Source organism: Macrosteles quadrilineatus, unplaced genomic scaffold (genome assembly GCF_028750875.1).
Source record: "Macrosteles quadrilineatus isolate MER2022 unplaced genomic scaffold, UCM_ALF_1.0 Scaffold_43__1_contigs__length_1020713, whole genome shotgun sequence".
Taxonomy (NCBI): domain Eukaryota; kingdom Metazoa; phylum Arthropoda; class Insecta; order Hemiptera; family Cicadellidae; genus Macrosteles; species Macrosteles quadrilineatus.
The window spans coordinates 146,630-290,808 of NW_026542636.1; positions in this window are offsets into that span (position 1 = coordinate 146,630).

The following is a 144,179-nucleotide window of genomic DNA, read 5'->3' on the forward strand; positions in this document are numbered from 1 at the left end:
TCTTGTTATTTGGAGGGATGTCTTAATATTTAGAGGGATGTCTTGTTATTTAGAGGGATGTCTTGTTTTTTAAAGGGTTTTCTTGTTATTTGGAGGGATGTCTTAATATTTAGAGGGATGTCTTGGTATTTGGAGGGATGTCTTGTTATTTAGAGGGATGTCTTAATATTTAGCGGAATGTCTAGTTTATTAGAGGGATGTCTTGTTATTTAGAGGGATGTCTTGTTATTTAGAGGGATGTTTTAATATTTGGAGGGATGTCTTGTTATTTAGAGGGATGTCTTAATATTTAGAGGGATGTCTTGTTTTTTAGTGGGATGTCTTGATATTTAGAGGGATGTCTTGTTATTTGGAGAGATGTCTTTTTATTTAGAGGGATGTCTTGTTTTTTAGAGGGTTGTCTTGTTATTTGGAGGGATGTCTTGTTTTTTCGAGGGTTGTCTTGTAATTTAGATGGGATGTCTTGTTATTTAGAGGGATGTCTTAATATTTAGCGGAATGTCTTGTTTATTAGACGGATGTCTTGCTATTTAGAGGGATGTCTTTTTATTTGGAGGGATGTCTTGTTATTTAAAGGGATGTCTTGTTATTTAGAGGAATGTCTTGTTATTTAAAAGGGATGTCTTGTTATTTAGAGGGATGTCTTGTTATTTAGTGGGATGTCTTGTTATTTAGAGGGATGTCTTGTTATTTAGAGAGATGTCTTGTTATTTAAAGGGATGTCTTAATATTTAGAGGGATGTCTTGTTATTTAGAGGGATGTCTTAATATTTAGCGAAATGTCTTGTTTATTAGAGGGATGTCTTGCTATTTAGAGGGATGTCTTTTTATTTGGAGGGATGTCTTGTTATTTAGAGGGATGTCTTGTTATTTAGAGGAATGTCTTGTTATTTAAAAGGGATGTCTTGTTATTTAGAGGGATGTCTTGTTATTTAGTGGGATGTCTTGTTATTTAGAGGGATGTCTTGTTATTTAGAGAGATGTCTTGTTATTTAAAGGGATGTCTTAATATTTAGAGGGATGTCTTGTTATTTAGAGGGATGTCTTAATATTTAGAGGGATGTCTTGTTATTTGAAGGGATGTCTTAATATTTAGAGGGATGTCTTGTTATTTAGAGGGATGTCTTGTTATTTAGAGGGATGTCTTGTTTTTTAAAGGGTTGTCTTGTTATTTGGAGGGATGTCTTAATATTTAGAGGGATGTCTTGGTATTTAGAGGGATGTCTTGTTATTTAGAGGGATGTCTTAATATTTAGCGGAATGTCTAGTTAATTAGAGGGATGTCTTGTTATTTAGAGGGATGTCTTGTTATTTAAAGGGATGTCTTGTTTTTTAGAGGGTTGTCTTGTTATTTGGAGGGATGTCTTGTTTTTTAGAGGGTTGTGTTGTAATTTAGATGGGATGTCTTGTTATTTAGAGGGATGTCTTGTTATTTACAGGTATGTCTTGTTATTTAGAGGGATGTCTTAATATTTAGAAGAATGTCTTGTTATATAGATGGATGTCTTGTTATTTAGAGGGATGTCTTGATATTTAGAGGGATGTCTTGTTTTTTAGAGAGATGTCTTGTTATTTAGAGGGTTTTTTTGTTTTTTAGAGGGTTGTCTTGTTATTTGGAGGGATGTCTTGTTATTTAGATTGATGTCTTAATATTTAGAGGGATGTCTTGTTTTTTAGAGGGATGTCTTGTTATTTAGAGGGATGTCTTGTTATTTAGAGGGATGTCTTGTTATTTAGAGGGATGTCTTGTTATTTAGAGGGATGTCTTGTTATTTAGAGGGATGTCTTGTTATTTGAAGGGATGTGTTAATATTTAGAGAGATGTCTTGTTATTTAGAGGGATGTCTTGTTATTTAGAGGGATGTCTTGTTATTTAGAGGGATGTCTTCATATTTGGAGGGATGTTTTGTTATTTAGAGGGATGTCTTGTTATTTAGAGGGATGTCTTAATATTTAGCGGAATGTCTAGTTTATTAGAGGGATGTCTTGTTATTTAGAGGGATGTCTTGTTATTTAGAGGGATGTCTTAATATTTGGAGGGATGTCTTGTTATTTAGAGGGATGTCTTAATATTTAGAGGGATGTCTTGTTTTTTAGTGGGATGTCTTGTTATTTAGAGGGATGTCTTGTTATTTGGAGAGATGTCTTGTTATTTAGAGGGATGTCTTGCTATTTAGAGGAATGTCTTGTTATTTAAAAGGGATGTCTTGTTATTTAGAGGGATGTCTTAATATTTAGAGGGATGTCTTGTTTTTTAGTGGGATGTCTTGTTATTTAGAGGGATGTCTTGTTATTTGGAGAGATGTCTTTTTATTTAGAGGGATGTCTTGTTTTTTAGAGGGTTGTCTTGTTATTTGGAGGGATGTCTTGTTTTTTAGAGGGTTGTCTTGGTATTTAGAGGGATGTCTTGTTATTTAGAGGGATGTCTTGTTATTTAGAGGGATGTCTTCTTATTTGGAGGGAAGTCTTGTTATTTGGAGGAATGTCTTGTTATTTAGAGGGATATCTTGTTATTTGGAGGGATGTCTTGTTATTTAGAGGGATGTCTTGCTATTTAGAGGGATGTCTTTTTATTTGGAGGGATGTCTTGTTATTTAGAGGGATGTCTTGTTATTTAGAGGAATGTCTTGTTATTTAAAAGGGATGTCTTGTTATTTAGAGGGATGTCTTGTTATTTAGAGGAATGTCTTGTTATTTAAAAGGGATGTCTTGTTATTTAGAGGGACGTCTTATTATTTAGTGGGATGTCTTGTTATTTAGAGGGATGTCTTGTTATTTAGAGAGATGTCTTGTTATTTAAAGGGATGTCTTAATATTTAGAGGGATGTCTTGTTATTTAGAGGGATGTCTTAATATTTAGAGGGATGTCTTGTTATTTGGAGGGATGTCTTAATATTTAGAGAAATGTCTTGTTATTTAGAGGGATGTCTTGTTATTTAGAGGGATGTCTTGTTTTTTAAAGGGTTGTCTTGTTATTTGGAGGGATGTCTTAATATTTGGAGGGATGTCTTGGTATTTGGAGGGATGTCTTGTTATTTAGAGGGATGTCTTAATATTTAGCGGAATGTCTAGTTTATTAGAGGGATGTCTTGTTATTTAGAGGGATGTCTTGTTATTTAGAGGGATGTCTTAATATTTGGTGGGATGTCTTGTTATTTAGAAGGATGTCTTAATTGTACAACCTTGTACAAACTTGTACACACTTGTACAAACTTGTACACACTTGTACAACCTTGTACACACTTGTACAACCTTGTACACACTTGTACAACCTCGTACACACTTGTACAACCTTGTACACACTTGTACAACCTTGTACACAATTGTAAAACCTTGTACACACTTGTACAACCTTGTACACACTTGTACACCCTTGTACACACTTGTACAAAATTTTACATTCTTGTACATACTTGTACACCCTTGTACACACTTGTACAACCTTGTACAAACCTGTACACCCTTGTACACACTTGTACAAGCTTGTACACACTTGTACAAGCTTGTACACACTTGTACAAGCTTGTACACACTTGTACAAGCTTGTACACACTTGTACACCCTTGTACAAACTTGTGCACCCTTGAACACTTTTGTACAACCTTGTACAAACTTAAACACACTTGTACAAACATGTACACACTTGAACAACCTTGTACACACTTGTACAACCTTGTACACACTTGTACAAGCTTGTATACACTTGTACAACCTTGTACACACTTGTACAACCTTGTACACACTTGTACAAGCTTGTACACACTTGTACAACCTTGTACACACTTGTACAACCTTTTACACAATTGTAAAACCTTGTACACACTTGTACAAGCTTGTACACACTTGTACAACCTTGTACACACTTGTACAACCTTTTACACAATTGTAAAACCTTAAACACACTTGTACATTCTTGTACAAACTTGTACTTACTTGTACAACCTTGTACAAACTTGTACACACTTGTACAAACTTTTACATCCTTGTATACATTTGTACACCCTTGTACACACTTGTACAACCTTGTACAAACCTGTACACCCTTGTACACACTTGTACAAGCTTGTACACGATTGTACACCCTTGTACACACTTGTGCACCCTTGTACACACTTGTACACCCTTGTACACACATGTACAACCTTTTACAAACTTGTACACACTTGTACAAACTTGTACATTCTTGTACATACTTGTACACCCTTGTAAACACTTGTACAAAATTGTACAAACCTGTACACCCTTGTACACACTTGTACAAGCTTGTACACAATTGTACACCCTTGTACAAACTTGTGCACCCTTGTACACTTTTGTACACCCTTGTATACATTTGTACAAACTTGTACAAACTTGTACACACTTGTACAAACTTGTACACACTTGTACAAACTTGTACACCCTTGTACACACTTGTACAACCTTGTACACACTTGTACAACCTTGTACAAACCTGTACACCCTTGTACACACTTGTACAAGCTTGTACACGATTGTACACTCTTGTACACACTTGTGCAACCTTGTACACACTTGTACAACCTTGTACACACTTGTTCAAGCTTGTACACACTTGTACAACCTTGTACACACTTGTACACCCTTGTACACACTTGTACAACCTTTTACAAACTTGTACACACTTGTACAAAATTGTACATTCTTGTACATACTTGTATACCCTTGTACACACTTGTACAACCTTGTACAAACCTGTACACCCTTGTACACACTTGTACAAGCTTGTACACACTTGTACAAGCTTGTACACACTTGTACACCCTTGTACAAACTTGTGCACCCTTGTACACTTTTGTACACCCTTGTACACATTTGTACAACCTTGTACAAACTTGTACACACTTGTACAAACTTGTACACACTTGTACAAACTTGTGTACACTTGTACAACCTTGTACACACTTGTACAACCTTGTACACACTTGTACAACCTTGTACACACTTGTACAACCTCGTACACACTTGTACAACCTTGTACACACTTGTACAACCTTGTACACAATTGTAAAACCTTGTACACACTTGTACAACCTTGTACACACTTGTACACCCTTGTACACACTTGTACAAAATTTTACATTCTTGTACATACTTGTACACCCTTGTACACACTTGTACAACCTTGTACAAACCTGTACACCCTTGTACACACTTGTACAAGCTTGTACACACTTGTACAAGCTTGTACACACTTGTACAAGCTTGTACACACTTGTACACCCTTGTACACCCTTGTACAAACTTGTGCACCTTTGAACACTTTTGTACACCCTTGTACACATTTGTACAACCTTGTACAAACTTAAACACACTTGTACAAACATGTACACACTTGAACAACCTTGTACACACTTGTACAACCTTGTACACACTTGTACAAGCTTGTACACACTTGTACAACCTTGTACACACTTGTACAACCTTGTACACACTTGTACAAGCTTGTACACACTTGTACAACCTTGTACACACTTGTACAACCTTTTACACAATTGTAAAACCTTGTACACACTTGTACATTCTTGTACAAACTTGTACTTACTTGTACAACCTTGTACAAACTTGTACACACTTGTACAAACTTTTACATCCTTGTATACATTTGTACACCCTTGTACACACTTGTACAACCTTGTACAAACCTGTACACCCTTGTACACACTTGTACAAGCTTGTACACGATTGTACACCCTTGTACACACTTGTGCACCCTTGTACACACTTGTACACACATGTACAACCTTTTACAAACTTGTACACACTTGTACAAACTTGTACATTCTTGTACATACTTGTACACCCTTGTAAACACTTGTACAAAATTGTACAAACCTGTACACCCTTGTACACACTTGTACAAGCTTGTACACACTTGTACAAGCTTGTACACACTTGTACAAGCTTGTACACACTTGTACAAGCTTGTACACACTTGTACACCCTTGTACAAACTTGTGCACCCTTGTACACTTTTGTACACCCTTGTATACATTTGTACAAACTTGTACAAACTTGTACACACTTGTACAAACTTGTACACACTTGTACAAACTTTTACACCCTTGTACACACTTGTACAACCTTGTACACACTTGTACAACCTTGTACAAACCTGTACACCCTTGTACACACTTGTACAAGCTTGTACACGATTGTACACTCTTGTACACACTTGTGCAACCTTGTACACACTTGTACAACCTTGTACACACTTGTACAACCTTGTACACACTTGTTCAAGCTTGTACACACTTGTACAACCTTGTACACACTTGTACACCCTTGTACACACTTGTACAACCTTTTACAAACTCGTACACACTTGTACAAAATTGTACATTCTTGTACATATATGTACACCCTTGTACACACTTGTACAACCTTGTACAAACCTGTACACCCTTGTACACACTTGTACAAGCTTGTACACACTTGTACAACCTTGTACAAACTTGTGCACCCTTGTACACTTTTGTACACCCTTGTACACATTTGTACAACCTTGTACAAACTTGTACACACTTGTACAAACTTGTACACCCTTGTACAAACTTGTGCACCCTTGAACACTTTTGTACACCCTTGTACACATTTGTACAACCTTGTACAAACTTAAACACACTTGTACAAACATGTACACACTTGAACAACCTTGTACACACTTGTACAACCTTGTACACACTTGTACAAGCTTGTACACACTTGTACAACCTTGTACACACTTGTACAACCTTGTACACACTTGTACAAGCTTGTACACACTTGTACAACCTTGTACACACTTGTACAACCTTTTACACAATTGTAAAACCTTGTACACACTTGTACATTCTTGTACAAACTTGTACTTACTTGTACAACCTTGTACAAACTTGTACACACTTGTACAAACTTTTACATCCTTGTATACATTTGTACACCCTTGTACACACTTGTACAACCTTGTACAAACCTGTACACCCTTGTACACACTTGTACAAGCTTGTACACGATTGTACACCCTTGTACACACTTGTACATTCTTGTACAAACTTGTACTTACTTGTACAACCTTGTACAAACTTGTACACACTTGTACAAACTTTTACATCCTTGTATACATTTGTACACCCTTGTACACACTTGTACACCCTTGTACACACATGTACAACCTTTTACAAACTTGTACACACTTGTACACACTTGTACAAGCTTGTACACACTTGTACAAGCTTGTACACACTTGTACAAGCTTGTACAAACTTGTACTTACTTGTACAACCTTGTACAAACTTGTACACACTTGTACAAACTTGTACACACTTGTACAAACTTGTACACCCTTGTACACACTTGTACAACCTTGTACACACTTGTACAACCTTGTACAAACCTGTACACCCTTGTACACACTTGTACAAGCTTGTACACGATTGTACACTCTTGTACACACTTGTGCAACCTTGTACACACTTGTACAACCTTGAACACACTTGTACAACCTTGTACACACTTGTTCAAGCTTGTACACACTTGTACAACCTTGTACACACTTGTACACCCTTGTACACACTTGTACAACCTTTTACAAACTTGTACACACTTGTACAAAATTGTACATTCTTGTACATACTTGTACACCCTTGTACACACTTGTACAACCTTGTACAAACCTGTACACCCTTGTACACACTTGTACAAGCTTGTACACACTTGTACAAGCTTGTACACACTTGTACACCCTAGTACAAACTTGTGCACCCTTGTACACTTTTGTACACCCTTGTACACATTTGTACAACCTTGTACAAACTTGTACACACTTGTACAAACTTGTACACACTTGTACAAACTTGTGTACACTTGTACAACCTTGTACACACTTGTACAACCTTGTACACACTTGTACAACCTCGTACACACTTGTACAACCTCGTACACACTTGTACAACCTTGTACACACTTGTACAACCTTGTACACAATTGTAAAACCTTGTACACACTTTTACAACCTTGTACACACTTGTACACCCTTGTACACACTTGTACAAAATTTTACATTCTTGTACATACTTGTACACCCTTGTACACACTTGTACAACCTTGTACAAACCTGTACACCCTTGTACACACTTGTACAAGCTTGTACACACTTGTACAAGCTTGTACACACTTGTACAAGCTTGTACAAACTTGTACTTACTTGTACAACCTTGTACAAACTTGTACACACTTGTACAAACTTTTACATCCTTGTATACATTTGTACACCCTTGTACACACTTGTACAACCTTGTACAAACCTGTACACCCTTATACACACTTGTACAAGCTTGTACACGATTGTACACCCTTGTACACACTTGTGCACCCTTGTACACACTTGTACACCCTTGTACACACATGTACAACCTTTTACAAACTTGTACATTCTTGTACATACTTGTACACCCTTGTAAACACTTGTACAAAATTGTACAAACCTGTACACCCTTGTACACACTTGTACAAGCTTGTACACACTTGTACAAGCTTGTACACACTTGTACACCCTTGTACAAACTTGTGCACCCTTGTACTATTTTGTACACCCTTGTATACATTTGTACAAACTTGTACAAACTTGTACACACTTGTACAAACTTGTACACACTTGTACAAACTTGTACACCCTTGTACACACTTGTACAAACTTGTACATACTTGTACAACCTTGTACAAACCTGTACACCCTTGTACACACTTGTACAAGCTTGTACACGATTGTACACTCTTGTACACACTTGTGCAACCTTGTACACACTTGTACAACCTTGTACACACTTGGACAACCTTGTACACACTTGTTCAAGCTTGTACACACTTGTACAACCTTGTACACACTTGTACACCCTTGTACACACTTGTACAACCTTTTACAAACTTGTACACACTTGTACAAAATTGTACATTCTTGTACATACTTGTACACCCTTGTACACACTTGTACAAGCTTGTACACACTTGTACAAGCTTGTACACACTTGTACAAGCTTGTACACACTTGTACACCCTTGTACAAACTTGTGCACCCTCGTACACTTTTGTACACCCTTGTACACATTTGTACAACCTCGTACACACTTGTACAACCTTGTACACACTTGTACAACCTTGTACACAATTGTAAAACCTTGTACACACTTGTACAACCTTGTACACATTTGTACACCCTTGTACACACTTGTACAAAATTTTACATTCTTGTACATACTTGTACACCCTTGTACACACTTGTACAACCTTGTACAAACCTGTACACCCTTGTACACACTTGTACAAGCTTGTACACACTTGAACAAGCTTGTACACACTTGTACAAGCTTGTACACACTTGTACACCCTTGTAAAAACTTGTGCACTCTTGAACACTTTTGTACACCCTTGTACACATTTGTACAACCTTGTACAAACTTAAACACACTTGTACAAACATGTACACACTTAAACAACCTTGTACACACTTGTACAACCTTGTACACACTTGTACAAGCTTGTACACACTTGTACAACCTTGTACACACTTGTACAACCTTGTACACACTTGTACAAGCTTGTACACACTTGTACAACCTTGTACACACTTGTACAACCTTTTACACAATTGTAAAACCTTGTACACACTTGTACATTCTTGTACAAACTTGTACTTACTTGTACAACCTTGTACAAACTTGTACACACTTGTACAAACTTTTACATCCTTGTATACATTTGTACACCCTTGTACACACTTGTACAACCTTGTACAAACCTGTACACCCTTGTACACACTTGTACAAGCTTGTACACGATTGTACACCTTTGTACACACTTGTGCACCCTTGTACACACTTGCACACACATGTACAACCTTTTACAAACTTGTACACACTTGTACAAACTTGTACATTCTTGTACATACTTGTACACCCTTGTAAACACTTGTACAAAATTGTACAAACCTGTACACCCTTGTACACACTTGTACAAGCTTGTACACACTTGTACAAGCTTGTACACACTTGTACACCCTTGTACAAACTTGTGCACCCTTGTACACTTTTGTACACCCTTGTATACATTTGTACAAACTTGTACAAACTTGTACACACTTGTACAAACTTGTACACACTTGTACAAACTTGTACACCCTTGTACACACTTGTACAACCTTGTACACACTTGTACAACCTTGTACAAACCTGTACACCCTTGTACACACTTGTACAAGCTTGTACACGATTGTACACTCTTGTACACACTTGTGCAACCTTGTACACACTTGTACAACCTTGTACACACTTGTACAACCTTGTACACACTTGTTCAAGCTTGTACACACTTGTACAACCTTGTACACACTTGTACACCCTTGTACACACTTGTACAACCTTTTACAAACTTGTACACACTTGTACAAAATTGTACATTCTTGTACATACTTGTACACCCTTGTACACACTTGTACAACCTCGTACAAACCTGTACACCCTTGTACACACTTGTACAAGCTTGTACACACTTGTACAAACTTGTGCACCCTTGTACACTTTTGTACACCCTTGTACACACTTGTACAACCTTGTACACACTTGGACAACCTTGTACACACTTGCCATACAAACCACTGCAAGCCATACAACTTGTACAAGCTTGTACACCCTTGTACAAACTTGTGCACCCTTGTACACTTTTGTACACCCTTGTACACACTTGTACAACCTTGTACACACTTGGACAACCTTGTACACACTTGTTCAAGCTTGTACACACTTGTACAACCTTGTACACACTTGTACACCCTTGTACACACTTGTACAACCTTTTACAAACTTGTACACACTTGTACAAAATTGTACATTCTTGTACATACTTGTACACCCTTGTACACACTTGTACAAGCTTGTACACACTTGTACAAGCTTGTACACACTTGTACAAGCTTGTACACACTTGTACACCCTTGTACAAACTTGTGCACCCTCGTACACTTTTGTACACCCTTGTACACATTTGTACAACCTTGTACAAACTTGTACACACTTGTACAAACTTGTACACACTTGTACAAACTTGTGTACACTTGTACAACCTTGTACACACTTGTACAACCTTGTACACACTTGTACAACCTTGTACACACTTGTACAACCTCGTACACACTTGTACAACCTTGTACACACTTGTACAACCTTGTACACAATTGTAAAACCTTGTACACACTTGTACAACCTTGTACACATTTGTACACCCTTGTACACACTTGTACAAAATTTTACATTCTTGTACATACTTGTACACCCTTGTACACACTTGTACAACCTTGTACAAACCTGTACACCCTTGTACACACTTGTACAAGCTTGTACACACTTGAACAAGCTTGTACACACTTGTACAAGCTTGTACACACTTGTACACCCTTGTAAAAACTTGTGCACTCTTGAACACTTTTGTACACCCTTGTACACATTTGTACAACCTTGTACAAACTTAAACACACTTGTACAAACATGTAAACACTTAAACAACCTTGTACACACTTGTACAACCTTGTACACACTCGTACAAGCTTGTACACACTTGTACAACCTTGTACACACTTGTACAACCTTGAACACACTTGTACAAACTTGTACACACTTGTACAACCTTGTACACACTTGTACAACCTTTTACACAATTGTAAAACCTTGTACACACTTGTACATTCTTGTACAAACTTGTACTTACTTGTACAACCTTGTACAAACTTGTACACACTTGTACAAACTTTGACATCCTTGTATACATTTGTACACCCTTGTACACACTTGTACAACCTTGTACAAACCTGTACACCCTTGTACACACTTGTACAAGCTTGTACACGATTGTACACCCTTGTACACACTTGTGCACCCTTGTACACACTTGTACACACATGTACAACCTTTTACAAACTTGTACACACTTGTACAAACTTGTACATTCTTGTACATACTTGTACACCCTTGTAAACACTTGTACAAAATTGTACAAACCTGTACACCCTTGTACACACTTGTACAAGCTTGTACACACTTGTACAAGCTTGTACACACTTGTACACCCTTGTACAAACTTGTGCACCCTTGTACACTTTTGTACACCCTTGTATACATTTGTACAAACTTGTACAAACTTGTACACACTTGTACAAACTTGTACACACTTGTACAAACTTGTACACCCTTGTACACACTTGTACGACCTTGTACACACTTGTACAACCTTGTACAAACCTGTACACCCTTGTACACACTTGTACAAGCTTGTACACAATTGTACACTCTTGTACACACTTGTGCAACCTTGTACACACTTGTACAACCTTGTACACACGTGTACAACCTTGTACACACTTGTTCAAGCTTGTACACACTTGTACAACCTTGTACACACTTGTACACCCTTGTACACACTTGTACAACCTTTTACAAACTTGTACACACTTGTACAAAATTGTACATTCTTGTACATACTTGTACACCCTTGTACACACTTGTACAACCTTGTACAAACCTGTACACCCTTGTACACACTTGTACAAGCTTGTACACACTTGTACAAACTTGTGCACCCTTGTACACTTTTGTACACCCTTGTACACATTTGTACAACCTTGTACAAACTTTTACACACTTGTACAAACTTGTACACACTTGTACAAACTTGTGTACACTTGTACAACCTTGTACACACTTGTACAACCTTGTACACACTTGTACAACTTTGTACACACTTGTACAACCTCGTACACACTTGTACAAGCTTGTACACACTTGTACAAGCTTGTACACCCTTGTACAAACTTGTGCACCCTTGTACACTTTTGTACACCCTTGTACACATTTGTACAACCTTGTACAAACTTGTACACACTTGTACAAACTTGTACACACTTGTACAAACTTGTGTACACTTGTACAACCTTGTACACACTTGTACAACCTTGTACACACTTGTACAACCTTGTACACACTTGTACAACCTCGTACACACTTGTACAACCTTGTACACACTTGTACAACCTTGTACACAATTGTAAAACCTTGTACACACTTGTACAACCTTGTACACATTTGTACACCCTTGTACACACTTGTACAAAATTTTACATTCTTGTACATACTTGTACACCCTTGTACACACTTGTACAACCTTGTACAAACCTGTACACCCTTGTACACACTTGTACAAGCTTGTACACACTTGTACAAGCTTGTACACACTTGTACAAGCTTGTACACACTTGTACACCCTTGTACAAACTTGTGCACCCTTGAACACTTTTGTACACCCTTGTACACATTTGTACAACCTTGTACAAACTTAAACACACTTGTACAAACATGTACACACTTGAACAACCTTGTACACACTTGTACAACCTTGTACACACTTGTACAAGCTTGTACACACTTGTACAACCTTGTACACACTTGTACAACCTTGTACACACTTGTACAAGCTTGTACACACTTGTACAACCTTGTACACACTTGTACAACCTTTTACACAATTGTAAAACCTTGTACACACTTGTACATTCTTGTACAAACTTGTACTTACTTGTACAACCTTGTACAAACTTGTACACACTTGTACAAACTTTTACATCCTTGTATACATTTGTACACCCTTGTACACACTTGTACAACCTTGTACAAACCTGTACACCCTTGTACACACTTGTACAAGCTTGTACACGATTGTACACCCTTGTACACACTTGTACATTCTTGTACAAACTTGTACTTACTTGTACAACCTTGTACAAACTTGTACACACTTGTACAAACTTTTACATCCTTGTATACATTTGTACACCCTTGTACACACTTGTACACCCTTGTACACACATGTACAACCTTTTACAAACTTGTACACACTTGTACAAACTTGTACATTCTTGTACATACTTGTACACCCTTGTAAACACTTGTACAAAATTGTACAAACCTGTACACCCTTGTACACACTTGTACAAGCTTGTACACACTTGTACAAGCTTGTACACACTTGTACACCCTTGTACAAACTTGTGCACCCTTGTACACTTTTGTACACCCTTGTATACATTTGTACAAACTTGTACAAACTTGTACAAACTTGTACACACTTGTACAAACTTGTACACACTTGTACAAACTTGTACACCCTTGTACACACTTGTACAACCTTGTACACACTTGTACAACCTTGTACAAACCTGTACACCCTTGTACACACTTGTACAAGCTTGTACACGATTGTACACTCTTGTACACACTTGTGCAACCTTGTACACACTTGTACAACCTTGTACACACTTGTACAACCTTGTACACACTTGTTCAAGCTTGTACACACTTGTACAACCTTGTACACACTTGTACACCCTTGTACACACTTGTACAACCTTTTACAAACTTGTACACACTTGTACAAAATTGTACATTCTTGTACATACTTGTACACCCTTGTACACACTTGTACAACCTTGTACAAACCTGTACACCCTTGTACACACTTGTACAAGCTTGTACACACTTGTACAAGCTTGTACACACTTGTACACCCTTGTACAAACTTGTGCACCCTTGTACACTTTTGTACACCCTTGTACACATTTGTACAACCTTGTACAAACTGGTACACACTTGTACAAACTTGTACACACTTGTACAAACTTGTGTACACTTGTACAACCTTGTACACACTTGTACAACCTTGTACACACTTGTACAACCTCGTACACACTTGTACAACCTCGTACACACTTGTACAACCTTGTACACACTTGTACAACCTTGTACACAATTGTAAAACCTTGTACACACTAATACAACCTTGTACACACTTGTACACCCTTGTACACACTTGTACAAAATTTTACATTCTTGTACATACTTGTACACCCTTGTACACACTTGTACAACCTTGTACAAACCTGTACACCCTTGTACACACTTGTACAAGCTTGTACACACTTGTACAAGCTTGTACACACTTGTACACCCTTGTACAAACTTGTGCACCCTTGAACACTTTTGTACACCCTTGTACACATTTGTACAACCTTGTACAAACTTAAACACACTTGTACAAACATGTACACACTTGAACAACCTTGTACACACTTGTACAACCTTTTACACAATTGTAAAACCTTGTACACACTTGTACATTCTTGTACAAACTTGTACTTACTTGTACAACCTTGAACAAACTTGTACACACTTGTACAAACTTTTACATCCTTGTATACATTTGTACACCCTTGTACACACTTGTACAACCTTGTACAAACCTGTACACCCTTGTACACACTTGTACAAGCTTGTACACGATTGTACACCCTTGTACACACTTGTGCACCCTTGTACACACTTGTACACCCTTGTACACACATGTACAACCTTTTACAAACTTGTACACACTTGTACAAACTTGTACATTCTTGTACATACTTGTACACCCTTGTAAACACTTGTACAAAATTGTACAAACCTGTACACCCTTGTACACACTTGTACAAGCTTGTACACACTTGTACAAGCTTGTACACACTTGTACACCCTTGTACAAACTTGTGCACCCTTGTACTATTTTGTACACCCTTGTATACATTTGTACAAACTTGTACAAACTTGTACACACTTGTACAAACTTGTACACACTTGTACAAACTTGTACACCCTTGTACACACTTGTACAACCTTGTACACACTTGTACAACCTTGTACAAACCTGTACACCCTTGTACACACTTGTACAAGCTTGTACACGATTGTACACTCTTGTACACACTTGTGCAACCTTGTACACACTTGTACAACCTTGTACACACTTGTACAACCTTGTACACACTTGTTCAAGCATGTACACACTTGTACAACCTTGTACACACTTGTACACTCTTGTACACACTTGTACAACCTTTTACAAACTTGTACACACTTGTACAAAATTGTACATTCTTGTACATATTTGTACACCCTTGTACACACTTGTACAAGCTTGTACACACTTGTACAAGCTTGTACACACTTGTACAAGCTTGAAAACACTTGTACACCCTTGTACAAACTTGTGCACCCTTGTACACTTTTGTACACCCTTGTACACATTTGTACAACCTTGTACAAACTTGTACACACTTGTACAAACTTGTACACACTTGTACAAACTTGTGTACACTTGTACAACCTTGTACACACTTGTACAAACTTGTACACACTTGTACAAACTTGTGTACACTTGTACAACCTTGTACACACTTGTACAACCTTGTACACACTTGTACGACCTTGTACACACTTGTACAACCTCGTACACACTTGTACAACCTTGTACACACTTGTACAACCTTGTACACAATTGTAAAACCTTGTACACACTTGTACAACCTTGTACAAACCTGTACACCCTTGTACACACTTGTACAAGCTTGTACACACTTGAACAAGCTTGTACACACTTGTACAAGCTTGTACACACTTGTACACCCTTGTACAAACTTGTGCACTCTTGAACACTTTTGTACACCCTTGTACACATTTGTACAACCTTGTACAAACTTAAACACACTTGTACAAACATGTACACACTTAAACAACCTTGTACACACTTGTACAACCTTGTACACACTTGTACAAGCTTGTACACACTTGTACAACCTTGTACACACTTGTACAACCTTGTACACACTTGTACAAGCTTGTACACACTTGTACAACCTTGTACACACTTGTACAAACTTTTACACAATTGTAAAACCTTGTACACACTTGTACATTCTTGTACAAACTTGTACTTACTTGTACAACCTTGTACAAACTTGTACACACTTGTACAAACTTTTACATCCTTGTATACATTTGTACACCCTTGTACACACTTGTACAACCTTGTACAAACCTGTACACCCTTGTACACACTTGTACAAGCTTGTACACGATTGTACACCCTTGTACACACTTGTGCACCCTTGTACACACTTGTACACCCTTGTACACACATGTACAACCTTTTACAAACTTGTACAAACTTGTACATTCTTGTACATACTTGTACACCCTTGTAAACACTTGTACAAAATTGTACAAACCTGTACACCCTTGTACACACTTGTACAAGCTTGTACACACTTGTACAAGCTTGTACACACTTGTACACCCTTGTACAAACTTGTGCACCCTTGTACACTTTTGTACACCCTTGTATACATTTGTACAAACTTGTACAAACTTGTACACACCTGTACAAACTTGTACACACTTGTACAAACTTGTACACCCTTGTACACACTTGTACAACCTTGTACACACTTGTACAACCTTGTACAAACCTGTACACCCTTGTACACACTTGTACAAGCTTGTACACGATTGTACACTCTTGTACACACTTGTGCAACCTTGTACACACTTGTACAACCTTGTACACACTTGTACAACCTTGTACACACTTGTTCAAGCTTGTACACACTTGTACAACCTTGTACACACTTGTACACCCTTGTACACACTTGTACAACCTTTTACAAACTTGTACACACTTGTACAAAATTGTACATTCTTGTACATACTTGTACACCCTTGTACACACTTGTACAACCTTGTACAAACCTGTACACCCTTGTACACACTTGTACAAGCTTGTACAGACTTGTACAAGCTTGTACACACTTGTACACCCTTGTACAAACTTGTGCACCCTTGTACACTTTTGTACACCCTTGTACACATTTGTACAACCTTGTGCAAACTTGTACACACTTGTACAAACTTGTACACACTTGTACAAACTTGTGTACACTTGTACAACCTTGTACACACTTGTACAACCTTGTACACACTTGTACAACCTTGTACACACTTGTACAACCTCGTACACACTTGTACACACTTGTACACACTTGTACAACCTTGTACACAATTGTAAAACCTTGTACACACTTTTACAACTTTGTACACACTTGTACACCCTTGTACACACTTGTACAAAATTTTACATTCTTGTACATACTTGTACACCCTTGTACACACTTGTACAACCTTGTACAAACCTGTACACCCTTGTACACACTTGTACAAGCTTGTACACACTTGTACAAGCTTGTACACACTTGTACAAGCTTGTACACACTTGTACACCCTTGTACAAACTTGTGCACCCTTGAACACTTTTTTACACCCTTGTACACATTTGTACAACCTTGTACAAACTTAAACACACTTGTACAAACATGTACACACTTGAACAACCTTGTACACACTTGTACAACCTTGTACACACTTGTACAAGCTTGTACACACTTGTACAACCTTGTACACACTTGTACAACCTTGTACACACTTGTACAAGCTTGTACACACTTGTACAACCTTGTACACACTTGTACAACCTTTTACACAATTGTAAAACCTTTTACACACTTGTACATTCTTGTACAAACTTGTACTTACTTGTACAACCTTGTACAAACTTGTACAAACTTTTACATCCTTGTATACATTTGTACACCCTTGTACACACTTGTACAACCTTGTACAAACCTGTACACCCTTGTACACACTTGTACAAGCTTGTACACGATTGTACACCCTTGTACACACTTGTGCACCCTTGTACACACTTGTACACCCTTGTACAAACTTGTGCACCCTTGAACACTTTTGTACACCCTTGTACACATTTGTACAACCTTGTACAAACTTAAACACACTTGTACAAACATGTACACACTTGAACAACCTTGTACACACTTGTACAACCTTGTACACACTTGTACAAGCTTGTACACACTTGTACAACCTTGTACACACTTGTACAAGCTTGTACACACTTGTACACCCTTGTACACACTTGTACAAGCTTGTACACACTTGAACAAGCTTGTACACACTTGTACAAGCTTGTACACACTTGTACACCCTTGTACAAACTTGTGCACTCTTGAACACTTTTGTACACCCTTGTACACATTTGTACAACCTTGTACAAACTTAAACACACTTGTACAAACATGTACACACTTAAACAACCTTGTACACACTTGTACAACCTTGTACACACTTGTACAAGCTTGTACACACTTGTACAACCTTGTACACACTTGTACAACCTTGTACACACTTGTACAAGCTTGTACACACTTGTACAACCTTGTACACACTTGTACAAACTTTTACACAATTGTAAAACCTTGTACACACTTGTACATTCTTGTACAAACTTGTACACACTTGTACAAACTTTTACATCCTTGTATACATTTGTACACCCTTGTACACACTTGTACAACCTTGTACAAACCTGTACACCCTTGTACACACTTGTACAAGCTTGTACACGATTGTACACCCTTGTACACACTTGTGCACCCTTGTACACACTTGTACACCCTTGTACACACATGTACAACCTTTTACAAACTTGTACAAACTTGTACATTCTTGTACATACTTGTACACCCTTGTAAACACTTGTACAAAATTGTACAAACCTGTACACCCTTGTACACACTTGTACAAGCTTGTACACACTTGTACAAGCTTGTACACACTTGTACACCCTTGTACAAACTTGTGCACCCTTGTACACTTTTGTACACCCTTGTATACATTTGTACAAACTTGTACAAACTTGTACACACCTGTACAAACTTGTACACACTTGTACAAACTTGTACACCCTTGTACACACTTGTACAACCTTGTACACACTTGTACAACCTTGTACAAACCTGTACACCCTTGTACACACTTGTACAAGCTTGTACACGATTGTACACTCTTGTACACACTTGTGCAACCTTGTACACACTTGTACAACCTTGTACACACTTGTACAACCTTGTACACACTTGTTCAAGCTTGTACACACTTGTACAACCTTGTACACACTTGTACACCCTTGTACACACTTGTACAACCTTTTACAAACTTGTACACACTTGTACAAAATTGTACATTCTTGTACATACTTGTACACCCTTGTACACACTTGTACAACCTTGTACAAACCTGTACACCCTTGTACACACTTGTACAAGCTTGTACAGACTTGTACAAGCTTGTACACACTTGTACACCCTTGTACAAACTTGTGCACCCTTGTACACTTTTGTACACCCTTGTACACATTTGTACAACCTTGTGCAAACTTGTACACACTTGTACAAACTTGTACACACTTGTACAAACTTGTGTACACTTGTACAACCTTGTACACACTTGTACAACCTTGTACACACTTGTACAACCTTGTACACACTTGTACAACCTCGTACACACTTGTACACACTTGTACACACTTGTACAACCTTGTACACAATTGTAAAACCTTGTACACACTTTTACAACTTTGTACACACTTGTACACCCTTGTACACACTTGTACAAAATTTTACATTCTTGTACATACTTGTACACCCTTGTACACACTTGTACAACCTTGTACAAACCTGTACACCCTTGTACACACTTGTACAAGCTTGTACACACTTGTACAAGCTTGTACACACTTGTACAAGCTTGTACACACTTGTACACCCTTGTACAAACTTGTGCACCCTTGAACACTTTTTTACACCCTTGTACACATTTGTACAACCTTGTACAAACTTAAACACACTTGTACAAACATGTACACACTTGAACAACCTTGTACACACTTGTACAACCTTGTACACACTTGTACAAGCTTGTACACACTTGTACAACCTTGTACACACTTGTACAACCTTGTACACACTTGTACAAGCTTGTACACACTTGTACAACCTTGTACACACTTGTACAACCTTTTACACAATTGTAAAACCTTTTACACACTTGTACATTCTTGTACAAACTTGTACTTACTTGTACAACCTTGTACAAACTTGTACAAACTTTTACATCCTTGTATACATTTGTACACCCTTGTACACACTTGTACAACCTTGTACAAACCTGTACACCCTTGTACACACTTGTACAAGCTTGTACACGATTGTACACCCTTGTACACACTTGTGCACCCTTGTACACACTTGTACACCCTTGTACAAACTTGTACACCCTTGTACAAACTTGTGCACCCTTGAACACTTTTGTACACCCTTGTACACATTTGTACAACCTTGTACAAACTTAAACACACTTGTACAAACATGTACACACTTGAACAACCTTGTACACACTTGTACAACCTTGTACACACTTGTACAAGCTTGTACACACTTGTACAACCTTGTACACACTTGTACAAGCTTGTACACACTTGTACAACCTTGTACACACTTGTACAAGCTTGTACACACTTGTACAACCTTGTACACACTTGTACAACCTTTTACACAATTGTAAAACCTTGTACACACTAATACAACCTTGTACACACTTGTACACCCTTGTACACACTTGTACAAAATTTTACATTCTTGTACATACTTGTACACCCTTGTACACACTTGTACAACCTTGTACAAACCTGTACACCCTTGTACACACTTGTACAAGCTTGTACACACTTGTACAAGCTTGTACACACTTGTACAAACTTGTACACACTTGTACACCCTTGTACAAACTTGTGCACCCTTGAACACTTTTGTACACCCTTGTACACATTTGTACAACCTTGTACAAACTTAAACACACTTGTACAAACATGTACACACTTGAACAACCTTGTACACACTTGTACAACCTTTTACACAATTGTAAAACCTTGTACACACTTGTACATTCTTGTACAAACTTGTACTTACTTGTACAACCTTGAACAAACTTGTACACACTTGTACAAACTTTTACATCCTTGTATACATTTGTACACCCTTGTACACACTTGTACAACCTTGTACAAACCTGTACACCCTTGTACACACTTGTACAAGCTTGTACACGATTGTACACCCTTGTACACACTTGTGCACCCTTGTACACACTTGTACACCCTTGTACACACATGTACAACCTTTTACAAACTTGTACACACTTGTACAAACTTGTACACACTTGTACAAACTTGTACACCCTTGTACACACTTGTACAACCTTGTACACACTTGTACAACCTTGTACAAACCTGTACACCCTTGTACACACTTGTACAAGCTTGTACACGATTGTACACTCTTGTACACACTTGTGCAACCTTGTACACACTTGTACAACCTTGTACACACTTGTACAACCTTGTACACATTTGTACAACCTTGTACAAACTTAAACACACTTGTACAAACATGTACACACTTGAACAACCTTGTACACACTTGTACAACCTTGTACACACTTGTACAAGCTTGTACACACTTGTACAACCTTGTACACACTTGTACAAGCTTGTACACACTTGTACACCCTTGTACACACTTGTACAAGCTTGTACACACTTGAACAAGCTTGTACACACTTGTACAAGCTTGTACACACTTGTACACCCTTGTACAAACTTGTGCACTCTTGAACACTTTTGTACACCCTTGTACACATTTGTACAACCTTGTACAAACTTAAACACACTTGTACAAACATGTACACACTTAAACAACCTTGTACACACTTGTACAACCTTGTACACACTTGTACAAGCTTGTACACACTTGTACAACCTTGTACACACTTGTACAACCTTGTACACACTTGTACAAGCTTGTACACACTTGTACAACCTTGTACACACTTGTACAAACTTTTACACAATTGTAAAACCTTGTACACACTTGTACATTCTTGTACAAACTTGTACACACTTGTACAAACTTTTACATCCTTGTATACATTTGTACACCCTTGTACACACTTGTACAACCTTGTACAAACCTGTACACCCTTGTACACACTTGTACAAGCTTGTACACGATTGTACACCCTTGTACACACTTGTGCACCCTTGTACACACTTGTACACCCTTGTACACACATGTACAACCTTTTACAAACTTGTACAAACTTGTACATTCTTGTACATACTTGTACACCCTTGTAAACACTTGTACAAAATTGTACAAACCTGTACACCCTTGTACACACTTGTACAAGCTTGTACACACTTGTACAAGCTTGTACACACTTGTACACCCTTGTACAAACTTGTGCACCCTTGTACACTTTTGTACACCCTTGTATACATTTGTACAAACTTGTACAAACTTGTACACACCTGTACAAACTTGTACACACTTGTACAAACTTGTACACCCTTGTACACACTTGTACAACCTTGTACACACTTGTACAACCTTGTACAAACCTGTACACCCTTGTACACACTTGTACAAGCTTGTACACGATTGTACACTCTTGTACACACTTGTGCAACCTTGTACACACTTGTACAACCTTGTACACACTTGTACAACCTTGTACACACTTGTTCAAGCTTGTACACACTTGTACAACCTTGTACACACTTGTACACCCTTGTACACACTTGTACAACCTTTTACAAACTTGTACACACTTGTACAAAATTGTACATTCTTGTACATACTTGTACACCCTTGTACACACTTGTACAACCTTGTACAAACCTGTACACCCTTGTACACACTTGTACAAGCTTGTACAGACTTGTACAAGCTTGTACACACTTGTACACCCTTGTACAAACTTGTGCACCCTTGTACACTTTTGTACACCCTTGTACACATTTGTACAACCTTGTGCAAACTTGTACACACTTGTACAAACTTGTACACACTTGTACAAACTTGTGTACACTTGTACAACCTTGTACACACTTGTACAACCTTGTACACACTTGTACAACCTTGTACACACTTGTACAACCTCGTACACACTTGTACACACTTGTACACACTTGTACAACCTTGTACACAATTGTAAAACCTTGTACACACTTTTACAACTTTGTACACACTTGTACACCCTTGTACACACTTGTACAAAATTTTACATTCTTGTACATACTTGTACACCCTTGTACACACTTGTACAACCTTGTACAAACCTGTACACCCTTGTACACACTTGTACAAGCTTGTACACACTTGTACAAGCTTGTACACACTTGTACAAGCTTGTACACACTTGTACACCCTTGTACAAACTTGTGCACCCTTGAACACTTTTTTACACCCTTGTACACATTTGTACAACCTTGTACAAACTTAAACACACTTGTACAAACATGTACACACTTGAACAACCTTGTACACACTTGTACAACCTTGTACACACTTGTACAAGCTTGTACACACTTGTACAACCTTGTACACACTTGTACAACCTTGTACACACTTGTACAAGCTTGTACACACTTGTACAACCTTGTACACACTTGTACAACCTTTTACACAATTGTAAAACCTTTTACACACTTGTACATTCTTGTACAAACTTGTACTTACTTGTACAACCTTGTACAAACTTGTACAAACTTTTACATCCTTGTATACATTTGTACACCCTTGTACACACTTGTACAACCTTGTACAAACCTGTACACCCTTGTACACACTTGTACAAGCTTGTACACGATTGTACACCCTTGTACACACTTGTGCACCCTTGTACACACTTGTACACCCTTGTACAAACTTGTGCACCCTTGAACACTTTTGTACACCCTTGTACACATTTGTACAACCTTGTACAAACTTAAACACACTTGTACAAACATGTACACACTTGAACAACCTTGTACACACTTGTACAACCTTGTACACACTTGTACAAGCTTGTACACACTTGTACAACCTTGTACACACTTGTACAAGCTTGTACACACTTGTACAACCTTGTACACACTTGTACAAGCTTGTACACACTTGTACAACCTTGTACACACTTGTACAACCTTTTACACAATTGTAAAACCTTGTACACACTAATACAACCTTGTACACACTTGTACACCCTTGTACACACTTGTACAAAATTTTACATTCTTGTACATACTTGTACACCCTTGTACACACTTGTACAACCTTGTACAAACCTGTACACCCTTGTACACACTTGTACAAGCTTGTACACACTTGTACAAGCTTGTACACACTTGTACAAGCTTGTACACACTTGTACACCCTTGTACAAACTTGTGCACCCTTGAACACTTTTGTACACCCTTGTACACATTTGTACAACCTTGTACAAACTTAAACACACTTGTACAAACATGTACACACTTGAACAACCTTGTACACACTTGTACAACCTTTTACACAATTGTAAAACCTTGTACACACTTGTACATTCTTGTACAAACTTGTACTTACTTGTACAACCTTGAACAAACTTGTACACACTTGTACAAACTTTTACATCCTTGTATACATTTGTACACCCTTGTACACACTTGTACAACCTTGTACAAACCTGTACACCCTTGTACACACTTGTACAAGCTTGTACACGATTGTACACCCTTGTACACACTTGTGCACCCTTGTACACACTTGTACACCCTTGTACACACATGTACAACCTTTTACAAACTTGTACACACTTGTACAAACTTGTACATTCTTGTACATACTTGTACACCCTTGTAAACACTTGTACAAAATTGTACAAACCTGTACACCCTTGTACACACTTGTACAAGCTTGTACACACTTGTACAAGCTTGTACACACTTGTACACCCTTGTACAAACTTGTGCACCCTTGTACTATTTTGTACACCCTTGTATACATTTGTACAAACTTGTACAAACTTGTACACACTTGTACAAACTTGTACACACTTGTACAAACTTGTACACCCTTGTACACACTTGTACAACCTTGTACACACTTGTACAACCTTGTACAAACCTGTACACCCTTGTACACACTTGTACAAGCTTGTACACGATTGTACACTCTTGTACACACTTGTGCAACCTTGTACACACTTGTACAACCTTGTACACACTTGTACAACCTTGTACACACTTGTTCAAGCTTGTACACACTTGTACAACCTTGTACACACTTGTACACTCTTGTACACACTTGTACAACCTTTTACAAACTTGTACACACTTGTACAAAATTGTACATTCTTGTACATATTTGTACACCCTTGTACACACTTGTACAAGCTTGTACACACTTGTACAAGCTTGTACACACTTGTACAAGCTTGAAAACACTTGTACACCCTTGTACAAACTTGTGCACCCTTGTACACTTTTGTACACCCTTGTACACATTTGTACAACCTTGTACAAACTTGTACACACTTGTACAAACTTGTACACACTTGTACAAACTTGTGTACACTTGTACAACCTTGTACACACTTGTACAACCTTGTACACACTTGTACGACCTTGTACACACTTGTACAACCTCGTACACACTTGTACAACCTTGTACACACTTGTACAACCTTGTACACAATTGTAAAACCTTGTACACACTTGTACAACCTTGTACACACTTGTACACCCTTGTACACACTTGTACAAAATTTTACATTCTTGTACATACTTGTACACCCTTGTACACACTTGTACAACCTTGTACAAACCTGTACACCCTTGTACACACTTGTACAAGCTTGTACACACTTGAACAAGCTTGTACACACTTGTACAAGCTTGTACACACTTGTACACCCTTGTACAAACTTGTGCACTCTTGAACACTTTTGTACACCCTTGTACACATTTGTACAACCTTGTACAAACTTAAACACACTTGTACAAACATGTACACACTTAAACAACCTTGTACACACTTGTACAACCTTGTACACACTTGTACAAGCTTGTACACACTTGTACAACCTTGTACACACTTGTACAACCTTGTACACACTTGTACAAGCTTGTACACACTTGTACAACCTTGTACACACTTGTACAAACTTTTACACAATTGTAAAACCTTGTACACACTTGTACATTCTTGTACAAACTTGTACTTACTTGTACAACCTTGTACAAACTTGTACACACTTGTACAAACTTTTACATCCTTGTATACATTTGTACACCCTTGTACACACTTGTACAACCTTGTACAAACCTGTACACCCTTGTACACACTTGTACAAGCTTGTACACGATTGTACACCCTTGTACACACTTGTGCACCCTTGTACACACTTGTACACCCTTGTACACACATGTACAACCTTTTACAAACTTGTACAAACTTGTACATTCTTGTACATACTTGTACACCCTTGTAAACACTTGTACAAAATTGTACAAACCTGTACACCCTTGTACACACTTGTACAAGCTTGTACACACTTGTACAAGCTTGTACACACTTGTACACCCTTGTACAAACTTGTGCACCCTTGTACACTTTTGTACACCCTTGTATACATTTGTACAAACTTGTACAAACTTGTACACACCTGTACAAACTTGTACACACTTGTACAAACTTGTACACCCTTGTACACACTTGTACAACCTTGTACACACTTGTACAACCTTGTACAAACCTGTACACCCTTGTACACACTTGTACAAGCTTGTACACGATTGTACACTCTTGTACACACTTGTGCAACCTTGTACACACTTGTACAACCTTGTACACACTTGTACAACCTTGTACACACTTGTTCAAGCTTGTACACACTTGTACAACCTTGTACACACTTGTACACCCTTGTACACACTTGTACAACCTTTTACAAACTTGTACACACTTGTACAAAATTGTACATTCTTGTACATACTTGTACACCCTTGTACACACTTGTACAACCTTGTACAAACCTGTACACCCTTGTACACACTTGTACAAGCTTGTACAGACTTGTACAAGCTTGTACACACTTGTACACCCTTGTACAAACTTGTGCACCCTTGTACACTTTTGTACACCCTTGTACACACTTGTACAAGCTTGTACACGATTGTACACCCTTGTACACACTTGTGCACCCTTGTACACACTTGTACACCCTTGTACACACATGTACAACCTTTTACAAACTTGTACAAACTTGTACATTCTTGTACATACTTGTACACCCTTGTAAACACTTGTACAAAATTGTACAAACCTGTACACCCTTGTACACACTTGTACAAGCTTGTACACACTTGTACAAGCTTGTACACACTTGTACACCCTTGTACAAACTTGTGCACCCTTGTACACTTTTGTACACCCTTGTATACATTTGTACAAACTTGTACAAACTTGTACACACCTGTACAAACTTGTACACACTTGTACAAACTTGTACACCCTTGTACACACTTGTACAACCTTGTACACACTTGTACAACCTTGTACAAACCTGTACACCCTTGTACACACTTGTACAAGCTTGTACACGATTGTACACTCTTGTACACACTTGTGCAACCTTGTACACACTTGTACAACCTTGTACACACTTGTACAACCTTGTACACACTTGTTCAAGCTTGTACACACTTGTACAACCTTGTACACACTTGTACACCCTTGTACACACTTGTACAACCTTTTACAAACTTGTACACACTTGTACAAAATTGTACATTCTTGTACATACTTGTACACCCTTGTACACACTTGTACAACCTTGTACAAACCTGTACACCCTTGTACACACTTGTACAAGCTTGTACAGACTTGTACAAGCTTGTACACACTTGTACACCCTTGTACAAACTTGTGCACCCTTGTACACTTTTGTACACCCTTGTACACATTTGTACAACCTTGTGCAAACTTGTACACACTTGTACAAACTTGTACACACTTGTACAAACTTGTGTACACTTGTACAACCTTGTACACACTTGTACAACCTTGTACACACTTGTACAACCTTGTACACACTTGTACAACCTCGTACACACTTGTACACACTTGTACACACTTGTACAACCTTGTACACAATTGTAAAACCTTGTACACACTTTTACAACTTTGTACACACTTGTACACCCTTGTACACACTTGTACAAAATTTTACATTCTTGTACATACTTGTACACCCTTGTACACACTTGTACAACCTTGTACAAACCTGTACACCCTTGTACACACTTGTACAAGCTTGTACACACTTGTACAAGCTTGTACACACTTGTACAAGCTTGTACACACTTGTACACCCTTGTACAAACTTGTGCACCCTTGAACACTTTTTTACACCCTTGTACACATTTGTACAACCTTGTACAAACTTAAACACACTTGTACAAACATGTACACACTTGAACAACCTTGTACACACTTGTACAACCTTGTACACACTTGTACAAGCTTGTACACACTTGTACAACCTTGTACACACTTGTACAACCTTGTACACACTTGTACAAGCTTGTACACACTTGTACAACCTTGTACACACTTGTACAACCTTTTACACAATTGTAAAACCTTTTACACACTTGTACATTCTTGTACAAACTTGTACTTACTTGTACAACCTTGTACAAACTTGTACAAACTTTTACATCCTTGTATACATTTGTACACCCTTGTACACACTTGTACAACCTTGTACAAACCTGTACACCCTTGTACACACTTGTACAAGCTTGTACACGATTGTACACCCTTGTACACACTTGTGCACCCTTGTACACACTTGTACACCCTTGTACAAACTTGTGCACCCTTGAACACTTTTGTACACCCTTGTACACATTTGTACAACCTTGTACAAACTTAAACACACTTGTACAAACATGTACACACTTGAACAACCTTGTACACACTTGTACAACCTTGTACACACTTGTACAAGCTTGTACACACTTGTACAACCTTGTACACACTTGTACAAGCTTGTACACACTTGTACAACCTTGTACACACTTGTACAAGCTTGTACACACTTGTACAACCTTGTACACACTTGTACAACCTTTTACACAATTGTAAAACCTTGTACACACTAATACAACCTTGTACACACTTGTACACCCTTGTACACACTTGTACAAAATTTTACATTCTTGTACATACTTGTACACCCTTGTACACACTTGTACAACCTTGTACAAACCTGTACACCCTTGTACACACTTGTACAAGCTTGTACACACTTGTACAAGCTTGTACACACTTGTACAAGCTTGTACACACTTGTACACCCTTGTACAAACTTGTGCACCCTTGAACACTTTTGTACACCCTTGTACACATTTGTACAACCTTGTACAAACTTAAACACACTTGTACAAACATGTACACACTTGAACAACCTTGTACACACTTGTACAACCTTTTACACAATTGTAAAACCTTGTACACACTTGTACATTCTTGTACAAACTTGTACTTACTTGTACAACCTTGAACAAACTTGTACACACTTGTACAAACTTTTACATCCTTGTATACATTTGTACACCCTTGTACACACTTGTACAACCTTGTACAAACCTGTACACCCTTGTACACACTTGTACAAGCTTGTACACGATTGTACACCCTTGTACACACTTGTGCACCCTTGTACACACTTGTACACCCTTGTACACACATGTACAACCTTTTACAAACTTGTACACACTTGTACAAACTTGTACATTCTTGTACATACTTGTACACCCTTGTAAACACTTGTACAAAATTGTACAAACCTGTACACCCTTGTACACACTTGTACAAGCTTGTACACACTTGTACAAGCTTGTACACACTTGTACACCCTTGTACAAACTTGTGCACCCTTGTACTATTTTGTACACCCTTGTATACATTTGTACAAACTTGTACAAACTTGTACACACTTGTACAAACTTGTACACACTTGTACAAACTTGTACACCCTTGTACACACTTGTACAACCTTGTACACACTTGTACAACCTTGTACAAACCTGTACACCCTTGTACACACTTGTACAAGCTTGTACACGATTGTACACTCTTGTACACACTTGTGCAACCTTGTACACACTTGTACAACCTTGTACACACTTGTACAACCTTGTACACACTTGTTCAAGCTTGTACACACTTGTACAACCTTGTACACACTTGTACACTCTTGTACACACTTGTACAACCTTTTACAAACTTGTACACACTTGTACAAAATTGTACATTCTTGTACATATTTGTACACCCTTGTACACACTTGTACAAGCTTGTACACACTTGTACAAGCTTGTACACACTTGTACAAGCTTGAAAACACTTGTACACCCTTGTACAAACTTGTGCACCCTTGTACACTTTTGTACACCCTTGTACACATTTGTACAACCTTGTACAAACTTGTACACACTTGTACAAACTTGTACACACTTGTACAAACTTGTGTACACTTGTACAACCTTGTACACACTTGTACAACCTTGTACACACTTGTACGACCTTGTACACACTTGTACAACCTCGTACACACTTGTACAACCTTGTACACACTTGTACAACCTTGTACACAATTGTAAAACCTTGTACACACTTGTACAACCTTGTACACACTTGTACACCCTTGTACACACTTGTACAAAATTTTACATTCTTGTACATACTTGTACACCCTTGTACACACTTGTACAACCTTGTACAAACCTGTACACCCTTGTACACACTTGTACAAGCTTGTACACACTTGAACAAGCTTGTACACACTTGTACAAGCTTGTACACACTTGTACACCCTTGTACAAACTTGTGCACTCTTGAACACTTTTGTACACCCTTGTACACATTTGTACAACCTTGTACAAACTTAAACACACTTGTACAAACATGTACACACTTAAACAACCTTGTACACACTTGTACAACCTTGTACACACTTGTACAAGCTTGTACACACTTGTACAACCTTGTACACACTTGTACAACCTTGTACACACTTGTACAAGCTTGTACACACTTGTACAACCTTGTACACACTTGTACAAACTTTTACACAATTGTAAAACCTTGTACACACTTGTACATTCTTGTACAAACTTGTACTTACTTGTACAACCTTGTACAAACTTGTACACACTTGTACAAACTTTTACATCCTTGTATACATTTGTACACCCTTGTACACACTTGTACAACCTTGTACAAACCTGTACACCCTTGTACACACTTGTACAAGCTTGTACACGATTGTACACCCTTGTACACACTTGTGCACCCTTGTACACACTTGTACACCCTTGTACACACATGTACAACCTTTTACAAACTTGTACAAACTTGTACATTCTTGTACATACTTGTACACCCTTGTAAACACTTGTACAAAATTGTACAAACCTGTACACCCTTGTACACACTTGTACAAGCTTGTACACACTTGTACAAGCTTGTACACACTTGTACACCCTTGTACAAACTTGTGCACCCTTGTACACTTTTGTACACCCTTGTATACATTTGTACAAACTTGTACAAACTTGTACACACCTGTACAAACTTGTACACACTTGTACAAACTTGTACACCCTTGTACACACTTGTACAACCTTGTACACACTTGTACAACCTTGTACAAACCTGTACACCCTTGTACACACTTGTACAAGCTTGTACACGATTGTACACTCTTGTACACACTTGTGCAACCTTGTACACACTTGTACAACCTTGTACACACTTGTACAACCTTGTACACACTTGTTCAAGCTTGTACACACTTGTACAACCTTGTACACACTTGTACACCCTTGTACACACTTGTACAACCTTTTACAAACTTGTACACACTTGTACAAAATTGTACATTCTTGTACATACTTGTACACCCTTGTACACACTTGTACAACCTTGTACAAACCTGTACACCCTTGTACACACTTGTACAAGCTTGTACAGACTTGTACAAGCTTGTACACACTTGTACACCCTTGTACAAACTTGTGCACCCTTGTACACTTTTGTACACCCTTGTACACATTTGTACAACCTTGTGCAAACTTGTACACACTTGTACAAACTTGTACACACTTGTACAAACTTGTGTACACTTGTACAACCTTGTACACACTTGTACAACCTTGTACACACTTGTACAACCTTGTACACACTTGTACAACCTCGTACACACTTGTACAACCTTGTACACACTTGTACAACCTTGTACACAATTGTAAAACCTTGTACACACTTTTACAACTTTGTACACACTTGTACACCCTTGTACACACTTGTACAAAATTTTACATTCTTGTACATACTTGTACACCCTTGTACACACTTGTACAACCTTGTACAAACCTGTACACCCTTGTACACACTTGTACAAGCTTGTACACACTTGTACAAGCTTGTACACACTTGTACAAGCTTGTACACACTTGTACACCCTTGTACAAACTTGTGCACCCTTGAACACTTTTTTACACCCTTGTACACATTTGTACAACCTTGTACAAACTTAAACACACTTGTACAAACATGTACACACTTGAACAACCTTGTACACACTTGTACAACCTTGTACACACTTGTACAAGCTTGTACACACTTGTACAACCTTGTACACACTTGTACAACCTTGTACACACTTGTACAAGCTTGTACACACTTGTACAACCTTGTACACACTTGTACAACCTTTTACACAATTGTAAAACCTTTTACACACTTGTACATTCTTGTACAAACTTGTACTTACTTGTACAACCTTGTACAAACTTGTACAAACTTTTACATCCTTGTATACATTTGTACACCCTTGTACACACTTGTACAACCTTGTACAAACCTGTACACCCTTGTACACACTTGTACAAGCTTGTACACGATTGTACACCCTTGTACACACTTGTGCACCCTTGTACACACTTGTACACCCTTGTACAAACTTGTGCACCCTTGAACACTTTTGTACACCCTTGTACACATTTGTACAACCTTGTACAAACTTAAACACACTTGTACAAACATGTACACACTTGAACAACCTTGTACACACTTGTACAACCTTGTACACACTTGTACAAGTTTGTACACACTTGTACAACCTTGTACACACTTGTACAAGCTTGTACACACTTGTACAACCTTGTACACACTTGTACAAGCTTGTACACACTTGTACAACCTTGTACACACTTGTACAACCTTTTACACAATTGTAAAACCTTGTACACACTTGTACATTCTTGTACAAACTTGTACTTACTTGTACAACCTTGTACAAACTTGTACACACTTGTACAAACTTTTACATCCTTGTATACATTTGTACACCCTTGTACACACTTGTACAACCTTGTACAAACCTGTACACCCTTGTACACACTTGTACAAGCTTGTACACGATTGTACACCCTTGTACACACTTGTGCACCCTTGTACACACTTGTACACCCTTGTACACACATGCACAACCTTTTACAAACTTGTACACACTTGTACAAACTTGTACATTCTTGTACATACTTGTACACCCTTGTAAACACTTGTACAAAATCGTACAAACCTGTACACCCTTGTACACACTTGTACAAGCTTGTACACACTTGTACAACCTTGTACAAACCTGTACACCCTTGTACACACTTGTACAAGCTTGTACACGATTGTACACTCTTGTACACACTTGTGCAACCTTGTACACACTTGTACAACCTTGTACACACTTGTACAACCTTGTACACACTTGTTCAAGCTTGTACACACTTGTACAACCTTGTACACACTTGTACACCCTTGTACACACTTGTACAACCTTTTACAAACTTGTACACACTTGTACAAAATTGTACATTCTTGTACATACTTGTACACCCTTGTACACACTTGTACAACCTTGTACAACCTTGTACAAACCTGTACACCCTTGTACACACTTGTACAAGCTTGTACAGACTTGTACAAGCTTGTACACACTTGTACACCCTTGTACAAACTTGTGCACCCTTGTACACTTTTGTACACCCTTGTACACATTTGTACAACCTTGTGCAAACTTGTACACACTTGTACAAACTTGTACACACTTGTACAAACTTGTGTACACTTGTACAACCTTGTACACACTTGTACAACCTTGTACACACTTGTACAACCTTGTACACACTTGTACAACCTCGTACACACTTGTACAACCTTGTACACACTTGTACAACCTTGTACACAATTGTAAAACCTTGTACACACTTTTACAACCTTGTACACACTTGTACACCCTTGTACACACTTGTACAAAATTTTACATTCTTGTACATACTTGTACACCCTTGTACACACTTGTACAACCTTGTACAAACCTGTACACCCTTGTACACACTTGTACAAGCTTGTACACACTTGTACAAGCTTGTACACACTTGTACAAGCTTGTACACACTTGTACAAGCTTGTACACACTTGTACACCCTTGTACAAACTTGTGCACCCTTGAACACTTTTTTACACCCTTGTACACATTTGTACAACCTTGTACAAACTTAAACACACTTGTACAAACATGTACACACTTGAACCACCTTGTACACACTTGTACAACCTTGTACACACTTGTACAAGCTTGTACACACTTGTACAACCTTGTACACACTTGTACAACCTTGTACACACTTGTACAAGCTTGTACACACTTGTACAACCTTGTACACACTTGTACAACCTTTTACACAATTGTAAAACCTTTTACACACTTGTACATTCTTGTACAAACTTGTACTTACTTGTACAACCTTGTACAAACTTGTACACACTTGTACAAACTTTTAAATCCTTGTATACATTTGTACACCCTTGTACACACTTGTACAACCTTGTACAAACCTGTACACCCTTGTACACACTTGTACAAGCTTGTACACGATTGTACACCCTTGTACACACTTGTGCACCCTTGTACACACTTGTACACCCTTGTACAAACTTGTGCACCCTTGAACACTTTTGTACACCCTTGTACACATTTGTACAACCTTGTACAAACTTAAACACACTTGTACAAACATGTACACACTTGAACAACCTTGTACACACTTGTACAACCTTGTACACACTTGTACAAGCTTGTACACACTTGTACAACCTTGTACACACTTGTACAAGCTTGTACACACTTGTACAACCTTGTACACACTTGTACAACCTTTTACACAATTGTAAAACCTTGTACACACTTGTACATTCTTGTACAAACTTGTACTTACTTGTACAACCTTGTACAAACTTGTACACACTTGTACAAACTTTTACATCCTTGTATACATTTGTACACCCTTGTACACACTTGTACAACCTTGTACAAACCTGTACACCCTTGTACACACTTGTACAAGCTTGTACACGATTGTACACCCTTGTACACACTTGTGCACCCTTGTACACATTTGTACACCCTTGTACACACATGTACAACCTTTTACAAACTTGTACACACTTGTACAAACTTGTACATTCTTGTACATACTTGTACACCCTTGTAAACACTTTACAAAATCGTACAAACCTGTACACCCTTGTACACACTTGTACAAGCTTGTACACACTTGTACAAGCTTGTACACACTTGTACACCCTTGTACAAACTTGTGCACCCTTGTACACTTTTGTACACCCTTGTATACATTTGTACAAATTTGTACAAACTTGTACACACTTGTACAAACTTGTACACACTTGTACAAACTTGTAAACCCTTGTACACACTTGTACAACCTTGTACACACTTGTACAACCTTGTTCAAACCTGTACACCCTTGTACACACTTGTACAAGCTTGTACACGATTGTACACTCTTGTACACACTTGTGCAACCTTGTACACACTTGTACAACCTTGTACACACTTGTACAACCTTGTACACACTTGTTCAAGCTTGTACACACTTGTACAACCTTGTACACACTTGTACACCCTTGTACACACTTGTACAACCTTTTACAAACTTGTACACACTTGTACAAAATTGTACATTCTTGTACATACTTGTACACCCTTGTACACACTTGTACAACCTTGTACAAACCTGTACACCCTTGTACACACTTGTACAAGCTTGTACACACTTGTACACCCTTGTACAAACTTGTGCACCCTTGTACACTTTTGTACACCCTTGTACACATTTGTACAACCTTGTACAAACTTGTACACACTTGTACAAACTTGTACACACTTGTACAAACTTGTGTACACTTGTACAACCTTGTACACACTTGTACAACCTTGTACACACTTGTACAACCTTGTACACACTTGTACAACCTCGTACACACTTGTACAACCTTGTACACACTTGTACAACCTTGTACACAATTGTAAAACCTTGTACACACTTGTACAACCTTGTACACACTTGTACACCCTTGTACACACTTGTACAAAATTTTACATTCTTGTACATACTTGTACACCCTTGTACACACTTGTACAACCTTGTACAAACCTGTACACCCTTGTACACACTTGTACAAGCTTGTACACACTTGTACAAGGTTGTACACACTTGTACAAGCTTGTACACACTTGTACACCCTTGTACAAACTTGTGCACCCTTGAACACTTTTGTACACCCTTGTACACATTTGTACAACCTTGTACAAACTTAAACACACTTGTACAAACGTGTACACACTTGAACAACCTTGTACACACTTGTACAACCTTGTACACACTTGTACAAGCTTGTACACACTTGTACAACCTTGTACACACTTGTACTACCTTGTACACACTTGTACAACCTTGTACACACTTGTACAACCTTGTACACACTTGTACAACCTTTTACACAATTGTAAAACCTTGTACACACTTGTACATTCTTGTACAAACTTGTACTTACTTGTACAACCTTGTACAAACTTGTACACACTTGTACAAACTTTTACATCCTTGTATACATTTGTACACCCTTGTACACACTTGTACAACCTTGTACAAACCTGTACACCCTTGTACACACTTGTACAAGCTTGTACACGATTGTACACCCTTGTACACACTTGTGCACCCTTGTACACACTTGTACACCCTTGTACACACATGTACAACCTTTTACAAACTTGTACACACTTGTACAAACTTGTACATTCTTGTACATACTTGTACACCCTTGTACACACTTGTACAAGCTTGTACACACTTGTACAAGCTTGTACACACTTGTACAAGCTTGTACACACTTGTACACCCTTGTACAAACTTGTGCACCCTTGTACACTTTTGTACACCCTTGTATACATTTGTACAAACTTGTACAAACTTGTACACACTTGTACAAACTTGTACACACTTGTACAAACTTGTACACACTTGTACAAACTTGTACACCCTTGTACACACTTGTACAACCTTGTACACACTTGTACAACCTTGTACAAACCTGTACACCCTTGTACACACTTGTACAAGCTTGTACACGATTGTACACTCTTGTACACACTTGTGCAACCTTGTACACACTTGTACAACCTTGTACACACTTGTACAACCTTGTACACACTTGTTCAAGCTTGTACACACTTGTACAACCTTGTACACACTTGTACACCCTTGTACACACTTGTACAACCTTTTATAAAATTGTACACACTGTACAAAATTGTACATTCTTGTACATACTTGTACACCCTTGTACACACTTGTACAACCTTGTACAAACCTGTACACCCTTGTACACACTTGTACAAGCTTGTACACACTTGTACAAGCTTGTACACACTTGTACACCCTTGTACAAACTTGTGCACCCTTGTACACTTTTGTACACCCTTGTACACATTTGTACAACCTTGTACAAACTTGTACACACTTGTACAAACTTGTACACACTTGTACAAACTTGTGTACACTTGTACAACCTTGTACACACTTGTACAACCTTGTACACACTTGTACAACCTTGTACACACTTGTACAACCTTGTACACACTTGTACAACCTCGTACACACTTGTACAACCTTGTACACACTTGTACAACCTTGTACACAATTGTAAAACCTTGTAGACACTTTTACAACCTTGTACACACTTGTACACCCTTGTACACACTTGTACAAAATTTTACATTCTTGTACATACTTGTACACCCTTGTACACACTTGTACAACCTTGTACAAACCTGTACACCCTTGTACACACTTGTACAAGCTTGTACACACTTGTACAAGCTTGTACACACTTGTACAAGCTTGTACACACTTGTACACCCTTGTACACACTTGTACACCCTTGTACAAACTTGTGCACCCTTGAACACTTTTGTACACCCTTGTACACATTTGTACAACCTTGTACAAACTTAAACACACTTGTACAAACATGTACACACTTGAACAACCTTGTACACACTTGTACAAACCTTGTACACACTTGTACAAGCTTGTACACACTTGTACAACCTTGTACACACTTGTACAACCTTGTACTTACTTGTACAAGCTTGTACACACTTGTACAACCTTGTACACACTTGTACAACCTTGTACAAACCTGTACACCCTTGTACACACTTGTACAAGCTTGTACACGATTGTACACCCTTGTACACACTTGTGCACCCTTGTACACACTTGTACACCCTTGTACACACTTGTACAACCTTTACAAACTTGTACACACTTGTACAAACTTGTACATTCTTGTACATACTTGTACACCTTTGTAAACACTTGTACAACCTTGTACAAACCTGTACACCCTTGTACACACTTGTACAAGCTTGTACACACTTGTACAAGCTTGTACACACTTGTACACCCTTGTACAAACTTGTGCACCCTTGTACACTTTTGTACACCCTTGTATACATTTGTACAAACTTGTACAAACTTGTACACACTTGTACAAACTTGTACACACTTGTACAAACTTGTACACCCTTGTACACACTTGTACAACCTTGTACACACTTGTACAACCTTGTACACACTTGTACAACCTTGTACACACTTGTACAACCTTGTACAAACCTGTACACCCTTGTACACACTTGTACAAGCTTGTACACGATTGTACACTCTTGTACACACTTGTGCAACCTTGTACACACTTGTACAACCTTGTACACACTTGTACAACCTTGTACACACTTGTTCAAGCTTGTACTCACTTGTACAACCTTGTACACACTTGTACACCCTTGTACACACTTGTACAACCTTTTACAAACTTGTACACACTTGTACAAAATTGTACATTCTTGTACATACTTGTACACCCTTGTACACACTTGTACACCCTTGTACAAACTTGTGCACCCTTGTACACTTTTGTACACCCTTGTACACATTTGTACAAACTTGTACAAACTTGTACACACTTGTACAAACTTGTACACACTTGTACAAACTTGTGTACACTTGTACAACCTTGTACACACTTGTACAACCTTGTACACACTTGTACAACCTTGTACACACTTGTACAACCTTGTACACACTTGTACAACCTTGTACACAATTGTAAAACCTTGTACACACGTGTACAACCTTGTACAAACTTGTACACACTTGTACAACCTTGTACACACTTGTACAACCTTGTACACACTTGTACAACCTTGTACACACTTGTACAACCTCGTACACACTTGTACAACCTTGTACACACTTGTACAACCTTGTATACAATTGTAAAACCTTGTACACACTTGTACAACCTTGTACACACTTGTACACCCTTGTACACACTTGTACAAAATTTTACATTCTTGTACATACTGGTACACCCTTGTACACGATTGTACAACCTTGTACAAACCTGTACACCCTTGTACACACTTGTACAAGCTTGTACACACTTGTACACCCTTGTACAAACTTGTGCACCCTTGTACACACTTGTACAACCTTGTACACACTTGTACAACCTTTTACACAATTGTAAAACCTTGTACACACTTGTACATTCTTGTACAAACTTGTACTTACTTGTACAACCTTGTACAAACTTGTACACACTTGTACAAACTTTTACATCCTTGTATACATTTGTACACCCTTGTACACACTTGTACAACCTTGTACAAACCTGTACACCCTTGTACACACTTGTACAAGCTTGTACACGATTGTACACCCTTGTACACACTTGTGCACCCTTGTACACACTTGTACACCCTTGTACACACATGCACAACCTTTTACAAACTTGTACACACTTGTACAAACTTGTACATTCTTGTACATACTTGTACACCCTTGTAAACACTTGTACAAAATCGTACAAACCTGTACACCCTTGTACACACTTGTACAAGCTTGTACACGATTGTACACTCTTGTACACACTTGTGCAACCTTGTACACACTTGTACAACCTTGTACACACTTGTACAACCTTGTACACACTTGTTCAAGCTTGTACACACTTGTACAACCTTGTACACACTTGTACACCCTTGTACACACTTGTACAACCTTTTACAAACTTGTACACACTTGTACAAAATTGTACATTCTTGTACATACTTGTACACCCTTGTACACACTTGTACAACCTTGTACAACCTTGTACAAACCTGTACACCCTTGTACACACTTGTACAAGCTTGTACAGACTTGTACAAGCTTGTACACACTTGTACACCCTTGTACAAACTTGTGCACCCTTGTACACTTTTGTACACCCTTGTACACATTTGTACAACCTTGTGCAAACTTGTACACACTTGTACAAACTTGTACACACTTGTACAAACTTGTGTACACTTGTACAACCTTGTACACACTTGTACAACCTTGTACACACTTGTACAACCTTGTACACACTTGTACAACCTCGTACACACTTGTACAACCTTGTACACACTTGTACAACCTTGTACACAATTGTAAAACCTTGTACACACTTTTACAACCTTGTACACACTTGTACACCCTTGTACACACTTGTACAAAATTTTACATTCTTGTACATACTTGTACACCCTTGTACACACTTGTACAACCTTGTACAAACCTGTACACCCTTGTACACACTTGTACAAGCTTGTACACACTTGTACAAGCTTGTACACACTTGTACAAGCTTGTACACACTTGTACAAGCTTGTACACACTTGTACACCCTTGTACAAACTTGTGCACCCTTGAACACTTTTTTACACCCTTGTACACATTTGTACAGCCTTGTACAAACTTAAACACACTTGTACAAACATGTACACACTTGAACCACCTTGTACACACTTGTACAACCTTGTACACACTTGTACAAGCTTGTACACACTTGTACAACCTTGTACACACTTGTACAACCTTGTACACACTTGTACAAGCTTGTACACACTTGTACAACCTTGTACACACTTGTACAACCTTTTACACAATTGTAAAACCTTTTACACACTTGTACATTCTTGTACAAACTTGTACTTACTTGTACAACCTTGTACAAACTTGTACACACTTGTACAAACTTTTAAATCCTTGTATACATTTGTACACCCTTGTACACACTTGTACAACCTTGTACAAACCTGTACACCCTTGTACACACTTGTACAAGCTTGTACACGATTGTACACCCTTGTACACACTTGTGCACCCTTGTACACACTTGTACACCCTTGTACAAACTTGTGCACCCTTGAACACTTTTGTACACCCTTGTACACATTTGTACAACCTTGTACAAACTTAAACACACTTGTACAAACATGTACACACTTGAACAACCTTGTACACACTTGTACAACCTTGTACACACTTGTACAAGCTTGTACACACTTGTACAACCTTGTACACACTTGTACAAGCTTGTACACACTTGTACAACCTTGTACACACTTGTACAACCTTTTACACAATTGTAAAACCTTGTACACACTTGTACATTCTTGTACAAACTTGTACTTACTTGTACAACCTTGTACAAACTTGTACACACTTGTACAAACTTTTACATCCTTGTATACATTTGTACACCCTTGTACACACTTGTACAACCTTGTACAAACCTGTACACCCTTGTACACACTTGTACAAGCTTGTACACGATTGTACACCCTTGTACACACTTGTGCACCCTTGTACACATTTGTACACCCTTGTACACACATGTACAACCTTTTACAAACTTGTACACACTTGTACAAACTTGTACATTCTTGTACATACTTGTACACCCTTGTAAACACTTTACAAAATCGTACAAACCTGTACACCCTTGTACACACTTGTACAAGCTTGTACACACTTGTACAAGCTTGTACACACTTGTACACCCTTGTACAAACTTGTGCACCCTTGTACACTTTTGTACACCCTTGTATACATTTGTACAAATTTGTACAAACTTGTACACACTTGTACAAACTTGTACACACTTGTACAAACTTGTAAACCCTTGTACACACTTGTACAACCTTGTACACACTTGTACAACCTTGTACAAACCTGTACACCCTTGTACACACTTGTACAAGCTTGTACACGATTGTACACTCTTGTACACACTTGTGCAACCTTGTACACACTTGTACAACCTTGTACACACTTGTACAACCTTGTACACACTTGTTCAAGCTTGTACACACTTGTACAACCTTGTACACACTTGTACACCCTTGTACACACTTGTACAACCTTTTACAAACTTGTACACACTTGTACAAAATTGTACATTCTTGTACATACTTGTACACCCTTGTACACACTTGTACAACCTTGTACAAACCTGTACACCCTTGTACACACTTGTACAAGCTTGTACACACTTGTACACCCTTGTACAAACTTGTGCACCCTTGTACACTTTTGTACACCCTTGTACACATTTGTACAACCTTGTACAAACTTGTACACACTTGTACAAACTTGTACACACTTGTACAAACTTGTGTACACTTGTACAACCTTGTACACACTTGTACAACCTTGTACACACTTGTACAACCTTGTACACACTTGTACAACCTCGTACACACTTGTACAACCTTGTACACACTTGTACAACCTTGTACACAATTGTAAAACCTTGTACACACTTGTACAACCTTGTACACACTTGTACACCCTTGTACACACTTGTACAAAATTTTACATTCTTGTACATACTTGTACACCCTTGTACACACTTGTACAACCTTGTACAAACCTGTACACCCTTGTACACACTTGTACAAGCTTGTACACACTTGTACAAGGTTGTACACACTTGTACAAGCTTGTACACACTTGTACACCCTTGTACAAACTTGTGCACCCTTGAACACTTTTGTACACCCTTGTACACATTTGTACAACCTTGTACAAACTTAAACACACTTGTACAAACGTGTACACACTTGAACAACCTTGTACACACTTGTACAACCTTGTACACACTTGTACAAGCTTGTACACACTTGTACAACCTTGTACACACTTGTACTACCTTGTACACACTTGTACAACCTTGTACACACTTGTACAACCTTGTACACACTTGTACAACCTTTTACACAATTGTAAAACCTTGTACACACTTGTACATTCTTGTACAAACTTGTACTTACTTGTACAACCTTGTACAAACTTGTACACACTTGTACAAACTTTTACATCCTTGTATACATTTGTACACCCTTGTACACACTTGTACAACCTTGTACAAACCTGTACACCCTTGTACACACTTGTACAAGCTTGTACACGATTGTACACCCTTGTACACACTTGTGCACCCTTGTACACACTTGTACACCCTTGTACACACATGTACAACCTTTTACAAACTTGTACACACTTGTACAAACTTGTACATTCTTGTACATACTTGTACACCCTTGTACACACTTGTACAAGCTTGTACACACTTGTACAAGCTTGTACACACTTGTACAAGCTTGTACACACTTGTACACCCTTGTACAAACTTGTGCACCCTTGTACACTTTTGTACACCCTTGTATACATTTGTACAAACTTGTACAAACTTGTACACACTTGTACAAACTTGTACACACTTGTACAAACTTGTACACACTTGTACAAACTTGTACACCCTTGTACACACTTGTACAACCTTGTACACACTTGTACAACCTTGTACAAACCTGTACACCCTTGTACACACTTGTACAAGCTTGTACACGATTGTACACTCTTGTACACACTTGTGCAACCTTGTACACACTTGTACAACCTTGTACACACTTGTACAACCTTGTACACACTTGTTCAAGCTTGTACACACTTGTACAACCTTGTACACACTTGTACACCCTTGTACACACTTGTACAACCTTTTATAAAATTGTACACACTGTACAAAATTGTACATTCTTGTACATACTTGTACACCCTTGTACACACTTGTACAACCTTGTACAAACCTGTACACCCTTGTACACACTTGTACAAGCTTGTACACACTTGTACAAGCTTGTACACACTTGTACACCCTTGTACAAACTTGTGCACCCTTGTACACTTTTGTACACCCTTGTACACATTTGTACAACCTTGTACAAACTTGTACACACTTGTACAAACTTGTACACACTTGTACAAACTTGTGTACACTTGTACAACCTTGTACACACTTGTACAACCTTGTACACACTTGTACAACCTTGTACACACTTGTACAACCTTGTACACACTTGTACAACCTCGTACACACTTGTACAACCTTGTACACACTTGTACAACCTTGTACACAATTGTAAAACCTTGTAGACACTTTTACAACCTTGTACACACTTGTACACCCTTGTACACACTTGTACAAAATTTTACATTCTTGTACATACTTGTACACCCTTGTACACACTTGTACAACCTTGTACAAACCTGTACACCCTTGTACACACTTGTACAAGCTTGTACACACTTGTACAAGCTTGTACACACTTGTACAAGCTTGTACACACTTGTACACCCTTGTACACACTTGTACACCCTTGTACAAACTTGTGCACCCTTGAACACTTTTGTACACCCTTGTACACATTTGTACAACCTTGTACAAACTTAAACACACTTGTACAAACATGTACACACTTGAACAACCTTGTACACACTTGTACAAACCTTGTACACACTTGTACAAGCTTGTACACACTTGTACAACCTTGTACACACTTGTACAACCTTGTACTTACTTGTACAAGCTTGTACACACTTGTACAACCTTGTACACACTTGTACAACCTTGTACAAACCTGTACACCCTTGTACACACTTGTACAAGCTTGTACACGATTGTACACCCTTGTACACACTTGTGCACCCTTGTACACACTTGTACACCCTTGTACACACTTGTACAACCTTTACAAACTTGTACACACTTGTACAAACTTGTACATTCTTGTACATACTTGTACACCTTTGTAAACACTTGTACAACCTTGTACAAACCTGTACACCCTTGTACACACTTGTACAAGCTTGTACACACTTGTACAAGCTTGTACACACTTGTACACCCTTGTACAAACTTGTGCACCCTTGTACACTTTTGTACACCCTTGTATACATTTGTACAAACTTGTACAAACTTGTACACACTTGTACAAACTTGTACACACTTGTACAAACTTGTACACCCTTGTACACACTTGTACAACCTTGTACACACTTGTACAACCTTGTACACACTTGTACAACCTTGTACAAACCTGTACACCCTTGTACACACTTGTACAAGCTTGTACACGATTGTACACTCTTGTACACACTTGTGCAACCTTGTACACACTTGTACAACCTTGTACACACTTGTACAACCTTGTACACACTTGTTCAAGCTTGTACACACTTGTACAACCTTGTACACACTTGTACACCCTTGTACACACTTGTACAACCTTTTACAAACTTGTACACCCTTGTACACTTTTGTACACCCTTGTACACATTTGTACAAACTTGTACAAACTTGTACACACTTGTACAAACTTGTACACACTTGTACAAACTTGTGTACACTTGTACAACCTTGTACACACTTGTACAACCTTGTACACACTTGTACAACCTTGTACACACTTGTACAACCTTGTACACACTTGTACAACCTTGTACACAATTGTAAAACCTTGTACACACGTGTACAACCTTGTACAAACTTGTACACACTTGTACAACCTTGTACACACTTGTACAACCTTGTACACACTTGTACAACCTTGTACACACTTGTACAACCTCGTACACACTTGTACAACCTTGTACACACTTGTACAACCTTGTATACAATTGTAAAACCTTGTACACACTTGTACAACCTTGTACACACTTGTACACCCTTGTACACACTTGTACAAAATTTTACATTCTTGTACATACTGGTACACCCTTGTACACGATTGTACAACCTTGTACAAACCTGTACACCCTTGTACACACTTGTACAAGCTTGTACACACTTGTACACCCTTGTACAAACTTGTGCACCCTTGTACACACTTGTACAACCTTGTACACACTTGTACAACCTTTTACACAATTGTAAAACCTTGTACACACTTGTACATTCTTGTACAAACTTGTACTTACTTGTACAACCTTGTACAAACTTGTACACACTTGTACAAACTTTTACATCCTTGTATACATTTGTACACCCTTGTACACACTTGTACAACCTTGTACAAACCTGTACACCCTTGTACACACTTGTACAAGCTTGTACACGATTGTACACCCTTGTACACACTTGTGCACCCTTGTACACACTTGTACACCCTTGTACACACATGTACAACCTTTTACAAACTTGTACACACTTGTACAAACTTGTACATTCTTGTACATACTTGTACACCCTTGTAAACACTTGTACAAAATTGTACAAACCTGTACACCCTTGTACACACTTGTACAAGCTTGTACACACTTGTACAAGCTTGTACACACTTGTACACCCTTGTACAAACTTGTGCACCCTTGTACACTTTTGTACACCCTTGTATACATTTGTACAAACTTGTACAAACTTGTACACACTTGTACAAACTTGTACACCCTTGTACACACTTGTACAACCTTGTACACACTTGTACAACCTTGTACAAACCTGTACACCCTTGTACACACTTGTACAAGCTTGTACACGATTGTACACTCTTGTACACACTTGTGCAACCTTGTACACACTTGTACAACCTTGTACACACTTGTACAACCTTGTACACACTTGTTCAAGCTTGTACACACTTGTACAACATTGTACACACTTGTACACCCTTGTACACACTTGTACAACCTTTTACAAACTTGTACACACTTGTACAAAATTGTACATTCTTGTACATACTTGTACACACTTGTACACATTTGTACAACCTTGTACAAACCGGTACACCCTTGTACACACTTGTACAAGCTTGTACACACTTGTACAAGCTTGTACACACTTGTACACCCTTGTACAAACTTGTGCACCCTTGTACACTTTTGTACACCCTTGTACACATTTGTACAACCTTGTACAAACTTGTACACACTTGTACAAACTTGTACACACTTGTACAAACTTGTGTACACTTGTACAACCTTGTACACACTTGTACAACCTTGTACACACTTGTACAACCTTGTACACACTTGTACAACCTCGTACACACTTGTACAACCTTGTACACACTTGTACAACCTTGTACACAATTGTAAAACCTTGTACACACTTGTACAACCTTGTACACACTTGTACACCCTTGTACACACTTGTACAAAATTTTACATTCTTGTACATACTTGTACAACCTTGTACACACTTGTACAACCTTGTACAAACCTGTACACCCTTGTACACACTTGTACAAGCTTGTACACACTTGTACAAGCTTGTACACACTTGTACAAGCTTGTACACACTTGTACACCCTTGTACAAACTTGTGCACCCTTGAACACTTTTGTACACCCTTGTACACACTTGTACAAAATTTTACATTCTTGTACATACTTGTACAACCTTGTACACACTTGTACAACCTTGTACAAACCTGTACACCCTTGTACACACTTGTACAACCTTGTACACACTTGTACAAGCTTGTACACACTTGTACAACCTTGTACACACTTGTACAACCTTGTACACACTTGTACAAGCTTGTACACACTTGTACAACCTTGTACACACTTGTACAACCTTTTACACAATTGTAAAACCTTGTACACACTTGTACATTCTTGTACAAACTTGTACTTACTTGTACAACCTTGTACAAACTTGTACACACTTCTACAAACTTTTACATCCTTGTATACATTTGTACACCCTTGTACACACTTGTACAACCTTGTACAAACCTGTTCACCCTTGTACACACTTGTACAAGCTTGTACACGATTGTACACCCTTGTACACACTTGTGCACCCTTGTACACACTTGTACACCCTTGTACACACATGTACAACCTTTTACAAACTTGTACACACTTGTACAAACTTGTACATTCTTGTACATACTTGTACACCCTTGTAAACACTTGTACAAAATTGTACAAACCTGTACACCCTTGTACACACTTGTACAAGCTTGTACACACTTGTACACCCTTGTACAAACTTGTGCACCCTTGTACACTTTTGTACACCCTTGTATACATTTGTACAAACTTGTACAAACTTGTACACACTTGTACAAACTTGTACACACTTGTACAAACTTGTACACCCTTGTACACACTTGTACAACCTTGTACACACTTGTACAACCTTGTACAAACCTGTACACCCTTGTACACACTTGTACAAGCTTGTACACGATTGTACACTCTTGTACACACTTGTGCAACCTTGTACACACTTGTACTACCTTGTACACACTTGTACAACCTTGTACACACTTGTTCAAGCTTGTACACACTTGTACAACCTTGTACACACTTGTACACCCTTGTACACACTTGTACAACCTTTTACAAATTTGTACACACTTGTACAAAATTGTACATTCTTGTACATACTTGTACACCCTTGTACACACTTGTACAACCTTGTACAAACCTGTACACCCTTGTACACACTTGTACAAGTTGTACAAGTGTGTACAAGCTTGTACAAGTGTGTACAAGCTTGTACAAGTGTGTACAAGGTTGTACAAGTGTGTACAAGCTTGTACAAGTGTGTACAATGTTGTACAAGTGTGTACAATGTTGTACAAGTGTGTACAAGGTTGTACAAGTGTGTACAAGCTTGTACAAGTGTGTACAAGGTTGTACAAGTGTGTACAAGGTTGTTCAAGTGTGTACATGTTTGTACAAGTATGTTTAAGTTTGTACAAGGTTGTACAAATGTGTACAAGGGTGTACAAAAGTGTTCAAGGGTGCACAAGTTTGTACAAGGGTGTACAAGTGTGTACAAGCTTGTACAAGTGTGTACAAGGGTGTACAGGTTTGTACAAGGTTGTACAAGTGTGTACAAGGGTGTACAAGTATGTACAAGAATGTAAAATTTTGTACAAGTGTGTACAAGGGTGTACAAGTGTGTACAAGGTTGTACAAGTGTGTACAAGGTTTTACAATTGTGTACAAGGTTGTACAAGTGTGTACAAGGTTGTACAAGTGTGTACGAGGTTGTACAAGTGTGTACAAGGTTGTACAAGTGTGTACAAGGTTGTACAAGTGTGTACAAGGTTGTACAAGTGTACACAAGTTTGTACAAGTGTGTACAAGTTTGTACAAGTGTGTACAAGTTTGTACAAGGTTGTACAAATGTGTACAAGGGTGTACAAAAGTGTACAAGGGTGCACAAGTTTGTACAAGGGTGTACAAGTGTGTAAAAGCTTGTACAAGTGTGTACAAGCTTGTACAAGTGTGTACAAGCTTGTACAAGTGTGTACAAGGGTGTACAGGTTTGTACAAGGTTGTACAAGTGTGTACAAGGGTGTACAAGTATGTACAAGAATGTACAATTTTGTACAAGTGTGTACAAGTTTGTAAAAGGTTGTACAAGTGTGTACAAGGGTGTACAAGTGTGTACAAGGTTGTACAAGTGTGTACAAGCTTTAACAAGTGTGTACAAGGTTGTACAAGTGTGTACAAGGTTGTACAAGTGTGTACAAGGTTGCAAAAGTGTGTACAAGAGTGTACAATCGTGTACAAGCTTGTACAAGTGTGTACAAGGGTGTACAGGTTTGTACAAGGTTGTACAAGTGTGTACAAGGTTGTACAAGTGTGTACAAGGGTGTACAAGTTTGTACAAGTGTGTACAAGTTTGTACAAGTGTGTACAAGTTTGTACAAGTTTGTACAAATGTATGCAAGGGTGTACAAAAGTGTACAAGGGTGCACAAGTTTGTACAAGGGTGTACAAGTGTGTAAAAGCTTGTACAAGTGTGTACAATGTTGTTCAAGTGTGTACATGTTTGTACAAGTGTGTTTAAGTTTGTACAAGGTTGTACAAATGTGTACAAGGGTGTACAAAAGTGTTCAAGGGTGCACAAGTGTGTACAAGCTTGTACAAGTGTGTACAAGCTTGTACAAGTGTGTACAAGGGTGTACAGGTTTGTACAAGGTTGTACAAGTGTGTACAAGGGTGTACAAGTATGTACAAGAATGTAAAATTTTGTACAAGTGTGTACAAGGGTGTACAAGTGTGTACAAGGTTGTACAAGTGTGTACAAGGTTTTACAATTGTGTACAAGGTTGTACAAGTGTGTACAAGGTTGTACAAGTGTGTACGAGGTTGTACAAGTGTGTACAAGGTTGTACAAGTGTGTACAAGGTTGTACAAGTGTGTACAAGGTTGTACAAGTGTACACAAGTTTGTACAAGTGTGTACAAGTTTGTACAAGTGTGTACAAGTTTGTACAAGGTTGTACAAATGTGTACAAGGGTGTACAAAAGTGTACAAGGGTGCACAAGTTTGTACAAGGGTGTACAAGTGTGTACAAGCTTGTACAAGTGTGTACAAGCTTGTACAAGTGTGTACAAGCTTGTACAAGTGTGTACAAGGGTGTACAGGTTTGTACAAGGTTGTACAAGTGTGTACAAGGGTGTACAAGTATGTACAAGAATGTACAATGTTGTACAAGTGTGTACAAGTTTGTACAAGTGTGTACAAGGTTGCACAAGTGTGTACAAGAGTGTACAATCGTGTACAAGCTTGTACAAGTGTGTACAAGGGTGTACAGGTTTGTACAAGGTTGTACAAGTGTGTACAAGGTTGTACAAGTGTGTACAAGGGTGTACAAGTTTGTACAAGTGTGTACAAGTTTGTACAAGTGTGTACAAGTTTGTACAAGTGTGTACAAGGGTGTACAAGTGTGTACAAGGTTGTACAAGTGTGTACAAGCTTGAACAAGTGTGTACAAGGTTGTACAAGTGTGTACAAGGTTGTACAAGTGTGTACAAGGTTGCACAAGTGTGTACAAGAGTGTACAATCGTGTACAAGCTTGTACAAGTGTGTACAAGGGTGTACAGGTTTGTACAAGGTTGTACAAGTGTGTACAAGGTTGTACAAGTGTGTACAAGGGTGTACAAGTTTGTACAAGTGTGTACAAGTTTGTACAAGTGTGTACAAGTTTGTACAAGTGTGTACAAGTTTGTACAAGTTTGTACAAATGTATACAAGGGTGTACAAAAGTGTACAAGGGTGCACAAGTTTGTACAAGGGTGTACAAGTGTGTACAAGCTTGTACAAGTGTGTACAAGCTTGTACAAGTGTGTACAAGCTTGTACAAGTGTGTACAAGGGTGTACAGGTTTGTACAATTTTGTACAAGTGTTTACAAGGGTGTACAAGTATGTACAAGAATGTACAAGTTTGTACAAGTGTGTACAAGTTTGTAAAAGGTTGTACATGTGTGTACAAGGGTGTACAAGTGTGTACAAGGGTGCACAAGTGTGTACAAGGGTGTACAATCGTGTACAAGCTTGTACAAGTGTGTACAAGGGTGTACAGGTTTGTACAAGGTTGTACAAGTGTGTACAAGGGTGTACAAATGTATACAAGGATGTAAAAGTTTGTACAAGTGTGTACAAGTTTGTACAAGGTTGTACAAGTAAGTACAAGTTTGTACAAGAATGTACAAGTGTGTACAAGGTTTTACAATTGTGTTAAAGGTTGTACAAGTGTGTACAAGGTTGTACAAGTGTGTACAAGCTTGTACAAGTGTGTACAAGGTTGTACAAGTGTGTACAAGGTTGTACAAGTGTATACAAGCTTGTACAAGTGTGTACAAGGTTGTACAAGTGTGTACAAGGTTGTTTAAGTGTGTACATGTTTGTACAAGTGTGTTTAAGTTTGTACAAGGTTGTACAAATGTGTACAAGGGTGTACAAAAGTGTTCAAGGGTGCACAAGTTTGTACAAGGGTGTACAAGTGTGTACAAGCTTGTACAAGTGTGTACAAGCTTGTACAAGTGTGTACAAGCTTGTACAAGTGTGTACAAGGGTGTACAGGTTTGTACAAGGTTGTACAAGTGTGTACAAGGGTGTACAAGTATGTACAAGAATGTAAAATTTTGTACAAGTGTGTACAAGGGTGTACAAGTGTGTACAAGGTTGTACAAGTGTGTACAAGGTTGTACAATTGTGTACAAGGTTGTACAAGTGTGTACAAGGTTGTACAAGTGTGTACGAGGTTGTACAAGTGTGTACAAGGTTGTACAAGTGTGTACAAGGTTGTACAAGTGTGTACAAGTTTGTACAAGTGTGTACAAGTTTGTACAAGGTTGTACAACTAAGACATCCCTCTAAATAACAAGACATCCCTCCAAATATTTAGACATCCCTCTAAATAACAAGACATCCCTCTAAATAACAAGACATCCCTCTAATAAACTAGACATTCCGCTAAATATTAAGACATCCCTCTAAATAACAAGACATCCCTCCAAATACCAAGACATCCCTCTAAATATTAAGACATCCCTCCAAATAACAAGACAACCCTTTAAAAAACAAGACATCCCTCTAAATAACAAGACATCCCTCTAAATAACAAGACATCCCTCTAAATATTAAGACATCCCTCCAAATAACAAGACATCCCTCTAAATATTAAGACATCCCTCTAAATAACAAGACATCCCTCTAAATATTAAGACATCCCTTTAAATAACAAGACATCTCTCTAAATAACAAGACATCCCTCTAAATAACAAGACATCCCACTAAATAACAAGACGTCCCTCTAAATAACAAGACATCCCTTTTAAATAACAAGACATTCCTCTAAATAACAAGACATCCCTCTAAATAACAAGACATCCCTCCAAATAAAAAGACATCCCTCTAAATAGCAAGACATCCCTCTAAATAACAAGACATCCCTCCAAATAACAAGATATCCCTCTAAATAACAAGACATTCCTCCAAATAACAAGACTTCCCTCCAAAAAAGAAGACATCCCTCTAAATAACAAGACATCCCTCTAAATAACAAGACATCCCTCTAAATACCAAGACAACCCTCTAAAAAACAAGACATCCCTCCAAATAACAAGATAACCCTCTAAAAAACAAGACATCCCTCTAAATAAAAAGTCATCTCTCCAAATAACAAGACATCCCTCTAAATAACAAGACATCCCACTAAAAAACAAGACATCCCTCTAAATATTAAGACATCCCTCTAAATAACAAGACATCCCTCCAAATATTAAGACATCTCTCTAAATAACAAGACATCCCTCTAAATAACAAGACATCCCTCTAATAAACTAGACATTCCGCTAAATATTAAGACATCCCTCTAAATAACAAGACATCCCTCTAAATAACAAGACATCCCTCCAAATATGAAGACATCCCTCTAAATAACAAGACATCCCTCTAAATAACAAGACATCCCTCTAAATAACAAGACATCTCTCTAAATATTAAGACATCCCTTTAAATAACAAGACATCCCTCTAAATAACAAGACATCCCTCTAAATAACAAGACATCCCTCTAAATAACAAGACATCCCTCTAAATAACAAGACATCCCTCTAAAAAACAAGACATCCCTCTAAATATTAGGACATCAATCTAAATAACAAGACATCCCTCCAAATAACAAGACAACCCTCTAAAAAACAAAAAAACCCTCTAAATAACAAGACATCTCTCTAAAAAACAAGACATCCCTCTAAATATCAAGACATCCCTCTAAATAACAAGACATCCATCTATATAACAAGACATTCCTCTAAATATTAAGACATCCCTCTAAATAACAAGACATACCTGTAAATAACAAGACATCCCTCTAAATAACAAGACATCCCTTCTAAATTACAACACAACCCTCTAAAAAACAAGACATCCCTCTAAATAACAAGACATCCCTCTAAATAACAAGACATCCCTCTAATAAACTAGACATTCCGCTAAATATTAAGACATCCCTCTAAATAACAAGACATCCCTCTAAATACCAAGACATCCCTCTAAATATTAAGACATCCCTCCAAATAACAAGACAACCCTTTAAAAAACAAGACATCCCTCTAAATAACAAGACATCCCTCTAAATAACAAGACATCCCTCTAAATATTAAGACATCCCTTCAAATAACAAGACATCCCTCTAAATATTAAGACATCCCTCTAAATAACAAGACATCCCTCTAAATATTAAGACATCCCTTTAAATAACAAGACATCTCTCTAAATAACAAGACATCCCTCTAAATAACAAGACATCCCACTAAATAACAAGACATCCCTCTAAATAACAAGACATCCCTTTTAAATAACAAGACATTCCTCTAAATAACAAGACATCCCTCTAAATAACAAGACATCCCTCCAAATAAAAAGACATCCCTCTAAATAGCAAGACATCCCTCTAATAAACAAGACATTCCGCTAAATATTAAGACATCCCTCTAAATAACAAGACATCCCCCTAAATATTAAGACATCCCTTTAAATAACAAGACATCTCTCTAAATAACAAGACATCCCTCTAAATAACAAGACATCCCACTAAATAACAAGACATCCCTCTAAATAACAAGACATCCCTTTTTAATAACAAGACATTCCTCTAAATAACAAGACATCCCTCTAAATAACAAGACATCCCTCTAAATAAAAAGACATCCCTCTAAATAGCAAGACATCCCTCTAATTAACAAGACATTCCGCTAAATATTAAGACATCCCTCTAAATAACAAGACATCCCATCTAAATTACAAGACAACCTTCGAAAAAACAAGACATCCCTCCAAATAACAAGACAACCCTCTAAAAAACAAGACATCCCTCTAAATAAAAAGACATCTCTCCAAATAACAAGACATCCCTCTAAATAACAAGACATCCCACTAAAAAACAAGACATCCCTCTAAATATTAAGACATCCCTCTAAATAACAAGACATCCCTCCAAATATTAAGACATCCCTCTAAATAACAAGACATCCCTCCAAATACCAAGACATCCCTCTAAATATTAAGACATCCCTCCAAATAACAAGAAAACCCTTTAAAAAACAAGACATCCCTCTAAATAACAAGACATCCCTCTAAATAACAAGACATCCCTCTAAATATTAAGACATCCCTCCAAATAACAAGACATCCCTCTAAATATTAAGACATCCCTCTAAATAACAAGACATCCCTCTAAATATTAAGACATCCCTTTAAATAACAAGACATCCCTCTAAATAACAAGACATCCCTCTAAATAACAAGACATCCCACTAAATAACAAGACGTCCCTCTAAATAACAAGACATCTCTTTTAAATAACAAGACATTCCTCTAAATAACAAGACATCCCTCTAAATAACAAGACATCCCTCCAAATAAAAAGACATCCCTCTAAATAGCAAGACATCCCTCTAAATAACAAGACATCCCTCCAAATAACAAGATATCCCTCTAAATAACAAGACATTCCTCCAAATAACAAGACTTCCCTCCAAATAAGAAGACATCCTTCTAAATAACAAGACATCCCTCTAAATAACAAGACATCCCTCTACATACCAAGACATCCCTCCAAATAACAAGACAACCCTTTAAAAAACAAGACATCCCTCTAAATAACAAGACATCCCTCTAAATAACAAGACATCCCTCTAAATATTAAGACATCCCTTCAAATAACAAGACATCCCTCTAAATATTAAGACATCCCTCTAAATAACAAGACATCCCTCTAAATATTAAGACATCCCTTTAAATAACAAGACATCTCTCTAAATAACAAGACATCCCTCTAAATAACAAGACATCCCTCTAAATATTAAGACATCCCTCCAAATAACAAGACATCCCTCTAAATATTAAGACATCCCTCTAAATAACAAGACATCCCTCTAAATATTAAGACATCCCTTTAAATAACAAGACATCTCTCTAAATAACAAGACATCCCTCTAAATAACAAGACATCCCACTAAATAACAAGACATCCCTCTAAATAACAAGACATCCCTTTTAAATAACAAGACATTCCTCTAAATAACAAGACATCCCTCTAAATAACAAGACATCCCTCCAAATAACAAGAAATCCCTCAAAATAGCAAGACATCCCTCTAAATATTAAGACATCCCTTCAAATAACAAGACATCCCTCTAAATAACAAGACATCCCTCTAAATAACAAGACATCCCTCTAAATAAAAAGACATCCCTCTAAATAACTAGACATCCCTCCAAATACCAAGACATCCCTCTAAATAACAAGACATTCCTCTAAATAAAAAGACATCCCTCTAAATAACTAGACATCCCTCCAAATACCAAGACATCCCTCTAAATAACAAGACATCCCTCTAAATAACAAGACATACCTCCAAATAACAAGACATCCCTCTAAATTATAAGACACCCCTCTTAATAACAAGCATCCCTCCAAATAACAAGACATCCCTCTAAATAACAAGACATCCCTCCAAATATGAAGACATCCCTCTAAATAACAAGACATCCCTCTAAATAACAAGACATCTCTCTAAATATTAAGACATCCCTTCAAATAACAAGACATCCCTCTAAATAACAAGACATCCCTCTAAATAACAAGACATCCCTCTAAATAACAAGACATCCCTCTAAATAACAAGACATCTCTTTTAAATAACAAGACATTCCTCTAAATAACAAGACATCCCTCTAAATAACAAGACATCCCTCCAAATAAAAAGACATCCCTCTAAATAGCAAGACATCCCTCTAAATAACAAGACATCCCTCCAAATAACAAGATATCCCTCTAAATAACAAGACATTCCTCCAAATAACAAGACTTCCCTCCAAATAATAAGACATCCTTCTAAATAACAAGACATCCCTCTAAATAACAAGACATCCCTCTAAATACCAAGACATCCCTCCAAATAACAAGACAACCCTTTAAAAAACAAGACATCCCTCTAAATAACAAGACATCCCTCTAAATAACAAGACATCCCTCCAAATAAAAAGACATCCCTCTAAATAGCAAGACATCCCTCTAAATAACAAGACATCCCTCCAAATAACAAGATATCCCTCTAAATAACAAGACATTCCTCCAAATAACAAGACTTCCCTCCAAATAAGAAGACATCCTTCTAAATAACAAGACATCCCTCTAAATAACAAGACATCCCTCTAAATACCAAGACATCCCTCCAAATAACAAGACAACCCTTTAAAAAACAAGACATCCCTCTAAATAACAAGACATCCCTCTAAATAACAAGACATCCCTCTAAATATTAAGACATCCCTTCAAATAACAAGACATCCCTCTAAATATTAAGACATCCCTCCAAATAACAAGACATCCCTATAAATATTAAGACATCCCTTTAAATAACAAGACATCTCTCTAAATAAAAAGACATCCCTCTAAATAGCAAGACATCCCTCTAAATAACAAGACATCCCTCCAAATAACAAGATATCCCTCTAAATAACAAGACATTCCTCCAAATAACAAGACTTCCCTCCAAATAAGAAGACATCCTTCTAAATAACAAGACATCCCTCTAAATAACAAGACATCCCTCTAAATACCAAGACATCCCTCCAAATAACAAGACAACCCTTTAAAAAACAAGACATCCCTCTAAATAACAAGACATCCCTCTAAATAACAAGACATCCCTCTAAATATTAAGACATCCCTTCAAATAACAAGACATCCCTCTAAATATTAAGACATCCCTCTAAATAACAAGACATCCCTCTAAATATTAAGACATCCCTTTAAATAACAAGACATCTCTCTAAATAACAAGACATCCCTCTAAATAACAAGACATCCCTCTAAATATTAAGACATCCCTCCAAATAACAAGACATCCCTCTAAATATTAAGACATCCCTCTAAATAACAAGACATCCCTCTAAATATTAAGACATCCCTTTAAATAACAAGACATCTCTCTAAATAACAAGACATCCCTCTAAATAACAAGACATCCCACTAAATAACAAGACATCCCTCTAAATAACAAGACATCCCTTTTAAATAACAAGACATTCCTCTAAATAACAAGACATCCCTCTAAATAACAAGACATCCCTCCAAATAACAAGAAATCCCTCAAAATAGCAAGACATCCCTCTAAATATTAAGACATCCCTTCAAATAACAAGACATCCCTCTAAATAACAAGACATCCCTCTAAATAACAAGACATCCCTCTAAATAAAAAGACATCCCTCTAAATAACTAGACATCCCTCCAAATACCAAGACATCCCTCTAAATAACAAGACATTCCTCTAAATAAAAAGACATCCCTCTAAATAACTAGACATCCCTCCAAATACCAAGACATCCCTCTAAATAACAAGACATCCCTCTAAATAACAAGACATACCTCCAAATAACAAGACATCCCTCTAAATTATAAGACACCCCTCTTAATAACAAGCATCCCTCCAAATAACAAGACATCCCTCTAAATAACAAGACATCCCTCCAAATATGAAGACATCCCTCTAAATAACAAGACATCCCTCTAAATAACAAGACATCTCTCTAAATATTAAGACATCCCTTCAAATAACAAGACATCCCTCTAAATAACAAGACATCCCTCTAAATAACAAGACATCCCTCTAAATAACAAGACATCCCTCTAAATAACAAGACATCCCTCTAAAAAACAAGACATCCCTCTAAATATTAAGACATCAATCTAAATAACAAGACATCCCTCCAAATAACAAGACAACCCTCTAAAAAACAAAAAAACCCTCTAAATAACAAGACATCCCTCTAAATAACAAGACATCCCACTAAAAAACAAGACATCCCTCTAAATATTAAGACATCCCTCTAAATAACAAGACATCTCTCCAAATATTAAGACATCCCTCTAAATAACAAGACATCCCTCTAAATAACAAGACATCCCTCCAAATACCAAGACATCCCTCTAAATATTAAGACATCCCTCCAAATAACAAGAAAACCCTTTAAAAAACAAGACATCCCTCTAAATAACAAGACATCCCTCTAAATAACAAGACATCCCTCTAAATATTAAGACATCCCTCCAAATAACAAGACATCCCTCTAAATATTAAGACATCCCTCTAAATAACAAGACATCCCTCTAAATATTAAGACATCCCTTTAAATAACAAGACATCTCTCTAAATAACAAGACATCCCTCTAAATAACAAGACATCCCACTAAATAACAAGACGTCCCTCTAAATAACAAGACATCCCTTTTAAATAACAAGACATTCCTCTAAATAACAAGACATCCCTCTAAATAACAAGACATCCCTCCAAATAAAAAGACATCCCTCTAAATAGCAAGACATCCCTCTAAATAACAAGACATCCCTCCAAATAACAAGATATCCCTCTAAATAACAAGACATTCCTCCAAATAACAAGACTTCCCTCCAAATAAGAAGACATCCCTCTAAATAACAAGACATCTCTCTAAATAACAAGACATCCCTCTAAATACCAAGACATCCCTCTAAATATTAAGACATCCCTCCAAATAACAAGACAACCCTTTAAAAAACAAGACATCCCTCTAAATAACAAGACATCCCTCTAAATAACAAGACATCCCTCTAAATATTAAGACATCCCTTCAAATAACAAGACATCCCTCTAAATATTAAGACATCCCTCTAAATAACAAGACATCCCTCTAAATATTAAGACATCCCTTTAATTAACAAGACATCTCTCTAAATAACAAGACATCCCTTTAAATAACAAGACATCCCTCTAAATATTAAGACATCCCTCCAAATAACAAGACATCCCTCTAAATATTAAGACATCCCTCTAAATAACAAGACATCCCTCTAAATATTAAGACATCCCTTTAAATAACAAGACATCTCTCTAAATAACAAGACATCCCTCTAAATAACAAGACATCCCACTAAATAACAAGACATCCCTCTAAATAACAAGACATCCCTTTTAAATAACAAGACATTCCTCTAAATAACAAGACATCCCTCTAAATAACAAGACATCCCTCCAAATAACAAGAAATCCCTCAAAATAACAAGACATCCCTCTAAATATTAAGACATCCCTTCAAATAACAAGACATCCCTCTAAATAACAAGACATCCCTCTAAATAACAAGACATCCCTCTAAATAAAAAGACATCCCTCTAAATAACTAGACATCCCTCCAAATACCAAGACATCCCTCTAAATAACAAGACATCCCTCTAAATAAAAAGACATCCCTCTAAATAACTAGACATCCCTCCAAATACCAAGACATCCCTCTAAATAACAAGACATCCCTCTAAATAACAAGACATACCTCCAAATAACAAGACATCCCTCTAAATTATAAGACATCCCTCTTAATAACAAGCATCCCTCCAAATAACAAGACATCCATCTAAATAACAAGACATCCCTCCAAATATGAAGACATCCCTCCAAATATGAAGACATCCCTCTAAATAACAAGACATCCCTCTAAATAACAAGACATCCCTCTAAATAACAAGACATCTCTCTAAATATTAAGACATCCCTTCAAATAACAAGACATCCCTCTAAATAACAAGACATCCCTCTAAATAACAAGACATCCCTCTAAATAACAAGACATCCCTCTAAATAACAAGACATCCCTCTAAATAACAAGACATCCCTCTAAATAACAAGACATCCCTCTAAATAACAAGACATCCCTTTTAAATAACAAGACATTCCTCTAAATAACAAGACATCCCTTTAAATAACAAGACATCCCTCCAAATAAAAAGACATCCCTCTAAATATTAAGACATCAATCTAAATAACAAGACATCCCTCCAAATAACAAGACAACCCTCTAAAAAACAAAAAAACCCTCTAAATAACAAGATCTCTCTAAAAAACAAGACATCCCTCTAAATATCAAGACATCCCTCTAAATAACAAGACATCCATCTATATAACAAGACATTCCTCTAAATATTAAGACATCCCTCTAAATAACAAGACATACCTGTAAATAACAAGACATCCCTCTAAATAACAAGACATCCCATCTAAATTACAAGACAACCCTCTAAAAAACAAGACATCCCTTAAGACATTCCGCTAAATATTAAGACATCCCTCTAAATAACAAGACATCCCTCTAAATACCAAGACATCTCTCTAAATATTAAGACATCCCTCCAAATAACAAGACAACCCTTTAAAAAACAAGACATCCCTCTAAATAACAAGACATCCCTCTAAATAACAAGACATCCCTCTAAATAACAAGACATCCCTCTAAATATTAAGACATCCCTTCAAATAACAAGACATCCCTCCAAATAACAAGACATCCCTCTAAATATTAAGACATCCCTCTAAATAACAAGACATCCCTCTAAATATTAAGACATCCCTTTAAATAACAAGACATCTCTCTAAATAACAAGACATCCCTCTAAATATTAAGACATCCCTTCAAATAACAAGTCATCCCTCTAAATATTAAGACATCCCTCTAAATAACAAGACATCCCTCTAAATATTAAGACATCCCTTTAAAAAACAAGACATCTCTCTAAATAGCAAGACATCCCTCTAATAAACAAGACATTCCGCTAAATATTAAGACATCCCTCTAAATATTAAGACATCCCTTTAAATAACAAGACATCTCTCTAAATAACAAGACATCCCTCTAAATAACAAGACATCCCACTAAATAACAAGACATCCCTCTAAATAACAAGACATCCCTTTTAAATAACAAGACATTCCTCTAAATAACAAGACATCCCTCTAAATAACAAGACATCCCTCCAAATAAAAAGACATCCCTCTAAATAGCAAGACATCCCTCTAATAAACAAGACATTCCGCTAAATATTAAGACATCCCTCTAAATAACAAGACATCCCATCTAAATTACAAGACAACCCTCTAAAAAACAAGACATCCCTCCAAATAACAAGACAACCCTCTAAAAAACAAGACATCCCTCTAAATAAAAAGACATCTCTCCAAATAACAAGACATCCCTCTAAATAACAAGACATCCCATCTAAATTACAAGACAACCCTCTAAAAAACAAGACATCCCTCTAAATAACAAGACATCCCTCTAAATAACAAGACATCCCTCTAAATATTAAGACATCCCTCCAAATAACAAGACATCCCTCTAAATATTAATACATCCCTCTAAATAACAAGACATCACTCTAAATATTAAGACATCCCTTTAAATAACAAGACATCTCTCTAAATAACAAGACATCCCTCTAAATAACAAGACATCCCTCTAAATATTAAGACATCCCTCCAAATAACAAGACATCCCTCTAAATATTAAGACATCCCTCTAAATAACAAGACATCCCTCTAAATATTAAGACATCCCTTTAAATAACAAGACATCTCTCTAAATAACAAGACATCCCTCTAAATAACAAGACATCCCACTAAATAACAAGACATCCCTCTAAATAACAAGACATCCCTTTTAAATAACAAGACATTCCTCTAAATAACAAGACATCCCTCTAAATAACAAGACATCCCTCCAAATAACAAGAAATCCCTCAAAATAGCAAGACATCCCTCTAAATATTAAGACATCCCTTCAAATAACAAGACATCCCTCTAAATAACAAGACATCCCTCTAAATAACAAGACATCCCTCTAAATAAAAAGACATCCCTCTAAATAACTAGACATCCCTCCAAATACCAAGACATCCCTCTAAATAACAAGACATCCCTCTAAATAAAAAGACATCCCTCTAAATAACTAGACATCCCTCCAAATACCAAGACATCCCTCTAAATAACAAGACATCCCTCTAAATAACAAGACATACCTCCAAATAACAAGACATCCCTCTAAATTATAAGACATCCCTCTTAATAACAAGCATCCCTCCAAATAACAAGACATCCCTCTAAATAACAAGACATCCCTCCAAATATGAAGACATCCCTCCAAGTATTAAGACATCCCTCTAAATAACAAGACATCCCTCTAAATAACAAGACATATCTCTAAATATTAAGACATCCTTTCAAATAACAAGACATCCCTCTAAATAACAAGACATCCCTCTAAATAACAAGACATCCCTCTAAATAACAAGACATCCCTCTAAATAACAAGACATCCCTCTAAAAAACAAGACATCCCTCTAAATATTAAGACATCAATCTAAATAACAAGACATCCCTCCAAATAACAAGACAACCCTCTAAAAAACAAAAAAACCCTCTAAATAACAAGACATCCCTCTAAATAACAAGACATCCCACTAAAAAACAAGACATCCCTCTAAATATTAAGACATCCCTCTAAATAACAAGACATCCCTCCAAATATTAAGACATCCCTCTAAATAACAAGACATCCCTCTAAATAACAAGACATCCCTCTAATAAACTAGACATTCCGCTAAATATTAAGACATCCCTCTAAATAACAAGACATCCCTCCAAATACAAAGACATCCCTCTAAATATTAAGACATCCCTCCAAATAACAAGAAAACCCTTTAAAAATCAAGACATCCCTCTAAATAACAAGACATCCCTCTAAATAACAAGACATCCCTCTAAATATTAAGAAATCCCTCCAAATAACAAGACATCCCTCTAAATATTAAGACATCCCTCTAAATAACAAGACATCCCTCTAAATATTAAGACATCCCTTTAAATAACAAGACATCTCTCTAAATAACAAGACATCCCTCTAAATAACAAGACATCCCACTAAATAACAAGACGTCCCTCTAAATAACAAGACATCCCTTTTAAATAACAAGACATTCCTCTAAATAACAAGACATCCCTCTAAATAACAAGACATCCCTCCAAATAAAAAGACATCCCTCTAAATAGCAAGACATCCCTCTAAATAACAAGACATCCCTCCCAATAACAAGATATCCCTCTAAATAACAAGACATTCCTCCAAATAACAAGACTTCCCTCCAAATAAGAAGACATCCCTCTAAATAACAAGACATCCCTCTAAATAACCAGACATCCCTCTAAATACCAAGACATCCCTCTAAATATTAAGACACCCCTCCAAATAACAAGACAACCCTTTAAAAAACAAGACATCCCTCTAAATAACAAGACATCCCTCTAAATAACAAGACATCCCTCTAAATATTAAGACATCCCTTCAAATAACAAGACATCCCTCTAAATATTAAGACATCCCTCTAAATAACAAGACATCCCTCTAAATATTAAGACATCCCTTTAAATAACAAGACATCTCTCTAAATAACAAGACATCCCTCTAAATAACAAGACATCCCTCTAAATATTAAGACATCCCTCCAAATAACAAGACATCCCTCTAAATATTAAGACATCCCTCTAAATAACAAGACATCCCTCTAAATATTAAGACATCCCTTTAAATAACAAGACATCTCTCTAAATAACAAGACATCCCTCTAAATAACAAGACATCCCACTAAATAACAAGACATCCCTCTAAATAACAAGACATCCCTTTTAAATAACAAGACATTCCTCTAAATAACAAGACATCCCTCTAAATAACAAGACATCCCTCTAAATAACAAGAAATCCCTCAAAATAGCAAGACATCCCTCTAAATATTAAGACATCCCTTCAAATAACAAGACATCCCTCTAAATAACAAGACATCCCTCTAAATAACAAGCCATCCCTCTAAATAAAAAGACATCCCTCTAAATAACTAGACATCCCTCCAAATACCAAGACATCCCTCTTAATAACAAGACATCCCTCTAAATAAAAAGACATCCCTCTAAATAACTAGACATCCCTCCAAATACCAAGACATCCCTCTAAATAACAAGACATCCCTCTAAATAACAAGACATACCTCCAAATAACAAGACATCCCTCTAAATTATAAGACATCCCTCTTAATAACAAGCATCCCTCCAAATAACAAGACATCCCTCTAAATAACAAGACATCCCTCCAAATATGAAGACATCCCTCCAAATATGAAGACATCCCTCTAAATAACAAGACATCCCTCTAAATAACAAGACATCCTTCTAAATAACAAGACATCTCTCTAAATATTAAGACATCCCTTCAAATAACAAGACATCCCTCTAAATAACAAGACATCCCTCTAAATAACAAGACATCCCTCTAAATAACAAGACATCCCTCTAAATAACAAGACATCCCTCTAAATAACAAGACATCCCTCTAAATAACAAGACATCCCTCCAAATAAAAAGACATCCCTCTAAATATTAAGACATCAATCTAAATAACAAGACATCCCTCCAAATAACAAGACAACCCTCTAAAAAACAAAAAAACCCTCTAAATAACAAGACATCTCTCTAAAAAACAAGACATCCCTCTAAATATCAAGACATCCCTCTAAATAACAAGACATCCATCTATATAACAAGACATTCCTCTAAATATTAAGACATCCCTCTAAATAACAAGACATACCTGTAAATAACAAGACATCCCTCTAAATAACAAGACATCCCATCTAAATTACAAGACAACCCTCTAAAAAACAAGACATCCCTTAAGACATTCCGCTAAATATTAAGACATCCCTCTAAATAACAAGACATCCCTCTAAATACCAAGACATCCCTCTAAATATTAAGACATCCCTCCAAATAACAAGACAACCCTTTAAAAAACAAGACATCCCTCTAAATAACAAGACATCCCTCTAAATAACAAGACATCCCTCTTAATAACAAGACATCCCTCTAAATATTAAGACATCCCTTCAAATAACAAGACATCCCTCTAAATATTAAGACATCCCTCTAAATAACAAGACATCCCTCTAAATATTAAGACATCCCTTTAAATAACAAGACATCTCTCTAAATAACAAGACATCCCTCTAAATAACAAGACATCCCACTAAATAACAAGACATCCCTCTAAATAACAAGACATCCCTTTTAAATAACAAGACATTCCTCTAACTAACAAGACATCCCTCTAAATAACAAGACATCCCTCCAAATAAAAAGACATCCCTCTAAATAGCAAGACATCCCTCTAATAAACAAGACATTCCGCTTAATATTAAGACATCCCTCTAAATATTAAGACATCCCTTTAAATAACAAGACATCTCTCTAAATAACAAGACATCCCTCTAAATAACAAGACATTCCTTTTAAATAACAAGACATTCCTCTAAATAACAAGACATCCCTCTAAATAACAAGACATCCCTCCAAATAAAAAGACATCCCTCTAAATAGCAAGACATCCCTCTAATAAACAAGACATTCCGCTAAATATTAAGACATCCCTCTAAATAACAAGACATCCCATCTAAATTACAAGACAACCCTCTAAAAAACAAGACATCCCTCCAAATAACAAGACAACCCTCTAAAAAACAAGACATCCCTCTAAATAAAAAGACATCTCTCCAAATAACAAGACATCCCTCTAAATAACAAGACATCCCATCTAAATTACAAGACAACCCTCTAAAAAACAAGACATCCCTCTAAATAACAAGACATCCCTCTAAATAACAAGACATCCCTCTAAATATTAAGACATCCCTCCAAATAACAAGACATCCCTCTAAATATTAAGACATCCCTCTAAATAACAAGACATCCCTCTAAATATTAAGACATCCCTTTAAATAACAAGACATCTCTCTAAATAACAAGACATCCCTCTAAATATTAAGACATCCCTTCAAATAACAAGACATCCCTCTAAATATTAAGACATCCCTCTAAATAACAAGACATCCCTCTAAATATTAAGACATCCCTTTAAAAAACAAGACATCTCTCTAAATAACAAGACATCCCTCTAAATAACAAGACATCCCACTAAATAACAAGACATCCCTCTAAATAACAAGACATCCCTTTTAAATAACAAGACATTCCTCTAAATAACAAGACATCCCTCTAAATAACAAGACATCCCTCCAAATAAAAAGACATCCCTCTAAATAGCAAGACATCCCTCTAATAAACAAGACATTCCGCTAAATATTAAGACATCCCTCTAAATATTAAGACATCCCTTTAAATAACAAGACATCTCTCTAAATAACAAGACATCCCTCTAAATAACAAGACATCCCACTAAATAACAAGACATCCCTCTAAATAACAAGACATCCCTTTTAAATAACAAGACATTCCTCTAAATAACAAGACATCCCTCTAAATAACAAGACATCCCTCCAAATAAAAAGACATCCCTCTAAATAGCAAGACATCCCTCTAATACACAAGACATTCCGCTAAATATTAAGACATCCCTCTAAATAACAAGACATCCCATCTAAATTACAAGACAACCCTCTAAAAAACAAGACATCCCTCCAAATAACAAGACAACCCTCTAAAAAACAAGACATCCCTCTAAATAAAAAGACATCTCTCCAAATAACAAGACATCCCTCTAAATAACAAGACATCCCATCTAAATTACAAGACAACCCTCTAAAAAACAAGACATCCCTCTAAATAACAAGACATCCCTCTAAATAACAAGACATCCCTCTAAATATTAAGACATCCCTCCAAATAACAAGACATCCCTCTAAATATTAAGACATCCCTCTAAATAACAAGACATCCCTCTCAATATTAAGACATCCCTTTAAATAACAAGACATCTCTCTAAATAACAAGACATCCCTCTAAATAACAAGACATCCCACTAAATAACAAGACGTCCCTCTAAATAACAAGACATCCCTTTTAAATAACAAGACATTCCTCTAAATAACAAGACATCCCTCTAAATAACAAGACATCCCTCAAAATAAAAAGACATCCCTCTAAATAGCAAGACATCCCTCTAAATAACAAGACATCCCTCCAAATAACAAGATATCCCTCTAAATAACAAGACATTCCTCCAAATAACAAGACTTCCCTCCAAATAAGAAGACATCCCTCTAAATAACAAGACATCCCTCTAAATAACAAGACATCCCTCTAAATACCAAGACATCCCTCTAAATATTAAGACATCCCTCCAAATAACAATACAACCCTTTAAAAAACAAGACATCCCTCTAAATAACAAGACATCCCTCTAAATAACAAGACATCCCTCTAAATATTAAGACATCCCTTCAAATAACAAGACATCCCTCTAAATATTAAGACATCCCTCTAAATAACATGACATCCCTCTAAATATTAAGACATCCCTTTAAATAACAAGACATCTCTCTAAATAACAAGACATCCCTCTAAATAACAAGACATCCCTCTAAATATTAAGACATCCCTTTAAATAACAAGACATCTCTCTAAATAACAAGACATCCCTCTAAATAACAAGACATCTCACTAAAAAACAAGACATCCCTCTAAATAACAAGACATCCCTTTTAAATAACAAGACATTCCTCTAAATAACAAGACATCCCTCTAAATAACAAGACATCCCTCCAAATAACAAGAAATCCCTCAAAAAAGCAAGACATCCCTCTAAATATTAAGACATCCCTTCAAATAACAAGACATCCCTCTAAATAACAAGACATCCCTCTAAATAACAAGACATCCCTCTAAATAAAAAGACATCCCTCTAAATAACTAGACATCCCTCCAAATACCAAGACATCCCTCTAAATAACAAGACATCCCTCTAAATAACAAGACATACCTCCAAATAACGAAACATCCCTCTAAATTATAAGACATCCCTCTTAATAACAAGCATCCCTCCAAATAACAAGACATCCCTCTAAATAACAAGACATCCCTCCAAATATGAAGACATCCCTCTAAATAACAAGACATCCCTCTAAATAACAAGACATCCCTCTAATAAACTAAACATTCCGCTAAATATTAAGACATCCCTCTAAATAACAAGACATCCCTCCAAATACCAAGATATCCCTCTAAATATTAAGACATCCCTCCAAATAACAAGAAAACCCTTTAAAAATCAAGACATCCCTCTAAATAACAAGACATCCCTCTAAATAACAAGACATCCCTCTAAATATTAAGACATCCCTCCAAATAACAAGACATCCCTCTAAATATTAAGACATCCCTCTAAATAACAAGACATCCCTCTAAATATTAAGACATCCCTTTAAATAACATGACATCTCTCTAAATAACAAGACATCCCTCTAAATAACAAGACATCCTACTAAATAACAAGACGTCCCTCTAAATAACAAGACATCCCTTTTAAATAACAAGACATTCCTCTAAATAACAAGACATCCCTCTAAATAACAAGACATCCCTCCAAATAAAAAGACATCCCTCTAAATAGCAAGACATCCCTCTAAATAACAAGACATCCCTCCAAATAACAAGATATCCCTCTAAATAACAAGACATTCCTCCAAATAACAAGACTTCCCTCCAAATAAGAAGACATCCCTCTAAATAACAAGACATCCCTCTAAATAACAAGACATCCCTCTAAATACCAAGACATCCCTCTAAATATTAAGACATCCCTCCAAATAACAAGACAACCCTTTAAAAAACAAGACATCCCTCTAAATAACAAGACATCCCTCTAAATAACAAGACATCCCTCTAAATATTAAGACATCAATTCAAATAACAAGACATCCCTTTAAATATTAAGTCATCCCTCTAAATAACAAGACATCCCTCTAAATATTAAGACATCCCTTTAAATAACAAGACATCTCTCTAAATAACAAGACATCCCTCTAAATAACAAGACATCCCTCTAAATATTAAGACATCCCTCCAAATAACAAGACATCCCTCTAAATATTAAGACATCCCTCTAAATAACAAGACATCCCTCTAAATATTAAGAAATCCCTTTAAATAACAAGACATCTCTCTAAATAACAAGACATCCCTCTAAATAACAAGACATCCCACTAAATAACAAGACATCCCTCTAAATAACAAGACATCCCTTTTAAATAAAAAGACATCCCTCTAAATATTAAGACATCAATCTAAATAACAAGACATCCCTCCAAATAACAAGAAATCCCTCAAAATAGCAAGACATCCCTCTAAATATTAAGACATCCCTTCAAATAACAAGACATCCCTCTAAATAACAAGACATCCCTCTAAATAACAAGACATCCCTCTAAATAAAAAGACATCCCTCTAAATAACTAGACATCCCTCCAAATACCAAGACATCCCTCTAAATAACAAGACATCCCTCTAAATAAAAAGACATCCCTCTAAATAACTAGACATCCCTCCAAATACCAAGACATCCCTCTAAATAACAAGACATCCCTCTAAATAACAAGACATACCTCCAAATAACAAGACATCCCTCTAAATTATAAGACATCACTCTTAATAACAAGCATCCCTCCAAATAACAAGACATCCCTCTAAATAACAAGACATCCCTCCAAATATGAAGACATCCCTCTAAATATGAAGACATCCCTCTAAATAACAAGACATCCCTCTAAATAACAAGACATCCCTCTAAATAACAAGACATCTCTCTAAATATTAAGACATCCCTTCAAATAACAAGACATCCCTCTAAATAACAAGACATCCCTCTAAATAACAAGACATCCCTCTAAATAACAAGACATCCCTCTAAATAACAAGACATCCCTCTAAATAACAAGACATCCCTTTTAAATAACAAGACATCCCTCTAAATAACAAGACATCCCTCTAAATAACAAGACATCCCTCTAAATAACAAGACATCTCTCTAAATATTAAGACATCCCTTCAAATAACAAGACATCCCTCTAAATAACAAGACATCCCTCTAAATAACAAGACATCTCTCTAAAAAACAAGACATCCCTCTAAATATCAAGACATCCCTCTAAATAACAAGACATCCATCTATATAACAAGACATTCCTCTAAATATTAAGACATCCCTCTAAATAACAAGACATACCTGTAAATAACAAGACATCCCTCTAAATAACAAGACATCCCATCTAAATTACAAGACAACCCTCTAAAAAACAAGACATCCCTTAAGACATTCCGCTAAATATTAAGACATCCCTCTAAATAACAAGACATCCCTCTAAATACCAAGACTTCCCTCTAAATATTAAGACATCCCTCCAAATAACAAGACAACCCTTTAAAAAACAAGACATCCCTCTAAATAACAAGACATCCCTCTAAATAACAAGACATCCCTCTAAATAACAAGACATCCCTCTAAATATTAAGACATCCCTTCAAATAACAAGACATCCCTCTAAATATTAAGACATCCCTCTAAATAACAAGACATCCCTCTAAATATTAAGACATCCCTTTAAATAACAAGACATCTCTCTAAATAACAAGACATCCCTCTAAATAACAAGACATCCCACTAAACAACAAGACATCCCTCTAAATAACAAGACATCCCTTTTAAATAACAAGACATTCCTCTAAATAAGAAGACATCCCTCTAAATAACAAGACATCCCTCCAAATAAAAAGACATCCCTCTAAATAGCAAGACATCCCTCTAATAAACAAGACATTCCGCTAAATATTAAGACATCCCTCTAAATATTAAGACATCCCTTTAAATAACAAGACATCTCTCTAAATAACAAGACATCCCTCTAAATAACAAGACATCCCACTAAATAACAAGACATCCCTCTAAATAACAAGACATCCCTTTTAAATAACAAGACATTCCTCTAAATAACAAGACATCCCTCTAAATAACAAGACATCCCTTTTAAATAACAAGACATTCCTCTAAATAACAAGACATCCCTCTAAATAACAAGACATCCCTCCAAATAAAAAGACATCCCTCTAAATAGCAAGACATCCCTCTAATAAACAAGACATTCCGCTAAATATTAAGACATCCCTCTAAATAACAAGACATCCCATCTAAATTACAAGACAACCCTCTAAAAAACAAGACATCCCTCCAAATAACAAGACAACCCTCTAAAAAACAAGACATCCCTCTAAATAAAAAGACATCTCTCCAAATAACAAGACATCCCTCTAAATAACAAGACATCCCATCTAAATTACAAGACAACCCTCTAAAAAACAAGACATCCCTCTAAATAACAAGACATCCCTCTAAATAACAAGACATCCCTCTAAATATTAAGACATCCCTCCAAATAACAAGACATCCCTCTAAATATTAAGACATCCCTCTAAATAACAAGACATCCCTCTAAATATTAAGACATCCCTTTAAATAACAAGACATCTCTCTAAATAACAAGACATCCCTCTAAATATTAAGACATACCTTCAAATAACAAGACATCCCTCTAAATATTAAGACATCCCTCTAAATAACAAGACATCCCTCTAAATATTAAGACATCCCTTTAAAAAACAAGACATCTCTCTAAATAACAAGACATCCCTCTAAATAACAAGACATCCCACTAAATAACAAGACATCCCTCTAAATAACAAGACATCCCTTTTAAATAACAAGACATTCCTCTAAATAACAAGACATCCCTCTAAATAACAAGACATCCCTCCAAATAAAAAGACATCCCTCTAAATAGCAAGACATCCCTCTAATAAACAAGACATTCCGCTAAATATTAAGACATCCCTCTAAATATTAAAACATCCCTTTAAATAACAAGACATCTCTCTAAATAACAAGACATCCCTCTAAATAACAAGACATCCCACTAAATAACAAGACATCCCTCTAAATAACAAGACATCCCTTTTAAATAACAAGACATTCCTCTAAATAACAAGACATCCCTCTAAATAACAAGACATCCCTCCAAATAAAAAGACATCCCTCTAAATAGCAAGACATCCCTCTAATAAACAAGACATTCCGCTAAATATTAAGACATCCCTCTAAATAACAAGACATCCCATCTAAATTACAAGACAACCCTCTAAAAAACAAGACATCCCTCCAAATAACAAGACAACCCTCTAAAAAACAGGACATCCCTCTAAATAAAAAGACATCTCTCCAAATAACAAGACACCCCTCTAAATAACAAGACATCCCATCTAAATTACAAGACAACCCTCTAAAAAACAAGACATCCCTCTAAATAACAAGACATCCCTCTAAATAACAAGACATCCCTCTAAATATTAAGACATCCCTCCAAATAACAAGACATCCCTCTAAATATTAAGACATCCCTCTAAATAACAAGACATCCCTCTAAATATTAAGACATCCCTTTAAATAACAAGACATCTCTCTAAATAACAAGACATCCCTCTAAATAACAAGACATCCCACTAAATAACAAGACGTCCCTCTAAATAACAAGACATCCCTTTTAAATAACAAGACATTCCTCTAAATAACAAGACATCCCTCTAAATAACAAGACATCCCTCCAAATAAAAAGACATCCCTCTAAATAGCAAGACATCCCTCTAAATAACAAGACATCCCTCCAAATAACAAGATATCCCTCTAAATAACAAGACATTCCTCCAAATAACAAGACTTCCCTCCAAATAAGAAGACATCCCTCTAAATAACAAGACATCCCTCTAAATAACAAGACATCCCTCTAAATACCAAGACATCCCTCTAAATATTAAGACATCCCTCCAAATAACAAGACAACCCTTTAAAAAACAAGACATCCCTCTAAATAACAAGACATCCCTCTAAATAACAAGACATCCCTCTAAATATTAAGACATCCCTTCAAATAACAAGACATCCCTCTAAATATTAAGACATTCCTCTAAATAACAAGACATCCCTCTAAATATTAAGACATCCCTCTAAATAACAAGACATCCCTCTAAATATTAAGACATCCCTTTAAATAACAAGACATCCCTCTAAATAACAAGACATCCCTCCAAATAAAAAGACATCCCTCTAAATATTAAGACATCAATCTAAATAACAAGACATCCCTCCAAATAACAAGACAACCCTCTAAAAAACAAAAAAACCCTCTAAATAACAAGACATCTCTCTAAAAAACAAGACATCCCTCTAAATATCAAGACATCCCTCTAAATAACAAGACATCCATCTATATAACAAGACATTCCTCTAAATAACAAGACATCCCTCTAAATAACAAGACATCCCTCCAAATAAAAAGACATCCCTCTAAATAGCAAGACATCCCTCTAATAAACAAGACATTCCGCTAAATATTAAGACATCCCTCTAAATATTAAGACATCCCTTTAAATAACAAGACATCTCTCTAAATAACAAGACATCCCTCTAAATAACAAGACATCCCACTAAATAACAAGACATCCCTCTAAATAACAAGACATCCCTTTTAAATAACAAGACATTCCTCTAAATAACAAGACATCCCTCTAAATAACAAGACATCCCTTTTAAATAACAAGACATTCCTCTAAATAACAAGACATCCCTCTAAATAACAAGACATCCCTCCAAATAAAAAGACATCCCTCTAAATAGCAAGACATCCCTCTAATAAACAAGACATTCCGTTAAATATTAAGACATCCCTCTAAATAACAAGACATCCCATCTAAATTACAAGACAACCCTCTAAAAAACAAGACATCCCTCCAAATAACAAGACAACCCTCTAAAAAACAAGACATCCCTCTAAATAAAAAGACATCTCTCCAAATAACAAGACATCCCTCTAAATAACAAGACATCCCATCTAAATTACAAGACAACCCTCTAAAAACAAGACATCCCTCTAAATAACAAGACATCCCTCTAAATAACAAGACATCCCTCTAAATATTAAGACATCCCTCCAAATAACAAGACATCCCTCTAAATATTAAGACATCCCTCTAAATAACAAGACATCCCTCTAAATATTAAGACATCCCTTTAAATAACAAGACATCTCTCTAAATAACAAGACATCCCTCTAAATATTAAGACATCCCTTCAAATAACAAGACATCCCTCTAAATATTAAGACATCCCTCTAAATAACAAGACATCCCTCTAAATATTAAGACATCCCTTTAAAAAACAAGACATCTCTCTAAATAACAAGACATCCCTCAAAATAACAAGACATCCCACTAAATAACAAGACATCCCTCTAAATAACAAGACATCCCTTTTAAATAACAAGACATTCCTCTAAATAACAAGACATCCCTCTAAATAACAAGACATCCCTCCAAATAAAAAGACATCCCTCTAAATAGCAAGACATCCCTCTAATAAACAAGACATTCCGCTAAATATTAAGACATCCCTCTAAATATTAAGACATCCCTTTAAATAACAAGACATCTCTCTAAATAACAAGACATCCCTCTAAATAACAAGACATCCCACTAAATAACAAGACATCCCTCTAAATAACAAGACATCCCTTTTAAATAACAAGACATTCCTCTAAATAACAAGACATCCCTCTAAATAACAAGACATCCCTCCAAATAAAAAGACATCCCTCTAAATAGCAAGACATCCCTCTAATAAACAAGACATTCCGCTAAATATTAAGACATCCCTCTAAATAACAAGACATCCCATCTAAATTACAAGACAACCCTCTAAAAAACAAGACATCCCTCCAAATAACAAGACAACCCTCTAAAAAACAAGACATCCCTCTAAATAAAAAGACATCTCTCCAAATAACAAGACATCCCTCTAAATAACAAGACATCCCATCTAAATTACAAGACAACCCTCTAAAAAACAAGACATCCCTCTAAATAACAAGACATCCCTCTAAATAACAAGACATCCCTCTAAATATTAAGACATCCCTCCAAATAACAAGACATCCCTCTAAATATTAAGACATCCCTCTAAATAACAAGACATCACTCTAAATATTAAGACATTCCTTTAAATAACAAGACATCTCTCTAAATAACAAGACATCCCTCTAAATAACAAGACATCCCACTAAATAACAAGACGTCCCTCTAAATAACAAGACATCCCTTTTAAATAACAAGACATTCCTCTAAATAACAAGACATCCCTCCAAATAAAAAGACATCCCTCTAAATAGCAAGACATCCCTCTAAATAACAAGACATCCCTCCAAATAACAAGATATCCCTCTAAATAACAAGACATTTCTCCAAATAACAAGACTTCCCTCCAAATAAGAAGACATCCCTCTAAATAACAAGACATCCCTCTAAATAACAAGACATCCCTCTAAATACCAAGACATCCCTCTAAATATTAAGACATCCCTCCAAATAACAAGACAACCCTTTAAAAAACAAGACATCCCTCTAAATAACAAGACATCCCTCTAAATAACAAGACATCCCTCTAAATATTAAGACATCCCTTCAAATAACAAGACATCCCTCTAAATATTAAGACATCCCTCTAAATAACAAGACATCCCTCTAAATATTAAGACATCCCTTTAAATAACAAGACATCTCACTAAATAACAAGACATCCCTCTAAATAACAAGACATCCCTCTAAATATTAAGACATCCCTCCAAATAACAAGACATCCCTCTAAATATTAAGACATCCCTCTAAATAACAAGACATCCCTCTAAATATTAAGACATCCCTTTAAATAACAAGACATCTCTCTAAATAACAAGACATCCCTCTAAATAACAAGACATCTCACTAAAAAACAAGACATCCCTCTAAATAACAAGACATCCCTTTTAAATAACAAGACATTCCTCTAAATAACAAGACATCCCTCTAAATAACAAGACATCCCTCCAAATAACAAGAAATCCCTCAAAAAAGCAAGACATCTCTCTAAATATTAAGACATCCCTTCAAATAACAAGACATCCCTCTAAATAACAAGACATCCCTCTAAATAACAAGACATCCCTCTAAATAAAAAGACATCCCTCTAAATAACTAGACATCCCTCCAAATACCAAGACATCTCTCTAAATAACAAGACATCCCTCTAAATAACAAGACATACCTCCAAATAACGAAACATTCCTCTAAATTATAAGACATCCCTCTTAATAACAAGCATCCCTCCAAATAACAAGACATCCTCTAAATAACAAGACATCCCTCCAAATATGAAGACATCCCTCTAAATAACAAGACATCCCTCTAAATAACAAGACATCCCTCTAAATAACAAGACATCTCTCTAAATATTAAGACATCCCTTCAAATAACAAGACATCCCTCTAAATAACAAGACATCCCTCTAAATAACAAGACATCCCTCTAAATAACAAGACATCCCTCTAAATAACAAGACATCCCTCTAAAAAACAAGACATCCCTCTAAATATTAAGACATCAATCTAAATAACAAGACATCCCTCCAAATAACAAGACAACCCTCTAAAAAACAAAAAAAACCCTTTAAATAACAAGACATCTCTCTAAAAAACAAGACATCCCTCTAAATATCAAGACATCCCTCTAAATAACAAGACATCCATCTATATAACAAGACATTCCTCTAAATATTAAGACATCCCTCTAAATAACAAGACATACCTGTAAATAACAAGACATCCCTCTAAATAACAAGACATCCCATCTAAATTACAAGACAACCCTCTAAAAAACAAGACATCCCTCCAAATAACAAGACAACCCTCTAAAAAACAAGACATCCCTCTAAATAACAAGACATCCCTCTAAATAACAAGACATCACTCTAAATATTAAGACATCCCTCCAAATAACAAGACAACTCTTTAAAAAACAAGACATCCCTCTAAATAACAAGACATCCCTCTAAATAACAAGACATCCCTCTAAATATTAAGACATCCCTTCAAATAACAAGACATCCCTCTAAATATTAAGACATCCCTCTAAATAACAAGACATCCCTCTAAATATTAAGATATCCCTTTAAATAACAAGACATCTCTCTAAATAACAAGACATCCCTCTAAATAACAAGACATCCCACTAAATAACAAGACATCCCTCTAAATAACAAGACATCCCTTTTAAATAACAAGACATTCCTCTAAATAACAAGACATCCCTCTAAATATTAAGACATCCCTCTAAATAACAAGACATCCCTCCAAATAAAAAGACATCCCTCTAAATAGCAAGACATCCCTCTAATAAACAAGACATTCCGCTAAATATTAAGACATCCCTCTAAATAACAAGACATCCCATCTAAATTACAAGAAAACCCTCTAAAAAACAAGACAACCCTCTAAAAAACAAGACATCCCTCTAAATAAAAAGACATCTTAGACACAAGTGTGTACAAGGTTGTACAAGTGTGTACAAGGTTGTACAAGTGTGTACAAGGGTGTACAAGTTTGTACAAGTGTGTACAAGTTTGTACAAGTGTGTACAAGTTTGTACAAGGTTGTACAAATGTATACAAGGGTGTACAAAAGTGTACAAGGGTGCACAAGTTTGTACAAGGGTGTACAAGTGTGTACAAGCTTGTAGAAGTGTGTACAAGCTTGTACAAGTGTGTACAAGGGTGTACAGGTTTGTACAAGGTTGTACAAGTGTTTACAAGGGAGTACAAGTATGTACAAGAATGTACAAGTTTGTACAAGTGTGTACAAGTGTGTACAAGGTTGTACAAGTGTGTACAAGGTTGTACAAGTGTGTACAAGGTTGTACAAGTGTGTACAAGGTTGAACAAGTGTGTACAAAGGTGTACAAGTGTGTACAAGGTTGTACAATTGTGTACAAGGTTGTACAAGTGTGTACAAGGTTGTACAAGTGTGTACAAGGTTGTACAAGGTTGTACAATTGTGTACAAGGTTGTACAAGTGTGTACAAGGTTGTACAAGTGTGTACAAGGGTGTACAAGTGTGTACAAGCTTGTACAAGTGTGTACAAGGGTGTACAGGTTTGTACAAGGTTGTACAAGTGTTTACAAGGGTGTACAAGTATGTACAAGAATGTACAAGTTTGTACAAGTGTGTACAAGTTTGTAAAAGGTTGTACAAGTGTGTACAAGGGTGTACAAGTGTGTACAAGGGTGCACAAGTGTGTACAAGGGTGTACAATCGTGTACAAGCTTGTACAAGTGTGTACAAGGGTGTACAGGTTTGTACAAGGTTGTACAAGTGTGTACAAGGTTGTACAAGTGTGTACAAGGGTGTACAAGTTCGTACAAGTGTGTAAAAGTTTGTATTATTGTGTACAAGTTTGTACAAGGTTGTACAAATGTATACAAGGGTGTACAAAAGTGTACAAGGGTGCACAAGTTTGTACAAGGGTGTACAAGTTTGTAAAAGGTTGTACAAGTGTATACAAGGGTGTACAAGTGTGTACAAGGGTGCACAAGTGTGTACAAGGGTGTACAATCTTGTACAAGCTTGTACAAGTGTGTACAAGGGTGTACAGGTTTGTACAAGGTTGAACAAGTGTGTACAAGGGTGTACAAATGTGTACAAGGATGTAAAATTTGTACAAGTGTGTACAAGTTTGTACAAGGTTGTACAAGTAAGTACAAGTTTGTACAAGAATGTACAAGTGTGTACAAGGTTTTACAATTGTGTAAAAGGTTGTACAAGTGTGTACAAGGTTGTACAAGTGTGTACAAGGTTGTACAAGTGTGTACAAGGTTGTACAAGTGTGTACAAGTTTGTACAAGTGTGTACAAGGTTGTACAAGTGTGTACAAGGTTGTACAAGTGTGTACAAGGTTGTACAAGTGTGAACAAGGTTGTACAAGTGTGTACAAGGGTGCACAAGTGTGTACAAGGGTGTACAATCGTGTACATGCTTGTACAAGTTTTTACAAGGTTGTACAAGTGTGTACAAGGTTGTACAAGTGTGTACAAGGTTGTACAAACGTGTACAAGGTTGTACAAGTGTGTACAAGGTTGTACAAACGTGTACAAGGTTGTACAAGTGTGTACAAGGTTGTACAAGTGTGTACAAGGTTGTATAAGTGTGTACAAAGGTGTACAAGTGTGTACAAGGTTGTACAAGTGTGTACAAGGTTGTACAAGTGTGTACATGGTTGTACAAGGTTGTACAATTGTGTACAAGGTTGTACAAGTGTGTACAAGGTTGTACAAGTGTGTACAAGGGTGTACAAGTTTGTACAAGTGTGTACAAGTTTGTACAAGTGTGTACAAGTTTGTACAAGGTTGTACCAATGTATACAAGGGTGTACAAAAGTGTACAAGGGTGCACAAGTTTGTACAAGGGTGTACAAGTGTGTACAAGCTTGTACAAGTGTGTACAAGGGTGTACAGGTTTGTACAAGGTTGTACAAGTGTTTACAAGGGTGTACAAAAGAATGTACAAGTTTGTACAAGTGTGTACAAGTTTGTAAAAGGTTGTACAAGTGTGTACAATGTTGTACAAGTGTGTACAAGGTTGTATCATAGTGTACAAGTTTGTACAAGTGTGTACAAAGGTGTACAAGTGTGTACAAGGTTGTACAAGTGTGTACAAAGTTGTACAAGTGTGTACATGGTTGTACAAGGTTGTACAATTGTGTACAAGGTTGTACAAGTGTGGACACGGGTGCACAAGTATGTACAAGGGTGTACAAGTGTGTACAAGCTTGTACAAGTGTGTACAAGCTTGTACAAGTAAGTGTGTACAAGTGTGTACAAGTTTGTACAAGGTTGTACAAGTGTTTACAAGGGTGTACAAGTATGTACAAGAATGTTCAAGTTTGTACAAGTGTGTACAAGTTTGTAAAAGGTTGTACAAGTGTGTACAAGTTTGTACAAGTGTGTACAAGTTTGTACAAGTGTGTACAAGTTTGTACAAGGTTGTACAAATGTATACAAGGGTGTACAAAAGTGTACAAGGGTGCACAAGTTTGTACAAGGGTGTACAAGTGTGTACAAGCTTGTAGAAGTGTGTACAAGCTTGTACAAGTGTGTACAAGGGTGTAGAGGTTTGTACAAGGTTGTACAAGTGTTTACAAGGGAGTACAAGTATGTACAAGAATGTACAAGTTTGTACAAGTGTGTACAAGTGTGTACAAGGTTGTACAAGTGTGTACAAGGTTGTACAAGTGTGTACAAGGTTGTACAAGTGTGTACAAGGTTGAACAAGTGTGTACAAAGGTGTACAAGTGTGTACAAGGTTGTACAATTGTGTACAAGGTTGTACAAGTGTGTACAAGGTTGTACAAGTGTGTACAAGGTTGTACAAGGTTGTACAATTGTGTACAAGGTTGTACAAGTGTGTACAAGGTTGTACAAGTGTGTACAAGGGTGTACAAGTGTGTACAAGCTTGTACAAGTGTGTACAAGGGTGTACAGGTTTGTACAAGGTTGTACAAGTGTTTACAAGGGTGTACAAGTATGTACAAGAATGTACAAGTTTGTACAAGTGTGTACAAGTTTGTAAAAGGTTGTACAAGTGTGTACAAGGGTGTACAAGTGTGTACAAGGGTGCACAAGTGTGTACAAGGGTGTACAATCGTGTACAAGCTTGTACAAGTGTGTACAAGGGTGTACAGGTTTGTACAAGGTTGTACAAGTGTGTACAAGGTTGTACAAGTGTGTACAAGGGTGTACAAGTTCGTACAAGTGTGTAAAAGTTTGTATTATTGTGTACAAGTTTGTACAAGGTTGTACAAATGTATACAAGGGTGTACAAAAGTGTACAAGGGTGCACAAGTTTGTACAAGGGTGTACAAAAGTGTACAAGGGTGCACAAGTTTGTACAAGGGTGTACAAGTGTGTACAAGCTTGTACAAGTGTGTACAAGCTTGTACAAGTGTGTACAAGGGTGTACAGGTTTGTACAAGGTTGTACAAGTGTTTACAAGGGTGTACAAGTATGCACAAGAATGTACAAGTTTGTACAAGTGTGTACAAGTTTGTAAAAGGTTGTACAAGTGTATACAAGGGTGTACAAGTGTGTACAAGGGTGCACAAGTGTGTACAAGGGTGTACAATCTTGTACAAGCTTGTACAAGTGTGTACAAGGGTGTACAGGTTTGTACAAGGTTGAACAAGTGTGTACAAGGGTGTACAAATGTGTACAAGGATGTAAAATTTGTACAAGTGTGTACAAGTTTGTACAAGGTTGTACAAGTAAGTACAAGTTTGTACAAGAATGTACAAGTGTGTACAAGGTTTTACAATTGTGTAAAAGGTTGTACAAGTGTGTACAAGGTTGTACAAGTGTGTACAAGGTTGTACAAGTGTGTACAAGGTTGTACAAGTGTGTACAAGTTTGTACAAGTGTGTACAAGGTTGTACAAGTGTGTACAAGGTTGTACGAGTGTGTACAAGGTTGTACAAGTGTGAACAAGGTTGTACAAGTGTGTACAAGGGTGCACAAGTGTGTACAAGGGTGTACAATCGTGTACATGCTTGTACAAGTTTTTACAAGGTTGTACAAGTGTGTACAAGGTTGTACAAGTGTGTACAAGGTTGTACAAACGTGTACAAGGTTGTACAAGTGTGTACAAGGTTGTACAAACGTGTACAAGGTTGTACAAGTGTGTACAAGGTTGTACAAGTGTGTACAAGGTTGTATAAGTGTGTACAAAGGTGTACAAGTGTGTACAAGGTTGTACAAGTGTGTACATGGTTGTACAAGGTTGTACAATTGTGTACAAGGTTGTACAAGTGTGTACAAGGTTGTACAAGTGTGTACAAGGGTGTACAAGTTTGTACAAGTGTGTACAAGTTTGTACAAGGGTGTACAAGTGTGTACAAGCTTGTACAAGTGTGTACAAGGGTGTACAGGTTTGTACAAGGTTGTACAAGTGTTTACAAGGGTGTACAAAAGAATGTACAAGTTTGTACAAGTGTGTACAAGTTTGTAAAAGGTTGTACAAGTGTGTACAATGTTGTACAAGTGTGTACAAGGTTGTATCATAGTGTACAAGTTTGTACAAGTGTGTACAAAGGTGTACAAGTGTGTACAAGGTTGTACAAGTGTGTACAAAGTTGTACAAGTGTGTACATGGTTGTACAAGGTTGTACAATTGTGTACAAGGTTGTACAAGTGTGGACACGGGTGCACAAGTATGTACAAGGGTGTACAAGTGTGTACAAGCTTGTACAAGTGTGTACAAGCTTGTACAAGTAAGTGTGTACAAGTGTGTACAAGTTTGTACAAGGTTGTACAAGTGTTTACAAGGGTGTACAAGTATGTACAAGAATGTTCAAGTTTGTACAAGTGTGTACAAGTTTGTAAAAGGTTGTACAAGTGTGTACAAGGGTGTACAAGTGTGTACAAGGGTGCACAAGTGTGTACAAGGGTGTACAATCGTGTACAAGCTTGTACAAGTGTGTACAAGGGTGTACAGGTTTGTACAAGGTTGTACAAGTGTGTAAAAGGGTGTACAAATGTGTACAAGGATGTAAAAGTTTGTACAAGTGTGTACAAGTTTGTACAAGGTTGTACAAGTAAGTACAAGTTTGTACAAGAATGTACAAGTGTGTACAAGGTTTTACAATTGTGTAAAAGGTTGTACAAGTGTGTACAAGGTTGTACAAGTGTGTACAAGGTTGTACAAGTGTGTACAAGGGTGTACAAAAGTGTACAAGGGTGCACAAGTTTGTACAAGGGTGTACAAGTGAGTACAAGTTTGTACAAGTGTGTACAAGCTTGTACAAGGGTTTACAGGTTTGTACAAGGTTGTACAAGTGTGTACAAGGGTGTACAAGTATGTACAAGAATGTACAAGTTTGTACAAGTGTGTACAAGGGTGTACAAGTATGTACAAGAATGTACAAGTTTGTACAAGTGTGTACAAGGGTGTACAAATGTGTACAAGGATGTAAAAGTTTGTACAAGTGTGTACAAGGGTGTACAAATGTGTACAAGGATGTAAAAGTTTGTACAAGTGTGTACAAGTTTGTAGTAGGTTGTACAAGGTTGTACAAGTGTGTACAAGGTTGTACAAGTGTGTACAAGGTTGTACAAGTGTGTACAAGGTTGTACAAGTGTGTACAAGGTTGTACAAGTGTGTACAAGGTTGTACAAGTGTGTACAAGGTTGTACAAGTGTGTACAAGGGTTCACAAGTGTGTACAAGGGTGTACAATCGTGTACAAGCTTGTACAATCGTGTACAAGCTTGTACAAGTGTGTACAAGGGTTTACAGGTTTGTACAAGGTTGTACAAGTGTGTACAAGGGTGTACAAATGTGTACATGGATGTAAAAGTTTATACAAGTGTGTACAAGTTTGTACAAGGTTGTTTAAGTGTGTACAATGTTTTACAATTGTGTACAAGGTTGTACAAGTGTGTACAAGGATGTACAAGTGTGTACAAGGTTGTACAAGTGTGTACAAGGTTGTACAAGTGTGTACAAGTTTGTACAAGTGTGTACAAGTTTGTACAAGGTTGTACAAATGTGTACAAGGGTGTACAAAAGTGTACAAGGGTGCACAAGTTTGTACAAGGGTGTACAAGTGTGTACAAGGGTGTACAGGTTTGTACAAGGTTGTACAAGTGTGTACAAGCTTGAACAAGTGTGTACAAGGTTGTACAAGTGTTTACAAGGTTGTACAAGTATGTACAAGGTTGCACAAGTGTGTACAAGGTTGCACAAGTGTGTACAAGAGTGTACAATCGTGTACAAGCTTGTACAAGTGTGTACAAGGGTGTACAGGTTTGTACAAGTTGTACAAGGTTGTACAATTGTGTACAAGGTTGTACAAGTGTGTACAAGGTTGTACAAGTGTGTACAAGGTTGTACAAGTGTGTACAAGGTTGTACAAGTGTGTACAAGGGTGTACAAGTTTGTACAAGTGTGTACAAGGTTGTACAAGTGTGTACAAGGTTGTACAAGTTTGTACAAGTGTGTACAAGTTTGTACAATTGTGTACAAGTTTGTACAAGGTTGTACAAATGTATACAAGGGTGCACAAGTGTGTACAAGGGTGTACAATCGTGTACAAGCTTGTACAAGTGTGTACAAGGGTGTACAGGTTTGTACAAGGTTGTACAAGTGTGTACAAGGGTGTACAGGTTTGTACAAGGTTGTACAAGTGTGTACAAGGGTGTACAAATATGTACAAGGATGTAAAAGTTTGTACAAGTGTGTACAAGTTTGTACAAGGTTGTACAAGTAAGTACAAGTTTATACAAGAATGTACAAGTGTGTACAAGGTTTTACAATTGTGTAAAAGGTTGTACAAGTGTGTACAAGGTTGTACAAGCGTGTACAAGGTTGTACAAGTGTGTACAAGGTTGTACAAGTGTGTACAAGGTTGTACAAGTGTGTACAAGTTTGTTCAAGTGTGTACAAGTTTGTACAAGGTTGTACAAATGTGTACAAGGGTGTACAAAAGTGTACAAGGGTGCACAAGTTTGTACAAGGGTGTACAAGTGTGTACAAGCTTGTACAAGTGTGTACAAGCTTGTACAAGGGTTTACAGGTTTGTACAAGGTTGTACAAGTGTGTACAAGTACGTACAAGAATGTACAAGTTTGTACAAGTGTGTACAAGGTTGTACAAGTGTGTACAAGTTTGTTCAAGTGTGTACAAGTTTGTACAAGGTTGTACAAATGTGTACAAGGGTGTACAAAAGTGTACAAGGGTGCACAAGTTTGTACAAGGGTGTACAAGTGTGTACAAGCTTGTACAAGTGTGTACAAGCTTGTACAAGGGTTTACAGGTTTGTACAAGGTTGTACAAATGTGTACAAGGGTGTACAAAAGTGTACAAGGGTGTACAAAAGTGTACAAGGGTGCAAAAGTTTGTACAAGGGTGTACAAGTGTGTACAAGGGTGTACAGGTTTGTACAAGGTTGTACAAGTGTGTACAAGCTTGAACAAGTGTGTACAAGGTTGTACAAGTGTTTACAAGGTTGTACAAGTGTGTACAAGGTTGCACAAGTGTGTACAAGGTTGCACAAGTGTGTACAAGAGTGTACAATCGTGTACAAGCTTGTACAAGTGTGTACAAGGGTGTACAGGTTTGTACAAGGTTGTACAAGTGTGTACAAGGTTTTACAATTGTGTACAAGGTTGTACAAGTGTTTACAAGGGTGTACAAGTATGCACAAGAATGTACAAGTTTGTACAAGTGTGTACAAGTTTGTAAAAGGTTGTACAAGTGTATACAAGGGTGTACAAGTGTGTACAAGGGTGCACAAGTGTGTACAAGGGTGTACAATCTTGTACAAGCTTGTACAAGTGTGTACAAGGGTGTACAGGTTTGTACAAGGTTGAACAAGTGTGTACAAGGGTGTACAAATGTGTACAAGGATGTAAAATTTGTACAAGTGTGTACAAGTTTGTACAAGGTTGTACAAGTAAGTACAAGTTTGTACAAGAATGTACAAGTGTGTACAAGGTTTTACAATTGTGTAAAAGGTTGTACAAGTGTGTACAAGGTTGTACAAGTGTGTACAAGGTTGTACAAGTGTGTACAAGGTTGTACAAGTGTGTACAAGTTTGTACAAGTGTGTACAAGGTTGTACAAGTGTGTACAAGGTTGTACGAGTGTGTACAAGGTTGTACAAGTGTGAACAAGGTTGTACAAGTGTGTACAAGGGTGCACAAGTGTGTACAAGGGTGTACAATCGTGTACATGCTTGTACAAGTTTTTACAAGGTTGTACAAGTGTGTACAAGGTTGTACAAGTGTGTACAAGGTTGTACAAACGTGTACAAGGTTGTACAAGTGTGTACAAGGTTGTACAAACGTGTACAAGGTTGTACAAGTGTGTACAAGGTTGTACAAGTGTGTACAAGGTTGTATAAGTGTGTACAAAGGTGTACAAGTGTGTACAAGGTTGTACAAGTGTGTACATGGTTGTACAAGGTTGTACAATTGTGTACAAGGTTGTACAAGTGTGTACAAGGTTGTACAAGTGTGTACAAGGGTGTACAAGTTTGTACAAGTGTGTACAAGTTTGTACAAGGGTGTACAAGTGTGTACAAGCTTGTACAAGTGTGTACAAGGGTGTACAGGTTTGTACAAGGTTGTACAAGTGTTTACAAGGGTGTACAAAAGAATGTACAAGTTTGTACAAGTGTGTACAAGTTTGTAAAAGGTTGTACAAGTGTGTACAATGTTGTACAAGTGTGTACAAGGTTGTATCATAGTGTACAAGTTTGTACAAGTGTGTACAAAGGTGTACAAGTGTGTACAAGGTTGTACAAGTGTGTACAAAGTTGTACAAGTGTGTACATGGTTGTACAAGGTTGTACAATTGTGTACAAGGTTGTACAAGTGTGGACACGGGTGCACAAGTATGTACAAGGGTGTACAAGTGTGTACAAGCTTGTACAAGTGTGTACAAGCTTGTACAAGTAAGTGTGTACAAGTGTGTACAAGTTTGTACAAGGTTGTACAAGTGTTTACAAGGGTGTACAAGTATGTACAAGAATGTTCAAGTTTGTACAAGTGTGTACAAGTTTGTAAAAGGTTGTACAAGTGTGTACAAGGGTGTACAAGTGTGTACAAGGGTGCACAAGTGTGTACAAGGGTGTACAATCGTGTACAAGCTTGTACAAGTGTGTACAAGGGTGTACAGGTTTGTACAAGGTTGTACAAGTGTGTAAAAGGGTGTACAAATGTGTACAAGGATGTAAAAGTTTGTACAAGTGTGTACAAGTTTGTACAAGGTTGTACAAGTAAGTACAAGTTTGTACAAGAATGTACAAGTGTGTACAAGGTTTTACAATTGTGTAAAAGGTTGTACAAGTGTGTACAAAGTTGTACAAGTGTGTACAAGGTTGTACAAGTGTGTACAAGGGTGTACAAAAGTGTACAAGGGTGCACAAGTTTGTACAAGGGTGTACAAGTGAGTACAAGTTTGTACAAGTGTGTACAAGCTTGTACAAGGGTTTACAGGTTTGTACAAGGTTGTACAAGTGTGTACAAGGGTGTACAAGTATGTACAAGAATGTACAAGTTTGTACAAGTGTGTACAAGGGTGTACAAGTATGTACAAGAATGTACAAGTTTGTACAAGTGTGTACAAGGGTGTACAAATGTGTACAAGGATGTAAAAGTTTGTACAAGTGTGTACAAGGGTGTACAAATGTGTACAAGGATGTAAAAGTTTGTACAAGTGTGTACAAGTTTGTAGTAGGTTGTACAAGGTTGTACAAGTGTGTACAAGGTTGTACAAGTGTGTACAAGGTTGTACAAGTGTGTACAAGGTTGTACAAGTGTGTACAAGGTTGTACAAGTGTGTACAAGGTTGTACAAGTGTGTACAAGGGTTCACAAGTGTGTACAAGGGTGTACAATCGTGTACAAGCTTGTACAATCGTGTACAAGCTTGTACAAGTGTGTACAAGGGTTTACAGGTTTGTACAAGGTTGTACAAGTGTGTACAAGGGTGTACAAATGTGTACATGGATGTAAAAGTTTATACAAGTGTGTACAAGTTTGTACAAGGTTGTTTAAGTGTGTACAATGTTTTACAATTGTGTACAAGGTTGTACAAGTGTGTACAAGGATGTACAAGTGTGTACAAGGTTGTACAAGTGTGTACAAGGTTGTACAAGTGTGTACAAGTTTGTACAAGTGTGTACAAGTTTGTACAAGGTTGTACAAATGTGTACAAGGGTGTACAAAAGTGTACAAGGGTGCACAAGTTTGTACAAGGGTGTACAAGTGTGTACAAGGGTGTACAGGTTTGTACAAGGTTGTACAAGTGTGTACAAGCTTGAACAAGTGTGTACAAGGTTGTACAAGTGTTTACAAGGTTGTACAAGTATGTACAAGGTTGCACAAGTGTGTACAAGGTTGCACAAGTGTGTACAAGAGTGTACAATCGTGTACAAGCTTGTACAAGTGTGTACAAGGGTGTACAGGTTTGTACAAGGTTGTACAAGGTTGTACAATTGTGTACAAGGTTGTACAAGTGTGTACAAGGTTGTACAAGTGTGTACAAGGTTGTACAAGTGTGTACAAGGTTGTACAAGTGTGTACAAGGTTGTACAAGTGTGTACAAGGTTGTACAAGTGTGTACAAGGGTGTACAAGTTTGTACAAGTGTGTACAAGGTTGTACAAGTGTGTACAAGGTTGTACAAGTTTGTACAAGTGTGTACAAGTTTGTACAATTGTGTACAAGTTTGTACAAGGTTGTACAAATGTATACAAGGGTGCACAAGTGTGTACAAGGGTGTACAATCGTGTACAAGCTTGTACAAGTGTGTACAAGGGTGTACAGGTTTGTACAAGGTTGTACAAGTGTGTACAAGGGTGTACAGGTTTGTACAAGGTTGTACAAGTGTGTACAAGGGTGTACAAATATGTACAAGGATGTAAAAGTTTGTACAAGTGTGTACAAGTTTGTACAAGGTTGTACAAGTAAGTACAAGTTTATACAAGAATGTACAAGTGTGTACAAGGTTTTACAATTGTGTAAAAGGTTGTACAAGTGTGTACAAGGTTGTACAAGCGTGTACAAGGTTGTACAAGTGTGTACAAGGTTGTACAAGTGTGTACAAGGTTGTACAAGTGTGTACAAGTTTGTTCAAGTGTGTACAAGTTTGTACAAGGTTGTACAAATGTGTACAAGGGTGTACAAAAGTGTACAAGGGTGCACAAGTTTGTACAAGGGTGTACAAGTGTGTACAAGCTTGTACAAGTGTGTACAAGCTTGTACAAGGGTTTACAGGTTTGTACAAGGTTGTACAAGTGTGTACAAGTACGTACAAGAATGTACAAGTTTGTACAAGTGTGTACAAGGTTGTACAAGTGTGTACAAGTTTGTTCAAGTGTGTACAAGTTTGTACAAGGTTGTACAAATGTGTACAAGGGTGTACAAAAGTGTACAAGGGTGCACAAGTTTGTACAAGGGTGTACAAGTGTGTACAAGCTTGTACAAGTGTGTACAAGCTTGTACAAGGGTTTACAGGTTTGTACAAGGTTGTACAAGTGTGTACAAGGGTGTACAAGTATGTACAAGAATGTACAAGTTTGTACAAGTGTGTACAAGGGTGTACAAGTATGTACAAGAATGTACAAGTTTGTACAACTGTGTACAAGGATGTACAAATGTGTACAAGGATGTAAAAGTTTGTACAAGTGTGTACAAGTTTGTACAAGGTTGTACAAGGTTGTACAAGTGTGTACAAGGTTGTACAAGTGTGTACAAGGTTGTACAAGTGTGTACAAGGTTGTACAAGTGTGTACAAGGTTGTACAAGTGTGTACAAGGGTGCACAAGTGTGTACAAGGGTGTACAATCGTGTACAAGCTTGTACAATCGTGTACATGCTTGTTTCAAGTTTGTACAAGGGTTTACAGGTTTGTACAAGTGTGTACAAGTTTGTAAAAGGTTGTACAAATGTGTACAAGGGTGTACAAAAGTGTACAAGGGTGTACAAAAGTGTACAAGGGTGCAAAAGTTTGTACAAGGGTGTACAAGGGTGTACAAGGGTGTACAGGTTTGTACAAGGTTGTACAAGTGTGTACAAGCTTGAACAAGTGTGTACAAGGTTGTACAAGTGTTTACAAGGTTGTACAAGTGTGTACAAGGTTGCACAAGTGTGTACAAGGTTGCACAAGTGTGTACAAGAGTGTACAATCGTGTACAAGCTTGTACAAGTGTGTACAAGGGTGTACAGGTTTGTACAAGGTTGTACAAGTGTGTACAAGGTTTTACAATTGTGTACAAGGTTGTACAAGTGTGTACAAGGTTGTACAAGTGTGTACAAGGTTGTACAAGTGTGTACAAGCTTGTACAAGTGTGTACAAGGTTGTACAAGTGTGTACATGGTTGTTCAAGTGTGTACATGTTTGTACAAGTGTGTTTAAGTTTGTACAAGGTTGTACAAATGTGTACAAGGGTGTACAAAAGTGTACAAGGGTGCACAAGTTTGTACAAGGGTGTACAAGTGTGTACAAGCTTGTACAAGTGTGTACAATGGTGTACAGGTTTGTACTAGGTTGTACAAATGTGTACAAGGATGTACAAGTATGTACAAGAATGTACAATTTTGTACAAGTGTGTACAAGTTTGTAAAAGGTTGTACAAGTGTGTACAAGGGTGAACAAGTGTGTACAAGGTTGTACAAGTGTGTACAAGCTTGTACAAGTGTGTACAAGCTTGTACAAGTGTGTACAAGGGTGTACAAGTGTGTACAAGGTTGTACAAGTTTTTACAAGGTTGTACAAGTGTGTACAAGGTTGTACAAGTGTGTACAAGGTTGTACAAGTGTGTACAAGGTTGTACAAGGTTGTACAATTGTGTACAAGGTTGTACAAGTGTGTACAAGGTTGTACAAGTGTGTACAAGGTTGTACAAGTGTGTACAAGGGTGTACAAGTTTGTACAAGTGTGTACAAGGTTGTACAAGTGTGTACAAGGGTGTACAAGTTTGTACAAGTGTGTACAAGTTTGTACAATTGTGTACAAGTTTGTACAAGGTTGTACAAATGTATACAAGGGTGCACAAGTGTGTACAAGGGTGTACAATCGTGTACAAGCTTGTACAAGTGTGTACAAGGGTGTACAGGTTTGTACAAGGTTGTACAAGTGTGTACAAGGGTGTACAGGTTTGTACAAGGTTGTACAAGTGTGTACAAGGGTGTACAAATGTGTACAAGGATGTAAAAGTTTGTACAAGTGTGTACAAGTTTGTACAAGGTTGTACAAGTAAGTACAAGTTTGTACAAGAATGTACAAGTGTGTACAAGGTTTTACAATTGTGTAAAAGGTTGTACAAGTGTGTACAAGGTTGTACAAGCGTGTACAAGGTTGTACAAGTGTGTACAAGGTTGTACAAGTGTGTACAAGGTTGTACAAGTGTGTACAAGTTTGTTCAAGTGTGTACAAGTTTGTACTAGGTTGTACAAATGTGTACAAGGGTGTACAAAAGTGTACAAGGGTGCACAAGTTTGTACAAGGGTGTACAAGTGTGTACAAGCTTGTACAAGTGTGTACAAGCTTGTACAAGGGTTTACAGGTTTGTACAAGGTTGTACAAGTGTGTACAAGGGTGTACAAGTATGTACAAGAATGTACAAGTTTGTACAAGTGTGTACAAGGGTGTACAAGTATGTACAAGAATGTACAAGTTTGTACAAGTGTGTACAAGGATGTACAAATGTGTACAAGGATGTAAAAGTTTGTACAAGTGTGTACAAGTTTGTACAAGGTTGTACAAGGTTGTACAAGTGTGTACAAGGTCGTACAAGTGTGTACAAGGTTGTACAAGGTTGTACAAATGTGTACAAGGGTGTACAAAAGTGTACAAGGGTGCACAAGTTTGTACAAGGGTGTACAAGTGTGTACAAGGGTGTACAGGTTTGTACAAGGTTGTACAAGTGTTTACAAGGTTGTACAAGTGTGTACAAGGTTGCACAAGTGTGTACAAGAGTGTACAATCGTGTACAAGCTTGTACAAGTGTGTACAAGGGTGTACAGGTTTGTACAAGGTTGTACAAGTGTGTACAAGGTTTTACAATTGTGTACAAGGTTGTACAAGTGTGTACAAGGTTGTACAAGTGTGTACAAGTTTGTACAAGTGTGTACAAGCTTGTACAAGTGTGTACAAGGTTGTACAAGTGTGTACATGGTTGTTCAATTGTGTACATGTTTGTACAAGTGTGTTTAAGTTTGTACAAGGTTGTACAAAAATGTGTACAAGGGTGTACAAAAGTGTACAAGGGTGCACAAGTTTGTACAAGGGTGTACAAGTGTGTACAAGCTTGTACAAGTGTGTACAAGGGTGTACAGGTTTGTACAAGGTTGTACAAATGTGTACAAGGATGTACAAGTATGTACAAGAATGTACAATTTTGTACAAGTGTGTACAAGTTTGTAAAAGGTTGTACAAGTGTGTACAAGGGTGAACAAGTGTGTACAAGGTTGTACAAGTGTGTACAAGCTTGTACAAGTGTGTACAAGGGTGTACAAGGTTGTACAAGTTTTTACAAGGTTGTACAAGTGTGTACAAGGTTGTACAAGTGTGTACAAGGTTGTACAAGTGTGTACAAGGTTGAACAAGTGTGTACAAGGTTGTACAAGTGTGTACAAAGGTGTACAAGTGTGTACAAGGTTGTACAAGTGTGTACAAGGTTGTACAAGTGTGTACAAGGTTGTACAAGTGTGTACAAGGTTGTACAAGGTTGTACAATTGTGTACAAGGTTGTACATGTGTGTACAAGGTTGTACAAGTGTGTACAAGGTTGTACAAGTGTGTACAAGGGTGTACAAGTTTGTACAAGTGTGTACAAGTTTGTACAATTGTGTACAAGTTTGTACAATTGTGTACAAGTTTGTACAAGGTTGTACAAATGTATACAAGGGTGTACAAAAGTGTACAAGGGTGCACAAGTTTGTACAAGGGTGTACAAATGTGTACAAGCTTGTACAAGTGTGTACAAGCTTGTAAAAGTGTGTACAAGGGTGTACAGGTTTGTACAAGGTTGTACAAGTGTTTACAAGGGTATACAAGTATGTACAAGAATGTACAAGTTTGTACAAGTGTGTACAAGTTTGTAAAAGGTTGTACAAGTGTGTACAAGGGTGTACAAGTGTGTACAAGGGTGCACAAGTGTGTACAAGCTTGTACAAGTGTGTACAAGGGTGTACAGGTTTGTACAAGGTTGTACAAGTGTGTACAAGGATGTACAAGTATGTACAAGAATGTACAATTTTGTACAAGTGTGTACAAGTTTGTAAAAGGTTGTACAAGTGTGTACAAGGGTGTACAAGTGTGTACAAGGTTGTACAAGTGTGTACAAGCTTGTACAAGTGTGTACAAGGGTGTACAAGTGTGTACAAGCTTGTACAAGTGTGTACAAGGGTGTACAAGTGTGTACAAGGTTGTACAAGTTTTTACAAGGTTGTACAAGTGTGTACAAGGTTGTACAAGTGTGTACAAGGTTGTACAAGTGTGTACAAGGTTGTACAAGTGTGTACAAGGTTGTATAAGTGTGTACAAGGTTGAAAAAGTGTGTACAAGGTTGTACAAGTGTGTACAAGGTTGTACAAGTGTGGACAAGGTTGTACAAGTGTGTACAAAGGTGTACAATTGTGTACAAGGTTGTACAAAAGTGTACAAGGTTGTACAAGTGTGTACAAGGTTGTACAAGTGTGTACAAGGTTGTACAAGGTTGTACAATTGTGTACAAGGTTGTACAAGTGTGTACAAGGTTGTACAAGGTTGTACAATTGTGTACAAGGTTGTACAAGTGTGTACAAGGTTGTACAAGTGTGTACAAGGTTGTAGAAGTGTGTACAAGGTTGTACAAAAGAGTACAAGGGTGTACAAGTTTGTACAAGTGTGTACAAGTTTGTACAAGTGTGTACAAGTTTGTACAAGGTTGTACAAATGTATACAAGGGTGTACAAAAGTGTACAAGGGTGCACAAGTTTGTACAAGGGTGTACAAGTTTGTACAAGCTTGTACAAGTGTGTACAAGCTTGTACAAGTGTGTACAAGGGTGTACAGGTTTGTACAAGGTTGTACAAGTGTTTACAAGGGTGTACAAGTATGTACAAGAATGTACAAGTTTGTACAAGTGTGTACAAGTGTGTACAAGGTTGTACAAGTGTGTACAAGGTTGTACAAGTGTGTACAAGGTTGTACAAGTGTGTACAAGGTTGTACAAGTGTGTACAAAGGTGTACAAGTGTGTACAAGGTTGTACAAGTGTGTACAAGGTTGAACAAGTGTGTACAAGGTTGTACAAGGTTGTACAATTGTGTACAAGGTTGTACAAGTGTGTACAAGGTTGTACAAGTGTGTACAAGGGTGTACAAGTTTGTACAAGTGTGTACAAGTTTGTACAAGTGTGTACAAGTTTGTACAAGGTTGTACAAATGTATACAAGGGTGTACAAAAGTGTACAAGGGTGCACAAGTTTGTACAAGGGTGTACAAGTGTGTACAAGCTTGTACAAGTGTGTACAAGGGTGTACAGGTTTGTACAAGGTTGTACAAGTGTTTACAAGGGTGTACAAGTATGTACAAGAATGTAAAAGTTTGTACAAGTGTGTACAAGTTTGTAAAAGGTTGTACAAGTGTGTACAAGGGTGTACAAGTGTGTACAAGGGTGCACAAGTGTGTACAAGGGTGTACAATCGTGTACAATCTTGTACAAGTGTGTACAAGGGTGTACAGGTTTGTACAAGGTTGTACAAGTGTGTACAAGGTTGTACAAGTGTGTACAAGGGTGGACAAGTTTGTACAAGTGTGTACAAGTTTGTACAATTGTGTACAAGTTTGTACAAGGTTGTACAAATGTATACAAGGGTGTACAAAAGTAAACAAGGGTGCACAAGTTTGTACAAGGGTGTACAAGTGTGTACAAGCTTGTACAAGTGTGTACAAGCTTGTACAAGTGTGTACAAGGGTGTACAGGTTTGTACAAGTTTGTACAAGTGTTTACAAGGGTGTACAAGTATGTACAAGAATGTACAAGTTTGTACAAGTGTGTACAAGTTTGTAAAAGGTTGTACAAGTGTGTACAAGGGTGTACAAGTGTGTACAAGGGTGCACAAGTGTGTACAAGGGTGTACAATCGTGTACAAGCTTGTACAAGTGTGTTCAAGGGTGTACAGGTTTGTACAAGGTTGTACAAGTGTGTACAAGGGTGTACAAATGTGTACAAGGATGTAAAAGTTTGTACAAGTGTGTACAAGTTTGTACAAGGTTGTACAAGGGTGCACAAGTGTGTACAAGGTTGCACAAGTGTGTACAAGGTTGTACAAGTGTGTACAAGCTTGTACAAGTGTGTACAAGGTTGTACAAGTGTGTACAAGGTTGTACAAGTGTGTACAAGGTTGTACAAGTGTGTACAAGGTTGTACAAGTGTGTACAAGGTTGTACAAGTGTGTACAAGGTTGTACAAGTGTGTACAAGGTTGTACAAGTGTGTACAAGGTTGTACAAGTGTGTACATGGTTGTACAAGTGTGTACAAGGTTGTACAAGTGTGTAAAAGGTTGTACAAGTGTGTACAAGGTTGCACAAGTGTGTACAAGGGTGTACAAGTGTGTACAAGGTTGTACAAGTGTGTACAAGGGTGTACAAGTGTGTACAAGGTTGTACAAGTGTGTACAAGGTTGTACAAGTGTGTACAAGGTTGTACAAGTGTGTACAAGGTTGTACAAGTGTGTACAAGGTTGTACAAGTGTGTACAAGGTTGTACAAGTGTGTACAAGGTTGTACAAGTGTGTACAAGGTTGTACAAGTGTGTACAAGGTTGTACAAGTGTGTACAAGGTTGTATAAGTGTGTACAAAGGTGTACAAGTGTGTACAAGGTTGTACAAGTGTGTACAAGGTTGTACAAGTGTGTACATGGTTGTACAAGGTTGTACAATTGTGTACAAGGTTGTACAAGTGTGTACAAGGTTGTACAATGTGTACAAGGGTGTACAAGTTTGTACAAGTGTGTACAAGTTTGTACAAGTGTGTACAAGTTTGTACAAGGTTGTACAAATGTATACAAGGGTGTACAAAAGTGTACAAGGGTGCACAAGTTTGTACAAGGGTGTACAAGTGTGTACAAGCTTGTACAAGTGTGTACAAGCTTGTACAAGTGTGTACAAGGGTGTACAGGTTTGTACAAGGTTGTACAAGTGTTTACAAGGGTGTACAAAAGAATGGACAAGTTTGTACAAGTGTGTACAAGTTTGTAAAAGGTTGTACAAGTGTGTACAAGGTTGTACAAGTGTGTACAAGGTTGTACCATAGTGTACAAGGTTGTACAAGTGTGTACAAAGTTGTACAAGTGTGTACATGGTTGTACAAGGTTTTACAATTGTGTACAAGGTTGTACAAGTGTGTACAAGGTTGTACAAGTGTGTACAAGGGTGTACAAGTTTGTACAAGTGTGTACAAGTTTGTACAAGTGTGTACAAGTTTGTACAAGGTTGTACAAATGTATACAAGGGTGTACAAAAGTGTACAAGGGTGCACAAGTTTGTACAAGGTTGTACAAGTGTGTACAAGTTTGTACAAGGTTGTACAAGTGTGTACAAGTTTGTACAAGGTTGTACAAACGTGTACAATTGTGTACAAGGTTGTACAAGTGTGTACAAGGTTGTACAAGTGTGTACAAGGTTGTACAAGTGTGTACAAGGTTGTACAAGTGTGTACAAGGTTGTACAAGTGTGTACAAGGTTGTACAAGTGTGTACAAGGTTGTACAAGTGTGTACAAGGTTGTACAAGTGTGTACAAGGTTGTACAAGTGTGTACAAGGTTGTACAAGTGTGTACAAGGTTGTACAAGTAAGTACAAGGTTGTACAAGTGTGTACAAGGTTGTACAAGTGTGTACAAGGTTGTACAAGTGTGTACAAGGGTGCACAAGTGTGTACAAGGGTGTACAATCGTGTACAAGCTTGTACAATCGTGTACAAGCTTGTACAAGTGTGTACAAGGGTTTACAGGTTTGTACAAGGTTGTACAAGTGTGTACAAGGGTGTACAAATGTGTACAAGGATGTAAAAGTTTGTACAAGTGTGTACAAGTTTGTACAAGGTTGTACAAGTGTGTACAATGTTTTACAATTGTGTACAAGGTTGTACAAGTGTGTACAAGGTTGTACAGGTTTGTACAAGGTTGTACAAGTGTTTACAAGGGAGTACAAGTATGTACAAGAATGTACAAGTTTGTACAAGTGTGTACAAGTGTGTACAAGGTTGTACAAGTGTGTACAAGGTTGTACAAGTGTGTACAAGGTTGTACAAGTGTGTACAAGGTTGAACAAGTGTGTACAAAGGTGTACAAGTGTGTACAAGGTTGTACAAGTGTGTACAAGGTTGTACAAGTGTGTACAAGGTTGTACAAGTGTGTACAAGGTTGTACAAGGTTGTACAATTGTGTACAAGGTTGTACAAGTGTGTACAAGGTTGTACAAGTGTGTACAAAGGTGTACAAGTGTGTACAAGGTTGTACAAGTGTGTACAAGGTTGAACAAGTGTGTACAAGGTTGTACAAGGTTGTACAATTGTGTACAAGGTTGTACAAGTGTGTACAAGGTTGTACAAGTGTGTACAAGGGTGTACAAGTTTGTACAAGTGTGTACAAGTTTGTACAAGTGTGTACAAGTTTGTACAAGGTTGTACAAATGTATACAAGGGTGTACAAAAGTGTACAAGGGTGCACAAGTTTGTACAAGGGTGTACAAGTGTGTACAAGCTTGTACAAGTGTGTACAAGGGTGTACAGGTTTGTACAAGGTTGTACAAGTGTTTACAAGGGTGTACAAGTATGTACAAGAATGTAAAAGTTTGTACAAGTGTGTACAAGTTTGTAAAAGGTTGTACAAGTGTGTACAAGGGTGTACAAGTGTGTACAAGGGTGCACAAGTGTGTACAAGGGTGTACAATCGTGTACAATCTTGTACAAGTGTGTACAAGGGTGTACAGGTTTGTACAAGGTTGTACAAGTGTGTACAAGGTTGTACAAGTGTGTACAAGGGTGGACAAGTTTGTACAAGTGTGTACAAGTTTGTACAATTGTGTACAAGTTTGTACAAGGTTGTACAAATGTATACAAGGGTGTACAAAAGTAAACAAGGGTGCACAAGTTTGTACAAGGGTGTACAAGTGTGTACAAGCTTGTACAAGTGTGTACAAGCTTGTACAAGTGTGTACAAGGGTGTACAGGTTTGTACAAGTTTGTACAAGTGTTTACAAGGGTGTACAAGTATGTACAAGAATGTACAAGTTTGTACAAGTGTGTACAAGTTTGTAAAAGGTTGTACAAGTGTGTACAAGGGTGTACAAGTGTGTACAAGGGTGCACAAGTGTGTACAAGGGTGTACAATCGTGTACAAGCTTGTACAAGTGTGTTCAAGGGTGTACAGGTTTGTACAAGGTTGTACAAGTGTGTACAAGGGTGTACAAATGTGTACAAGGATGTAAAAGTTTGTACAAGTGTGTACAAGTTTGTACAAGGTTGTACAAGGGTGCACAAGTGTGTACAAGGTTGCACAAGTGTGTACAAGGTTGTACAAGTGTGTACAAGCTTGTACAAGTGTGTACAAGGTTGTACAAGTGTGTACAAGGTTGTACAAGTGTGTACAAGGTTGTACAAGTGTGTACAAGGTTGTACAAGTGTGTACAAGGTTGTACAAGTGTGTACAAGGTTGTACAAGTGTGTACATGGTTGTACAAGTGTGTACAAGGTTGTACAAGTGTGTAAAAGGTTGTACAAGTGTGTACAAGGGTGCACAAGTGTGTACAAGGGTGTACAATCGTGTACAAGCTTGTACAAGTTTTTACAAGGTTGTACAAGTGTGTACAAGGTTGTACAAGTGTGTACAAGGTTGTACAAGTGTGTACAAGGTTGTACAAGTGTGTACAAGGTTGTACAAGTGTGTACAAGGTTGTACAAGTGTGTACAAGGTTGTACAAGTGTGTACAAGGTTGTACAAGTGTGTACAAGGTTGTATAAGTGTGTACAAAGGTGTACAAGTGTGTACAAGGTTGTACAAGTGTGTACAAGGTTGTACAAGTGTGTACATGGTTGTACAAGGTTGTACAATTGTGTACAAGGTTGTACAAGTGTGTACAAGGTTGTACAATGTGTACAAGGGTGTACAAGTTTGTACAAGTGTGTACAAGTTTGTACAAGTGTGTACAAGTTTGTACAAGGTTGTACAAATGTATACAAGGGTGTACAAAAGTGTACAAGGGTGCACAAGTTTGTACAAGGGTGTACAAGTGTGTACAAGCTTGTACAAGTGTGTACAAGCTTGTACAAGTGTGTACAAGGGTGTACAGGTTTGTACAAGGTTGTACAAGTGTTTACAAGGGTGTACAAAAGAATGGACAAGTTTGTACAAGTGTGTACAAGTTTGTAAAAGGTTGTACAAGTGTGTACAAGGTTGTACAAGTGTGTACAAGGTTGTACCATAGTGTACAAGGTTGTACAAGTGTGTACAAAGTTGTACAAGTGTGTACATGGTTGTACAAGGTTTTACAATTGTGTACAAGGTTGTACAAGTGTGTACAAGGTTGTACAAGTGTGTACAAGGGTGTACAAGTTTGTACAAGTGTGTACAAGTTTGTACAAGTGTGTACAAGTTTGTACAAGGTTGTACAAATGTATACAAGGGTGTACAAAAGTGTACAAGGGTGCACAAGTTTGTACAAGGTTGTACAAGTGTGTACAAGTTTGTACAAGGTTGTACAAGTGTGTACAAGTTTGTACAAGGTTGTACAAACGTGTACAATTGTGTACAAGGTTGTACAAGTGTGTACAAGGTTGTACAAGTGTGTACAAGGTTGTACAAGTGTGTACAAGGTTGTACAAGTGTGTACAAGGTTGTACAAGTGTGTACAAGGTTGTACAAGTGTGTACAAGGTTGAACAAGTGTGTACAAGGTTGTACAAGTGTGTACAAGGTTGTACAAGTGTGTACAAGGTTGTACAAGTGTGTACAAGGGTGCACAAGTGTGTACAAGGGTGTACAACCGTGTACAAGCTTGTACAATCGTGTACAAGCTTGTACAAGTGTGTACAAGGGTTTACAGGTTTGTACAAGGTTGTACAAGTGTGTACAAGGGTGTACAAATGTGTACAAGGATGTAAAAGTTTGTACAAGTGTGTACAAGTTTGTACAAGGTTGTACAAGTGTGTACAATGTTTTACAATTGTGTACAAGGTTGTACAAGTGTGTACAAGGTTGTACAGGTTTGTACAAGGTTGTACAAGTGTTTACAAGGGAGTACAAGTATGTACAAGAATGTACAAGTTTGTACAAGTGTGTACAAGTGTGTACAAGGTTGTACAAGTGTGTACAAGGTTGTACAAGTGTGTACAAGGTTGTACAAGTGTGTACAAGGTTGAACAAGTGTGTACAAAGGTGTACAAGTGTGTACAAGGTTGTACAAGTGTGTACAAGGTTGTACAAGTGTGTACAAGGTTGTACAAGTGTGTACAAGGTTGTACAAGGTTGTACAATTGTGTACAAGGTTGTACAAGTGTGTACAAGGTTGTACAAGTGTGTACAAGGGTGTACAAGTTTGTACAAGTGTGTACAAGTTTGTACAAGTGTGCACAAGTTTGTACAAGGTTGTACAAATGTATACAAGGGTGTACAAAAGTGTACAAGGGTGCACAAGTTTGTACAAGGGTGTACAAGTGTGTACAAGCTTGTACAAGTGTGTACAAGGGTGTACAGGTTTGTACAAGGTTGTACAAGTGTTTACAAGGGTGTACAAGTATGTACAAGAATGTACAAGTTTGTACAAGTGTGTACAAGTTTGTAAAAGGTTGTACAAGTGTGTACAAGGGTGTACAAGTGTGTACAAGGGTGCACAAGTTTGAACAAGGGTGTACAAGTGTGTACAAGCTTGTACAAGTGTGTACAAGCTTGTACAAGTGTTTACAAGGGTGTACAAGTATGCACAAGAATGTACAAGTTTGTACAAGTGTGTACAAGTTTGTAAAAGGTTGTACAAGTGTGTACAAGGGTGTACAAGTGTGTACAAGGGTGTACAATCTTGTACAAGCTTGTACAATCGTGTACAAGGGTGTACAGGTTTGTACAAGGTTGTACAAGTGTGTACAAGGGTGTACAAATGTGTACAAGGATGTACAAGTAAGTACAAGTTTGTACAAGAATGTACAAGTGTGTACAAGGTTTTACAATTGTGTAAAAGGTTGTACAAGTGTGTACAAGGTTGTACAAGTGTGTACAAGCTTGTACAAGTGTGTACAAGGTTGTACAAGTGTGTACAAGGTTGTACAAGTGTGTACAAGGTTGTACAAGTGTGTACAAGGGTGTACAGGTTTGTACAAGGTTGTACAAGTGTGTACAAGGTTGTACGAGTGTGTACAAGGGTGTACCAGTTTGTACAAGTGTGTACAAGTTTGTACAATTGTGTACAAGTTTGTACAAGGTTGTACAAATGTATACAAGGGTGTACAAAAGTGTACAAGGGTGCACAAGTTTGAACAAGGGTGTACAAGTGGGTACAAGGGTTCACAAGTGTGTACAAGGGTGTACAATCGTGTACAAGCTTGTACAATCGTGTACAAGCTTGTACAAGTGTGTACAAGGGTTTACAGGTTTGTACAAGGTTGTACAAGTGTGTACAAGGGTGTACAAATGTGTACAAGGATGTAAAAGTTTATACAAGTGTGTACAAGTTTGTACAAGGTTGTTTAAGTGTGTACAATGTTTTACAATTGTGTACAAGGTTGTACAAGTGTGTACAAGGATGTACAAGTGTGTACAAGGTTGTACAAGTGTGTACAAGGTTGTACAAGTGTGTACAAGTTTGTACAAGTGTGTACAAGTTTGTACAAGGTTGTACAAATGTGTACAAGGGTGTACAAAAGTGTACAAGGGTGCACAAGTTTGTACAAGGGTGCACAAGTGTGTACAAGGGTGTACAGGTTTGTACAAGGTTGTACAAGTGTGTACAAGCTTGAACAAGTGTGTACAAGGTTGTACAAGTGTTTACAAGGTTGTACAAGTGTGTACAAGGTTGCACAAGTGTGTACAAGGTTGCACAAGTGTGTACAAGAGTGTACAATCGTGTAAAAGCTTGTACAAGTGTGTACAAGGGTGTACAGGTTTGTACAAGGCTGTACAAGTGTGTACAAGGTTTTACAATTGTGTACAAGGTTGTACAAGTGTGTACAAGTTTGTAGTAGGTTGTACAAGGTTGTACAAGTGTGTACAAGGTTGTACAAGTGTGTACAAGGTTGTACAAGTGTGTACAAGGTTGTACAAGTGTGTACAAGGTTGTACAAGTGTGTACAAGGTTGTACAAGTGTGTACAAGGTTGTACAAGTGTGTACAAGGGTTCACAAGTGTGTACAAGGGTGTACAATCGTGTACAAGCTTGTACAATCGTGTACAAGCTTGTACAAGTGTGTACAAGGGTTTACAGGTTTGTACAAGGTTGTACAAGTGTGTACAAGGGTGTACAAATGTGTACAAGGATGTAAAAGTTTATACAAGTGTGTACAAGTTTGTACAAGGTTGTTTAAGTGTGTACAATGTTTTACAATTGTGTACAAGGTTGTACAAGTGTGTACAAGGTTGTACAAGTGTGTACAAGGATGTACAAGTGTGTACAAGGTTGTACAAGTGTGTACAAGGTTGTACAAGTGTGTACAAGGTTGTACAAGTGTGTACATGGTTGTACAAGTGTGTACAAGGTTGTACAAGTGTGTAAAAGGTTGTACAAGTGTGTACAAGGTTGCACAAGTGTGTACAAGGGTGTACAAGTGTGTACAAGGTTGTACAAGTGTGTACAAGGGTGTACAAGTGTGTACAAGGTTGTACAAGTGTGTACAAGGTTGTACAAGTGTGTACAAGGTTGTACAAGTGTGTACAAGGTTGTACAAGTGTGTACAAGGTTGTACAAGTGTGTACAAGGTTGTACAAGTGTGTACAAGGTTGTACAAGTGTGTACAAGGTTGTACAAGTGTGTACAAGGTTGTACAAGTGTGTACAAGGTTGTATAAGTGTGTACAAAGGTGTACAAGTGTGTACAAGGTTGTACAAGTGTGTACAAGGTTGTACAAGTGTGTACATGGTTGTACAAGGTTGTACAATTGTGTACAAGGTTGTACAAGTGTGTACAAGGTTGTACAATGTGTACAAGGGTGTACAAGTTTGTACAAGTGTGTACAAGTTTGTACAAGTGTGTACAAGTTTGTACAAGGTTGTACAAATGTATACAAGGGTGTACAAAAGTGTACAAGGGTGCACAAGTTTGTACAAGGGTGTACAAGTGTGTACAAGCTTGTACAAGTGTGTACAAGCTTGTACAAGTGTGTACAAGGGTGTACAGGTTTGTACAAGGTTGTACAAGTGTTTACAAGGGTGTACAAAAGAATGGACAAGTTTGTACAAGTGTGTACAAGTTTGTAAAAGGTTGTACAAGTGTGTACAAGGTTGTACAAGTGTGTACAAGGTTGTACCATAGTGTACAAGGTTGTACAAGTGTGTACAAAGTTGTACAAGTGTGTACATGGTTGTACAAGGTTTTACAATTGTGTACAAGGTTGTACAAGTGTGTACAAGGTTGTACAAGTGTGTACAAGGGTGTACAAGTTTGTACAAGTGTGTACAAGTTTGTACAAGTGTGTACAAGTTTGTACAAGGTTGTACAAATGTATACAAGGGTGTACAAAAGTGTACAAGGGTGCACAAGTTTGTACAAGGTTGTACAAGTGTGTACAAGTTTGTACAAGGTTGTACAAGTGTGTACAAGTTTGTACAAGGTTGTACAAACGTGTACAATTGTGTACAAGGTTGTACAAGTGTGTACAAGGTTGTACAAGTGTGTACAAGGTTGTACAAGTGTGTACAAGGTTGTACAAGTGTGTACAAGGTTGTACAAGTGTGTACAAGGTTGTACAAGTGTGTACAAGGTTGTACAAGTGTGTACAAGGTTGTACAAGTGTGTACAAGGTTGTACAAGTGTGTACAAGGTTGTACAAGTGTGTACAAGGTTGTACAAGTAAGTACAAGGTTGTACAAGTGTGTACAAGGTTGTACAAGTGTGTACAAGGTTGTACAAGTGTGTACAAGGGTGCACAAGTGTGTACAAGGGTGTACAATCGTGTACAAGCTTGTACAATCGTGTACAAGCTTGTACAAGTGTGTACAAGGGTTTACAGGTTTGTACAAGGTTGTACAAGTGTGTACAAGGGTGTACAAATGTGTACAAGGATGTAAAAGTTTGTACAAGTGTGTACAAGTTTGTACAAGGTTGTACAAGTGTGTACAATGTTTTACAATTGTGTACAAGGTTGTACAAGTGTGTACAAGGTTGTACAGGTTTGTACAAGGTTGTACAAGTGTTTACAAGGGAGTACAAGTATGTACAAGAATGTACAAGTTTGTACAAGTGTGTACAAGTGTGTACAAGGTTGTACAAGTGTGTACAAGGTTGTACAAGTGTGTACAAGGTTGTACAAGTGTGTACAAGGTTGAACAAGTGTGTACAAAGGTGTACAAGTGTGTACAAGGTTGTACAAGTGTGTACAAGGTTGTACAAGTGTGTACAAGGTTGTACAAGTGTGTACAAGGTTGTACAAGGTTGTACAATTGTGTACAAGGTTGTACAAGTGTGTACAAGGTTGTACAAGTGTGTACAAAGGTGTACAAGTGTGTACAAGGTTGTACAAGTGTGTACAAGGTTGAACAAGTGTGTACAAGGTTGTACAAGGTTGTACAATTGTGTACAAGGTTGTACAAGTGTGTACAAGGTTGTACAAGTGTGTACAAGGGTGTACAAGTTTGTACAAGTGTGTACAAGTTTGTACAAGTGTGTACAAGTTTGTACAAGGTTGTACAAATGTATACAAGGGTGTACAAAAGTGTACAAGGGTGCACAAGTTTGTACAAGGGTGTACAAGTGTGTACAAGCTTGTACAAGTGTGTACAAGGGTGTACAGGTTTGTACAAGGTTGTACAAGTGTTTACAAGGGTGTACAAGTATGTACAAGAATGTAAAAGTTTGTACAAGTGTGTACAAGTTTGTAAAAGGTTGTACAAGTGTGTACAAGGGTGTACAAGTGTGTACAAGGGTGCACAAGTGTGTACAAGGGTGTACAATCGTGTACAATCTTGTACAAGTGTGTACAAGGGTGTACAGGTTTGTACAAGGTTGTACAAGTGTGTACAAGGTTGTACAAGTGTGTACAAGGGTGGACAAGTTTGTACAAGTGTGTACAAGTTTGTACAATTGTGTACAAGTTTGTACAAGGTTGTACAAATGTATACAAGGGTGTACAAAAGTAAACAAGGGTGCACAAGTTTGTACAAGGGTGTACAAGTGTGTACAAGCTTGTACAAGTGTGTACAAGCTTGTACAAGTGTGTACAAGGGTGTACAGGTTTGTACAAGTTTGTACAAGTGTTTACAAGGGTGTACAAGTATGTACAAGAATGTACAAGTTTGTACAAGTGTGTACAAGTTTGTAAAAGGTTGTACAAGTGTGTACAAGGGTGTACAAGTGTGTACAAGGGTGCACAAGTGTGTACAAGGGTGTACAATCGTGTACAAGCTTGTACAAGTGTGTTCAAGGGTGTACAGGTTTGTACAAGGTTGTACAAGTGTGTACAAGGGTGTACAAATGTGTACAAGGATGTAAAAGTTTGTACAAGTGTGTACAAGTTTGTACAAGGTTGTACAAGGGTGCACAAGTGTGTACAAGGTTGCACAAGTGTGTACAAGGTTGTACAAGTGTGTACAAGCTTGTACAAGTGTGTACAAGGTTGTACAAGTGTGTACAAGGTTGTACAAGTGTGTACAAGGTTGTACAAGTGTGTACAAGGTTGTACAAGTGTGTACAAGGTTGTACAAGTGTGTACAAGGTTGTACAAGTGTGTACATGGTTGTACAAGTGTGTACAAGGTTGTACAAGTGTGTAAAAGGTTGTACAAGTGTGTACAAGGGTGCACAAGTGTGTACAAGGGTGTACAATCGTGTACAAGCTTGTACAAGTTTTTACAAGGTTGTACAAGTGTGTACAAGGTTGTACAAGTGTGTACAAGGTTGTACAAGTGTGTACAAGGTTGTACAAGTGTGTACAAGGTTGTACAAGTGTGTACAAGGTTGTACAAGTGTGTACAAGGTTGTACAAGTGTGTACAAGGTTGTACAAGTGTGTACAAGGTTGTATAAGTGTGTACAAAGGTGTACAAGTGTGTACAAGGTTGTACAAGTGTGTACAAGGTTGTACAAGTGTGTACATGGTTGTACAAGGTTGTACAATTGTGTACAAGGTTGTACAAGTGTGTACAAGGTTGTACAATGTGTACAAGGGTGTACAAGTTTGTACAAGTGTGTACAAGTTTGTACAAGTGTGTACAAGTTTGTACAAGGTTGTACAAATGTATACAAGGGTGTACAAAAGTGTACAAGGGTGCACAAGTTTGTACAAGGGTGTACAAGTGTGTACAAGCTTGTACAAGTGTGTACAAGCTTGTACAAGTGTGTACAAGGGTGTACAGGTTTGTACAAGGTTGTACAAGTGTTTACAAGGGTGTACAAAAGAATGGACAAGTTTGTACAAGTGTGTACAAGTTTGTAAAAGGTTGTACAAGTGTGTACAAGGTTGTACAAGTGTGTACAAGGTTGTACCATAGTGTACAAGGTTGTACAAGTGTGTACAAAGTTGTACAAGTGTGTACATGGTTGTACAATGTTTTACAATTGTGTACAAGGTTGTACAAGTGTGTACAAGGTTGTACAAGTGTGTACAAGGGTGTACAAGTTTGTACAAGTGTGTACAAGTTTGTACAAGTGTGTACAAGTTTGTACAAGGTTGTACAAATGTATACAAGGGTGTACAAAAGTGTACAAGGGTGCACAAGTTTGTACAAGGTTGTACAAGTGTGTACAAGTTTGTACAAGGTTGTACAAGTGTGTACAAGTTTGTACAAGGTTGTACAAACGTGTACAATTGTGTACAAGGTTGTACAAGTGTGTACAAGGTTGTACAAGTGTGTACAAGGTTGTACAAGTGTGTACAAGGTTGTACAAGTGTGTACAAGGTTGTACAAGTGTGTACAAGGTTGTACAAGTGTGTACAAGGTTGTACAAGTGTGTACAAGGTTGTACAAGTGTGTACAAGGTTGTACAAGTGTGTACAAGGTTGTACAAGTGTGTACAAGGGTGCACAAGGGTGTACAAGGGTGTACAATCGTGTACAAGCTTGTACAATCGTGTACAAGCTTGTACAAGTGTGTACAAGGGCTTACAGGTTTGTACAAGGTTGTACAAGTGTGTACAAGGGTGTACAAATGTGTACAAGGATGTAAAAGTTTGTACAAGTGTGTACAAGTTTGTACAAGGTTGTACAAGTGTGTACAATGTTTTACAATTGTGTACAAGGTTGTACAAGTGTGTACAAGGTTGTACAGGTTTGTACAAGGTTGTACAAGTGTTTACAAGGGAGTACAAGTATGTACAAGAATGTACAAGTTTGTACAAGTGTGTACAAGTGTGTACAAGGTTGTACAAGTGTGTACAAGGTTGTACAAGTGTGTACAAGGTTGTACAAGTGTGTACAAGGTTGAACAAGTGTGTACAAAGGTGTACAAGTGTGTACAAGGTTGTACAAGTGTGTACAAGGTTGTACAAGTGTGTACAAGGTTGTACAAGTGTGTACAAGGTTGTACAAGGTTGTACAATTGTGTACAAGGTTGTACAAGTGTGTACAAGGTTGTACAAGTGTGTACAAGGGTGTACAAGTTTGTACAAGTGTGTACAAGTTTGTACAAGTGTGCACAAGTTTGTACAAGGTTGTACAAATGTATACAAGGGTGTACAAAAGTGTACAAGGGTGCACAAGTTTGTACAAGGGTGTACAAGTGTGTACAAGCTTGTACAAGTGTGTACAAGGGTGTACAGGTTTGTACAAGGTTGTACAAGTGTTTACAAGGGTGTACAAGTATGTACAAGAATGTACAAGTTTGTACAAGTGTGTACAAGTTTGTAAAAGGTTGTACAAGTGTGTACAAGGGTGTACAAGTGTGTACAAGGGTGCACAAGTTTGAACAAGGGTGTACAAGTGTGTACAAGCTTGTACAAGTGTGTACAAGCTTGTACAAGTGTTTACAAGGGTGTACAAGTATGCACAAGAATGTACAAGTTTGTACAAGTGTGTACAAGTTTGTAAAAGGTTGTACAAGTGTGTACAAGGGTGTACAAGTGTGTACAAGGGTGTACAATCTTGTACAAGCTTGTACAATCGTGTACAAGGGTGTACAGGTTTGTACAAGGTTGTACAAGTGTGTACAAGGGTGTACAAATGTGTACAAGGATGTAAAAGTTTGTACAAGTGTGTACAAGTTTGTACAAGGTTGTACAAGTAAGTACAAGTTTGTACAAGAATGTACAAGTGTGTACAAAGTTTTACAATTGTGTAAAAGGTTGTACAAGTGTGTACAAGGTTGTACAAGTGTGTACAAGCTTGTACAAGTGTGTACAAGGTTGTACAAGTGTGTACAAGGTTGTACAAGTGTGTACAAGGTTGTACAAGTGTGTACAAGGGTGTACAGGTTTGTACAAGGTTGTACAAGTGTGTACAAGGTTGTACGAGTGTGTACAAGGGTGTACCAGTTTGTACAAGTGTGTACAAGTTTGTACAATTGTGTACAAGTTTGTACAAGGTTGTACAAATGTATACAAGGGTGTACAAAAGTGTACAAGGGTGCACAAGTTTGAACAAGGGTGTACAAGTGGGTACAAGGGTTCACAAGTGTGTACAAGGGTGTACAATCGTGTACAAGCTTGTACAATCGTGTACAAGCTTGTACAAGTGTGTACAAGGGTTTACAGGTTTGTACAAGGTTGTACAAGTGTGTACAAGGGTGTACAAATGTGTACAAGGATGTAAAAGTTTATACAAGTGTGTACAAGTTTGTACAAGGTTGTTTAAGTGTGTACAATGTTTTACAATTGTGTACAAGGTTGTACAAGTGTGTACAAGGATGTACAAGTGTGTACAAGGTTGTACAAGTGTGTACAAGGTTGTACAAGTGTGTACAAGTTTGTACAAGTGTGTACAAGTTTGTACAAGGTTGTACAAATGTGTACAAGGGTGTACAAAAGTGTACAAGGGTGCACAAGTTTGTACAAGGGTGTACAAGTGTGTACAAGGGTGTACAGGTTTGTACAAGGTTGTACAAGTGTGTACAAGCTTGAACAAGTGTGTACAAGGTTGTACAAGTGTTTACAAGGTTGTACAAGTGTGTACAAGGTTGCACAAGTGTGTACAAGGTTGCACAAGTGTGTACAAGAGTGTACAATCGTGTAAAAGCTTGTACAAGTGTGTACAAGGGTGTACAGGTTTGTACAAGGTTGTACAAGTGTGTACAAGGTTTTACAATTGTGTACAAGGTTGTACAAGTGTGTACAAGTTTGTAGTAGGTTGTACAAGGTTGTACAAGTGTGTACAAGGTTGTACAAGTGTGTACAAGGTTGTACAAGTGTGTACAAGGTTGTACAAGTGTGTACAAGGTTGTACAAGTGTGTACAAGGTTGTACAAGTGTGTACAAGGGTTCACAAGTGTGTACAAGGGTGTACAATCGTGTACAAGCTTGTACAATCGTGTACAAGCTTGTACAAGTGTGTACAAGGGTTTACAGGTTTGTACAAGTTTGTACAAGTGTGTACAAGGGTGTACAAATGTGTACAAGGATGTAAAAGTTTATACAAGTGTGTACAAGTTTGTACAAGGTTGTTTAAGTGTGTACAATGTTTTACAATTGTGTACAAGGTTGTACAAGTGTGTACAAGGTTGTACAAGTGTGTACAAGGATGTACAAGTGTGTACAAGGTTGTACAAGTGTGTACAAGTTTGTACAAGTGTGTACAAGTTTTGTACAAGGTTGTACAAATGTGTACAAGGGTGTACAAAAGTGTACAAGGGTGCACAAGTTTGTACAAGGGTGTACAAGTGTGTACAAGGGTGTACAGGTTTGTACAAGGTTGTACAAGTGTGTACAAGCTTGAACAAGTGTGTACAAGGTTGTACAAGTGTTTACAAGGTTGTACAAGTGTGTACAAGGTTGCACAAGTGTGTACAAGGTTGCACAAGTGTGTACAAGGTTGCACAAGTGTGTACAAGGTTGCACAAGTGTGTACAAGAGTGTACAATCGTGTACAAGCTTGTACAAGTGTGTACAAGGGTGTACAGGTTTGTACAAGGTTGTACAAGTGTGTACAAGGTTTTACAATTATGTACAAGGTTGTACAAGTGTGTACAAGGTTGTACAAGTGTGTACAAGGTTGTACAAGTGTGTACAAGCTTGTACAAGTGTGTACAAGGTTGTACAAGTGTGTAAATGGTTGTTCAAGTGTGTACAAGTTTGTACAAGTGTGTACAAGTTTGTACAAGGTTGTACCAATGTATACAAGGGTGTACAAAAGTGTACAAGGGTGCACAAGTTTGTACAAGGGTGTACAAGTGTGTACAAGCTTGTACAAGTGTGTACAAGCTTGTACAAGTGTGTACAAGGGTGTACAGGTTTGTACAAGGTTGTACAAGTGTTTACAAGGGTGTACAAAAGAATGTACAAGTTTGTACAAGTGTGTACAAGGGTGTACAAATGTGTACAAGGATGTAAAAGTTTATACAAGTGTGTACAAGTTTGTACAAGGTTGTTTAAGTGTGTACAATGTTTTACAATTGTGTACAAGGTTGTACAAGTGTGTACAAGGTTGTACAAGTGTGTACAAGGTTGTACAAGTGTGTACAAGGATGTACAAGTGTGTACAAGGTTGTACAAGTGTGTACAAGTGTGTACAAGTTTGTACAAGTGTGTACAAGTTTGTACAAGTTTGTACAAATGTGTACAAGGGTGTACAAAAGTGTACAAGGGTGCACAAGTTTGTACAAGGGTGTACAAGTGTGTACAAGAGTGTACAGGTTTGTACAAGGTTGTACAAGTGTGTACAAGCTTGAACAAGTGTGTACAAGGTTGTACAAGTGTTTACAAGGTTGTACAAGTGTGTACAAGGTTGCACAAGTGTGTACAAGGTTGCACAAGTGTGTACAAGAGTGTACAATCGTGTACAAGCTTGTACAAGTGTGTACAAGGGTGTACAGGTTTGTACAAGGTTGTACAAGTGTGTACAAGGTTTTACAATTGTGTACAAGGTTGTACAAGTGTGTACAAGGTTGTACAAGTGTGTACAAGGTTGTACAAGTGTGTACAAGCTTGTACAAGTGTGTACAAGCTTGTACAAGTGTGTACAAGGTTGTACAAGTGTGTACATGGTTGTTCAAGTGTGTACATGTTTGTACAAGTGTGTTTAAGTTTGTACAAGGTTGTACAAATGTGTACAAGGGTGTACAAAAGTGTACAAGGGTGCACAAGTTTGTACAAGGGTGTACAAGTGTGTACAAGCTTGTACAAGTGTGTACAATGGTGTACAGGTTTGTACTAGGTTGTACAAATGTGTACAAGGATGTACAAGTATGTACAAGAATGTACAATTTCGTACAAGTGTGTACAAGTTTGTAAAAGGTTGTACAAGTGTGTACAAGGGTGAACAAGTGTGTACAAGGGTGAACAAGTGTGTACAAGGTTGTACAAGTGTGTACAAGCTTGTACAAGTGTGTACAAGCTTGTACAAGTGTGTACAAGGTTGTACAATTGTGTACAAGGTTGTACAAGTGTGTACAAGGTTGTACAAGTGTGTACAAGGTTGTACAAGTGTGTACAAGGGTGTACAAGTTTGTACAAGTGTGTTCAAGGTTGTACAAGTGTGTACAAGGGTGTACAAGTTTGTACAAGTGTGTACAAGTTTGTACAATTGTGTACAAGTTTGTACAAGGTTGTACAAATGTATACAAGGGTGCACAAGTGTGTACAAGGGTGTACAATCGTGTACAAGCTTGTACAAGTGTGTACAAGGGTGTACAGGTTTGTACAAGGTTGTACAAGTGTGTACAAGGGTGTACAAATGTGTACAAGGATGTAAAAGTTTGTACAAGTGTGTACAAGTTTGTACAAGGTTGTACAAGTAAGTACAAGTTTGTACAAGAATTTACAAGTGTGTACAAGGTTTTACAATTGTGTAAAAGGTTGTACAAGTGTGTACAAGGTTGTACAAGCGTGTACAAGGTTGTACAAGTGTGTACAAGGTTGTACAAGTGTGTACAAGGTTGTACAAGTGTGTACAAGTTTGTTCAAGTGTGTACAAGTTTGTACAAGGTTGTACAAATGTGTACAAGGGTGTACAAAAGTGTACAAGGGTGCACAAGTTTGTACAAGGGTGTACAAGTGTGTACAAGCTTGTACAAGTGTGTACAAGCTTGTACAAGGGTTTACAGGTTTGTACAAGGTTGTACAAGTGTGTACAAGGGTGTACAAGTATGTACAAAAATGTACAAGTTTGTACAAGTGTGTACAAGGGTGTACAAGTATGTACAAGAATGTACAAGTTTGTACAAGTGTGTACAAGGATGTACAAATGTGTACAAGGATGTAAAAGTTTGTACAAGTGTGTACAAGTTTGTACAAGGTTGTACAAGGTTGTACAAGTGTGTACAAGGTCGTACAAGTGTGTACAAGGTTGTACAAGTGTGTACAAGGTTGTACATGAGTGTACAAGGTTGTACAAGTGTGTACAAGGTTGTACAAGTGTGTACAAGGGTGCACAAGTGTGTACAAGGGTGTACAATCGTGTACAAGATTGTACAATCGTGTACATGCTTGTTTCAAGTTTGTACAAGGGTTTACAGGTTTGTACAAGGTTGTACAATCGTGTACAAGGGTGTACAAGTATGTACAAGAATGTACAAGTTTGTACAAGTGTGTACAAGGGTGTACAAATGTGTACAAGGATGTAAAAGTTTGTACAAGTGTGTACAAGTTTGTACAAGGTTGTACAAGGTTGTACAAGTGTGTACAAGGTTGTACAAGTGTGTACAAGGTTGTACAAGTGTGTACAAGTTTGTACAAGTGTGTACAAGTTTGTACAAGGTTGTACAAATGTGTACAAGGGTGTACAAAAGTGTACAAGGGTGCACAAGTTTGTACAAGGGTGTACAAGTGTGTACAAGGGTGTACAGGTTTGTACAAGGTTGTACAAGTGTTTACAAGGTTGTACAAGTGTGTACAAGGTTGCACAAGTGTGTACAAGAGTGTACAATCGTGTACAAGCTTGTACAAGTGTGTACAAGGGTGTACAGGTTTGTACAAGGTTGTACAAGTGTGTACAAAGTTTTACAATTGTGTACAAGGTTGTACAAGTGTGTACAAGTTTGTACAAGTGTGTACAAGCTTGTACAAGTGTGTACAAGGTTGTACAAGTGTGTACATGGTTGTTCAAGTGTGTACATGTTTGTACAAGTGTGTTTAAGTTTGTACAAGGTTGTACAAATGTGTACAAGGGTGTACAAAAGTGTACAAGGGTGCACAAGTTTGTACAAGGGTGTACAAGTGTGTACAAGCTTGTACAAGTGTGTACAAGGGTGTACAGGTTTGTACAAGGTTGTACAAATGTGTACAAGGATGTACAAGTATGTACAAGAATGTACAATTTTGTACAAGTGTGTACAAGTTTGTAAAAGGTTGTACAAGTGTGTACAAGGGTGAACAAGTGTGTACAAGGTTGTACAAGTGTGTACAAGCTTGTACAAGTGTGTACAAGGGTGTACAAGGTTGTACAAGTTTTTACAAGGTTGTACAAGTGTGTACAAGGTTGTACAAGTGTGTACAAGGTTGTACAAGTGTGTACAAGGTTGAACAAGTGTGTACAAGGTTGTATAAGTGTGTACAAGGTTGAAAAAGTGTGTACAAGGTTGTACAAGTGTGTACAAGGTTGTACAAGTGTGTACAAGGTTGTACAAGTGTGTACAAAGGTGTACAAGTGTGTACAAGGTTGTACAAGTGTGTACAAGGTTGTACAAGTGTGTACAAGGTTGTACAAGTGTGTACAAGGTTCTACAAGGTTGTACAATTGTGTACAAGGTTGTACATGTGTGTACAAGGTTGTACAAGTGTGTACAAGGTTGTACAAGTGTGTACAAGCTTGTACAAGTGTGTACAAGCTTGTACAGGTTTGTACAAAGTTGTACAAGTGTTTACAAGGGTGTACAAGTATGTACAAGAATGTACAAGTTTGTACAAGTGTGTACAAGTTTGTAAAAGGTTGTACAAGTGTGTACAAGAGTGTACAAGTGTGTACAAGGGTGCACAAGTGTGTACAAGCTTGTACAAGTTTGTACAAGGGTGTACAGGTTTGTACAAGGTTGTACAAGTGTGTACAAGGATGTACAAGTATGTACAAGAATGTACAATTTTGTACAAGTGTGTACAAGTTTGTAAAAGGTTGTACAAGTGTGTACAAGGGTGTACAAGTGTGTACAAGGTTGTACAAGTGTGTACAAGCTTGTACAAGTGTGTACAAGGGTGTACAAGTGTGTACAAGCTTGTACAAGTGTGTACAAGGGTGTACAAGTGTGTACAAGGTTGTACAAGTTTTTACAAGGTTGTACAAGTGTGTACAAGGTTGTACAAGTGTGTACAAGGTTGTACAAGTGTGTACAAGGTTGTACAAGTGTGTACAAGGTTGTATAAGTGTGTACAAGGTTGAAAAAGTGTGTACAAGGTTGTACAAGTGTGTACAAGGTTGTACAAGTGTGGACAAGGTTGTACAAGTGTGTACAAAGGTGTACAATTGTGTACAAGGTTGTACAAGTGTGTACAAGGTTGTACAAGTGTGTACAAGGTTGTACAAGTGTGTACAAGGTTGTACAAGGTTGTACAATTGTGTACAAGGTTGTACAAGTGTGTACAAGGTTGTACAAGGTTGTACAATTGTGTACAAGGTTGTACAAGTGTGTACAAGGTTGTACAAGTGTGTACAAGGTTGTACAAGTGTGTACAAGGTTGTACAAGTGAGTACAAGGGTGTACAAGTTTGTACAAGTGTGTACAAGTTTGTACAAGTGTGTACAAGTTTGTACAAGGTTGTACAAATGTATACAAGGGTGTACAAAAGTGTACAAGGGTGCACAAGTTTGTACAAGGGTGTACAAGTGTGTACAAGCTTGTACAAGTGTGTACAAGCTTGTACAAGTGTGTACAAGGGTGTACAGGTTTGTACAAGGTTGTACAAGTGTTTACAAGGGTGTACAAGTATGTACAAGAATGTACAAGTTTGTACAAGTGTGTACAAGTGTGTACAAGGTTGTACAAGTGTGTACAAGGTTGTACAAGTGTGTACAAGGTTGTACAAGTGTGTACAAGGTTGTACAAGTGTGTACAAAGGTGTACAAGTGTGTACAAGGTTGTACAAGTGTGTACAAGGTTGAACAAGTGTGTACAAGGTTGTACAAGGTTGTACAATTGTGTACAAGGTTGTACAAGTGTGTACAAGGTTGTACAAGTGTGTACAAGGGTGTACAAGTTTGTTCAAGTGTGTACAAGTTTGTACAAGTGTGTACAAGTTTGTACAAGGTTGTACAAATGTATACAAGGGTGTACAAAAGTGTACAAGGGTGCACAAGTTTGTACAAGGGTGTACAAGTGTGTACAAGCTTGTACAAGTGTGTACAAGGGTGTACAGGTTTGTACAAGGTTGTACAAGTGTTTACAAGGGTGTACAAGTATGTACAAGAATGTAAAAGTTTGTACAAGTGTGTACAAGTTTGTAAAAGGTTGTACAAGTGTGTACAAGGGTGTACAAGTGTGTACAAGGGTGCACAAGTGTGTACAAGGGTGTACAATCGTGTACAATCTTGTAAAGTGTGTACAAGGGTGTACAGGTTTGTACAAGGTTGTACAAGTGTGTACAAGGTTGTACAAGTGTGTACAAGGGTGTACAAGTTTGTACAAGTGTGTACAAGTTTGTACAATTGTGTACAAGTTTGTACAAAGTTGTACAAATGTATACAAGGGTGTACAAAAGTAAACAAGGGTGCACAAGTTTGTACAAGGGTGTACAAGTGTGTACAAGCTTGTACAAGAGTGTACAAGCTTGTACAAGTGTGTACAAGGGTGTACAGGTTTGTACAAGTTTGTACAAGTGTTTACAAGGGTGTACAAGTATGTACAAGAATGTACAAGTTTGTACAAGTGTGTACAAGTTTGTAAAAGGTTGTACAAGTGTGTACAAGGGTGTACAAGTGTGTACAAGGGTGCACAAGTGTGTACAAGGGTGTACAATCGTGTACAAGCTTGTACAAGTGTGTTCAAGGGTGTACAGGTTTGTATAAGGTTGTACAAGTGTGTACAAGGGTGTACAAATGTGTACAAGGATGTAAAAGTTTGTACAAGTGTGTACAAGTTTGTACAAGGTTGTACAAGTAAGTACAAGTTTGTACAAGGGTGCACAAGTGTGTACAAGGTTGTACAAGTGTGTACAAGCTTGTACAAGTGTGTACAAGGTTGTACAAGTGTGTACAAGGTTGTACAAGTGTGTACAAGGTTGTACAAGTGTGTACAAGGTTGTACAAGTGTGTACAAGGTTGTACAAGTGTGTACAAGGTTGTACAAGTGTGTACATGGTTGTACAAGTGTGTACAAGGTTGTACAAGTGTGTACAAGGTTGTACAAGTGTGTACAAGTGTGTACAAGCTTGTACAAGGGTTTACAGGTTTGTACAAGGTTGTACAAGTGTGTACAAGGGTGTACAAGTATGTACAAGAATGTACAAGTTTGTACAAGTGTGTACAAGGGTGTACAAGTATGTACAAGAATGTACAAGTTTGTACAAGTGTGTACAAGGATGTACAAATGTGTACAAGGATGTAAAAGTTTGTACAAGTGTGTACAAGTTTGTACAAGGTTGTACAAGGTTGTACAAGTGTGTACAAGGTCGTACAAGTGTGTACAAGGTTGTACAAGTGTGTACAAGGTTGTACATGTGTGTACAAGGTTGTACAAGTGTGTACAAGGTTGTACAAGTGTGTACAAGGGTGCACAAGTGTGTACAAGGGTGTACAATCGTGTACAAGCTTGTACAATCGTGTACATGCTTGTTTCAAGTTTGTACAAGGGTTTACAGGTTTGTACAAGGTTGTACAATCGTGTACAAGGGTGTACAAGTATGTACAAGAATGTACAAGTTTGTACAAGTGTGTACAAGGGTGTACAAATGTGTACAAGGATGTAAAAGTTTGTACAAGTGTGTACAAGTTTGTACAAGGCTGTACAAGGTTGTACAAGTGTGTACAAGGTTGTACAAGTGTGTACAAGGTTGTACAAGTGTGTACAAGTTTGTACAAGTGTGTACAAGTTTGTACAAGGTTGTACAAATGTGTACAAGGGTGTACAAAAGTGTACAAGGGTGCACAAGTTTGTACAAGGGTGTACAAGTGTGTACAAGGGTGTACAGGTTTGTACAAGGTTGTACAAGTGTTTACGAGGTTGTACAAGTGTGTACAAGGTTGCACAAGTGTGTACAAGAGTGTACAATCGTGTACAAGCTTGTACAAGTGTGTACAAGGGTGTACAGGTTTGTACAAGGTTGTACAAGTGTGTACAAGGTTTTACAATTGTGTACAAGCTTGTACAAGTGTGTACAAGGTTTTACAAGTGTGTACATGGTTGTTCAAGTGTGTACATGTTTGTACAAGTGTGTTTAAGTTTGTACAAGGTTGTACAAATGTGTACAAGGGTGTACAAAAGTGTACAAGGGTGCACAAGTTTGTACAAGGGTGTACAAGTGTGTACAAGCTTGTACAAGTGTGTACAAGGGTGTACAGGTTTGTACAAGGTTGTACAAATGTGTACAAGGATGTACAAGTATGTACAAGAATGTACAATTTTGTACAAGTGTGTACAAGTTTGTAAAAGGTTGTACAAGTGTGTACAAGGGTGAACAAGTGTGTACAAGGTTGTACAAGTGTGTACAAGCTTGTACAAGTGTGTACAAGGGTGTACAAGGTTGTACAAGTTTTTACAAGGTTGTACAAGTGTGTACAAGGTTGTACAAGTGTGTACAAGGTTGAACAAGTGTGTACAAGGTTGTATAAGTGTGTACAAGGTTGAAAAGTGTGTACAAGGTTGAAAAAGTGTGTACAAGGTTGTACAAGTGTGTACAAGGTTGTACAAGTGTGTACAAAGGTGTACAAGTGTGTACAAGGTTGTACAAGTGTGTACAAGGTTGTACAAGTGTGTACAAGGTTGTACAAGTGTGTACAAGGTCCTACAAGGTTGTACAATTGTGTACAAGGTTGTACATGTGTGTACAAGGTTGTACAAGTGTGTACAAGGTTGTACAAGTGTGTACAAGGGTGTACAAGTTTGTAAAAGTGTGTACAAGTTTGTACAATTGTGTACAAGTTTGTACAAGGTTGTACAAATGTATACAAGGGTGTACAAAAGTGTACAAGGGTGCACAAGTTTGTACAAGGGTGTACAAGTGTGTACAAGCTTGTACAAGTGTGTACAAGCTTGTACAAGTGTGTACAAGCTTGTACAGGTTTGTACAAGGTTGTACAAGTGTTTACAAGGGTGTACAAGTATGTACAAGAATGTACAAGTTTGTACAAGTGTGTACAAGTTTGTAAAAGGTTGAACAAGTGTGTACAAGGGTGTACAAGTGTGTACAAGGGTGCACAAGTGTGTACAAGCTTGTACAAGTGTGTACAAGGGTGTACAGGTTTGTACAAGGTTGTACAAGTGTGTACAAGGATGTACAAGTATGTACAAGAATGTACAATTTTGTACAAGTGTGTACAAGTTTGTAAAAGGTTGTACAAGTGTGTACAAGGGTGTACAAGTGTGTACAAGGTTGTACAAGTGTGTACAAGCTTGTACAAGTGTGTACAAGGGTGTACAAGTGTGTACAAGCTTGTACAAGTGTGTACAAGGGTGTACAAGTGTGTACAAGGTTGTACAAGTTTTTACAAGGTTGTACAAGTGTGTACAAGGTTGTACAAGTGTGTACAAGGTTGTACAAGTGTGTACAAGGTTGTACAAGTGTGTACAAGGTTGTATAAGTGTGTACAAGGTTGAAAAAGTGTGTACAAGGTTGTACAAGTGTGTACAAGGTTGTACAAGTGTGGACAAGGTTGTACAAGTGTGTACAAAGGTGTACATTTGTGTACAAGGTTGTACAAGTGTGTACAAGGTTGTACAAGTGTGTACAAGGTTGTACAAGTGTGTACAAGGTTGTACAAGGTTGTACAATTGTGTACAAGGTTGTACAAGGTTGTACAATTGTGTACAAGGTTGTACAAGTGTGTACAAGGTTGTACAAGTGTGTACAAGGTTGTACAAGTGTGTACAAGGTTGTACAAGTGTGTACAAGGTTGTACAAGTGAGTACAAGGGTGTACAAGTTTGTACAAGTGTGTAGAAGTTTGTACAAGTGTGTACAAGTTTGTACAAGGTTGTACAAATGTATACAAGGGTGTACAAAAGTGTACAAGGGTGCACAAGTTTGTACAAGGGTGTACAAGTGTGTACAAGCTTGTACAAGTGTGTACAAGCTTGTACAAGTGTGTACAAGGGTGTACAGGTTTGTACAAGGTTGTACAAGTGTTTACAAGGGTGTACAAGTATGTACAAGAATGTACAAGTTTGTACAAGTGTGTACAAGTGTGTACAAGGTTGTACAAGTGTGTACAAGGTTGTACAAGTGTGTACAAGGTTGTACAAGTGTGTAAAAGGTTGTACAAGTGTGTACAAAGGTGTACAAGTGTGTACAAGGTTGTACAAGTGTGTACAAGGTTGAACAAGTGTGTACAAGGTTGTACAAGGTTGTACAATTGTGTACAAGGTTGTACAAGTGTGTACAAGGTTGTACAAGTGTGTACAAGGGTGTACAAGTTTGTACAAGTGTGTACAAGTTTGTACAAGTGTGTACAAGTTTGTACAAGGTTGTACAAATGTATACAAGGGTGTACAAAAGTGTACAAGGGTGCACAAGTTTGTACAAGGGTGTACAAGTGTGTACAAGCTTGTACAAGTGTGTACAAGCTTGTACAAGTGTGTACAAGGGTGTACAAGTTTGTAAAAGTGTGTACAAGTTTGTACAATTGTGTACAAGTTTGTACAAGGTTGTACAAATGTATACAAGGGTGTACAAAAGTGTACAAGGGTGCACAAGTTTGTACAAGGGTGTACAAGTGTGTACAAGCTTGTACAAGTGTGTACAAGCTTGTACAAGTGTGTACAAGCTTGTACAAGTGTGTACAAGCTTGTACAGGTTTGTACAAGGTTGTACAAGTGTTTACAAGGGTGTACAAGTATGTACAAGAATGTACAAGATTGTACAAGTGTGTACAAGTTTGTAAAAGGTTGTACAAGTGTGTACAAGGGTGTACAAGTGTGTACAAGGGTGCACAAGTGTGTACAAGCTTGTACAAGTGTGTACAAGGGTGTACAGGTTTGTACAAGGTTGTACAAGTGTGTACAAGGATGTACAAGTATGTACAAGAATGTACAATTTTGTACAAGTGTGTACAAGTTTGTAAAAGGTTGTACAAGTGTGTACAAGGGTGTACAAGTGTGTACAAGGTTGTACAAGTGTGTACAAGCTTGTACAAGTGTGTACAAGGGTGTACAAGTGTGTACAAGCTTGTACAAGTGTGTACAAGGGTGTACAAGTGTGTACAAGGGTGTACAAGTGTGTACAAGGTTGTACAAGTGTGTACAAGGTTTTACAAGTGTGTACAAGGTTGTACAAGTGTGTACACGGTTGTACAAGTGTGTACAAGGTTGTATAAGTGTGTACAAGGTTGAAAAAGTGTGTACAAGGTTGTACAAGTGTGTACAAGGTTGTACAAGTGTGGACAAGGTTGTACAAGTGTGTACAAAGGTGTACAATTGTGTACAAGGTTGTACAAGTGTGTACAAGGTTGTACAAGTGTGTACAAGGTTGTACAAGTGTGTACAAGGTTGTACAAGGTTGTACAATTGTGTACAAGGTTGTACAAGTGTGTACAAGGTTGTACAAGGTTGTACAATTGTGTACAAGGTTGTACAAGTGTGTACAAGGTTGTACAAGTGTGTACAAGGTTGTACAAGTGTGTACAAGGTTGTACAAGTGTGTACAAGGTTGTACAAGTGAGTACAAGGGTGTACAAGTTTGTACAAGTGTGTAGAAGTTTGTACAAGTGTGTACAAGTTTGTAAAAGGTTGTACAAGTGTGTACAAGGGTGTACAAGTGTGTACAAGGTTGTACAAGTGTGTACAAGCTTGTACAAGTGTGTACAAGCTTGTACAAGTGTGTACAAGGGTGTACAGGTTTGTACAAGGTTGTACAAGTGTTTACAAGGGTGTACAAGTATGTACAAGAATGTACAAGTTTGTACAAGTGTGTACAAGTGTGTACAAGGTTGTACAAGTGTGTACAAGGTTGTACAAGTGTGTACAAGGTTGTACAAGTGTGTAAAAGGTTGTACAAGTGTGTACAAAGGTGTACAAGTGTGTACAAGGTTGTACAAGTGTGTACAAGGTTGAACAAGTGTGTACAAGGTTGTACAAGGTTGTACAATTGTGTACAAGGTTGTACAAGTGTGTACAAGGTTGTACAAGTGTGTACAAGGGTGTACAAGTTTGTACAAGTGTGTACAAGTTTGTACAAGTGTGTACAAGTTTGTACAAGGTTGTACAAATGTATACAAGGGTGTACAAAAGTGTACAAGGGTGCACAAGTTTGTACAAGGGTGTACAAGTGTGTACAAGCTTGTACAAGTGTGTACAAGCTTGTACAAGTGTGTACAAGGGTGTACAAGTTTGTAAAAGTGTGTACAAGTTTGTACAATTGTGTACAAGTTTGTACAAGGTTGTACAAATGTATACAAGGGTGTACAAAAGTGTACAAGGGTGCACAAGTTTGTACAAGGGTGTACAAGTGTGTACAAGCTTGTACAAGTGTGTACAAGCTTGTACAAGTGTGTACAAGCTTGTACAAGTGTGTACAAGCTTGTACAGGTTTGTACAAGGTTGTACAAGTGTTTACAAGGGTGTACAAGTATGTACAAGAATGTACAAGATTGTACAAGTGTGTACAAGTTTGTAAAAGGTTGTACAAGTGTGTACAAGGGTGTACAAAAGTGTACAAGGGTGCACAAGTTTGTACAAGGGTGTACAAGTGTGTACAAGCTTGTACAAGTGTGTACAAGGGTGTACAGGTTTGTACAAGGTTGTACAAGTGTTTACAAGGGTGTACAAGTATGTACAAGAATGTAAAAGTTTGTACAAGTGTGTACAAGTTTGTAAAAGGTTGTACAAGTGTGTACAAGGGTGTACAAGTGTGTACAAGGGTGCACAAGTGTGTACAAGGGTGTACAATCGTGTACAATCTTGTAAAGTGTGTACAAGGGTGTACAGGTTTGTACAAGGTTGTACAAGTGTGTACAAGGTTGTACAAGTGTGTACAAGGGTGTACAAGTTTGTACAAGTGTGTACAAGTTTGTACAATTGTGTACAAGTTTGTACAAAGTTGTACAAATGTATACAAGGGTGTACAAAAGTAAACAAGGGTGCACAAGTTTGTACAAGGGTGTACAAGTGTGTACAAGCTTGTACAAGTGTGTACAAGCTTGTACAAGTGTGTACAAGGGTGTACAGGTTTGTACAAGTTTGTACAAGTGTTTACAAGGGTGTACAAGTATGTACAAGAATGTACAAGTTTGTACAAGTGTGTACAAGTTTGTAAAAGGTTGTACAAGTGTGTACAAGGGTGTACAAGTGTGTACAAGCTTGTACAAGTGTGTTCAAGGGTGTACAGGTTTGTATAAGGTTGTACAAGTGTGTACAAGGGTGTACAAATGTGTACAAGGATGTAAAAGTTTGTACAAGTGTGTACAAGTTTGTACAAGGTTGTACAAGTAAGTACAAGTTTGTACAAGGGTGCACAAGTGTGTACAAGGTTGTACAAGTGTGTACAAGCTTGTACAAGTGTGTACAAGGTTGTACAAGTGTGTACAAGGTTGTACAAGTGTGTACAAGGTTGTACAAGTGTGTACAAGGTTGTACAAGTGTGTACAAGGTTGTACAAGTGTGTACAAGGTTGTACAAGTGTGTACATGGTTGTACAAGTGTGTACAAGGTTGTACAAGTGTGTACAAGGTTGTACAAGTGTGTACAAGTGTGTACAAGCTTGTACAAGGGTTTACAGGTTTGTACAAGGTTGTACAAGTGTGTACAAGGGTGTACAAGTATGTACAAGAATGTACAAGTTTGTACAAGTGTGTACAAGGGTGTACAAGTATGTACAAGAATGTACAAGTTTGTACAAGTGTGTACAAGGATGTACAAATGTGTACAAGGATGTAAAAGTTTGTACAAGTGTGTACAAGTTTGTACAAGGTTGTACAAGGTTGTACAAGTGTGTACAAGGTCGTACAAGTGTGTACAAGGTTGTACAAGTGTGTACAAGGTTGTACATGTGTGTACAAGGTTGTACAAGTGTGTACAAGGTTGTACAAGTGTGTACAAGGGTGCACAAGTGTGTACAAGGGTGTACAATCGTGTACAAGCTTGTACAATCGTGTACATGCTTGTTTCAAGTTTGTACAAGGGTTTACAGGTTTGTACAAGGTTGTACAATCGTGTACAAGGGTGTACAAGTATGTACAAGAATGTACAAGTTTGTACAAGTGTGTACAAGGGTGTACAAATGTGTACAAGGATGTAAAAGTTTGTACAAGTGTGTACAAGTTTGTACAAGGCTGTACAAGGTTGTACAAGTGTGTACAAGGTTGTACAAGTGTGTACAAGGTTGTACAAGTGTGTACAAGTTTGTACAAGTGTGTACAAGTTTGTACAAGGTTGTACAAATGTGTACAAGGGTGTACAAAAGTGTACAAGGGTGCACAAGTTTGTACAAGGGTGTACAAGTGTGTACAAGGGTGTACAGGTTTGTACAAGGTTGTACAAGTGTTTACGAGGTTGTACAAGTGTGTACAAGGTTGCACAAGTGTGTACAAGAGTGTACAATCGTGTACAAGCTTGTACAAGTGTGTACAAGGGTGTACAGGTTTGTACAAGGTTGTACAAGTGTGTACAAGGTTTTACAATTGTGTACAAGCTTGTACAAGTGTGTACAAGGTTTTACAAGTGTGTACATGGTTGTTCAAGTGTGTACATGTTTGTACAAGTGTGTTTAAGTTTGTACAAGGTTGTACAAATGTGTACAAGGGTGTACAAAAGTGTACAAGGGTGCACAAGTTTGTACAAGGGTGTACAAGTGTGTACAAGTTGTACAAGTGTGTACAAGGGTGTACAGGTTTGTACAAGGTTGTACAAATGTGTACAAGGATGTACAAGTATGTACAAGAATGTACAATTTTGTACAAGTGTGTACAAGTTTGTAAAAGGTTGTACAAGTGTGTACAAGGGTGAACAAGTGTGTACAAGGTTGTACAAGTGTGTACAAGCTTGTACAAGTGTGTACAAGGGTGTACAAGGTTGTACAAGTTTTTACAAGGTTGTACAAGTGTGTACAAGGTTGTACAAGTGTGTACAAGGTTGAACAAGTGTGTACAAGGTTGTATAAGTGTGTACAAGGTTGAAAAGTGTGTACAAGGTTGAAAAAGTGTGTACAAGGTTGTACAAGTGTGTACAAGGTTGTACAAGTGTGTACAAAGGTGTACAAGTGTGTACAAGGTTGTACAAGTGTGTACAAGGTTGTACAAGTGTGTACAAGGTTGTACAAGTGTGTACAAGGTCCTACAAGGTTGTACAATTGTGTACAAGGTTGTACATGTGTGTACAAGGTTGTACAAGTGTGTACAAGGTTGTACAAGTGTGTACAAGGGTGTACAAGTTTGTAAAAGTGTGTACAAGTTTGTACAATTGTGTACAAGTTTGTACAAGGTTGTACAAATGTATACAAGGGTGTACAAAAGTGTACAAGGGTGCACAAGTTTGTACAAGGGTGTACAAGTGTGTACAAGCTTGTACAAGTGTGTACAAGCTTGTACAAGTGTGTACAAGCTTGTACAGGTTTGTACAAGGTTGTACAAGTGTTTACAAGGGTGTACAAGTATGTACAAGAATGTACAAGTTTGTACAAGTGTGTACAAGTTTGTAAAAGGTTGTACAAGTGTGTACAAGGGTGTACAAGTGTGTACAAGGGTGCACAAGTGTGTACAAGCTTGTACAAGTGTGTACAAGGGTGTACAGGTTTGTACAAGGTTGTACAAGTGTGTACAAGGATGTACAAGTATGTACAAGAATGTACAATTTTGTACAAGTGTGTACAAGTTTGTAAAAGGTTGTACAAGTGTGTACAAGGGTGTACAAGTGTGTACAAGGTTGTACAAGTGTGTACAAGCTTGTACAAGTGTGTACAAGGGTGTACAAGTGTGTACAAGCTTGTACAAGTGTGTACAAGGGTGTACAAGTGTGTACAAGGTTGTACAAGTTTTTACAAGGTTGTACAAGTGTGTACAAGGTTGTACAAGTGTGTACAAGGTTGTACAAGTGTGTACAAGGTTGTACAAGTGTGTACAAGGTTGTATAAGTGTGTACAAGGTTGAAAAAGTGTGTACAAGGTTGTACAAGTGTGTACAAGGTTGTACAAGTGTGGACAAGGTTGTACAAGTGTGTACAAAGGTGTACATTTGTGTACAAGGTTGTACAAGTGTGTACAAGGTTGTACAAGTGTGTACAAGGTTGTACAAGTGTGTACAAGGTTGTACAAGGTTGTACAATTGTGTACAAGGTTGTACAAGGTTGTACAATTGTGTACAAGGTTGTACAAGTGTGTACAAGGTTGTACAAGTGTGTACAAGGTTGTACAAGTGTGTACAAGGTTGTACAAGTGTGTACAAGGTTGTACAAGTGAGTACAAGGGTGTACAAGTTTGTACAAGTGTGTAGAAGTTTGTACAAGTGTGTACAAGTTTGTACAAGGTTGTACAAATGTATACAAGGGTGTACAAAAGTGTACAAGGGTGCACAAGTTTGTACAAGGGTGTACAAGTGTGTACAAGCTTGTACAAGTGTGTACAAGCTTGTACAAGTGTGTACAAGGGTGTACAGGTTTGTACAAGGTTGTACAAGTGTTTACAAGGGTGTACAAGTATGTACAAGAATGTACAAGTTTGTACAAGTGTGTACAAGTGTGTACAAGGTTGTACAAGTGTGTACAAGGTTGTACAAGTGTGTACAAGGTTGTACAAGTGTGTAAAAGGTTGTACAAGTGTGTACAAAGGTGTACAAGTGTGTACAAGGTTGTACAAGTGTGTACAAAGTTGAACAAGTGTGTACAAGGTTGTACAAGGTTGTACAATTGTGTACAAGGTTGTACAAGTGTGTACAAGGTTGTACAAGTGTGTACAAGGGTGTACAAGTTTGTACAAGTGTGTACAAGTTTGTACAAGTGTGTACAAGTTTGTACAAGGTTGTACAAATGTATACAAGGGTGTACAAAAGTGTACAAGGGTGCACAAGTTTGTACAAGGGTGTACAAGTGTGTACAAGCTTGTACAAGTGTGTACAAGCTTGTACAAGTGTGTACAAGGGTGTACAAGTTTGTAAAAGTGTGTACAAGTTTGTACAATTGTGTACAAGTTTGTACAAGGTTGTACAAATGTATACAAGGGTGTACAAAAGTGTACAAGGGTGCACAAGTTTGTACAAGGGTGTACAAGTGTGTACAAGCTTGTACAAGTGTGTACAAGCTTGTACAAGTGTGTACAAGCTTGTACAAGTGTGTACAAGCTTGTACAGGTTTGTACAAGGTTGTACAAGTGTTTACAAGGGTGTACAAGTATGTACAAGAATGTACAAGATTGTACAAGTGTGTACAAGTTTGTAAAAGGTTGTACAAGTGTGTACAAGGGTGTACAAGTGTGTACAAGGGTGCACAAGTGTGTACAAGCTTGTACAAGTGTGTACAAGGGTGTACAGGTTTGTACAAGGTTGTACAAGTGTGTACAAGGATGTACAAGTATGTACAAGAATGTACAATTTTGTACAAGTGTGTACAAGTTTGTAAAAGGTTGTACAAGTGTGTACAAGGGTGTACAAGTGTGTACAAGGTTGTACAAGTGTGTACAAGCTTGTACAAGTGTGTACAAGGGTGTACAAGTGTGTACAAGCTTGTACAAGTGTGTACAAGGGTGTACAAGTGTGTACAAGGGTGTACAAGTGTGTACAAGGTTGTACAAGTGTGTACAAGGTTTTACAAGTGTGTACAAGGTTGTACAAGTGTGTACACGGTTGTACAAGTGTGTACAAGGTTGTATAAGTGTGTACAAGGTTGAAAAAGTGTGTACAAGGTTGTACAAGTGTGTACAAGGTTGTACAAGTGTGGACAAGGTTGTACAAGTGTGTACAAAGGTGTACAATTGTGTACAAGGTTGTACAAGTGTGTACAAGGTTGTACAAGTGTGTACAAGGTTGTACAAGTGTGTACAAGGTTGTACAAGGTTGTACAATTGTGTACAAGGTTGTACAAGTGTGTACAAGGTTGTACAAGGTTGTACAATTGTGTACAAGGTTGTACAAGTGTGTACAAGGTTGTACAAGTGTGTACAAGGTTGTACAAGTGTGTACAAGGTTGTACAAGTGTGTACAAGGTTGTACAAGTGAGTACAAGGGTGTACAAGTTTGTACAAGTGTGTAGAAGTTTGTACAAGTGTGTACAAGTTTGTACAAGGTTGTACAAATGTATACAAGGGTGTACAAAAGTGTACAAGGGTGCACAAGTTTGTACATGGGTGTACAAGTGTGTACAAGGTTGTACAAGTGTGTACAAGGTTGTACAAGTGTGTACAAGGTTGTACAAGTGTGTACAAGGTTGTACAAGTGTGTACAAAGGTGTACAAGTGTGTACAAGGTTGTACAAGTGTGTACAAGGTTGAACAAGTGTGTACAAGGTTGTACAAGGTTGTACAATTGTGTACAAGGTTGTACAAGTGTGTACAAGGTTGTACAAGTGTGTACAAGGGTGTACAAGTTTGTACAAGTGTGTACAAGTTTGTACAAGTGTGTACAAGTTTGTACAAGGTTGTACAAATGTATACAAGGGTGTACAAAAGTGTACAAGGGTGCACAAGTTTGTACAAGGGTGTACAAGTGTGTACAAGCTTGTACAAGTGTGTACAAGCTTGTACAAGTGTGTACAAGGGTGTACAGGTTTGTACAAGGTTGTACAAGTGTTTACAAGGGTGTACAAGTATGTACAAGAATGTACAAGTTTGTACAAGTGTGTACAAGTGTGTATAAGGTTGTACAAGTGTGTACAAGGTTGTACAAGTGTGTACAAGGTTGTACAAGTGTGTACAAGGTTGTACAAGTGTGTACAAAGGTGTACAAGTGTGTACAAGGTTGTACAAGTGTGTACAAGGTTGAACAAGTGTGTACAAGGTTGTACAAGGTTGTACAATTGTGTACAAGGTTGTACAAGTGTGTACAAGGTTGTACAAGTGTGTACAAGGGTGTACAAGTTTGTTCAAGTGTGTACAAGTTTGTACAAGTGTGTACAAGTTTGTACAAGGTTGTACAAATGTATACAAGGGTGTACAAAAGTGTACAAGGGTGCACAAGTTTGTACAAGGGTGTACAAGTGTGTACAAGCTTGTACAAGTGTGTACAAGGGTGTACAGGTTTGTACAAGGTTGTACAAGTGTTTACAAGGGTGTACAAGTATGTACAAGAATGTAAAAGTTTGTACAAGTGTGTACAAGTTTGTAAAAGGTTGTACAAGTGTGTACAAGGGTGTACAAGTGTGTACAAGGGTGCACAAGTGTGTACAAGGGTGTACAATCGTGTACAATCTTGTAAAGTGTGTACAAGGGTGTACAGGTTTGTACAAGGTTGTACAAGTGTGTACAAGGTTGTACAAGTGTGTACAAGGGTGTACAAGTTTGTACAAGTGTGTACAAGTTTGTACAATTGTGTACAAGTTTGTACAAAGTTGTACAAATGTATACAAGGGTGTACAAAAGTAAACAAGGGTGCACAAGTTTGTACAAGGGTGTACAAGTGTGTACAAGCTTGTACAAGTGTGTACAAGCTTGTACAAGTGTGTACAAGGGTGTACAGGTTTGTACAAGGTTGTACAAGTGTTTACAAGGGTGTACAAGTATGTACAAGAATGTAAAAGTTTGTACAAGTGTGTACAAGTTTGTAAAAGGTTGTACAAGTGTGTACAAGGGTGTACAAGTGTGTACAAGGGTGCACAAGTGTGTACAAGGGTGTACAATCGTGTACAAGCTTGTACAAGTGTGTTCAAGGGTGTACAGGTTTGTACAAGGTTGTACAAGTGTGTACAAGGGTGTACAAATGTGTACAAGGATGTAAAAGTTTGTACAAGTGTGTACAAGTTTGTACAAGGTTGTACAAGTAAGTACAAGTTTGTACAAGGGTGCACAAGTGTGTACAAGGTTGTACAAGTGTGTACAAGCTTGTACAAGTGTGTACAAGGTTGTACAAGTGTGTACAAGGTTGTACAAGTGTGTACAAGGTTGTACAAGTGTGTACAAGGTTGTACAAGTGTGTACAAGGTTGTACAAGTGTGTACAAGGTTGTACAAGTGTGTACATGGTTGTACAAGTGTGTACAAGGTTGTACAAGTGTGTACAAGGTTGTACAAGTGTGTACAAGTGTGTACAAGCTTGTACAAGGGTTTACAGGTTTGTACAAGGTTGTACAAGTGTGTACAAGGGTGTACAAGTATGTACAAGAATGTACAAGTTTGTACAAGTGTGTACAAGGGTGTACAAGTATGTACAAGAATGTACAAGTTTGTACAAGTGTGTACAAGGATGTACAAATGTGTACAAGGATGTAAAAAATTGTACAAGTGTGTACAAGTTTGTACAAGGTTGTACAAGGTTGTACAAGTGTGTACAAGGTCGTACAAGTGTGTACAAGGTTGTACAAGTGTGTACAAGGTTGTACATGTGTGTACAAGGTTGTACAAGTGTGTACAAGGTTGTACAAGTGTGTACAAGGGTGCACAAGTGTGTACAAGGGTGTACAATCGTGTACAAGCTTGTACAATCGTGTACATGCTTGTTTCAAGTTTGTACAAGGGTTTACAGGTTTGTACAAGGTTGTACAATCGTGTACAAGGGTGTACAAGTATGTACAAGAATGTACAAGTTTGTACAAGTGTGTACAAGGGTGTACAAATGTGTACAAGGATGTAAAAGTTTGTACAAGTGTGTACAAGTTTGTACAAGGTTGTACAAGGTTGTACAAGTGTGTACAAGGTTGTACAAGTGTGTACAAGGTTGTACAAGTGTGTACAAGTTTGTACAAGTGTGTACAAGTTTGTACAAGGTTGTACAAATGTGTACAAGGGTGTACAAAAGTGTACAAGGGTGCACAAGTTTGTACAAGGGTGTACAAGTGTGTACAAGGGTGTACAGGTTTGTACAAGGTTGTACAAGTGTTTACGAGGTTGTACAAGTGTGTACAAGGTTGCACAAGTGTGTACAAGAGTGTACAATCGTGTACAAGCTTGTACAAGTGTGTACAAGGGTGTACAGGTTTGTACAAGGTTGTACAAGTGTGTACAAGGTTTTACAATTGTGTACAAGGTTGTACAAGTGTGTACAAGTTTGTACAAGTGTGTACAAGCTTGTACAAGTGTGTACAAGGTTGTACAAGTGTGTACATGGTTGTTCAAGTGTGTACATGTTTGTACAAGTGTGTTTAAGTTTGTACAAGGTTGTACAAATGTGTACAAGGGTGTACAAAAGTGTACAAGGGTGCACAAGTTTGTACAAGGGTGTACAAGTGTGTACAAGCTTGTACAAGTGTGTACAAGGGTGTACAGGTTTGTACAAGGTTGTACAAATGTGTACAAGGATGTACAAGTATGTACAAGAATGTACAATTTTGTACAAGTGTGTACAAGTTTGTAAAAGGTTGTACAAGTGTGTACAAGGGTGAACAAGTGTGTACAAGGTTGTACAAGTGTGTACAAGCTTGTACAAGTGTGTACAAGGGTGTACAAGGTTGTACAAGTTTTTACAAGGTTGTACAAGTGTGTACAAGGTTGTACAAGTGTGTACAAGGTTGAACAAGTGTGTACAAGGTTGTATAAGTGTGTACAAGGTTGAAAAAGTGTGTACAAGGTTGAAAAAGTGTGTACAAGGTTGTACAAGTGTGTACAAGGTTGTACAAGTGTGTACAAAGGTGTACAAGTGTGTACAAGGTTGTACAAGTGTGTACAAGGTTGTACAAGTGTGTACAAGGTTGTACAAGTGTGTACAAGGTTCTACAAGGTTGTACAATTGTGTACAAGGTTGTACATGTGTGTACAAGGTTGTACAAGTGTGTACAAGGTTGTACAAGTGTGTACAAGGGTGTACAAGTTTGTAAAAGTGTGTACAAGTTTGTACAATTGTGTACAAGTTTGTACAAGGTTGTACAAATGTATACAAGGGTGTACAAAAGTGTACAAGGGTGCACAAGTTTGTACAAGGGTGTACAAGTGTGTACAAGCTTGTACAAGTGTGTACAAGCTTGTACAAGTGTGTACAAGCTTGTACAGGTTTGTACAAGGTTGTACAAGTGTTTACAAGGGTGTACAAGTATGTACAAGAATGTACAAGTTTGTACAAGTGTGTACAAGTTTGTAAAAGGTTGTACAAGTGTGTACAAGGGTGTACAAGTGTGTACAAGGGTGCACAAGTGTGTACAAGCTTGTACAAGTGTGTACAAGGGTGTACAGGTTTGTACAAGGTTGTACAAGTGTGTACAAGGATGTACAAGTATGTACAAGAATGTACAATTTTGTACAAGTGTGTACAAGTTTGTAAAAGGTTGTACAAGTAAGTACAAGTTTGTACAAGGGTGCACAAGTGTGTACAAGGGTGCACAAGTGTGTACAAGGGTGTACAATCGTGTACAATCTTGTACAAGTGTGTACAAGGGTGTACAGGTTTGTACAAGGTTGTACAAGTGTGTACAAGGTTGTACAAGTGTGTACAAGGGTGTACAAGTTTGTACAAGTGTGTACAAGTTTGTACAAATGTATACAAGGGTGTACAAAAGTGTACAAGTGTGTACAAGGTTGTACAAGTGTGTACAAGTGTGTACAAGCTTGTACAAGGGTTTACAGGTTTGTACAAGGTTGTACAAGTGTGTACAAGGGTGTACAAGTATGTACAAGAATGTACAAGTTTGTACAAGTGTGTACAAGGGTGTACAAGTATGTACAAGAATGTACAAGTTTGTACAAGTGTGTACAAGGATGTACAAATGTGTACAAGGATGTAAAAAATTGTACAAGTGTGTACAAGTTTGTACAAGGTTGTACAAGGTTGTACAAGTGTGTACAAGGTCGTACAAGTGTGTACAAGGTTGTACAAGTGTGTACAAGGTTGTACATGTGTGTACAAGGTTGTACAAGTGTGTACAAGGTTGTACAAGTGTGTACAAGGGTGCACAAGTGTGTACAAGGGTGTACAATCGTGTACAAGCTTGTACAATCGTGTACATGCTTGTTTCAAGTTTGTACAAGGGTTTACAGGTTTGTACAAGGTTGTACAATCGTGTACAAGGGTGTACAAGTATGTACAAGAATGTACAAGTTTGTACAAGTGTGTACAAGGGTGTACAAATGTGTACAAGGATGTAAAAGTTTGTACAAGTGTGTACAAGTTTGTACAAGGTTGTACAAGGTTGTACAAGTGTGTACAAGGTTGTACAAGTGTGTACAAGGTTGTACAAGTGTGTACAAGTTTGTACAAGTGTGTACAAGTTTGTACAAGGTTGTACAAATGTGTACAAGGGTGTACAAAAGTGTACAAGGGTGCACAAGTTTGTACAAGGGTGTACAAGTGTGTACAAGGGTGTACAGGTTTGTACAAGGTTGTACAAGTGTTTACGAGGTTGTACAAGTGTGTACAAGGTTGCACAAGTGTGTACAAGAGTGTACAATCGTGTACAAGCTTGTACAAGTGTGTACAAGGGTGTACAGGTTTGTACAAGGTTGTACAAGTGTGTACAAGGTTTTACAATTGTGTACAAGGTTGTACAAGTGTGTACAAGTTTGTACAAGTGTGTACAAGCTTGTACAAGTGTGTACAAGGTTGTACAAGTGTGTACATGGTTGTTCAAGTGTGTACATGTTTGTACAAGTGTGTTTAAGTTTGTACAAGGTTGTACAAATGTGTACAAGGGTGTACAAAAGTGTACAAGGGTGCACAAGTTTGTACAAGGGTGTACAAGTGTGTACAAGCTTGTACAAGTGTGTACAAGGGTGTACAGGTTTGTACAAGGTTGTACAAATGTGTACAAGGATGTACAAGTATGTACAAGAATGTACAATTTTGTACAAGTGTGTACAAGTTTGTAAAAGGTTGTACAAGTGTGTACAAGGGTGAACAAGTGTGTACAAGGTTGTACAAGTGTGTACAAGCTTGTACAAGTGTGTACAAGGGTGTACAAGGTTGTACAAGTTTTTACAAGGTTGTACAAGTGTGTACAAGGTTGTACAAGTGTGTACAAGGTTGAACAAGTGTGTACAAGGTTGTATAAGTGTGTACAAGGTTGAAAAAGTGTGTACAAGGTTGAAAAAGTGTGTACAAGGTTGTACAAGTGTGTACAAGGTTGTACAAGTGTGTACAAAGGTGTACAAGTGTGTACAAGGTTGTACAAGTGTGTACAAGGTTGTACAAGTGTGTACAAGGTTGTACAAGTGTGTACAAGGTTCTACAAGGTTGTACAATTGTGTACAAGGTTGTACATGTGTGTACAAGGTTGTACAAGTGTGTACAAGGTTGTACAAGTGTGTACAAGGGTGTACAAGTTTGTAAAAGTGTGTACAAGTTTGTACAATTGTGTACAAGTTTGTACAAGGTTGTACAAATGTATACAAGGGTGTACAAAAGTGTACAAGGGTGCACAAGTTTGTACAAGGGTGTACAAGTGTGTACAAGCTTGTACAAGTGTGTACAAGCTTGTACAAGTGTGTACAAGCTTGTACAGGTTTGTACAAGGTTGTACAAGTGTTTACAAGGGTGTACAAGTATGTACAAGAATGTACAAGTTTGTACAAGTGTGTACAAGTTTGTAAAAGGTTGTACAAGTGTGTACAAGGGTGTACAAGTGTGTACAAGGGTGCACAAGTGTGTACAAGCTTGTACAAGTGTGTACAAGGGTGTACAGGTTTGTACAAGGTTGTACAAGTGTGTACAAGGATGTACAAGTATGTACAAGAATGTACAATTTTGTACAAGTGTGTACAAGTTTGTAAAAGGTTGTACAAGTGTGTACAAGGGTGTACAAGTGTGTACAAGGTTGTACAAGTGTGTACAAGCTTGTACAAGTGTGTACAAGGGTGTACAAGTGTGTACAAGCTTGTACAAGTGTGTACAAGGGTGTACAAGTGTGTACAAGGTTGTACAAGTTTTTACAAGGTTGTACAAGTGTGTACAAGGTTGTACAAGTGTGTACAAGGTTGTACAAGTGTGTACAAGGTTGTACAAGTGTGTACAAGGTTGTATAAGTGTGTACAAGGTTGAAAAAGTGTGTACAAGGTTGTACAAGTGTGTACAAGGTTGTACAAGTGTGGACAAGGTTGTACAAGTGTGTACAAAGGTGTACAATTGTGTACAAGGTTGTACAAGTGTGTACAAGGTTGTACAAGTGTGTACAAGGTTGTACAAGTGTGTACAAGGTTGTACAAGGTTGTACAATTGTGTACAAGGTTGTACAAGTGTGTACAAGGTTGTACAAGGTTGTACAATTGTGTACAAGGTTGTACAAGTGTGTACAAGGTTGTACAAGTGTGTACAAGGTTGTACAAGTGTGTACAAGGTTGTACAAGTGAGTACAAGGGTGTACAAGTTTGTACAAGTGTGTAGAAGTTTGTACAAGTGTGTACAAGTTTGTACAAGGTTGTACAAATGTATACAAGGGTGTACAAAAGTGTACAAGGGTGCACAAGTTTGTACAAGGGTGTACAAGTGTGTACAAGCTTGTACAAGTGTGTACAAGCTTGTACAAGTGTGTACAAGGGTGTACAGGTTTGTACAAGGTTGTACAAGTGTTTACAAGGGTGTACAAGTATGTACAAGAATGTACAAGTTTGTACAAGTGTGTACAAGTGTGTACAAGGTTGTACAAGTGTGTACAAGGTTGTACAAGTGTGTACAAGGTTGTACAAGTGTGTACAAGGTTGTACAAGTGTGTACAAAGGTGTACAAGTGTGTACAAGGTTGTACAAGTGTGTACAAGGTTGAACAAGTGTGTACAAGGTTGTACAAGGTTGTACAATTGTGTACAAGGTTGTACAAGTGTGTACAAGGTTGTACAAGTGTGTACAAGGGTGTACAAGTTTGTACAAGTGTGTACAAGTTTGTACAAGTGTGTACAAGTTTGTACAAGGTTGTACAAATGTATACAAGGGTGTACAAAAGTGTACAAGGGTGCACAAGTTTGTACAAGGTTGTACAAGTGTGTACAAGCTTGTACAAGTGTGTACAAGGGTGTACAGGTTTGTACAAGGTTGTACAAGTGTTTACAAGGGTGTACAAGTATGTACAAGAATGTAAAAGTTTGTACAAGTGTGTACAAGTTTGTAAAAGGTTGTACAAGTGTGTACAAGGGTGTACAAGTGTGTACAAGGGTGCACAAGTGTGTACAAGGGTGTACAATCGTGTACAATCTTGTACAAGTGTGTACAAGGGTGTACAGGTTTGTACAAGGTTGTACAAGTGTGTACAAGGTTGTACAAGTGTGTACAAGGGTGTACAAGTTTGTACAAGTGTGTACAAGTTTGTACAATTGTGTACAAGTTTGTACAAGGTTGTACAAATGTATACAAGGGTGTACAAAAGTAAACAAGGGTGCACAAGTTTGTACAAGGGTGTACAAGTGTGTACAAGCTTGTACAAGTGTGTACAAGCTTGTACAAGTGTGTACAAGGGTGTACAGGTTTGTACAAGTTTGTACAAGTGTTTACAAGGGTGTACAAGTATGTACAAGAATGTACAAGTTTGTACAAGTGTGTACAAGTTTGTAAAAGGTTGTACAAGTGTGTACAAGGGTGTACAAGTGTGTACAAGGGTGCACAAGTGTGTACAAGGGTGTACAATCGTGTACAAGCTTGTACAAGTGTGTTCAAGGGTGTACAGGTTTGTACAAGGTTGTACAAGTGTGTACAAGGGTGTACAAATGTGTACAAGGATGTAAAAGTTTGTACAAGTGTGTACAAGTTTGTACAAGGTTGTACAAGTAAGTACAAGTTTGTACAAGGGTGCACAAGTGTGTACAAGGTTGTACAAGTGTGTACAAGCTTGTACAAGTGTGTACAAGGTTGTACAAGTGTGTACAAGGTTGTACAAGTGTGTACAAGGTTGTACAAGTGTGTACAAGGTTGTACAAGTTTGTACAAGGTTGTACAAGTGTGTACAAGGTTGTACAAGTGTGTACATGGTTGTACAAGTGTGTACAAGGTTGTACAAGTGTGTACAAGGTTGTACAAGTGTGTACAAGGTTGTACAAGTGTGTACAAGGGTGTACAAGTTTGTACAAGTGTGTACAAGTTTGTACAATTGTGTACAAGTTTGTACAAGGTTGTACAAATGTATACAAGGGTGTACAAAAGTAAACAAGGGTGCACAAGTTTGTACAAGGGTGTACAAGTGTGTACAAGCTTGTACAAGTGTGTACAAGCTTGTACAAGTGTGTACAAGGGTGTACAGGTTTGTACAAGTTTGTACAAGTGTTTACAAGGGTGTACAAGTATGTACAAGAATGTACAAGTTTGTACAAGTGTGTACAAGTTTGTAAAAGGTTGTACAAGTGTGTACAAGGGTTTACAAGTGTGTACAAGGGTGCACAAGTGTGTACAAGGGTGTACAATCGTGTACAAGCTTGTACAAGTGTGTTCAAGGGTGTACAGGTTTGTACAAGGTTGTACAAGTATGTACAAGGGTGTACAAATGTGTACAAGGATGTAAAAGTTTGTACAAGTGTGTACAAGTTTGTACAAGGTTGTACAAGTAAGTACAAGTTTGTACAAGGGTGCACAAGTGTGTACAAGGTTGTACAAGTGTGTACAAGCTTGTACAAGTGTGTACAAGGTTGTACAAGTGTGTACAAGCTTGTACAAGTGTGTACAAGGTTGTACAAGTGTGTACAAGGTTGTACAAGTGTGTACAAGGTTGTACAAGTGTGTACAAGGTTGTACAAGTGTGTACAAGGTTGTACAAGTGTGTACAAGGTTGTACAAGTGTGTACATGGTTGTACAAGTGTGTACAAGGTTGTACAAGTGTGTACAAGGTTGTACAAGTGTGTACAAGTGTGTACAAGCTTGTACAAGGGTTTACAGGTTTGTACAAGGTTGTACAAGTGTGTACAAGGGTGTACAAGTATGTACAAGAATGTACAAGTTTGTACAAGTGTGTACAAGGGTGTACAAGTATGTACAAGAATGTACAAGTTTGTACAAGTGTGTACAAGGATGTACAAATGTGTACAAGGATGTAAAAGTTTGTACAAGTGTGTACAAGTTTGTACAAGGTTGTACAAGGTTGTACAAGTGTGTACAAGGTCGTACAAGTGTGTACAAGGTTGTACAAGTGTGTACAAGGTTGTACATGTGTGTACAAGGTTGTACAAGTGTGTACAAGGTTGTACAAGTGTGTACAAGGGTGCACAAGTGTGTACAAGGGTGTACAATCGTGTACAAGCTTGTACAATCGTGTACATGCTTGTTTCAAGTTTGTACAAGGGTTTACAGGTTTGTACAAGGTTGTACAATCGTGTACAAGGGTGTACAAGTATGTACAAGAATGTACAAGTTTGTACAAGTGTGTACAAGGGTGTACAAATGTGTACAAGGATGTAAAAGTTTGTACAAGTGTGTACAAGTTTGTACAAGGTTGTACAAGGTTGTACAAGTGTGTACAAGGTTGTACAAGTGTGTACAAGGTTGTACAAGTGTGTACAAGTTTGTACAAGTGTGTACAAGTTTGTACAAGGTTGTACAAATGTGTACAAGGGTGTACAAAAGTGTACAAGGGTGCACAAGTTTGTACAAGGGTGTACAAGTGTGTACAAGGGTGTACAGGTTTGTACAAGGTTGTACAAGTGTTTACAAGGTTGTACAAGTGTGTACAAGGTTGCACAAGTGTGTACAAGAGTGTACAATCGTGTACAAGCTTGTACAAGTGTGTACAAGGGTGTACAGGTTTGTACAAGGTTGTACAAGTGTGTACAAGGTTTTACAATTGTGTACAAGGTTGTACAAGTGTGTACAAGTTTGTACAAGTGTGTACAAGCTTGTACAAGTGTGTACAAGGTTGTACAAGTGTGTACATGGTTGTTCAAGTGTGTACATGTTTGTACAAGTGTGTTTAAGTTTGTACAAGGTTGTACAAATGTGTACAAGGGTGTACAAAAGTGTACAAGGGTGCACAAGTTTGTACAAGGGTGTACAAGTGTGTACAAGCTTGTACAAGTGTGTACAAGGGTGTACAGGTTTGTACAAGGTTGTACAAATGTGTACAAGGATGTACAAGTATGTACAAGAATGTACAATTTTGTACAAGTGTGTACAAGTTTGTAAAAGGTTGTACAAGTGTGTACAAGGGTGAACAAGTGTGTACAAGGTTGTACAAGTGTGTACAAGCTTGTACAAGTGTGTACAAGGGTGTACAAGGTTGTACAAGTTTTTACAAGGTTGTACAAGTGTGTACAAGGTTGTACAAGTGTGTACAAGGTTGTACAAGTGTGTACAAGGTTGAACAAGTGTGTACAAGGTTGTATAAGTGTGTACAAGGTTAAAAAAGTGTGTACAAGGTTGTACAAGTGTGTACAAGGTTGTACAAGTGTGTACAAGGTTGTACAAGTGTGTACAAAGGTGTACAAGTGTGTACAAGGTTGTACAAGTGTGTACAAGGTTGAAAAAGTGTGTAAAAGGTTGTACAAGTGTGTACAAGGTTCTACAAGGTTGTACAATTGTGTACAAGGTTGTACATGTGTGTACAAGGTTGTACAAGTGTGTACAAGGTTGTACAAGTGTGTACAAGGGTGTACAAGTTTGTAAAAGTGTGTACAAGTTTGTACAATTGTGTACAAGTTTGTACAAGGTTGTACAAATGTATACAAGGGTGTACAAAAGTGTACAAGGGTGCACAAGTTTGTACAAGGGTGTACAAGTGTGTACAAGCTTGTACAGGTTTGTACAAGGTTGTACAAGTGTTTACAAGGGTGTACAAGTATGTACAAGAATGTACAAGTTTGTACAAGTGTGTACAAGTTTGTAAAAGGTTGTACAAGTGTGTACAAGGGTGTACAAGTGTGTACAAGGGTGCACAAGTGTGTACAAGCTTGTACAAGTGTGTACAAGGGTGTACAGGTTTGTACAAGGTTGTACAAGTGTGTACAAGGATGTACAAGTATGTACAAGAATGTACAATTTTGTACAAGTGTGTACAAGTTTGTAAAAGGTTGTACAAGTGTGTACAAGGGTGTACAAGTGTGTACAAGGTTGTACAAGTGTGTACAAGCTTGTACAAGTGTGTACAAGGGTGTACAAGTGTGTACAAGCTTGTACAAGTGTGTACAAGGGTGTACAAGTGTGTACAAGGTTGTACAAGTTTTTACAAGGTTGTACAAGTGTGTACAAGGTTGTACAAGTAAGTACAAGTTTGTACAAGGGTGCACAAGTGTGTACAAGGTTGTACAAGTGTGTACAAGCTTGTACAAGTGTGTACAAGGTTGTACAAGTGTGTACAAGGTTGTACAAGTGTGTACAAGGTTGTACAAGTGTGTACAAGGTTGTACAAGTGTGTACAAGGTTGTACAAGTGTGTACAAGGTTGTACAAGTGTGTACATGGTTGTACAAGTGTGTACAAGGTTGTACAAGTGTGTACAAGGTTGTACAAGTGTGTACAAGTGTGTACAAGCTTGTACAAGGGTTTACAGGTTTGTACAAGGTTGTACAAGTGTGTACAAGGGTGTACAAGTATGTACAAGAATGTACAAGTTTGTACAAGTGTGTACAAGGGTGTACAAGTATGTACAAGAATGTACAAGTTTGTACAAGTGTGTACAAGGATGTACAAATGTGTACAAGGATGTAAAAGTTTGTACAAGTGTGTACAAGTTTGTACAAGGTTGTACAAGGTTGTACAAGTGTGTACAAGGTCGTACAAGTGTGTACAAGGTTGTACAAGTGTGTACAAGGTTGTACATGTGTGTACAAGGTTGTACAAGTGTGTACAAGGTTGTACAAGTGTGTACAAGGGTGCACAAGTGTGTACAAGGGTGTACAATCGTGTACAAGCTTGTACAATCGTGTACATGCTTGTTTCAAGTTTGTACAAGGGTTTACAGGTTTGTACAAGGTTGTACAATCGTGTACAAGGGTGTACAAGTATGTACAAGAATGTACAAGTTTGTACAAGTGTGTACAAGGGTGTACAAATGTGTACAAGGATGTAAAAGTTTGTACAAGTGTGTACAAGTTTGTACAAGGTTGTACAAGGTTGTACAAGTGTGTACAAGGTTGTACAAGTGTGTACAAGGTTGTACAAGTGTGTACAAGTTTGTACAAGTGTGTACAAGTTTGTACAAGGTTGTACAAATGTGTACAAGGGTGTACAAAAGTGTACAAGGGTGCACAAGTTTGTACAAGGGTGTACAAGTGTGTACAAGGGTGTACAGGTTTGTACAAGGTTGTACAAGTGTTTACAAGGTTGTACAAGTGTGTACAAGGTTGCACAAGTGTGTACAAGAGTGTACAATCGTGTACAAGCTTGTACAAGTGTGTACAAGGGTGTACAGGTTTGTACAAGGTTGTACAAGTGTGTACAAGGTTTTACAATTGTGTACAAGGTTGTACAAGTGTGTACAAGTTTGTACAAGTGTGTACAAGCTTGTACAAGTGTGTACAAGGTTGTACAAGTGTGTACATGGTTGTTCAAGTGTGTACATGTTTGTACAAGTGTGTTTAAGTTTGTACAAGGTTGTACAAATGTGTACAAGGGTGTACAAAAGTGTACAAGGGTGCACAAGTTTGTACAAGGGTGTACAAGTGTGTACAAGCTTGTACAAGTGTGTACAAGGGTGTACAGGTTTGTACAAGGTTGTACAAATGTGTACAAGGATGTACAAGTATGTACAAGAATGTACAATTTTGTACAAGTGTGTACAAGTTTGTAAAAGGTTGTACAAGTGTGTACAAGGGTGAACAAGTGTGTACAAGGTTGTACAAGTGTGTACAAGGGTGTACAAGGTTGTACAAGTTTTTACAAGGTTGTACAAGTGTGTACAAGGTTGTACAAGTGTGTACAAGGTTGTACAAGTGTGTACAAGGTTGAACAAGTGTGTACAAGGTTGTATAAGTGTGTACAAGGTTAAAAAAGTGTGTACAAGGTTGTACAAGTGTGTACAAGGTTGTACAAGTGTGTACAAGGTTGTACAAGTGTGTACAAAGGTGTACAAGTGTGTACAAGGTTGTACAAGTGTGTACAAGGTTGAAAAAGTGTGTACAAGGTTGTACAAGTGTGTACAAGGTTCTACAAGGTTGTACAATTGTGTACAAGGTTGTACATGTGTGTACAAGGTTGTACAAGTGTGTACAAGGTTGTACAAGTGTGTACAAGGGTGTACAAGTTTGTAAAAGTGTGTACAAGTTTGTACAATTGTGTACAAGTTTGTACAAGGTTGTACAAATGTATACAAGGGTGTACAAAAGTGTACAAGGGTGCACAAGTTTGTACAAGGGTGTACAAGTGTGTACAAGCTTGTACAGGTTTGTACAAGGTTGTACAAGTGTTTACAAGGGTGTACAAGTATGTACAAGAATGTACAAGTTTGTACAAGTGTGTACAAGTTTGTAAAAGGTTGTACAAGTGTGTACAAGGGTGTACAAGTGTGTACAAGGGTGCACAAGTGTGTACAAGCTTGTACAAGTGTGTACAAGGGTGTACAGGTTTGTACAAGGTTGTACAAGTGTGTACAAGGATGTACAAGTATGTACAAGAATGTACAATTTTGTACAAGTGTGTACAAGTTTGTAAAAGGTTGTACAAGTGTGTACAAGGGTGTACAAGTGTGTACAAGGTTGTACAAGTGTGTACAAGCTTGTACAAGTGTGTACAAGGGTGTACAAGTGTGTACAAGCTTGTACAAGTGTGTACAAGGGTGTACAAGTGTGTACAAGGTTGTACAAGTTTTTACAAGGTTGTACAAGTGTGTACAAGGTTGTACAAGTGTGTACAAGGTTGTACAAGTGTGTACAAGGTTGTACAAGTGTGTACAAGGTTGTATAAGTGTGTACAAGGTTGAAAAAGTGTGTACAAGGTTGTACAAGGTTGTACAAGTGTGGACAAGGTTGTACAAGTGTGTACAAAGGTGTACAATTGTGTACAAGGTTGTACAAGTGTGTACAAGGTTGTACAAGTGTGTACAAGGTTGTACAAGTGTGTACAAGGTTGTACAAGGTTGTACAATTGTGTACAAGGTTGTACAAGTGTGTACAAGGTTGTACAAGGTTGTACAATTGTGTACAAGGTTGTACAAGTGTGTACAAGGTTGTACAAGTGTGTACAAGGTTGTACAAGTGTGTACAAGGTTGTACAAGTGAGTAAAAGGGTGTACAAGTTTGTACAAGTGTGTACAAGTTTGTACAAGTGTGTACAAGTTTGTACAAGGTTGTACAAATGTATACAAGGGTGTACAAAAGTGTACAAGGGTGCACAAGTTTGTACAAGGGTGTACAAGTGTGTACAAGCTTGTACAAGTGTGTACAAGCTTGTACAAGTGTGTACAAGGGTGTACAGGTTTGTACAAGGTTGTACAAGTGTTTACAAGGGTGTACAAGTATGTACAAGAATGTACAAGTTTGTACAAGTGTGTACAAGTGTGTACAAGGTTGTACAAGTGTGTACAAGGTTGTACAAGTGTGTACAAGGTTGTACAAGTGTGTACAAGGTTGTACAAGTGTGTACAAAGGTGTACAAGTGTGTACAAGGTTGTACAAGTGTG